The 144,179-nt window shown below is 33.0% G+C and overlaps 1 protein-coding gene across 2 annotated transcripts; it reads right to left on the reverse strand.

Annotated features, from left to right (window-relative positions):
* Positions 1-15,373: 15,373 nt before the first annotated feature.
* TECRL (trans-2,3-enoyl-CoA reductase like) lies at positions 15,374-114,716 on the reverse strand. 2 transcript variants are annotated; one of them, XM_032334440.1, is made up of 12 exons: positions 114,391-114,716; positions 88,537-88,588; positions 58,515-58,559; positions 52,524-52,612; positions 44,034-44,149; positions 38,795-38,900; positions 37,471-37,543; positions 33,286-33,329; positions 23,968-24,025; positions 17,115-17,200; positions 16,541-16,586; positions 15,374-15,665 (listed from the first exon to the last, which is right to left on the reverse strand). In XM_032334440.1, the coding sequence occupies exons 1-12, from the start codon at positions 114,622-114,624 to the stop codon at positions 15,538-15,540; spliced, it is 1,077 nt and encodes a 358-aa protein (XP_032190331.1). In that variant the 5' UTR covers positions 114,625-114,716; the 3' UTR covers positions 15,374-15,537. The 2 variants fall into 2 exon arrangements, with proteins under 2 accessions (XP_032190331.1, XP_032190329.1); XM_032334438.1 differs by having other exon boundaries at positions 52,509-52,612; positions 114,391-114,714.
* Between the last annotated feature and the right edge of the window lie 29,463 nt (positions 114,717-144,179).

The raw sequence follows: 144,179 nt of genomic DNA on the forward strand, positions 1-144,179 counted from the left end.
CATCTCAGCTAGACTGTAACTGATTATGACCTACTGTCAAAGAAAGGGAGCTTCAGATGGAGATAAACTCTAAAAACTCCTCTTATGTTTAGTCTCTAGTTATTGAAAGGGATAACTATATTTATGATGACTAGGAAATAATCTCTCCTGTAGAATTTTAGTGCACTAGTTTGTTTGGGCTGCTCTAGCAAAATATCATAGGCTGGATGACTTAGGGGAAAAAAATATTTCTCACAGTTCTAGAATCTGCAAGTCAGACATCTGGGTGCTAGAGTGGTCAGGTTCTGATGTGGAACATTTACAGACTGCCAACGTCTCCTTGTAACTTCATATGTTAGAAAGATGTGAGAGAGCTCTCTAGGTTATCTTTTATTAGGGCACTGATCCCACTCATAAGAACTCTACTATCTGGGTCTAGTCACTTCCCAAAAACTTTACATCATAGTATCACATCGGGGGTTAGAATTTTGCAAAAAAGTTTTGAGGTGATATAAATATTCAGTTTATTATATTCAGACTGGGTTAAAATTATTAAAATTAAGTGTGCTTTAAAAATTCCTTGTTTTATATATTTAGAATACACTTGATATTTCAGATATTCTCAATTTATACCACAAATATTTTTATAAATGAAATTAATTGATAATTACATCTTTATTTAACATTTATGAATTTTAAGTATTATATGTGTATAGCTATAATTTTATTTCAAAGACGTTAACTCCAAATTGAAAAAAATAGAAATGATTTCTATCAAGAAACTACAAAGAAGAAATTCATAGTTACTTATGGTAAAATGCCAAATGTTTCTGAGTTTGGAGCTCTAAATCAGTTACAAACAGAAACAGACATTAATCTATTACACACATGAGTACACACACACATACACAAACATCTTTATATAGGTATTTTTTAAAATTTTAATTAATGAGTCTTCTCAGGAGTCTTTTCAGAATATGGAGAATGTTTTAGGAAGTTCCTGGCTCAGGAGAATGTTGCTGTAATTAATAGGCACTGCATATAGGTTGTGTGGCCTAGAAATCACTGAATTTCTGAATTCCTAATAGAGCTCAAAAAGAATATTAAAAGGTAATATTTAATTTTCAGTTGCAAACTGCATTGTAGAATTTAGCATGGCTTGTGACTTATGTCTTAGACTCACTGGAATCAAATAATAACAAACTAAAATACTGTGAATGTACACATTTAAAAAAATTGATAATCAAATTTTTCTATTTGAATTAATATTCAAATAGGTTTATACTCCTTTATAGTTTTGAGATGCCAAATCTTTTTGAGACCTTAGAGATGGATTAAGGTTTTTAATCTTCTTTTCTGTAAGAATTGCAAATTTGTCAATTCTCTCATTAAAAGTAAAAAACTAAACTCAAGATCAAGCATTTCACACATATAAATGGCAATCTCCAAACGTAAATCTCCTTTATTGCCAAAGAAATGAAAAACATTCTTATCAATTTTATTTGGTTGAATTTTATCTCTTTACTGTTGTTGATTTTATTCTGTACTATGAAGTTCATGTTGTTATTTAGGGGGAGGTTTTCTGTTCTACTGTTTTATCATTTGGAATAGCCAGTGCAAGTCTTTAACAAAGTTTTTCCTTCTAAAAATCATTTTTTATTCTATGTAGACTTCAAAAATATCTATACTTCATCAATTATTTTGTGCTAACTAAATTCTCCCACCACACTGTATAGCTTTTCCTCATACCCCAAACAAGGGTTTCTTTTCTAATGACCTTTGTGTTCCCTTTCTAATACAAGTAGTTTCCTTGTATTACATAACTTGTTTCTATTGGGAAAACCAACAGAAGTTAGCATTGTAATTTTAGCTATATACCAAAAAATTAAAACATGGTATTGTGGTATTGGATATGTAAGGCAAGTGAGTCTTATAGATATAGATATAGATATAGACATAGATATTATAGGTATTATCAAAATAGACCCATATCTAGACTCTAAATGTACAACTTGTAGAAAATGATTTGGGTACATCAGAAGAGCAATATCATTTCCTACTAAAATCTGAATTTTTTTCAGTAATGTATTCAAGTTTTCAGGTATGCAAACAAGCCAATGTTATTTGCTGATCATATATATTAATAATGTAGTGTGCACATTTAAATATTCATAAAACTAGAATTCATAAAATTACAGTGAACTTACATAAAATGTGCACACATTGCAACATTTACATTTTTCAAGTGTACAAGAATTTACCAAATTAGACCATATGCTATGTAACAAAGTCTCAAAAATTTCAAAAACAAAAAAAGTAAAGAAATCATTTGGAGTATGTTTTCTGACCATATGGAATTAAGCTAGATTAAACAAAATATCTAGAAAAGAAGCCTAAATTCTTAGAGACTAAAAGCCTACTCTTAAATAATCCATGAGTCAAATAAGAAAAATATAAATTAAAATATATTTTTACTAAAATGTAAAATGTAAAATAATAAATGCATGACACATCACAACTTTGGTAACACATCAAAAGCTGTGGTTAGTGAAACATTTATTATAAAATAGAAAATGTTAAAAATAATTTTGGGTCCATTCTGAGAAAGTTAGAAAAGAAAGAATGGGGGGAAAAAAAAAACAAAAGAAAATGATCATTACAATAGATGAAGAAACCATTTGAGGAAACTCAATACTCCATCATGTGGGGGCCAAGGGCAGGCAGCCCCAAGATAGGTCACTTTGACATGAACATTATTTTGAGTTAATATCTATCAAACCCAGCAGATTAAAGAAAATCTCTTTACTTTCCCCTCAATTGCCTCTTTGTACCAGGAAGAGAGCTATTAACAGAGATTCCTCTTTACTAAGAAATTTATCTGCACAGTAGGACAACCTTTGTTTTGGAAACATCTTCTTTCACCTTCCTGACAAGGATCTTTCTCCCCTTTGTATCCTCAAGTCCCTCTCTGAGCATATGTAAGTATCATGTTGTCTGTCTTTGGAATTTCCATATCTGTGTGGAGTCTCCATTTGTTTGCTATCAAATTAGATTTGCTCCTGTTAATCTGCCTTATATCAATTTAATTCTTCATCCAGCTAGAAGAACATTGAAGGATAGAGGAAATTCTTCCTCTTCAACTATCATAAACATTCAACAAACTAGATATAAATGTAATATTCCATAGTCTGATAAGGAAGACTTACAAAAACCTAAAGGAAACCTTATAATCAATGATAAAACTTTGGAAATGTTTCTAAGTAAAAATGAAAATTATCTCTCATTTATACAATATTGTACTGAGAATTTATATATTTGCACATTGCATGATTAATGCCAAGAAAATCCAAATTATCTCCAGAAAACCATTAGAAATAATGTAACAAATAGCAACAACAACAAAAAGAATAATGCAAATACTTAAAGGTACTTTTATTTTTCAGATTTTTATTTATTTGACAGACAGAGAGATCACAAGTAGGCAGAGAGGTAGGCAGAGAGAGAAGGGAAGCAGGCTCCCTGCTGAACAGAGAGCCCCATGAGCGGCTTGATCCCAGAACCCCGAGACCATGACCTGAGCTGAAGGCAGAGGCTTAACCCACTGAGCCACCCAGATGCCCCATACTGACATGCCCCATGTTCCCTTACTGACAAGTGGAAGATTAGAAAGAAAAGATATACATTAAAATAGTGATAAAAAAATTTGTTAAAATATATCTAATGGAATTTGTAAAGATCTCTACATGGAAACAATTTTATTGATAGATTGTAAAGACCATCTAAATAAATTGAGAGATTGTGAATTATAAAACCCAGTATCTCAAAGATCATTTTTTTTCTTAAATTAACCTATAGATTCAATAAAATTTCCATTTAAATTCCAGGAGATTTTTTTTTTTAATTTACAAAGTGATTCTAAAATTTAAAAAGAAAAAAATATGGCCCAAATATAACCAAAACACTCTTTAAGGAGAGGAAGGAAAGTGTGATTAGGACAAATGTCACTTGGAAAGATGATTAAATGAAGATAAGGTAAAATTAGTGCAAGGTTAAACCTGAAGCCAAGCACAAAAAGCATGTCTGACCAGTGGAATAAAATTGTGAACCTCTAAAATAGACTTACATATATAGTCACTCAATTTGTAAAGATATATATTGGGGTTAGGGTAGAGCATGAATTCATCCAAAATACCTGGTTGCTTAGTAACATGGAGGTCGCTGGGGGCAATGGAAGGTTTTGGAGAAGGGATAGACCTTTGGAATGCCAAGGCTTGCGTGGTAACTCTGCTGTAGGAATGACCCATGGAGTTGCTTCCCCAAAACTTTCTTGGCCCAAACAGCAGCCCTGTGATCTAAGAAATGTATGCATTGTCTCCTAGGCTATGTTTATCAGAACTCTTAGAACATGCAAATTAGCACATTATATCTTTCATTCCTGTAAACTGATCCTCCTAGTTCCAGGAAAACCCCATGATGCACATCACGTGCTTGAGAAACACTGTTAAAGACTTAAGATTATCCTAAAGGACCAATAAAGGTGGGAGCAAAAAGAACAAAGGGTCTTCATCTCTGACCATTAACCCTGTTGTCTTTTCCTCTCTTTGAAAGCAAATTTGGAGTAAACTTTCTTCCATCCACACAGTGAATACTGGCCATTCCTGGCAGGTAAAAGGCAATGGGCATTTTTTTTTCTTTATAAACAGTTTTAGGACATTAGCTATCTGTAATAAAAATGCATTTTGGCCTCCATCTTAATCTGAATACAAATCTATCCATTCCAGATAGATTAGAGCAAATGTGTAAGATAAAATATTAAAATTTCTAACAGAAAACTTTAAGAGGCAAAAAAACTTTTGAAAAAGACACACACAAAATATATATATATATATATATATACACAAGAAAATGATTAGACTATATTAATGTTAATGTTGCTATTAAAATATGCATTGAGGGACTAGAAAAGCAACTCACAGAACAAGAGAACACACTAGTTCATAGATCCATAGAAAAATAAAGAGACAACAGAGAAAATATAGATGGGTATAAAACAAGGAACTCACAACTTAAATACTAAAGATATCCTATATATCAATAAGAAGGAAATTCAATAGCTTTTTGGGTAAAAGACAACTGTTCACAAAAGAGGATACCCATATGAATATTAAGCATGTGAAAAGGTGATTAACTTCATTAGCTACCAGAAAAATACAAATTAAATACACTGTGATATATCAGCACATACTCAACCAAATGCAAAATGGAAAATACCATATGTTGGAAGAATTGAATGTGTGAAAGCTATTTATTAAAGCTGAAAAATAAGGATACCCATTATACAGCATTATACAGCAATTCAGCTGCTAGATACATATTCAATCAGCCTATATATAAACTATATATAAACTATATACAAATTCTAGTTTTAGGTTATCACAAATAACTCAGCTATGAACATACTAATACTTTTTTGGAGATATATATATATATATATATATATATATATATATATATATATATAAATGAAATTTAAATGCCCATTAAAATTAAATGCCCATGAAAATTAAAACTGATAAAAAAATTAAATAAAAATCAAAAAGGCATCACACACAAATTAGAAGAAAAATATGCAAAAATACATGTAACAATACTTATTAACCTTGTATGGTTTGAGTAAAGAAACACAGGAGTAAATCTTAATACATGAAAATTAATCTGTGCTATTAGAAGTCACATAATTTTACTTTTAGGATGGATAGGGACCATAAGGTAGGTAGTGGGTAGGGTATTCAGGGCTGCTGGTAATATTCTCTTTCTGCAACACCCTAAGTACATTTAATATGAAAAATTAATTAACACTTAGAAAAATATATATTTTTTGGTATATGTATATAATAAAATTTCAATATAAAGTTTAAAAAAACTTTAAAGGAGTTCCTATTGTAAAATAATGTATGCAGATATTTAGCCATATAAAATCACATGAAAAGTTCAACACATGTTATGTTGATCAGTGATTATATGAACATATAAAATATGAGGAAATATATTTGGAAAAGATTCTAGAGAAAGAAATGTAGGAACCAGCCTATGAAGAGTCTGGTATGTTTAATAATGGTTATTCTTTTCTTAATTTATAGTGAAATAGACCATACTTGTACATGCAAAAAAATATAGAAAGCATAGCACAATAGAAAAAATATCAATCTTCCTAATCCAAAATAATTCTTAATATTTTGATATCTTTTTGTGGTATTCTTGCTTTTATATTATTTCTTTGTTTATATATAAATATGTTTGATCTTATCATCTTTGATAATTTTTTTTTTTTTACTTTGGTGTTGTAAAATGCCTGTAGGTTTAGATAAAGTGCTTATCCAGTTTTACACTCTGTTTTATTCATTTAATCTCTCACATGAGGATTTAATTATGCCAATTAGAATTCATAAAATATATATTTTAAAGCTACATGGTACTCCATGATTTAGAGCATGAACTGATTTGTTAGATCCAATAGCCATTTAGTCTACCTTTAATGTCTGCTTATGTATTGTAATCATGCTTATGCATATATATTACTATGCCTGTATCAATACTTTCTGGATGAAATTCTGGAGATTGAAATATTATTTGACGCACAGTGTTAGTTTGAATATATATCCTAATTTTAAGATATAATAATAGCCTGATTGATTTTGGTGAGAAAATGACTGGAGATTTCTTTGGACCTAAAATCAATAACTAGGATTTAATTAATTTACCTGAATTTATTTTACCTATGAAGCTGTTATAGCACTTTTTGTCCTCATTATGTCCAGCTTTTTGTATAGCAATATTATATGGCTAGTCTTTCCAGAACAGTTTGTATTCATGGTTGCACAGTTCAGATTGGTCAATACATATGAAACTGTTTATATATGGGACCTATCAGAATTTTCTGGAGTGGTATCTTCTTCAGGGACAGTTTATGTACCCAGAAAAATGAGGTTTTGTGTCCTTCCAGGCTTTTCAAAAAGATGCATTTTCAACATGGGGGCTTAAGTAGGTAGGAGAAGAATCAATGAAACAAGATGGGATTGGGAGGGAGACAAACCATAAGTGACTCTTAATCTCACAAAACAAACTGAGGGTTGCTGGGGGGAGGAAGATTGGGAGAAGGGGGTGGGGTTATGGACATTGGGGAGGGTATGTGCTTTGGTGAGTGCTGTGAAGTGTGTAAACCTGGCGATTCACAGACCTGTACCCCTGGGGATAAAAATATATGTTTATAATAAATAAAAAATTTAAAAAAAAGATGCATTTTCAGAAAGATGCCGTCCCATAGGCTTTAATAAAGTTCTGCATATTCTAACAGAATGTCATTCAGGGACATGTTTGGCAAATACAGGTATGCTAGTGGTTATGGGAAGCTGTTACGCTTACAGATTAGACTTATTGATATGGGAATGGTTTTAGCTCTGTTCACTCAGTCCAGTAAATGGACTTCTTAAAGATTCGAAATCTAGGTCCACCTTGCCTTCATTTCAACTCTTCCCTAGAATCTCTAACGTCCTATGGATGGAGGTAGGGCTCTTCCAAATTTTCTTCTTTATAAAATGGAAGCAAAACCCAGAGCATCCCATAGCAACTAAACATTTCTCCTTTTGGATATTACCGGATTCTTCTAAATGTCCTGCTGTGTCCTCTCTTTATCTACAACTTTTTGCACATAAGAAACAATTAATTTTTAAAAGAATATCACATCATATTATATTATTTATTGTCTTGCATCTTTTTTATTTCAGTTAGAATAAAATCTAAATATTGGGGCACCTGGGTGACTCTGTTGCTTAAACGTCTGATTCTTGGTTTTGGTTCGAGTCATGATCTGAGGGTCATGAGATGGAGCCCCAGGTCAGGCTCCCTGCTCAGTGCAGAGTCTGCTGGAGATGTTTTCCCCTCTTTCTCCCTGCCCCTCCATCCTCCCGCTGCTTAGTCTCATGCCCCCCCCTTTCTCTAAAATAAATAAATACAATCTTAAAAAAAATCTAAGTATTATCCTCTTGTAAATTACCTTGATGCAATTTCTTTATGTGTCTCCTCTAACACATATGTATTCTCATATTCTATAGCAGAATTGAGTTTTCTACAATAATGCATCAAGTAATGTGAGATTTAGAGGCCTATGGGTCATGCATGACATGTGTCTCCACTATTTCTCCAAACTCAGTGGCTCAGTGGGCATGACTCATTCTCTTACTAAGTATATTCCATTTAAACTGGATAGCTCACTGATCTTCAAGCATGCCAAGTTTTTCCTGTCCTGGTGGCTCTAGACACACACACACACACACACACACAAACACACACACACATACACATATAGTGACTATAGGTGACTATGTGAGTGTGTGTGTGTGTGTGTGTGTGTATAATTTCATTTGTCTAAAATATTCTTCCTGCCGTCTTTCACCTTGCTAAATACTCTGAATGTCTGCTAAAAGGTCATCCCCTTACAGAGTAAATTCTTGACCACAATATCTGCCTCATCTTATCTCTCACATTCCTATTTTACTTTCTCATAACACATAAATCATTTCCTTATACCATTAATCACAGTCCAAATTAGTTTGTCTCTCATTTATTTATTTTTTATATTCCAATTTTGTATCTCAAATGCTCCAAGAAAGAAGAAATTTTAATTTGTTGAGGAAAGCTCAGCCCTGTATTTTAGATACCACTTACTCATAAATATACTTAACAAATTAGTAGAAATTATGTTATATAAAAAGAAACATTGGCCATATAATTCAAACATGGATTTTATGATATATAATTTTTGAGAGCAATAAGAATTGACAATAATTTGAAATAACAATTTTCTACAAGAATATTCGGAAAGGATATTATAGGTTACTTACCTCAAATATCTCATTTTAGAGATAGGAATACTCATAGCTAAACAGGGCAAACTTTAGCCAGTGTCATATATTTCACAATAATTCCTAAGGGATTTACTTCTTATTTCTATAAACTTCTTAAAGTAATAGTACTTGGTTTTTTTTTTTAAATCTTATTGGATTATAAATCCTATTATATTCTCTTTTGAACAATAGATAAAGTGTAATGATTTCCTCTACTCGGAGCTTCTGTCAGGAAGCATGAAAAAGCTTGTGGAAAATAAACCATCTGGTGAATGGTTAGTAAGGAGGAAATCAGGAGAAGAAGAATGAACTGTAAGAATTTATCATAGAAATAACACTGATTTCCAGGCCAGTGGAATTACAAGATACACAGGAAATTATTCTTTGTGATTGTTTTGAACAATTTCTTTTTAAAGATTTTATTTATTTGTCAAAGGGAGAGAGAGAGAGCATGGGGAGGAGAAGGCAGAGGGAGAAGTAGGCTCCCCGCTGAGCAAGGAGCCTGATGCCGCACTGGATTCCAGGACCCTGGGATCATGACCTGAGCCAAAGGCAGCTGCTTAATCAACTGAGCCACCCTGCAGCCCCAGTTTTGAACAATTCTTATATTTGTTGTAAATAATAACAATTTCCCCCTACCAGTCTTACAGAACCTCATTTCTCAAATAGTCAAAGTGTCTGTAAATATGTCTTCTTTATGTCTTCTCAATAAAATTAATCTAGGATGATTAGAGTTTCATTTTTTAAAAATATGTCTGAGCATTTTTCCTCACATATTTTAAGCACCATTATCAAGCTAAAGTTAAAAACCAAAATCTCGTTTTAGCAGGGAACTTCTGCCTCTGGAAATGCTTTTATGCATTTCGTCAACCAAACCTCCTCTGAAGGAAGGCGAATTATAGGCTTCAATATGCACCTGGGTGAAAATTAACTTTTAAGCAGCCTTTAAAATAAATGGTTTTTAATTATTATCATTATGCAAAAGCTGCATAAATGCCCTTAATTGTGCTTATAAAGTAACATTTGCTATAATCACCCTTAATATCCAGGAGGAACATAAAGGTTTTCCTTTCTTCTTTACTAAAATAAAAGTAGAAAATACCCTTATTATCAATTCACAGGTCATTTTATTTTATCTTATGAGAATAAATGTTTTAATTGCAATACGTCAACTACTAAAACTTAACATGTACTGAATACTAGTTACTTAAAATTGAACTTAAAATACCTTGAAAATATGCTTAATTACTGAAGATTAAAGGTCAATATACAAGATATTCAACTGTAATGTTGAAATTTCTGATTTGATAATGTTTGGAGATTAGACATAACATGTCTATAGGGAAGCATTTATAAAATAAAAATATGCTTCATTTACTTAAAAATCATTTGACCTGACACATTTTTTTCTCTTAAGAAATGAGAGTGCTTGGAATTGCAGTGTGTGTGTCTGTGTGTGTCTGTGTATGAGTCAGAGAACAACTTTTGTTTCCACAAAGCTTACTAAAAAGCAAAATGGACTACATGTCTATTTTTATTCAAAATTAGAGGCAAAACATTTTTTTAAAAAACACATGCAAACAAACTGAGAACACCTATAAAATAGCAGCTTGAGGTAGACATGATGAAGGGCTGGAGAGCAGGAGCAGTATGCTGTGATAATTTGGGGCAGCATAGCAGCTGACTTAACTTTTGTTGTTCTCTTTTCATTATTTTCTTTCTCCAGCTACTTTTTTTTTTTTTAAAGATTTTATTTATTTATTTGACAGAGAGAAATTACAAGTACACTGAGAGGCAGGCAGAGAGAGAGAGAAGGAAGCAGGCTCCCTGCTGAGCAGAGAGCCCGATGCGGGACTCAATCCCAGGACCCTGAGATCATGACCTGAGCCGAAGGCAGCGGCTTAACCCACTGAGCCACCCAGGCGCCCCTCTCCAGCTACTTTTTATAAGAAATATGTGAGAGATGAAGATGTGATATTTTAAAAACACTGTTTGCAAATTTTTATTTGGAATTAGAGAAAGTATTATTCCAGACAATGATTCAAAAAAGTAACTATTAGTATAATTATTAGATTAAATGAACTATATTTTAATATATGTAATGACAAATCCAGTATCAATCAGAAAATTCTGATTGTAACTAAATGTAATTACTGTGTATTTAAATGATTAATTATATTCATAAAACTGAAATCTGTTATTGACTACCATTCTTAAAAACTCCAAATTGAAGGTGCAAAGCTATAGCTTAACAGGGTTCTTAATAATTATATTCTTTGGGTAAACGATTTGGATGATAGAGGCTAAAATCTGTGATTATATTTTTCTCCTCCTACTTAAGTTTATTTCCAGTCTTTGTTGGGGATGGGGCCCTTATTTGTGAAGACATAGTAAGTTCTACGTTAATGGAGGGATCCATTGTGTGAGACTCATTTGCCAACCTGGTCTTTTCTACATTGCATAGTTTCATCCTCCCAAAGACCCTTAAACTGAGTTTCATCCTCTTAAAGACACTTAAACTGATTTGTCTCTAGATGTGTAGAAGGGAGTTATAAAACATCAATTAAATCAATAAATAACTCTATGAAGATATCATTGGACATGATTTTATAGATCTATAACCATTAATAATATATTTTTATTTTTTAGATTTTAGGCGGTTTTGATTTGTTTTTATAAATGGTATGTTCTGCAAAAGTGATAGAAATGAAGAGCAATTTTAAGATATTAAATGGCCTGAGAGAAGATTGAGCATATAAATCAGATTCCCAGTTCCATAATTTGAACAGGCGTTTACAGCTTGAGGTAATCTTTATTGCTTTTTTATCCATGCAGCCAAGTGAATAAGAGAAAAAAACATAAAAAAAAAACCCAAACCTTATAGTATCTTTAGATGTTTGAAATCAGAGTGTAGATGATATTTGGAAAACTTATGTATTACTTTGAAATAGTCATGAAAATACTACTATCAGGCTATTTTTATGTTGTGTTTATTAGACATAAAGGGCTGGTCGGTAGTTCTATATTACTATGTCAGTTAACGGAGAGGAAATACTCATTTTACATGTTTCCATTTGTGAAATATAGAAATAAAGGATACAGACACTGTGTTCCTACAGAAGATTTTTCCTATTCAGTTTTTCTTCAAGCAAACTTAGCTGTTTGAACATCTCATTTGTACAATATCCTTTTTGCTAAGGCATCATAATCACTCACCCATTTTAGAATAATAACAATGTGACTGCTGAGTTACTGATTCATTTAGAATAATTATTATTATTTTTTAAGATTTTATTTATTTATTTGACAGACAGAGATCACAAGTAGGCAGAGAGGCAGGCAGAGAGAGAGGAGGAAGCAGGCTCCCCACTGAGCAGAGATTCCCCATGTGGGGTTCGATCCCAGGACCCTGAGATCATGACCTGGACCAAAGGCAGAGGCTTTAACCCACTGATCCACCCAGGCGCCCCTAGAATAATTATTATTCTTGTATTAAGGATAGATCCTATAGCCTGCTTTGAAATCCTAGGATCCAAGGTTTTGTTTTGTTTAATTTTATTTAAGTTTTACTTACTTCCAGTTAGTTAACATACAGTGCTAAATTAGTTTCAGGAGTATAATATAGTAATTCAACAGTTGCATATACTCATCATAAAAAGGGTACTCCTTAATCCCTGTCACCTGTTTAATCCATCCTGGCCCCGGTAACATCAGATGGTTGTCTTTCCCTTTGCTTGTTTGCTTTGTTTCTTAAATTCCACATAAGAATGAAATCCGATGGTATTTTTCTTCCTCTGACTCTTTTCACTTAGCATGATACTCTTTAGCTCCATTCTTGTCATAGGAAATGGCAAGATTTCTTTCTTTTTTATGGCTGAATAGTATGTCTGTGTGTGTGTATCTATGTGTACATATACCTATATTCTTTATCCATTATATCATCAATTGACAGACATTTGGGCTACTTCCAAATCTTGGCTATTGTAGATAATGTTGCTGTAAACATAAGTAAGTATGCATGTGTCCCCTTGAACTACTGTTCTTATATTTGGGTAAATGCCTGATAGTGGGATTATTGGTTATATTTGCAGCATTAATGTTGATAACAAAATGGTGTACATTTATCAGGTTCTTCTTTTTTTAAATTTTTTTATCTTATTTTTTTCAGTGTCCCAAAATTCACTGTTTACGCACCACACCCAGTGCTCCATGCCCTCCATAATACCCACCACCAGGTTCCCTTTTTGAGGCGATGATTCCTCCAGGAAATAAAAATTAAAAAGAAATAAATTTCAAAAATCAGGTCATAACCCATTAACCAAGGTGTGATTCCCAACTGTAAGGAAATGACTGATATGAGATAGATATGAGGGAACGTAGCTCCATGGGAAGAGAGATTTCTGTCCTATATGTATCCCATTCCTCCTTGGGGCATCAAAGAGCTTCTAGTCCTGTAAGAATGTGCAGACTTCCTGGATTGGCATCAATTAGGATCTAGTTAAGAATACATAACATATTCTTTGTCTTTCAACAAAGATAATTATCACAGGTGGTTGATTACATAGATGTATCTGGCGTATGTGGTTTAAAACATTAGTACCTCCTTTTAAGACTTTTGCATGATTCTGTGCTACTTTGCTGAATAGGTATTAGGGAGTTCAATTTGTTGTCTTCCTCTGAGATATTTTAATTCTATACATTTGGGAATGATAACAAAGCTTTTAAAATGGTGCTTTTGTTATTTTATGAATAATTTGGCACACATATTAATGATAGATACCCACAGATGAATACATACTTACACTTACCAAAGATATTTAGTCAAATATGCATATAATCTAACAGCTTTAATGAGGCTATTTTTTTTAAATTTTATTTATTTGTCAGAGAGAGAGAGAGGGAGAGAGAGCGAGCACAGGCAGACAGAATGGCAGGCAGAGACAGAGGGAGAAGCAGGCTCCCCGCTGAGCAAGGAGCCCAATTCGGGACTCGATCCCAGGACGCTGGGATCATGACCTGAGCCGAAGGCAGCTGCTTAACCAACTGAGCCACCCAGGCGTCCCGAGGCTATTTTTTTTTTTAATTAATTTTTATTTTTTATAAACATATATTTTTATCCCCAGGGGTACAGGTCTGTGAATCACCAGGTTTACACACTTCACAGCACTCACCAAAGCACATACCCTCCCCAATGTCCATAATCCCACCCCCTTCTCCCAAACCCCCTCCCCCCAGCAGCCCTCAGTTTGTTTTGTGAGATTAAGAGTCACTTATGGTTTGTCTCCCTCCCAATCCCATCTTGTTTCATTTATTCTTCTCCTACCCACTTAAGCCCGAGGCTATTTTGATATATATGGAGAAATTTGAAAGGCTCTAGAAATTAACAAATCTAAAGAATCCCAATTTAAAAGTGAAAAAAACTCAAATTTGAAAAAAAATATTTAACTGATTTTTCTATCAGTCATCTCCCTGTCATATACATGCATATTCAAATACACACTCACACATATGCAAACAAGCTTTGAGAGGACATAGGACATATTTCCACTCTCAATCTCAAAAGATCTTCAGTGTTCTGTCATCACATATAATCAATTTGAAATATATATATTTTAATATATATTTATATATAAAGATGGTTTATATGGAAATATAAATATATATTTAATATGCAGTATACATTCAAATGATTTAGTAAAATGTCTAGAAACTATTTTAATTTTTATAGTTTCAGAATGGCAACATAGAATGTATGTATGAGTAAATGAATATGATAAAATACATGTTTAACTTTTAATATAGGTAGAATTTTCATAAGAAATTGAAATGTACTTCTCAATAACATGTTGAACAATAAAGAAAATAATAAATTACTATCAAAATATGTAAAATTCAAGTGACTTAAATGTCACTTTTTTTTTTTTTACATTAGAATTCAGGTGTTTAATTGTCTTAAGCAAATAGTATTATAAAATATTGAATGAAGTAAAATCTTGTTTAAGGATCAAACTTTTGGGGCGCCTGGGTGGCTCAGTGGGTTAAGCCGCTGCCTTCGGCTCAGGTCATGATCTCAGGGTCCTGGGATCCAGTCCCGCATCGGGCTTTCTGCTCAGCAGGGAGCCTGCTTCCCTCTCTCTCTCTCTCTGCCTGCCTCTCCATCTACTTGTGATTTCTCTCTGTCAAATAAATAAATAAAATCTTTAAAAAAAAAAAAAAAAGGATCAAACTTTTGAAAATATATTGGGTACTATTTTTTATTAGTCATATTTGTAGTTTCTACTTTTTATTTGCCTCAGGTTTATTCTTCTAAATTTAGCTAGATTCTACCATTTAATACTTCTACTCAGTAAAAGTACTGTAGTTTTTTTTTTTTTTTTAAGATTTTGTTTATTTATTTGACATAGCGAAATCACAAGCAGTCAGAGAGACAGGCAGAAAGAGAGGGGGAAGCAGGCTCCCCAATGAGCAGAGAGCCCAATGTGGTGCTCAGGACCCTGAGATCATGACCTGAGCCAAAGGCAGAGGCTTAACCCACTGAGCAACCCAGGCGCCCCTCAGTAAAAGTACTGTAGTTTTTGAAATTCTGTTAATTATAGTCAACAATTGCCCATGTCTGATTTATTGAGATTATATACTGTTCTTCTATACACTTTTCCTACAGTATGAATGGAATCATTGCTGATTTTCTATGCATATAAGAACTGAATTTCTTCAAATAAATCTTATGTTTCTTTTGTGCCCACAGAGACATCTGGATACTCATCAGAAGTGTAAAAATCCCAACTACAAAAAAAAAAAAAAGAAGGAAATAATTATTCTTATTCTTTCTTATTCCTATGATAGATATAGCAAGTTATATTAGAAAAAAACTACCATATTTAGCTCTGAAAATATTTCTCAAGTACTTCATACTTCCATATCAATTTTCTTTACTCATATTACCGAGCATAATATATGTTCAACTATTTTTATTGTATGATTGAATAAACATAGAAAGTACATAGCAGAGGTCAAAATAAATCTACATTTTTTTTATTTCTAACTGACACAAAGTATTTTCAAATAATAAATTAACTCTGAATTTTTCAGTAGTAGTTTTCTGTATGTATATAATATACATCTGCACACACACATGCATATGGCAAACTGTATTAATTATGATTCAAAAATTTTATACAGTGGAACAAATAATGGATGAAATGGATGTAATACATACCCTTTCCAATACATGCAGCCCATTTCAATTTAAATCTATGTGTGTTAAAATGCCCAGCATTTAAGATCACACACTCATGCTCCCAGCCTTCCCTTCAGAGACATCATGGACACTTGAAGGACACAACACATACACATGTCTGTGTTCGTGCACAAAGAATTTCAAGTGAAGTGCATTATTACCACCACTTCTGTTAACAAATTCTTGGTGCTTAATAAATATGTTTGGGCTACATTTTCCAGGTTGGATTAAGCTATGGTTACCTAGATAATTTTGTTTCATTATATTTTAATACTGCTAAAAATATCCAAGATAAAAATAAACATAGAAGCCCCAAATCCTTTTGCATAAATGCCAAACTTTAGCACTATAGATATTTGTTCTCAGAAACCACTTCTCCCAAAGGTGCATTTACTTAAACGTCAAAAAACCTAGGTCTTACCTGGCAGAGTTTGTGTCATGATTGTGAAACTAATCCATGATCCAATCTGTTAGATTAAAACATAAATTAATAAATACCTAGATTAATATAGCATTTTTTTCATTTGTGATATTATATAGGTAATGTGAAAGCTTAAAACACAGTAGAAAAACTATGGGTAGAAATAAATTTCCCCCAAATAATACTTTTGTTGTTAAAAATGATAGTCATAATTCCATAAACAGCATCATATTCATAAAACAAAATGAAAGATTTTGTTCCAAACACTTTGAAGATATAAAAAGGAATCCTGAAATATCTTAAGACATTTTATATGAAGATTATATTTTTAAGTAAATACATGCGAAAATATTCAATTTTTGCAGGAAAAATTGTGGTTAAATGTTCCAATTTCCTATGTCTATAACTTGAATTGAAATTATATATCATAATTTATATCCCTGTGCCAAATATACAGATAAAACCTGTTTATAATCATATATATTAAAGTTTAATATATATATAAATACATAAGCATATGTATTTAGTATATCATGGGATAAAGTTTAATTATTTACATGAATAAATAACATACCTCATAGGTGTAGTTAGGACATGAAACCAGGAAAAACATCCATGTGAAGGGGTTATAATTTGGACTTGGAAAACATGCATTAATTCCTTTTAGAAAGAAGGATATAAAATATCAATGATGATACATATTGCAAATTTAATCATATGTCTTATATAATTCTAAATTCCCTGGAATAACTTATACTACATAAAATGTCATCACGTATTTATAGAAACCTATTTCCTAAATTACTCAGAAGAATCCCAGTTTCAAATGTTATGACCTTTTGACTCAAACAGAATATCTGTCATTTTGTATGTCTATAGCTATGTTACAATAAAATTACAGAATATACCATGATAATCAGTTCTTTAAATTCCAATATATAAAGGTTATTTTGCATAATAGATGCAGCTGAATTGCATAGTGAAATAATAAATGTGCTTTAACAATTGCATGCCTCTTCTTTTTTAGTATCAAAGATGATGTTGTTTTTGGTTGAGATTATTAAATACTTCAAACCTCCCTTTCTATTTAATTAGTGAAAATCCAAAGGGAATTTTATAAGGATGTCATTTATATTAGAAAAGTGTGAAAATCTCTCATAAGAGGATTACAATGAATATCAGCATAGTTAATATTCAGAAATCCCACATAAATTACTTCTGCTTAGCAATCAGAATTGTTATTTACAGGTTTCATTATACTTAGCATATTGTCACTTGATTTTTGTGATTTTTTTTTTGCCTTCTAATTTCTTGCAAGAAATGTTTTAGATAACAAATTTATAGTGATTTCAAGTTGAGCTTTGAGCAGTGACATTTGTAAAAGTAAATATGAATTATGAAATTACTGTTTATTCTCCATAGCAAATTTAATCAGATAACACATCAACTAATCTGTTTTAGTTATAATTCTAAAGTCATAATGAAATGTCAGTATGTTGTTTTCAGAAATGTAACTATTGTTAAAATATCAAAGTAAAAAAATATATTAGGTACTGTGCAGATTTCATGTACTGCTTATTTCAAGATAAGGATAAATACATATACCATTTAATATTACAGATTCTCTTGATAACGTACATGCAAGTGCCTTTTTGTAACATCCATATATTCATCAGAAGAAAGGCGATTGAGAAACCTACTATCCATGTTATAAAAACTGCATTTCAGAGGTGGAAGATGCACAAAAGATAATCTGGGTTAAACCTAGTTTATGACTGTTCAGCCTCTAGTGGTAGTGGAAATGTTCAGGGATTCACAAACATGCATTTCGTCTAGTTTGTAGATTTAATAACCAATATGTCTTGGGACCCAGAAAAATATATGTATATAGATACTATCTCCTGTATCTACTTACTGTTAATGTTAAGATGTAAGTCTAGAGGTTACTAATTTAGTACTTGCATTCCCATGAAAGGTTTTCTCAATCAATAGTTACTATTTCTAATAGAACTTCTATTAAATAAAAGTCAGAAGATTTTTTACATTGCAGTGCTGCACTTCCCAGATTCTTCTTCAGGTATGAGTTTATTCCACAGCTTCAGCAATAACTGCTGGCAGAAAACTTTAAACTCTCAGCACCTTCTATGAAGATTGTCAGGCAGAAGATATCAACCTCACACAAGATCATACTTAATCTTTGGTGTAGCCACAATCCAATATTTGACCAATGTGGTAAGTAAAGGATTCATCTCAGAATAACACTGATTGTTCATTGCACCTGTAGCATGCCCCATAGGTTCATCTGAAACTCCCCTTGAAATTGCAGACTCTCAATTTTCTCCCCAAACATGACTATTTTTTTTTTCCATTCATAAAATCACTCTCTAAGATACCTCCTGAATGCTAATCTCCACTTCAGCATCTGCTCCACTTCAGCATCTGCATGCCAGAAAACTGAACCAACAGCACTTTTTTTTTTTTTTTTAGAATGGCATTTTAAAGTGGAATGACCTACTGAATAGCCTGCAATGAGTACTCCATCGTTGACTGTAGGTCCCAGATAGGGGCGGGTACAAGAGTAGCTCTGCAAATGTAAAGACTTTCACCAGTGGTATGCTGGCTACTATACTGGTGGAAAGGAATGCTTTATTTGGTCCAATGAAATTAAGTGGGGATTACTCTCAGTGCTCTTGATAAAGACAGCTGAAATTGAAATTGACAATTGGCAATTAAAATCCAGCTGTGAGAAAGTTAGAGGACCTCATCTGAGAAGCTCTAATCTCTTGCAATGAGAGAAAGACAGAGAGCTGAAGACCAGGACAAGGACTTACTTGAAAGAGTAGTCAGGCTTCAAAGAAAAAAGAACTCTGATCCAAACTAGGTCTGCTAAGCCAAGGTTGTTTTTCACAAAATCTTGGAATATATAGATTTCCATGTACTCTCTGAACCTGAAGAAGTCATCCACTCACCCCTATTAAAAGTTAGCACACTCCCTTGCTTAAAGGCAATATATATGCCACTATGTTGCAAGAAAATCCCCTCTAGGATATTCTCCATTCCCTCTCTTAACTCCTAAGTTATAGGCTAGGGTTCCAATTCAAAATAACCTACTTGAGTTTGCTCTGGATCTGATAAGGGAACAACAACAACAACAAAAGATTATGCCCTAATGGACATACAAAACCCAGCTACCATGTGGTAGCATATTATGGCATATTATAGCATGTGATTGGGGTGCTTGATGAAAAAGGCATAATATAAAATTGGACAAGAGTAGGTTTATTATGTTGACACAGTCTTCTGAGATACAGGAAATAATGTTCTGCTAAAATTGTACAAACACACTAATGTGCACCTGGAAGCATGAGCAGAGTAATGGCATACAGTAAGTGAGGAAGAAATGTTAGAATTCCATGGCAAGCAGGGGAAAAGGTATTAAATGGTCTGGAAAAGCAGGGATCCTAGACTAGTCTATATAAGGCTGATAAAGGAAGACCCCTTTCTATGGGAAAATTTTTTTTCATGTCCCATATTTCCATGTTTGTTTGTTTTTTTTTATGTTCTTAGAACTTAGAGCATTTTTCAAAGCTATAAGGAATGTTTTTGTGAAAGGGGCACACCAGCACTAAGATTAGTGTTGTTTTTCTGCAGTTCCAGTCTGCATATAAGTGATGTCATCTTAGAATTAGGATGAACTAGTAGTGATCGAGATTTAAGGATCCATACTTCCCCTTCTCCCAATCAAGGCATTTTTAGTGGCAGTACTTAGCTGTCATAAGCCAGAATGTGTAGTAAATTCGGAAGAAGTTTGATCCACAAAGCATTATGGACAGTTAAAATAATGAAACATTCATAGCAACTAGCTGATGTTTACTCAAGACCACTATTTCTGAATTTAAGGAAAATAAGAGATGAATAGAGATGAAAAGAGATTTGGGGCAGCTGACTTAATATAAAATCCTTTCCCAGGTTTTGGACTTCAACCAGTTGTAAGACACTAACCTCATTGGTGGAAGAGCACCCTGGGACCTCAGGAAAGAAGACCCTGCAACACTAGAACAAGTATCCATGAAAATTTTATCCTCCAGTTGAGGATTTAGTAGGGGCACCTGAATGATTGGCTCAGTCAGTTAAACATCTCTTGATTTCAGCTCAGGTCATGATCTCAGGGTTGAGAGAACAAGCCTCATGTTGGGCTCCATAATGGGCATGGAGCCTGCTTAAGATTCTCCCTCTCTCTCTCCTTCTTCCCTTCCGCTGACTTAAAAAAAAAAAAAAAAAAAAAGAGAGAGAGAGAGAGAGAGAGAATATCTAGGTCATGCCAATAGATAATCCCTGAGACATTAAATGAGAATGTTGAGGGTAAAAGGAATCTACCAATTTGTAGAGAAGAAAATTAGCACAAATCAGTTGTTTTACCAAGACCATGTACAGTGGTTAAGGCTGTGTACTTTCCCACTAGCATGTCTCTTTTACATTTCCCCCAGGAAGAGAGACCTACTGGCATCTTCACAAGGCTACTACAAAAAGTATACAAATTGGATCTGTGAAAAAAAAAAAAAAAAGAAAGAAACTGTGATGGTTTCTGTGATACACTGTCAAGATCCCCAGCAGGTATGATGGTCTTCTTCCATAAATGTTGGGAGTGCTCGTAGCAGAAAATTTTCAACTATTAGACCCCTCTGAGAAAATGGTTTTGACTAAAGAGAGCTGCCTTATCCTTTGTCATTCACATTTCCCAGAGAGATCCACACCTAAGTTACCTTTTTCCTACTCATTCCAACATAAGACACAAGTCAGCAAGATTATCCTAGCATCAGATACCCCTATAGAATTGACTGAGGCCACCCATGAGACAGCATCAATTTCCCACTTAGCAAAATTCTCCTTCCTTTCTTCTTTTCCATACTTTGTAAGAAACTTCTTTTAAACTTATTCTATATCAGATTGTATCTACCAGGGAGCACATTTTGTGACATCTTGTTTAAATAATAAATGTTAAATGATCTCCCTATACATAACTTAGGACTAAAGCACTTCTAAGGAAGAGATATTATTATAAATTTCAATTAATACATAATGGGGAGTAAAAATTCAAAAGTAGCAGAAATTTTTCAAAGCCAACAAAAGAACTGGTATTTTAAAAAAGGAGCTTATGTAAGAAAACAAGAATTTACTGTATTATAGAAATCTAGAATTCATAAGAAAAAGAAGGTCTACTCTGAGAAATGGTCTGATACTTGATAGGTCAGAACACTGGATACGAAGAACTGAAATGAGATGAAATGATTTGGAAGCAGTGAGACCAGATGGTTTTCATCTTAGATAACACTGCTTCCATGAAAAGAAAAGTAGTATCAAAGAGCAGTACATGGGGAAGACATTGCTTGGAGGTTTGGAAGAGAAGGAGAAGAAGAAAACAGTTCTGGGAATTGTGAGGTTAGGAAAAAGGAGTGTTTAAAGAATCAAAAGACCCAGTAAAGAAACCCCCCATCCCCCTCCAGAATACACTTTAGGGACTCTACTTCAAGCTTCCCATCTGTAAGAAAACATTTGTTATTCCTCTTTTAGGACAATCCATACACTTGAAAATGAACAGAAGTTGATCGGCATTTGTATAAGCTTTCTATGTCAATAAAATAGGAAGGTATTTTCTCCAAGCTGATAAAAACATCCCCCTAAAAAAGAAAATTGAAAAATTTTAACAGAACATGCCTACACAGAAGCATTTGCAGATACCAGAGAACATAACTATTAAGAATTCCAAAACTCAAAATAGATATGGCCAAGAAAAAAAGAATATGAAAGGCGATTGTACTGAAGAAAGAAATTGTAGAAAAGGAAAAAAGACTTCTCAGTAATACAGACATTTCGATTTGCCTAAGAGTAGAATGTTTAATAGAATAGGGAATATTAAGTAGATGAACAAAAACAGCCAAAAACAAACAAAAATTAAAAATAGAAAATGAAAGATATTAACATATAAAGATATAACTTATATATAATTTACCCCCTGATAACGCCCACAATGCAACAAAACAAATTTTAAACTTCTAGAAATTTAAAAAAAAAAAAAAGACATGAATCAACCTCCTGGAAGATTGCATCATGTTTTTGGGAAAATTGTCTTGAAATTATGGACTCTAAAACATATCTGACAAAATTAATAGAATTAGTGGTAAAGAAAAAGTCTTTTGAGTCTCAAGGCAAAAGGAATAAATCAATTAGTAGAGAAGACAAGATTAGATTGGCATCTGCTTTCTCAAGCTACATACAAGCGAGATAAAAGATGAAATAAATACTGAAGAAAAGTCTTTTTCACATGAACAATTCCAAAGTCCTGTTTGACTTCAGAAGCATAATGATTGAAAATTTTCATTTTCAAATCATGATACCATAATCCAAATAGATGAAGAAACTTGAGCAAAGTTTTCCTTTGTAATTCTATATATTATATGAAAAAAATATTTTGGAAAATGTTTCACCAACCTGCCAGAAATGTGCAAGTCAAGAAAATGTTAAGACAACCAGGTAGATGTTAAAAAACACTTGAGGCAATGCAGCTTTATATTTGCAACTAGACGGATAACAGCATGAATTCCAAATGTTGACCATCGCCATTTGAAATTATAATTAGGGGCGCCTGGGGGACTCAGTGAGTTAAAGCTTCTGCCTTCGGCTCAGGTCATGATCCCAGGGTCCTGGGATGGAGCCCCACGTAGGGCTCTCTGCTCAGCAGGGAACCTGCTTTCCCTCTCTCTCTCTGCCTGCCTCTCTGCCTACTTGTGATCTCTGTCAAATAAATAAATAAAATCTTTAAAAAATAAAATAAAATAAAATTATAATTAAATTATGTATCATACACAAAAAACAGTATGAATCCACACCTATAATTAAACCTGAATGAGAGGATTGATTTATGAAGAATATCATTATATAAACACTGTGAATTTTGTGAAATACTTTAAACTAACTACTAAATTCAAAATGTCCTCCCTGGCACTGCTATTTCAGAGCTATGGAATTTGCCAAACAAAGATCACTTTTATTAGAAAAAAGTTTAAGTCACTTGAAATACAGTGGGATTATATAAATTTTAATGTAAATTAGATCAAGATTGGGAATCAAGCTAAAATATTGGCATTTATCCTGGATTTTGTACTGCCTTAATTCTTAATCCTCTGTTTATTTTTTACAGATTTAAGTGAGATTGCCATTTGACGTGAGGGGCGTGCACATTTCATTTTAGAGAAACCATTATTAGAAAATATGATTTAGTTCAAATATTTGAAAAATTTAGGCATACAAGAGCTAGAATTGGGACATATTGTCATTAATGTTTCCAACTATTGCTTTAAAAATTGTTTACTAAAGGCTTTTAAAAATAGTAACATTGTTTAGAGAGAGAGAGAAAAAAAGGGACTAACCTGTATGATTGGGATGAGCCAAGATTACATTGATGAAATGATTTCCAGCTTCACAAATCTGTAAAATATTTTAAACTTTTCAGTGTGATCTATATATTCCTCTTTTAAAATCATATTCTATAGGGGAACCTGGGTGGCTTAGTGTATTGGGTGGCTGCCTTTGGATCAGGTCAACATCCCAAGGTCGTGGAATCTAGCCACAAGACCTGCTCCCTGCGCAGTGGGGAGTCTGCCTCTCCCTCTCCATTTGCTACTCCCATTGCCCCTCTCCCTGCCCCTTCTTTCTCTCAAATAAATAAAAATTTAAAAAATTAAAAATTATATTTCAAAACTTACCAATATTCATGTGATATATTAATTCCAAAGATCCAAGAGATATATTATTACTCTAACTGCAGAGAGAAGGAAATTCATACCCTAACAATGATGAAAAAAGCCACTGTAGATATATATTGAATTAACATAATGAGTCACATTGAGCTAGAAACTTTGAAGATATTATTGATCCCTTTTGATAACTGGGTTAAAGTTCCTTTGTTAAAAATCTGGTTGTGCTGATTCTATGCTTTCTACTTATTTAATAGGTTAAGTTTCCATGCCATGAAGCGAAAAGTCAGGTCAGGAAATACAGACTTGGCATAGGTACGCATGCTCTAAATTCATTAGCACTGTAGGAACCCTGTTACTGCAACAGTGGTAGTATGATGCCCACCTGGTTTCAATGTAGTTTAGAAAACTGAGTGTAAACAGTACTGTCCTACAAAGACATGTGCTGCTTGTCTGTCATCTGACCTTTCCAGTCAATAGGCCACAATGACCATCTAAGGATCCTTAAGTCTTACTGACATCTCCAGGGTTGGGGTTAATAATGTTTCCAGTTTGCAGGAGCCCGAGTGGCTCCGTCGGTTGGGGATCTGCCTTCAGCTCAGGTCCTGATTCTGGGGTCCTGGGATCCAGTTCCATATGGGGCTCCCGGAGCAGGGAGCCTTTTTCTTCCTCTGCCCCTGAACCCCTGCTGGTGATCTCTAGCTTGCTAATAAATAAATAAAATCTTTAAAAAAAAAAGTTCCCAATTTGCAATGTGTCCTCAGAAATTAGTACCCTTTCTTTTGTCATATATACACCTCATCTGATTAACACAAGGTATATATTCAAAATTTAATACTTTGTTTATTAATAACAGATTGTTATCCAAAACCACTATTGCTTAAAGTCATCCAAATTTTCACTATAATATGTCCTATAAATTAAGCATGTTTTTAATTATGTGTCTTTCATGCTATTAATCTCTTACCATATATCTGATTTTGTTCTTTTCAACAATTTCTGTATGGATTTCCTCACATGTAATAGTTTTCTAATTTTAGAAGAGGTTCCAAGTTTCTCAAATTATCATTAGGAATAAAAGCTGAATTTTACATTTTCAGATAATAATTTTATAGTTGAACTTATTTATAGGTGAATGCGGGGTAAGAGTGTGAGCCATTGTTGGATGAATTTGTATTCAAATGTCTCATCATTTACTTTTTAGAGGTTACATGATTAAGACATCTGAAATACCATTTCTTCACCTAAATGCTAATATTACATCCTGTCTCATGATGGTTATTTTAGGATGATTAAATGAAATCAAGTGTCGGATATATGAATTACCCAATAAAACTATGATAAATTTAGTTACCAATGTCATTAATTAAAAACTTCTTCAGAGAATAACTCTACATTGATTAATCTTATCTAAATTTCTATCTTACAAAATGGCAGCACTACAAAACATGTAATTACTAAATTAATAATTTGTCATATTTGTTGTCTTCTTATCTTTTGCTCACCTTTTAGTCAAATCTCATGTCATACTTATTTTTAATCACTCACAGGGCCAAATGCAAAATGGAATATATGATAAAAAAATCTTATTAATAAGCCAATTAACTTACCAAATTTTGGTGAACAAACAATATTTTTAAAATTATAGTTTTTTTCAGGAGTGTCTGAGTGGCTCAGTGGGTTAAAGCCTCTGCCTTTGGCTCAGGTCATGACCCCAGGGTCCTGGTATTGAGCACCGCATGGGGTTCTCTGCTCAGCAGGGAGACTGCTTCCCTCTATCTCTCTCTCTCTGCCTGCCTCTCTGCCTATTTGTGATCTCTGTCTGTTGAATAAAAAAGTCTTTTAAAAAATTATGTTTTTTCTTCTGATAAGACATATTCATTTTATGATTATCAATATTTTAAACTCACTCAACCACCAAATTTTTTTCTCTTTCCTACTTTTCACAACACAACTAAATACAAACCATCAATCTTCTACCCAAAGTATAGGCCATGGAAAAATGAGCATTTAGGCTTCAGTTAGACCACTAGCCATATACTAATGTCATAATTTATCAGTATTTGCCATTTCCCCATAACATGACAAATAAAACATAAAACACACTTAAATAAATATAAAAGAAGGAGATAAAAAAGTGGTAAATAATCCAACTTTTCCATCTGCTATCTACAGATAAAATGCATATCTATATACATTCTAGGGGTAGAGAGAGAAAAATCAGCTATATCTATATGTTGAGAAATAGTTTATCATCAATTTATCAAATCTGTAATGTATTTTAAAGAGCAATTGTGACTATTTTCATCTTTCACCTTAAGCACTGGCTTTAAAACTCTGAAGAATGAAAGTGTCCACTATAGCTTAATTGACCTGGATAAAAGTGGTTGATATAATTTCCTCTTGGGTCAGAGCTGAATAAGATTAGGAAATTCAGTCAGTGCTATAAAACTCAATATATGGTTCTATCACTGAATAAAATTTCAGAAGCACATTAAATGTGAAACATTGGAACATTTTCCAGCATGACTTACACATTTCTCCTGGACTAATTCTTCACTAAATCAGATATCTTCATTTGGCACATTATATATAAACACAATGATTTCAAAAATAATGTTTGAAGAAGTTGCTATCATTAGGTTTGATTTTTCCTTTACTTAAATATTAAATTATTTTATACAGTAAAACATACAGATGTGTTAGAAGAAGCCCAACTTACAGAGATCCACTTTTATGTAATTTCTCTAATGTTATTTATTGCAAGCTTCAGCAGGTGAATATTCTCTACTATATCAGTGAAAACAATAAGTCTATAGAATAAAATTGAGGGGCCCCTGGGTGGCTCCATTAAGGTTTACCTTTGGCTCAGTTCATGATACAAGGATCCTGGGACTGAGTCGGCATCCAGCTCCCTGCTCAGTGGGGTGTCTGTCTCTCCACCTCCCTCTGCCCCTACCCCTGCCGTGCTCTCTCTCCTGCACTCTCTTTCTTTTAAATAAATAAATTAAATATTAAAATATTAAATATTATTAAATAATAAATACTATTAAATATTAATAATAATAATAATAACCTCAAACTCAACACTCAAAAAACCAGATAATCACGTCAAAAAATGGACATTGGGAGATAGAGAGAAGTGAGTTGGGGGAAATCGGAGGGGGAGACAAATCATGACAGACTGCGGACTCAGAAACAAACTGAGGGCCATGGAGAGGAGGGGAGTCGGGGGTTGGGTGAGCCTGGTGGTGAGTATTAAGGAGGGCACATATTGCATGGAGCACTGAGTGTAGTGCATAAACAATGAATCTTGGAACACTGAGAAAATACAATTAAATCTAAAAAAAGTAAAAATAATAAAATCTAAACACACTGATGCAAAATTTTTGTAACCATCAAATAGGCTCTGTCATTTTGTCTTAGTAAAATTGCTTTGGTTTCCACAGTAAAAATAAATAATCTTTATTCTGAGATCTAATAACATTTTTATAGGAATGAAAATGATCTATATTATTTCTGTATATATCTGCTCTGCCCAAAGATTTATATATGTTATAATTATTATTAATTATTGGCAGATATAAGTTTATAATTTGAGCAATGTAACAGCCATTTTATAAATATAATTTAAAAATTGAATCTGCTAAAATGTTTCTCTGATAATGAGGTTTGTTTTGAATTTTGAAATCAGGTAATTTTCTCTATTTCTAATAATAATTATTATTATAAGTCAAGTCTTATTTATCTTAATATTTTAAGAGTAAGGAAAATCTTGGATTACTCTATAGTTACGAAAAGCTTCATCATGATATGCATCAACTATTATAATCTTGAGAAGTTAGTCTCTACTCTAAAGGATAAAACACATTTGCACATACATGCTATTTGGTAATATAGGCCAATATTACACAATTTTTGCATCAGGAGTTTTATAACTAATGATAACATATCATGATGATAACATTATAAAAATTTTTCTAAATCCTAATCTCTACTTTTTTAAGTTAGGAAATACACATTTCAATAAAAAAAGGACAACATGCATTATGTTCCAGAGTAACTATGTACTATGTTAATTATGGGTTTATCAGAAAATATATATACTAACCAACAGTTTTTTCATTAAGACATTTTTTAGATCAGTTTATAGCAAAATTAAAGGGATGGTTCCAAGATTTCTCATATATCCCTTCCTCCTAAACATGCATATCTTCTTCCATTATTCATGTCCTCCACCAGAGTGGTACTTTTGTCACAACTCATGAACCTACATTGATGGATTATAATCACGCAAAGTCCAGAGTTTACATTAGAGTTCACCCCTGGTGTTGTATATTCTGGGTTTGGATAAATATACAATGCCACATATCCATCATCATGGTATCATACAGAGTATTTTCACTGTCCTAAAAATCCTCTGTACACCTCTTCTTCATTCCTTTCTCCACAACTCTTGGCAACAACTGATCTTGTTACTGTTTCCACAGTTCTTTTTTTTTTTTTTTTTAATTGGTATGTCATATAGTTGGAATCATACCATATTTAGCCTTTTCAGAGATTTTATTTTACTGAGTAATATTCTTTCAAGCTTTCCCTGTGTTTTCTCATGGCTTCATGGCTCATTACATTTTAGCACTGAGTAATATTCCATTGTCCGGAGGTATCATAGTCTGGATGTATCATAGTCCATTCACCTAGTTTGGCATGTCTTAGTTGCTTCCAAGTCTTGGCAATTACGAATAAAACTGTTGTAAAAACATCCATTTGTAAGGTTCTGTGTAGACATAAGTTTCTGATTCCTTTGGGTAAATACCCAGAAGCACAATTGCTGGATAATATGGTAAAAGTGCATTTAGGTCTGTAAGAAACTGCCAAACTGTTTACCAAAATGGCTAGTTCATTTTGCATTCCCACAGGAAGGAATCAAAGTTCCTGCTATTGGTCCACATCCGTATCTTCATTTGGTGTTGTCAGTGTTCCAGATTCTTGGCCATTTGAACAGGTGTATAGTGTTATTTCATCTCAATTTGCATTTCCCTGATAGGATACGATTTGGAGCATCTTTTCAAATGCTTATTTGCTAACTGTGTATTTTACTGGTAAGGGTCAGTGAAGGTCTTTTGCCCATTTATTAATTTAGTTGTTTGTTTCTTATCCTTGCATTTTAAGAATCCATTGTATATTTCTGATAATGATCTTTCATCAGATGTATCTTTTGTAAATATTTTCCCTAAACTATGCTTTTCTTTCTCATTCTCTCTCTCTCTCTCTTTTTTTTTTTAAGATTTTATTTATTTATTTTACAGACAGAGATTACAAGTAGGCAGAGAGGCGGGCAGAGAGAGGAGGAAGCAGGCTTCATGCTAAGCAGAGATCCCAGTGTGGGGCTCGATCCCAGAACCCTGGGATCATGACCTGAGCCAAAGGCCGAGGCTTTAACCCAATGAGCCACCTAGGCGCCCCTTTTTCTCATTCTCTTGACATCATTCCTCACAGACCAGAAGTTTTTAAGATGAATGAAGTCCAACTTACCAGTTATATCCTCTGTGGATCCTTCTTTAGTGTTTTATCTTAAAAGTCATTATGGTACCTAAAGTCATCTAGGTTTTCTCTTGTATCATCATCTAAGAGTTTTATGGTTTTGCATTTTGTACTTAGATCTGTGATCCATTTTGAGTTAATCTTTGTGAAGGGTATAAGGTCTGTGCCTAGATTGTTTTTTTTTTTTTGTATGTATATATCTAGTTGCTCCAGCAACTTTTTTCCTTTTTCTTCTTATGCTAATTCTTTTTTTCTTATGCTAAGGGGATACATATATCAACAAAACAAAATCCAGGAAGTTGTGCAAACATTAGAAAAATTAGCATTTTCTCTTTACTTTATATTATATAAGATTGACCTATGAATTTCCTTTTTTCCCTTCTACATAATAATGATTATCTTATATGTTGATGATCATAATACAATATAATATTAAAAGCACTTGACTTAAACATAGGTGCTTTTCTTTCCAAACTATTTGCATATGTATTTCTTTTTTTTTTAAAAGATTTATTTATTTTATTTGACAGACAAGAGATTACAAGTAGGTAGAGAGGCAGGCAGAGAGAGAGAGGAGGAAGCAGGCTCCCTGCTGAGCAGAGACCCCCCCCCCATGTAGGGCTTGATCCCAGGACCCCAGGATCATGACCTGAGCCGAAGGCAGAGGCTTCAACCCACTGAGCCACCCAGGCGCCCCTGCATATGCATTTCTTATGATAAATGTGAAAGGCACACACTTAGGCATTCAGTTATTGTGAATGAAAAAAATATTAACCTTGAAATATAGAATGTTATGTTCACAATGATACAGTAGGCATCTTCAATTTAGGTGATATATGTGCAAACTCAAACAAGTCGTTTGTTCTTAAATCCTGTATTAGAATCAGTTTCCTGAAACTTACATCTTAATACCATATTTATTTGTGAAAATTAAATGTGTTTTGCCAATATGGAACATTATTAAGAAATTCAGGGCTAGCAGGACTTTTTAATTTGTCATCACAATTTATAATTTTAGGAGATTGCATGACCCTTCTGTCTCAATTCTGAATTTCTATTTGCAACAGAATATAATTACATTCAAAATTTTGACTTTTACGTAAGTTTTTTTTTTCTTTTCATATATACAACAGTATCTATCTCTATATAGTACTATCTCTAAAGGAATAGGTTGTTCTTTTTATATTAATTTAAGTCTGTGAATGTAATAGTCAATGTTTGTTATGTGCTTAGAAATGTGGAATTAAAGTTATCACACCTATTTCCTGTATTGAATTTAGACAATGCTACTATTTATCACTATTTGTTTTGATACCTTGGCTACTTACAAGACAGCAACTGTGATAAAATTTTATGACTTGCCTAATTCTCCTTCTTCTTATTTTTCCCCATTTGAAATGTATTTTAATAAAAGATTTAATAAAATCTTGTGTGAAGTTTAAGTACTAGTAGTTTAATTAGGAGGCAACATCTTTAAAAGTCTGTGTGGAAAATATATATTACAAACCATTAGAATTTTGCTTGTTTCAATTACGCCTCTTTTTCTCACTTAAAAAAAATACTATAACTGCTATGGCAAGTGTTTTAAAATGCAGTAACTTTTCTTGCAGTGCCCGGATGGCATAGTCAGTTAAGCCTCCACTCTTGGTTTCGGCTCAGGTTGTGATCTCAGGATCCTAAGACTGAGCCCCATGTCAGGCTCTATGCTTAGGGCAGAGTCGGCTTGAGACTGTCTCTCCTTCTCCCTCTCCTCCCCTGCCTCAAATAAATAAAACTTAAAAAGTAAAACAAAAAACAAACAACAAAAAAAAACCCTATAACTTTTCATAAAAGTTTTCTTTATACTAGAAACATGGATTCACAGCTATACCATGTTAGAGAAAAGGAAATAAATCAAGAATATTATATAAAATGGGAGATGTGTAAATATTTATATGAAAGAACAGAAAATAAGTTTCAAAAATGTATAGTGGCTAACATTATAAGGAGGAGAAAAATGAGGGAAAACAGATATGAATCTAAAATATATTTAAAAAAACCAAATATGTGGTTATTGCTTTGTTTACTCACTAATTAATTCTTCCAATGGCTCAAATTTACTGAGTACTTACTATATAGATATCATTTGACTTGATACAAGAGGATCAACAATAAAGACATCAAAATAAACAAACTGAAACCTTGCTAATTATGAGCAATATACACATGTAGAATGTTAAAATGTGGTGATATATTGACAATATATTTGCTTAAGAAATTATGAATAAAGAAATGATTTTTGTTCTTCATTCAAGCAAGGAGTATTTCTGTTATGCACAAAACCAGGTGTTTAAAATATTAAAGAAGGACCTGCCCCTGCCACAGCCAATAAGTAGAAGATGTTATTAACTAAAGTATTAATTAAAATACACACACACACACACACATAAGCATGAGAACTTTTAACAAAGTGGTGTGATCTGTGCCTTGTATGAAATGGTGGGATATAAGTTATGCAATACCAGCTTCACAAAGGATATAGACTTATATATAAATCAAGGGAATTTATCAATACATCAGGGACCAGGAATCATGGGAGTTAATCTGTCAAGGACAAGAATGAAGAAGAACATAAATAAAGAATAGAAGCATGTGTTATATGGTGGAATTTTATGGGGTATGAAGGAAAATCTGTGTTTAATGAAATAATGCATTTTGGAAATAATAATCTGTTGTATTCAGATTGATATGTTCCCAATTCAAACAATGCATATGTAAAGCTAAATAGAATGATCTAAATAACTGGGTTGAGAACAACTTAGAAAAGACATTTCATCCAAAAAAGCAGACTGTTTTCATTCAGAATAAGTTAAATTAACATTTTGCCAAAGGGCTTTTTAGATGTCCATCTGTTAGGCTCATAATACTTTTGTTCTTAGAGGTTTGTAAGTGTATAGACAATAGGAAGAATTATTAAGTAGGATTTTTTTCAAATTCTACTAGATTCCCAATTATTCTAATCATCCTTCATAGATGAGTAGAACATTTTGATTAAGAGATTTAGTGAGCTAAAAAAAATTTAGAGAGCTAATGGCTTAATTCAGGGTAATCATTTGACTTACTCCACTTAATATCATTAAGTATATAATACAAAAAGAGATCATATTTTCTACATGTGAAATCCTCAAATATAATTTGTTTTGCATTCTTTTTTTTTTAAGATTTTATTTATTTATTTGACAGAGAGAGATCACAGTAGACAGAGAGGCAAGCAGAGAGAGAGAGGAGGAAGCAGGCTCCCCGCTGAGCAGAGAGCCCGATGCCAGGACTTGATCCCAGGACCTTGAGATCATGACCTGAGCCGAAGGCACGGGCTTAACCCACTGAGACACCCAGGTGCCCCTGTTTTGCATTCTTAATAGCACTACAATTACAGCGTGAATAGCAAGTAATAAAAGTAATACATACCAAAAAATTGATAGCAGATACTGCGACTTGCCGGTTTCCAAACGCTAGAAAGTAGGAAAAGAAGATCTAATGCAAACATTCATATTTTGGATTGCCACACTATAAACACAACTAAAGCAATGTTGATTGGGTATTACTACCCTCTAATCCAAAGTACACTGATGTATGTAATTGACCCTTTGGGATAATACCTATGCAATCTGAAGGGATAAAAATATTTTTGCTTTCAACATACACTTTTGTTCTAAGTCACCTAATTATATTTGAAATACAACAGGTATCTATTTTAAATTTCTATTATTAAACTCTTTAAAGGCAGATTAATCTTTCATTTGTTACCTTAACAGCCCGTAATATAGCATAATATATGATGGCACCCAATGATAGCTCTTGTTTTTTAATGTTTAATAACAAAAGAAATATGCTAATAAAAACAACTTTTATTTTTTGCATTGATATTTTATGATAGGTAATATTTTAAGTATTTTTAAATTTTTCTGCTAAAAACAAATAAATGAGGCAAGTATTAATGTTCTCATCTTAAAAGAAAAATATAGGTTATGCAAATTCCCAAATACTATAGAATAAGGAGTGAAATAGAATTTAAGACATTGTCCTAAAGTTACTTTTATCATGGCAGAGAAGGTGGAATATACAAAAGTACCAAAAATAAATTTTTTGATAAGCTCATCATCTGTATTAACAGTTGCATTTCCTTTTCTTTCACGTATGTGTACATATAAATTGCGTTTATGTAAACACATTTACAAAATTGCAATGTCTCATTTTAAATCTTGCATATTTTATAGGAATATATTTAAAGGCTTTTCTAATATTATTAAACTTTCATGATAAAAGCTATGACAACATCTGCATTGTAATGTATAATGTGGCTAAGTTTAAAAACATTAAATATTATCTAATTGCTGCATAATTAGTGCTACTTTAATTTTATATATGATAAGTAATACTGCTTCAAACATCTTTCTTTATAAGTCTTTTATGGAAGTTCCAGTTCCATGGGCTAGAAACTTAAAGGATAATTTAGTCAAAAGTTATATAAGTATCTATGTATTGGTATATGTTATATATGTTATATGTATGTTATATATGTATCTATGTATAGATATATAGATATATACACAAATACATATATAGCATATATATGTATGTATATATATGCATATGCACATATTTAAAATATGTGGAAGTATTGGAAGTTTTTTTTTAACAAAGTGTTTATATCTAACTATGAAATAAAATACATTAATAAAAAAATTGGAAAGCAGATAAAAATGTAAATGGAAATAAAATACATTAAAATCCCATTATCCATGGTAAATCAGTTAAAATTCAGATTTTCCCCTGGGAATATACACATTTGTTATGTACACGAAAGTGTTGAACACTTTTATAATCACTTATTCCTCAATATTATATTTGCCATACAACTAAGCAACATTTGCCATGTAATTAAACATTCTTCTCCAGCTAAATTATATATATATGTGTGTATATATATATATATACATGTATATATATATACTTGGTTTTTTTTATTTGTGCCTATTTCTAGACTAGACTTCATTCATTCAATAATACTTATTAGGAAAAGGACAGGCACTATACTGTGTGCTTGTGATAAAATCAATTATACACTAAGCCCAAAGCAACTCTTATCTTAATAAAAATTACTGTCTGACAAGGAAGCAAATAATAATCACAAGTTAACAAAGGAAAATTTGCAACCCTGTTAAGTGTTACTAAGAAAGATCTCTATAGGATTTAATGTGAGAGCTAAAATGAATGATTTAATCAGGGAGATCAAGGAATGCTCTCAAGTACAAGGATGAACTCTGGTTTAGAAGTTCAGAACATTTCACATAGCAGGACAGTAAAGACATACCTTGTTTTCATTTTTAAATGAGAACAAATAATGATGTGATAAAAACAGGTACAGGGACAAAAAGTACAATTTTAAATATTTTTAGCTTTTTATTTCCAAAAAGCAAAGTAACAGAGAGTGTAATCTGAAACAAATTTTCTAGAAAAAAATTTAGCCATCATTAAAACTTTCTGTAATTTTTTTAAAGATTTCATTTATTTATTTTTCAGAGATAGGGAGGAAGAGAGAGTGAGCACAGCAGGGGTAGGGGCTGGCAGAAAGAGAAGGAGGGTCCCAGCTGAGCAAGGAAGCAGAGCTGGACTACATCCCAGGACTCTGGGATCACATCCTGAGCAGAAGGCAGAGGTCAACCAACTGAACCACCCAGGGGTCCCATAACTTTCTGTAATATTTTTTATAATTTTTATAATATTTTACATTTTGCAAGAAAAAAAGGTTGTTTTTCTTTGATTGCTGCTGATACTAATATTTATGTGTTAAGTTTTCTGAACATATGCATGCCAGTTAGCAGTTAACGGAATATTCCTGCCATTGGGAAGTTTTCAATTATGATAATTTGTTTCTTATTTACTTTAAAATATTTTCAAGAAGTATGAAAAATGATTTCCTTAATGGTATATGAGGTGGAATTACATAATATATTGTTTTTTATTCAAGTTAAGGTGTGTAAATGTAAAGATATTATTAATTTTATGCAGTCAAATCTGTTGAGACCAGGACTATACATGGTATTTTTTTCACTTTCCAGTTGGAATCAGTATTGTAATGTTACATATGTTTTCACAGAATTTGGGGTCTGTTTACATTTTATGCATTTAAGAGTCTTGAGAAAAATAAAATTAGACTTTCAAGTCCTCATTTTCCTAATCGTAATAGAGAATATTAACACTTACATAATAATATTTCTTATGATAAAAGAAATAGAAAATTTTACAACTATTGACAAACATTAAGTTTTCAGTAAATATTTTGCATATGTTAACAACAAACAGCTTCTATTATTTTGCATCACATATGTGAATGCTGGGATGCCTGGGTGGCTCATTCGGTTAAGTATCTGCCTTTGGTTCAAATCCTGCTCTCAGGGTCTTAGCATTGAGTCCCACATTGGGCTCCTTGTTCAGCGGGGATCCTGCTTCTCTTTCTCCCTCTGCCTGCTGCTCCCCTACTTGTGCTAATTCTCTCTCTCTCCTCTCTCTCTCTCTGACAAATAAATAAATAAAATATTAAAAAAAAAAGACATGTGAAAGTAGTAGCATTTCCTCTTAAACATTCTATGGAGCAAAAATATCTGTCTGTAATATTCTAAATTTAGTAGGTACCTCTCTGATAAAATATTTTTAGAAACTGTATGATATTAAGTAATTTTCCCCTTCAGTATTCATAGTTGTTAGTATTTAGTAGAATTTAAGTTTTGAACATCACAATGACTTACTTTTAGCATGCTCGACTAGATTTGCTGATCTTTGTAAAGATTCTATTGTTGGTATTTCAAGCACAGATATTAAGATGGTTTAACTTATTTTACCAAATCTAAAATAAACCCTGACTACTCCCTTTATTTCCATTTCAAATTTCATAAACACCAGAAACAGACCAGAAAAAATAATTGTCAGTTACCTGTGAAACCTCAACCCTATAGCACTAGAGCCCTGTGTGTGCCTTGAGGGCTGCAGTAAAAACTGAAGAGAGAAAAGTGCACAGCAAATAAAAGAAATGGAATTCTGTGATGAGAACAGCTATCCAAGTTTAGGGACTGAGGATTTAGGTTTGGTGCATTGTGCTTTCCCCCAAAGTGCTTCACCTGAGTCAATGATCAAGACATTTAAAAAAGTTATAAACTTTATGTTACAGAAACAAATTGCTTCTATTTTTTTCTTATTGAATTACATTTAATATAATAATTCCATATTTATTGTCTATTTTTAAAAACCTGATAGGTGAGTTTATGTGATTATGTGATTATATGGAATTTTCTTCTTAATCTTCATTCTTTCATTTTGCTATCTGTCATTTTAGGAGGTTTACAATCAACTCATACTTTTGCGAGAGTTCCTACGGAGAGAAAATAAATCAAAGCATGTCAGTCAAATCTGCTCTTTTAAGTCTACATAAAAATGTAATGGAGTGTGATATGGAACCTATTTAAAAGTGATATTTTTTCATTATTTGCTTCTTTTTTTAAGTATGCCAGGTTGTTCATCATTTCTGTGTAGTTTAGAAGAGAGTTTTGATGTTGTCAAATCAGTATTGTTTCATTAGAAAGAAATCCTACATACACGGTGGTGTGTACTGTGGGTGATTAATGTAGTAGGCAATCCAAGAAGTAAATCCCCAATAAAAGGCACAGCCCTACAAATAAAACATAATATAAGTTAGCAAACATATATAATCTATCATATCATTTGAAATCATCCCATACACCTACACAACACACTGAAGCTTTTCTTTTCTTTGGTATGAAAAATGGTATGCTCTAACAAGATAAATGAAATGACTCCTCACCCAATAAAGTAGCATTTTACAAGTACCTATTTGATATCACTAAGGAAAGGGATTACTTTGCTCAACCCTTATTAATATAAATGGGTACTTAGGATATAAGGCAAATGTAACAATATATTTTAGAAATATTTTTCAATGGTCTTTGACTATAAAGCAATAAATATGGATGAAGTAATAAAATAATAAATAATGTATTGCATAAAATATACTAATACTCATTTTCCAACAGTAAGTGAATAAAATAATGAATTATTTAATCATTAGTAAAACATATCTTGACAGACTGTAAAAGGAAACATCCTAGTTCCAAAAATCCTAGACTATAAAACTGATCTTGTACTGATATGATAAATTTTAATATCTTGTGCCAGAATAGAAGCTAGTCTAAATGATTTTTGAGGTTTCTAAGAATTTCAGAGTTTTTTGTTTTATTACCATGACAACATAGAAAAACAATAGAAAGAAACAGGTATTTGCCAAAAAATACAGGAAATTTTTAATAAGGAAATATTTCCTATGGAAAGTAAACTTCAAATTGGAAATAGAATTGGAAAATTGAATTGCAGCATGTCATCCAATGTATATTTCCACTTCAATATTTCATAAAACTTCCCATTTTCTTGACAGCTATTTAATGGGATGGTTATTAACTCCTGAATTCACCATTTTTGGAAGAGCAAAGACACTGTCATCTCCCTGACAGCTGTCATAAATACACGGTGTTGTTTCATCAATGTTATCACACAGATGTATTTTTATAGGACTGTGCATGTATGACATCCCTCGTCCTCAAGCAGCATGTAAAGAATCTGAATTCAGTGCTAAGTATTTCCAAAATTAAGGGTGCCTGAGCATGCATGGCTTGTAACAAAAAGACATGGCAAATCTTTTATGTAGAGTTATTGGTTGAACACTGCTCCAGTGAAACAGGTCACTCAAGAAGTGGCATTTCAGGAGCAGCTGATTAAGATATGATGACACAGTTGAACAGAATAATCTAAGCATGAGGAAAATAAATATGATTGTACCATTTTATGGATGAACCAATACACAAAATTTCCCAATAATAATTAAAATTATAAAACATATCAATCTCACCTTTATCAAATTTTTCAAAGGCGTATGTCCTGCAGAAACTTTATGGACAAATAAGGTTTCCAAAAGATATCGGATATAGTGTATACAATGACAGAAGCAAGCCAAGCTAGAAAGAAAATAAAACATGAATATAGTAAGTTCCCTTCCAAAAGTCTGGCTTGCCTTAGACATAAGACATTTTTTGTTAGACTAAAATATTATATATTTATTAAGAAATGTTTCTAATAATCAAAACATGAATGCTTATTTTAATACATTTATTCTAGAAATTTTCTAAATTTATTTCACAAGAACAGTATTGTCACAATAGTTTCTATAAATTTACTTCTGATGATGCTCCAAATATTTTATTATAACAGTCATCATCTGTATGCTCACACCTACTCCAACAATATATAATGATTATAAACGTACTCATAACAAAATGCCTTATAAATGAAGCAGAAAATATACAAGTTTTTTTCTCTAAAGCTGATATACACTGTTACATTAATTTTATATATATAGCATGGTGATTTAAGAAGTTTTACATTGTGCTGTGATCCCCACAACGGTACCTGTCATCAATCATCACACATGCTATTATAATATCACTGACTGTATTCTTTATACTGTGTCTTTCACTCCTGTGATGGATATATTCCGTAATTGGAAGCCTGTATCTCCCATTCCCCTTTACCCATTTTTCCTGATTCCTCAATCGTCTCCCCTCTGCCATTGAAGACAACATGGATGGACCTACAGGTATTATGCTAAGTGAAATAAGTCAGATTGAGAAAGACAAATAGCATATGATTTCATTCATGTGGAGTCTAAAAAATAAAATCAATAAACACACAAAAAAGCAAAATCAGACCTATAAATACAGGGAACAAACTGATGCCAGAGGGAAAGATGCACAAGTTTTAAAAATATTCAAAATCTACTTAGAATTCATTTGACATTTTATAGTATTCAGAATAACTTTTTATCATCTGGTTGTCCTTTAGCAAGAACCATACACTGAAAGGTTTGAATTTATTTATTTATGGAGTCAGTACAGCTTTTGTTTCCTTTAGTTTATGTTTGTTTTTTTCCTCCCTAACAAATTGTAGTATTTTCTTTGTCTCTTTGTGTGTTTCTTTTTGTTTCTGCTTTCCAATTGAAAAAGCTCTTGTTGTCATCTATAAATTGCTTTAAAAGTAAATGTCAGATATGATTTATAGAAGTATATTTTATAGCTTATGCTTAAAATATATTTTTGTTAAAATCCGTATTGATTTTGATAAAATATAAAATTTCAAAAAGTATTGTTGCTATTCAAGAAAATCAATATGGATCAAAAATTGCACACTTAAATCAATAAAGCTTGAACAGAAAAATCAGCATATCATTTACTGTATGTACAAACATTGAATATTCATGGGATTTTATTTTAACAGAATGAAATAATGATTTCTGGTTAATAATAGTGGTGACTTTTGGAAAAATGAATAGATAAACATAAACCAACCTGCCTAAATCATCAGTGAATTTACTACTACTCACTAATTCATAAAAAAAAAAAAATAAGTGTGCACCTATTAAGGGAGAGACATTTTCTATGTATGTATTTCTCTAAATAATAGACAAATTCTGTGAGAAATCAAAGAACAAAGTATGGATATCCAGGGGCAGAGCTTTCTAGACAGTAAGACAAGAAAAAGGAAAGGTTGTGATTTAGGAGAAAGTTTGAGAATTGTAGGTTCAAAGGATTCATAAGGGAATCAGTATCTCTCCTACCTTTTTTGTTCTTCATAGGAATATATACTTGAATGATAAAATTTTCTTCTTTCTAAGAAAGCATAAAGTGAGGTTACGTCCAGCTCTTTAGCAGAGGACTAAACGAGAAATTTTAGTTCATGCTATGATTAAATTAGTTAGCCTATTTTTCTGATGTTATACTGGCATAGTACATACAGCTCTATCTTCTCTTTGGATGCATGTTACTCTCATGGTTTGTCTCCTCCTCCATTTCCCCCAACTCCCTTATCCTCTCCATCTCCCCGTGTCCATTATGTTATTTCTTATGCTCCACAAATAAGTGAAACCATATGATATTTTACTTTGCACAGTGTTGGTAACTCACCATGTTTGATTTCATTCCAAATATTTCCATTTAATTATGGTTGACTTCCCTTCAAATATCCACTATTTCTCTGTGCAGTGCTAAACTAGGTGAATATCCATGAATAGGTTTGAGTCCAGTTCATTTTCCCAATCATAATTAAAAACAAACAAACAAACAAACTCATCCCTTATCACATATGTTTCAAGATAAGAGTACTGTGAAAGAAAACACAGTCTTGGGGTCACTGGGTGGCTGTTGATTAAGCAATTGCCTTCCACTCAGTTCATGGTCTCAGAGTCCTGGGATTGAGTCCAGGGGGCTCCCTGCTCAACGGGGAGTCTGCTTCTCCCTTTTTTTCTGGTCCCTCCTCCCTTCCCAGCTCATTGGTTCTCTCAAATAAATAAAATCTTCAAAAGAAGAGAAAAGAAAAAAGAAAGGAACAGAAAAGAAAAAGAAAAGAACAAAGAAAAGAAAAGAAAGAAAAGAAAAGAGAAAACACTGTCTCAGTTTTATAGAACTATGCCAAGTTTCTGTTGTGGAAGAATATGAAGCCAATGTTCAAATAAAATGCTGAAGACATAAGAGATTTTGCTATTAACGGACTTTGAATTGCAGAGGTAGAAGAATTCCAGGAATTGGGAAGGACTCTGTGAAAGCAGCACAGAGAACTGTGGGGTTTATCAAGATGTATGAGAGAAGAGGGATGGCTTGAAAGTATGAGGTTAATAATGTGGAGGACCTAAGCAGAGATTTAAGTGTCCAAATAGACATATCTTCTTACAGTCAAGGCAGATGGTCCAGCTGTGTGTCCTATGTATAGGAAAAGTTTCTAGGACTGCTCTTCCATCTCTGATGATGCAGTTAGAAATCCTTAGGGAGGTGTGGTCTCAGCCTCAGTGCAAGCAGTTCATTTGATCCCTAAGGCAGGAGAGACCTTGACAATTTCAAGTATGTGTCCCCTATCTTAACTACTGTTGATTGAATAAAGTTCAAACAAGTTTAACTTGATCCGTTTCACCAAACGGTGTGTCTCCTTTTCATTACTTGATGGGGATGGAGGTAATATAGGTAATACTGCCTTAGTTCCAGTGTGCAAAAATTTCTAAGCGATCCAAAGAATTTTGTGGTAGTTGAGTCACATGTAGATCTAAGCTAGCAGAAAAATATTTTTGAAGTCTGTGAAATGATTCAAAGCCATTTTGGAGAATTAACAGAGTGTGGAGCAAATGGACACAGCATTTGAAATTTCATCTTCTTAACTTTGAGAAATAGTAGTCACTCATCTTAAAGTTGGGCTGCCTCAGAAACCATGTGATTATTTTATAGATCTATGCTAGACACTTAAATTTCACAAGTAGTTTGTGTGTTTGTGTGTATCTGCTCTGAAATGATTTCCTACAAACTTAACATATTTGCTATTTTTGGAACAACATAGTACACATTTTTATCACTGAGATGTTATAAAACATTCTGTGTTTGTATTTAAGAATAGTAACCAACTGTCAGTCAATTTCTTTAGAATGCCACTAGGAAAAAAAGTGTTTTTTTTTTTTATGATGCGTTATATATCTAGTAGATGTAATATGTTGATCTAAAATATGAGTACATTTATATTGTCTTTATATCATCTTTATATTGAACTTTCCAGCCCAGACTTTCTAAACAAATTGGTCATTCCCTTATTCCCTTCACTAGAGAGAAAATTGGTAATGTGCCACTAGGCCCTGAACAACTTGGCCATCATCCCTAAGAACCAATTTCCCTTGCCTCTCTTTGCTTCTGTCATAATAGATTTCTTTTTACTCCTACAAAGCACCAAATTTCTTTGTACCATAAATCATGTGCACATGAAATTTCCTATTTAAAATCTGATTCATTGCTCCAGAAAACAAAGAAATAATTCAACTGCCACTTTCTTAGAAAAGCCACCTCAGAACTCCCACCCAGGTCAGGTTCCTCTCTTTTGTAACCTAGAATTTCTCAATGTGAAATAAATATGTTTGTAATTGGTTCATCTATCTAATCATTCAAAATATTCTTATTGAGTGTTTCCTGTAAATCAGGTAATGTTAAGCAGTGAAAATAAAATGGACATCAAAGTACATCCATTTTAGGACTTTATAGAGGGAAATACACAAACAAGTGATTATGTGAACATATAATTTTAAAGTAATACATTGTAGAAAGGAAGAACATTTCAGTGGCATACTTGCATTGGGAAGAAGAGGGATAGCTATCATGAGTACGAAATACTGAACTTCTATTTCAAGCTTAGGTAAGAGCTAAGAAAGAGGTTACTGGGATGAAGGAGGAAGGATAATGTGTGTCAATGTCAATGCGTGAAAGGGAACATGGTAGGTATCGGAGACAAGAAAGTGCAGCTGTGGTACAGAAATTAAGTGTAAAGGAAAGCTCTATATGATATGAGAACGTTAGGAGTCATATCACTCCCTTTTAGTATCCTTATGACCTAAATTTTGTTTCTTAATTTACTTAGAGTTTAGTCATTAAATAAGGTTCTTTTTTATGTTTTTAACAAATTGCTAACACCACATCTCAGTGTGGTGTCTTGAATAATAATTATTCTCTTACTTTTCAATTTGGTTGGTGGAGGGAGAGAGAGACACAGAGAGATTATTCTCACAGTATGTTATATATTCTGCTTTGATAATCACCCTCACCTTTTTCTGTACTTTACTTTTACTTTTTTACTTTAAAGTAAAATTTATTTTGAATTTTGACTTACTAAAGGTAACTTATAAAACCCTTCTGTTTTTTCCTGTTTTTTAGGTCATTGTTTCTTTCCTATAAATGTTGCCCATGAAAAGTACATATTTTATTATTTTATTTAGTTTTATATCTTAAGACCTTTACATATGACCTCACAACTTTATAACTTTAAGTTTCTCGTGATATTTCTAAATATCCAGATTTCTTTCACTGTGATCATTATGAACTAACATTATCTATGCTTTAAGGTATACTTACTTGTTCCTTGTTTATAAATTTGCAAGCTCATGTGTATACATTATTTAAAGTTACTTAAAATATATTTTCTTAAATGTAACCCACTTTAATTTGGTTTATAAACAAACTTTAAAATTTTATCTGTGTATTAATTTATCTAGAGGTACTACATATATTACGTACTGTACCACTGGATGGCGTAATCTTCTGGAGCTCTCCTTCATGTCATATATGTATGGGATCCTCAAATAAAAGAGGAGATATATCAGCAGAGGTCCTGTGTATTCAGCCAAAAATACCTGAAAATAAGAAGCTGATTTAAATAAAAAAAAATAAATTTTTGTAGATATTATTAAGATTTACATAAAAACACCATAAGCATGTCTACAGACTTAGCCTATGAATGAACTTGTAAAAGGGACACATAGCATTATCTGTTCTTTAAAATGAATTATACTAGGTGCTAATATAATTCACAAGGAGTCTTACTTACAATAACTAGCTAAGACTTAAGGAAAGGACAATTGTAAGTGGTGAATTTAAAATAAAAACAAATATTGAAACTAATGTAATTATTTCTTCATAATTTGTACACAGTGGTTTTCATTTAACCAACCAAACTATCGTAAACATATTTCTTTGTGTCTCCCCAGACCCATTTACACTCCATCTTCAATGTGAACTGTTCTTATCACTGAATGGAATTAGCCTCAGTGACTTTTTTTTTTTTTCCCAATTTACACAGCTGGGTCGTCTTGAATTTAATTGATTTGACATCGATTCAAATTGAAAAAAATTAATTTTCTCTTCTGGAAATTTTAGACTTTAATTCTAATGAGTCTGAGTAGATAGTTAAAAGGATTGCCTTCTGAATTCTGGAGTTGAGTCAACCTTATATATGGAGAGAGATATCTGATCTATAGAGAGATAATCATTAAGATTTGGAAAGATAATTGGAAACAAGATTGATTGTATAAAGATTCTCTGGCAACTGGCTTTCTGATAGTTTTCTAAATCTATGATGGTCCATTATTAGTTTTCTTTTGATGCTAAAACCAGGTTATAGTCACTCTGGAATTGATACAGAAAAAAGAAAATAATTTATCTCTGAGTGTTCAAAGAGGAAGAATTCAGACATGACAATGATAAATTCAACTGCCATTACTGCTTTGCTTTGTCTTTGCCAAATCTCATTTTCTAAGAAAGAAAAACTTAAAGCTGCACGTTTTACTCAAATATCCAGGTGTGCATGTTGATTAGAATTTATGTTATTTCCCATTAGAACTTTGTATAACTACATGGTTAGAATACATGATATATATGCATGTTTTATATATATATATATATATATATATATATATATATATATATATATATATAATTATGTCTGTGTGTATGTATACACACAAGTATAAATATTTTTTTAAAGATTTTATTTATTTATTTGACAGGCAGAGATCACAAGTAGTCAGAGAGGCAGGCAGAGAGAGAGAGGAGAAAGCAGGCTCCCCGAGGAGCAGAGAGCCTGATGCGGGGCTTGATCCCAGGACCCTGGGACCATGACCTGAGACGAAGGCAGAGGTTTTAACCCACTGAGCCACCCAGGCGCCCCAAGTATAAACATTTTTATACGTAGGTTTCTTAAGGTATACTTTTTCCATCCCATTACCCATGGAAGACTTTTATATAAGGTAAACATGCAACATCTGATTAAGTGCAAAGCAACTTTTTTACTGTTAAACTGTATTAATTTATGGCATACAACATGCCTGACTATTCAGAGGTAAAGCAAAGTATTTACCACTTTTGCATGTCTGATAATAGAGTTCAGTCAATACTCCTGAATTAGAGTAATTATTTTATTACAACAAAAAGCTTAAAATACTAATTTCAATGTCATCTCTAGTCAAGTTAATTTTGAGCAAATCCTCTAGTAATATATCAGTAATGAAAAATGGTATGAAAAATAGTTAACCTTGACCACATGTCATTCTTTATTAAGTTAATAAAAATGCTATCACAAATATGAAGTTTCTTTGGATCAGGAAATTAAACTACAGTCTTATCTCCAGCATACCCTAAAAATAAATCAGGAGAACCTGCTGGCTTATAGTAATATGTTCAGGGAGGCCCAATATTTTATCATAAATATTATTCATGCTGAAACATGGAGGTTAAAACAGTAGTAAAGTATGAAGGCTATATCCTGACCTGAAAGCAGTAGAGAATGATAAGAAATAACATTTGGACAATGCATCTTTCAAAAAAAAGGTCCATTTGGGTGCAAATAGGAAAAAAAAAAGGGGAAAGAAATGTTTTATTAAACTTAGAAAATAATCAGAAAATAGCTTTAAAGTAAATAAAAAACAAGGACCAGATAGACAAATATTAATAAGACATACTTCTGAAAAAAAAATTCTTCTCCTACTAAAAAGAAGCAAATCCAAAACCAAAGCCAAATAAATAAATATGACAGTTATAAGCCCTAGCATATCAGATGAATTTATAAAGACTAGGAAGTCCATTATAAACCAAAAGTTTGCTAGAAGTTATATATTCAAAATAAGCATATATACTTTCTTCTTATCTTGAAGATAAATATATATAACATCTATATTATATAATATATAATCATAGTTATAATTTATATATAATGTACTTTTATATGTATATATATATATAACATAGCTATACCACAAATAAATTGTAATTATATAATTATATATATTATACTACCTTTAAATTCCAATTTATGTCTAATATGAAATTATTTTCATGCTTTGCCTTTATAGAATGATCACTGTACTAAACTAATGTGCTGCTTTAAATGTAAAATTTAGGGCGCCTGGGTGGCTCAGTGGGTTAAGCCGCTGCCTTCGGCTCAGGTCATGATCTCAGGGTCCTGGGATCGAGTCCCGCATCGGGCTCTCTGCTCAGCAGGGAGCCTGCTTCCCTCTATCTCCCTCTCTGCCTGCCTCTCCAACTGCTTGTGATCTCTCTCTGCCAAATAAATAAATAAAATCTTTTAAAAAAATAATAAATAAATGTAAAATTTAAACTGATAGAAGGCATAGGATACCAGGCATCCTAGGTAACTGAGTTTTTTTTTTGGAACTTCAGTGGAATATTCAACTTGGGATGTCTAAATCGAAAAAGGAAGAAGACAATAAGATGTTTTAGAAATGTAATTTGAAACACACAGCTACAATTGTTGAGAACTGATTAGAATCTTTGTGCTTAGACTGGGCTTAATGCATTTCATCCTCTCGAAGAAAAGAAAACTTCTTAGTGCTATTATTATTGGGATGGTGTTGGCTTTACTTCTTTTTTAAAATTACAACCGACAGTTGAAAACAAAATAAACTGCATATTTCAGAGTTGTTGAAAATTACTGATAAAATAAAGTGGTACCATCCTTAATCTTCTAATGATGGGAGAGCTATTTAAATTATGAGAGAATTTCTCAACAGTGATACCACTTTGTACTGAATGAAAATCACTGAAGTTAATATAATATTAAAAGAAGTTTTTATTTTGTTTTGTTTTGTTTTAATTCAACCATTATATTCATAACATGTAAGGAAGAATTTTATTCTAGGTTATTCAAACCATTGTTATTCAAACCATTCAAACCATCAGCTTGAAAACTTGATCAAAATGTTTTTCAGGGTTCAAAGAGCTACTGAGTCATTGAGAAATAGAAGGTCAGGATTTTTTAAATAGGACTCAAGAATAGTGATGGACTCTAGGATTTGAAGTCTGAGAGCATCCTAAGAAGACTAAATCTTTAGAGGGTGCCTGAGAAGGGAGGGACAAAAATTGTTGGTTGGCACCTTTTAATGACAGAAATGGTCTTATAAAATCACCAGGATTTGGGTTAAGACCTAGAGCCATGATGAAGCAGAAGGAGATCTGTCTTTACAGGTACTAAAGCTCAGCCTGAAATCATTACAGCCATCAACTGGATTAAGACACCTAGACCAAATGGCATTAGTCTACCTGGAGGATGATCAGTTTCTCAAACTGATGATCAGATTTGTCAAATCAGTTTGACAGCAGAGTAACGTGATTCTAGGCCTCAAGTTGCCTTTACAAGATGTTCATGGGTACCTGGATGGCTCAGTTGGTTAAGCAACTGCCTTGAGCTCAGGTCATGATCTCAGAGTTCTGGGATCAAGTCCCACATAGGGGTCCCCTTTTGCTGAGGGGAGCCTGCTTCTCCCTTTCCTTCTGCCTGCCACTACCCCTGCTTATACTCTTTCTCTCCCAAATAAATAAAATCTTAAAAAAAAAAAAAGACACCAAGTTGTTCATATATAATTTCCTGCACTAGGTCAGAAATATAAATGTATAACAGGAGTAAAGATACTGTAATCATATCCAAAAGAAACAGGATATATTCAAAAGAGATAAACCGAAGATCTGCATAGTAGAATTATGAGACACATTTAAAAAGTATCTTTTATATACTCAAAAAAAATAAAAAAAAGGTTTGAGTATTTTAGCAGATACTTGAGACCTCCAATAAGAAAAATATGGAATTGAAATATGAATCACAGGAGGAGAATACAAAGAGAACAGTGGAAAACGAGATGCTAAAGTGATTATGATAATTTTTCAAATTAAATATTTATACCAAACAGCATAACACTATAAACCCAAAGCAGGATAAATAGAAACATAATTGTAACTATGGGCATCATAGTCAAACAGTGACTAGGATAAACCAAGTTGAGAAAATTCATCAACAGCAGAACTAGAATAAATCACTAAAGTTGTTCTCCATGAAGAATGATAATGCTCACAGATATAAACTCAGCATTAGAAGGAATAACTAAATTAAAGTAAAAATTATAAATCTAAATAACTATTGACATATAAATTTATAATAGTGGATTTTTATTTAACAGTACCTAGAAAACTAAAATATACCACAATAGAAGACTAGTCAGAAAGAGATTAAATATCATAAAGTCATTCAATTATCTATGAAGTATTTTCACATCAGTAAGCCTAAATTAAACAAATTTAATTAGTGTTCAGTATTTTAAGGATGAATATTATAATCTCTTGGGTAATCAGGACAGTTGGTAAAAAAAAAAAAATATATATATATATATATATAGCCAAAATAACCAAGAGGCTAATAGAAAATAAAACACAACTAATTCCAAATGTGGAAAAAAATAAAAACAGAACAGAAGAATTGTAGAACACAGGAAACAAATTGAAAGAAAATACTAAACTTGGTGATAAAATTAGGTATTTATTTACAATAAAAATAGACTCTGATTAAAATGTAAAACATAAAAAGCTATTAAACTATTAGAAGAAAACATAAGAGAAAACTCCCAAATCTAGAACAAAGCAAAGGGTTTTTACATATGGCAGCAAAGACAAAGTCCTTAAAACACTAGCAATTTACACTGCACTAAACTTGAAAACTTTTTGCACAAAAAAAAAAAAAGAAAAGAAAAAAAAAAGACAACCATAAATCTTATTCAGAGAATGGAAAGACAAGCTAAGACTGAGAGGAAATATTTGCAAACCACTTACCAGACAAAATACTTTATCTAGACTGTAAAAGGTACTCTTAAAACTCAACAGTGTGTACCAGATAAATAAAAACTTATGTTCATAAAATACCTACACAAAACTGATAACAGTTTTATTTATTGTGAAATACTGAAAGCAACCCAAATGCCTGTCACGGGGTGAAGGATAAACAAACTGCTACATTCATACAACCAAATATTACTCACCAATAAAAGGAACTGAGTATTGATACATATAATAAACAGGATAGATCCCAAAGACACTACACTTAGAGAAAATTAAACATCAATATAAAAAAAATTGAAAGACTGTCTAATTTTGTTTATAGCATTTGACACAGGACAAAGATAGAGAAATGAAGAACAGATTGGTGGCTGCCCCAGGATATGGAATATGGAACAGAGTGTATATAGAGATGAATATGAAAGAGTTCTTTTGTGGGGATGGAACAATTCTGTATCTGATTGTGGTAGTAGATATCTGAATCTTTGCAAGGTATAAATTGCATAGAACTATAGGACACACAGGAATGAACATAAAAATGGTGAAAAGTGAATTGGATCTTTAATTAATAAGATCTATATAATGAGGATTATTATACTAACCTTCTATCCTGTCTTTCAATAAGTTCAATGAGGCAAATATTTTCTCAATATTCTGTGACAGCTCACTGCTACTTAATGAAAAATATTATTAAAATCTTAATTTTGACCTTGCTATAGAGATTGTATCAAAAAAAAAAACATAAATCCAAGAAAACCTAACCCTATGATAATGCTTTTATATAGAAGTATTTTATAAATGTACAAGAATGTTATGAGTGGTAAATATTGCTTTTATTGTATAATTTAGTAGATATAAAGTGGGTATGATTGCAATGTAATGTGTATATTTTTAGCATTTAATAGGATTGACTCATTTGGAGCAAAAGATGGTGTGAACAATAGGGTTGATTTAAAAATATTCACCCTATTTCCAGAGTTCTCTTTGTCACCTAAATGACTTTCCTTTCAAATAAGCTGTAATTTTCTAGTACAATTGTCCTAGAATTCCACCTTAGCACTTTACTTTCTCTGCTCAGTGCTTATCCAAATGATGCAGTTGGAATTTCTAATGAACTCACCATTAATGTCACTAGTCATGACAAAACTTCTGTAGACAGAATTTCCTTTTCATCATAATGTGGACAGAGGCTATGAATATTTTAACCTTTGGATATCAGAAAGTGCTTGTCCAAAATCTCCTTTAGTAAAGGTCTGTTAATATCACATTTAAGTATTAAACCCTTTGCTTACATAATTCATGCATTAGCAGGCTTTTTTATAAATATTATACTTTACAAGGATTCAGAATACTCTAAACTCAGGTTTTTTTATGCAACAAACTAATACTGAAAAGCTCAACCAAGGAACTTTGAAAACTAAAGGAACTACTTTACCAATAACACCAAAATATAAATAATGAGCTAAGTACAAAAAAATAATGTATATTAAAGGAGATATTGTCTGAAAAATAAAAGCTGTGACAATCTTCTAATCAATGCAAACTTGAATTTCTCTATTTGAGAATTAAGTTATAACAAATTAGCTGTCTTGTGTTTGCAATAATTTTAAAAATTGAGTGTTTTTATGGAAAACTTAAAGCACTATGTCTGATTATGTGGATTGTTAATGATGGCAAAAAGAAAAGCTATCTGAATATATAAAATATTAAAAGTGCAATCCCATCACAGATATGAAGTAGAATGTAATTGGAAAAACTTTAAAACTCTAAAAAAAATAAATAAAACAATTGAATTGAAAAAAATAGAATGATTGCACTATCCTTTGTAAGTCAGTGTCAAAATTATTTATCAAATTAACTTTTTGCCACAAAATGTCAGTTAGTATTTCCTCTTGATACTAAAGCTACTCCATCTCTCAATTCCATATCTCATGAATAGGTCAATGCTTTCGAACTAGTGTCAAGTATTTTCTCTGTTTCTTAATCCTCCGTATCTTAATCTCTGTTTCTTAATTCTCCATACTGTAGTCTTCACTCTTCTAATGCCATTGGAGTCAGTTGCCACCACTTTGAAAGTTCCTCCTTCAAGGAGAGCTGAAGGCATTCCATGACCACTCAACTCAAAGAAGTCTCACTACTCCATTCTGATTTTCCAAAACCTTTGCCTTAGAACATTTCTTATTGAATATTCTATTGCCTCTTTTTCCAATGTCAAAAGACTCTTCTTATCTCTCGGTTCCTAGAAGGAAAAACTCAATAAATATTTAACTAACAATGCACAGAGAAGGCAGAAAAAGAGCCAACATTTCAGAAAAAGAATTTATTCTCCTTCCTCCAACGGTGTATTTCCATGGCTCTAATTCCTTTTTTTTTTTTAATTTTTAATTTTTTATAAACATATGTTTTTATCCCCAGGGGTACAGGTCTGTGAATCACCAGGTTTACACACTTCACAGCACTCACCAAAGCACATACCCTCCCCAGTGTCCATAATCCCACCCCCTTCTCCCAAACCCCCTCCCCCCAGCAACCCTCAGTTTGTTTTGTGAGATTAAGAGTCAATTATGGTTTGTCTCCCTCCCAATCCCATCTTGTTTCATTTATTCTTCTCCTACCCACTTAAGCCCCCATGTTGCATCACCACTTCCTCATATCAGGGAGATCATATGATAGTTGTCTTTCTCTGCTTGACTTATTTCGCTAAGCATGATACACTCTAGTTCCATCCATGTTGTCGCAAATGGCAAGATTTCATTTCTTTTGATGGCTGCATAGTATTCCATTGTGTATATATACCACATCTTACCCTAAAGATACAAACGTAGTGATCCAAAGGGGCACGTGCACCCGAATGTTTATAGCAGCAATGTCCACAATAGCCAAACTATGGAAAGAACCTAGATGTCCATCAACAGATGAATGGATCATGGCTCTAATTCCTGTAAAAAATTTTGGCCACAGTTCATCGTAAGCACTTAAAATGCCATTCTGTACAGTATTTTGTTTCATTATGGATTTATTTGATAAAAATAGTCCTGTCAACAAATTTTTCCTATCAAAATGTGGGACATGTATATTGCATTTCAAATTGATACTTACTGTAGTCCAACTGACCTGTTGACCTAGGTCTGTAAAATAAAGAGTGACAATGGAGGAAGCTGCGATGCTTTGAATCGATATGTAGTCCTTCAAAAAAGGCCCACCTTAAATAATAAGGAAAAATATTTTAATATGATTTCAAGGCATAGTGATTTTAACAAATAATTTTTAATGTGAAAAATTATGAATAGTAAGGATAAATCATACATAGAAATTGCAATGTATAATAAATATTTAAAGTAAAGCAAAATATAAACAAACCCATTTTATAAAATATCTAACAATTTTTCTTTTTTTTTTTAAGATTTTATTTATTTATACGACAGACAGATCACAAATAGGCAGAGAGGCAGGCAGAGAGAGAGAAAGGAGGAAGCAGGCTCCCTGCTGAGCAGAGGACCCAATGTGGGGCTCGATCCCAGGACCCTGAGATCATGACCTGAGCCGAAGGCAGAGGCTTTAACCCACTGAGCCACCCAGGTGACCCACAATTTTTCAAATATATGGTAGTTTCCCACCTCTACCTAAACAAAGTGCAGCCTACATCTAGCTACTATCCTGTTGTGTTCTGAGAAAATGTAATATTAGATAATATCATAATTGAATATGATACAAGGTATTTTTAAAGCATAATTTGGTAGGAGGCACCTGGGTGAGTCAGTGGATTGAGTGTCTACCTTCAGATCAGGTCATGATCTCAGGGTCCTGGGATCAAACCCTGTGTTGGGCTCCCTGCTCAGTGCATCTCTCTCTCTCTCTCTCTCTCTGCCACGCTGCCTGCTCATGCCCTCTCTCCCTCTAAAATAAATAAATTATATATATATATATATATGTATATACATATATATGTATTTTTAAAGTATAATTTGGGGTGTCAGTATTCATAAATGTCAACTGTTCTCTAAATTCTTTTATTATATGATAAACTAGGGCAAGTAAATTTTAGAGGTCATTGTAATTATCAACAGACTGACTTGATGTATGTTTTAAAAGATCTCTATGGATGCTGTGTGGAAGCTGGGAGGAAGGGAGGTAAGAATACTTAGGAAGAAATTCATCAAGAATAAATTTTTTGGATTAAGATGGCACTGGTAGAAATGTTAAAAGTTCATCAATTTTAGATATGTTTTCAACACAGAGCAGGTTCAGCTTGAGAAGAAAGAATTTCAGTTAAATAAAGACAGCTCTTAGATTTTTGGCCTGGGCAATTAGGAATATTAAATTTCATTAACTGGCAGGGAGAAGACTGGGGAAGGAGAAGGATTTGGGGGTAGAAATTAAGATTTCAGTTAAGGTATGTTAAGTATGTGATATTTATTAGACATTCAAGTAGGAGCTAGCAAATAGACAGTTGGGTAGGTGTGTCTGTAGATATTCGAAAGTCATTAACATGTAAAGCCATGCCATGTGATGAGATTATTTAAGTGTTCAGTTTGAAAAGAAAATGGAAACTGAAAGAGATTTCTAACACTATGGCTTTCAAAGTAATAAGAGAAACATAGAGCAAAGATTGCTGAAAAGGAGTTTCTCATGAAATCACAGAAGAATAAGCAACTAATGTCTTAGAAGACATGTAAAGGAAATGTTCCATTCTTAATAATAAACACGAGATAAGCCCAACATGTGTGTCCTGAAAGATATGTACAAAGATGTTCATTTTAGCATTATTTATAATTACAAAACAATTGTAAAACCTTAAATCTTCATAAATGAGACAATGGTAAATATATCTTGTTTTATTCAAAGAAAGATATACCACACAGAAAGAAAAGTGGACTAGGGCTAAATGAATCTCAGAAGTATAAAGCCATTATTATTGTCATTGTGGTTGTTTGTATTTTTATTATTCTTTATGCCAATCTATCTGTGATTTATCTTTATCCCCAGTCATGAAAAAGTGCCATTTCATTCTCTATTTTTTTTTTTTTTAGATTTAACTTATTATTTGAGAGAGAGAAAGCAAGAGAGAGAGCATGAGCGTGGGGGAGGGATAAAAGGAGAGAGAGAGAGCTGAGCAGGGAACCCAGAGCCAAAATGGGGACCCTTCCAGCACCTTGGGATCATGACCTAAGCTAAAGGCAGATGTTTAACTGATTGAACCACTGAAGCACACTCCATTCTCTATTTCTCCAAGATACAAAAAATATTAATTTATGACTATTTTTAAATGATTTTCAGAATTCAATTACAATGATTTACAATTACAGGTATTTTATAGTAAGGTAAAAATGTGCAATTTTTATGTGTTAATTTTGAAAATGATATTTGATAAAGCCAATATGTATATGGTAGACTATCATTCCCTTGTCTGGGTCATGTTTTGCGGCTTTATAAGAGGGATTACTCAGGTAGGCCTGAGTTAATCATGTATTATTTGAATCTGCATGAATAGGTAAGTGAGAGGAATTCAGATTCAAAGTACTAGAATCCTGGTACTATATCAAAAAGATTGCTGGATGATGATGGAGAGAACCATATGGCCAGTAAAGCAAATAGCCTCTTGGAACTGTAATGGCCTATATAATGCAACAAGTAGCAATGAAATAGCAACCTCTGTCATAGAGCCACCAAAAAAAAAAAAAAAAACAAAAACAAAAAAACTTCAGACAATAAGAATGAACTAAGAATGAAAAAAAGAAGTAGAATTTTCTAAAAATCTTAAGATGAGAATTCAGTTCAGCCAACACCTTGATTTTGACACTCTGAACAAAGAATCCTGCCATACTGTGTCTTCAAGCTAATAAATGAGTGTTATTTTAAGCCTAGTTTATGGTGATTTGTTACACAGCAATAGGAAGTTAATGCAACATGGATCAAGGTAAAGACTTCAATATACAAATGGCCATTATCATTTTGACAATCATGTATAACAACAAGAAATGTTAATAAAGACGAAATAATCTGAAATCTCTGTACAACCTGAAAGCGCTGAAAACATCTTTCCAACATACATCTATTGACACCTTGGGGGAGGGGATTAGTTTCTACTCCTGTATCACTCTTGATGACTTCGAGAAACAGACTATTGGCATATTTTTAAAATGAAGTCCCATCATTATGGCATTTGAGTAGAAGGAGAGAATCCAGGCATATCATTAACCATACTACTCAGACTCAGTAAACAGGGAAACCTGTTTTTGGCCTTCTATGCCTATGTCCTTTACCAAAGGGAAACAAATGTGTAGCGCCAAGAACATACTCATAAAAAAGAACCAGTGCCATGGGTATCAGGCTTCAGCCACTCAAGGCCCCTAAATTTTCTGCCAAATTGTTTTTAAAAAAATCTTCTATTTTGGTCTTTTCTTCCCCCTAAATGGGCCAGATGCTAGGGTATATACCTAGGGGGTTGTCAAGGCTCTTATATAAGGGGCATGGATGATTAGAGCCAGGGTTAGGAAGGAAATGACCAAGTCTACCCATGTTTTACCTTTCTATTGTAGAAATCCAATGAGTTTAAGTGTTAGAAATTCAGCTCGGTGCTTCCAGAACATTATTAAGTATATTAATCAAGGTAGGAAGAAAGGACAAATTTTAGTTACCAGTTTCTATGACCGTTGTATTACAGTTGTGACTGTAGGTTCTTACCCTTCCCATATGCACACCATTTACAGTATGACTTTTAGTATCTCCTACAAGAGTTGATGCCTATTTCTGCACTCCCTTGAATATGGCTTAGCCTAGTCAATCACTTTAGCTAACAGAATGTAGGGCAAGGGATAGGACACTTCCAAGCCTGGGCCTTAAGAATTCTTGAGTGCTTATGCTCATTTGTTTGCACCCCTGAATCCACCATGAGAACAAGTCCCAAATATTCTGCTGAAGCATGAGAAACCAAATAGGGTGGAGAGGATTGGCTACAGTCATGGCCACCCTAGATCAACCAGTCACCAAGAACCCACCAGCTGACTGAAGCTGATTGAGTGGACCCACACAAGTAATGCTAAGACCACCTCAGCTCAGCACAACCACTGAGCCTAAAAATTAAAAAAAAAAAAAAAAAAAAGTTGTTAATTTGCTCTTAAAGTCTGTTTGTTATTTCCTTTTATGTTTTACTGCTGTCTTTTGTGTGAGGAAACTGTAAAGACTAAATCTGCATGATGTCCTTGTTCATAGTATAAGCATTCTGGGAAATATGGCAGGAAATAAATGTAATATTTAGGCCTTACCTAGTTTTAGTGTTAAGATTTATTTCCCTAATATTAATACTTATAACATCAGTTATAACTAATTGATGAAGTTATCTACCATGTGTCAATCATTATAGTGCTTTATAAATATGACCTTATTTAACACTTATAAAACACAAACCAAACCATGGGTTAAGCTCTTTATTAGCTCTACTTCATGAAAGAAGATTCTATAGATAGGTAAGAAGAGTTAGGTTTCAAAATTATGTGTTACTCCAAACAACCTCTTTGTACCACATCCTGCTTAGCTTGCTAAAATAATTGACCCTTTGTTTTTTTTTCAAATATGTCATCACATTTCTATTCAAGGACACTTAATGACTATATTTCATTCAGATCATATCCTGTACATATATGGGAAGGGAAAAAAATAAATATATGTGAGGAGAAAGTAAAAAGTCACATTCACTAGGAAGAATAAACAGAAATTCCTAGTTTCTTGTAGTATCCTTCAAATTGAACTATATTTTATATTGATGCTTATGGCATTCTAGAGTCTTCATTATATAAAAGTCAATTTAGAAAAAATACTATATAATTTTATGTTATTTGAACATTCATGTGTTGAAAGGAGTTTATATAGTTGTCATATACTGGGCCCTGCAGAGGCAAAAATAAGGAAGATAATGAATCTTCTCCTTTAATCTCTAGCCAGATAGGAATTTGTCTTGCACATTTGAGTTTGGAAGAATTTGAGATCATGAAGAAAGTATGACTTCCAAGAATACCATGATTCCTATTTCTTCAGCATAGAGGTCTTGGAGAAACCTGGAATGTCTAAGAAACAATGAAAACAAACAAAAAACCTTAGAGAGATGTGAGGAAATCATCATTTGTCCTTAAGTACTGAGTATTAGCAAAGGTACCAGAAAAAAGAAAAAAAAAAAAAAAAGCAATTCATCACTGTATGGAAAAATTTAGAGACTGAAATTCCTTAATAGATGCCTCTTGTAAACTTACTGTTATTGACTTCGTGTAAGTATTCTTCCAAAATTTATATGCTACCACAGCTCTTATTTAACAAGTCCAAATTTAAGGTCAAGTTGATGTAATATCACTGACTATGATTCTTTTTTTAAAAAACATTTTATTTATTTTTTCAACAGAGAGAGATCACAAGTAGGCAGAGAGGCAGACAGAGAGAGAGAGGAGGAAGCAGGCTCCCCGCCAAGGAGAGAGCCCAATGTGGGGCTCCATCCCAGGACCCTGGGATCATGACATGAGCCAAAGGCAGAGGCTTTATCCCTCTGAGCCACCCAGGGGCCCCACTGACAATGATTCTTAGTAACAGTGACTTTGAAGTGTATCTACTTATAAATTTTTTAATGGAAAATAGGATTTAATAGTTTGAGAAACTTGAGGCTTAATACTGGATATGATATTTTCCCTTAAATTCATTCATTTTTGCTCTTCCTTAGCTCATTTATTCTGCTGTAAAAAAGAAAGAAAGAAAGAAAGAAAGAAAGAAAGAAGAAAGAAAAGGGAAGGAAGGAAAAAATTATTGAGCAGTATCCCTGAGAACATTTTAAGTGATAATAGAATGAGGGAATAAAGCAGTAAAACTTTTAGAAACAGAAAGATGTTAGCTCATATCCTGCCTCCAATGTACATGATGGTGGATATGTGAAAATTATCTCCTTGAGACTAAAATTTCTCATGCAAAAAATGAATCACAAACTTATGTGGAGAATCAATATAACTGACTTAGAGCACTTACTACAATGCCTACCATTTAGTAAGTGATAAATAAATATTATCTATTGAAGACAGAAAATAGATTCCAAATTAAATAAATAAATCAGTGAAAATTGATTCTTACCTTGTTCTAGCTGAAGGCCAACTTGGGAAGGATACCACTGTGGACCTTTCAATGAAAAAGAAAGCATTTAATTGTTAGCACAAGTGCAATACATGTTTTAAAATCTAATATTTTTTGGGTAGATCCCTGATAGTGCAATTGCTGGATCATAAGGTAATTCTATTTTAAACTTTTTGAGGAACTTCTATACTGTTTTCCAGAGTGGCTGCACCACTTTGCATTCCCAACAGTATGAGAGGGTTCCCCTTTCTCTGAATCCTCACCTACACCTCTCGTTTCTTGTCTTGCTAATTTGAGTCATTCTGACTGGTGTCAGGTGATCTCATTGTAGTTTTGATTTGTATTTCTTTGATGATGAGTGATGTTGAGCATCTTTACATCCTTTCAGGTGTCTGTGGGCCATGTGGATATCTTCTTTGCAAAAATATCTTCTGCACATTTTTTTAATTGGATTATTCATTTTTGGGGTGTTGAGTTTTAATAAGTTCTTCATATATTTTGGATATTAACTCTTTATCAGAAATTATCATTTGCAAATATCCTTTCCCATTCTGAAGACTGCCTCTTAGTTTTGTTGATTGTTTCCTTTACTGTGCAGAAGCTTCTTATTTTGATGAATTCCCAATAGCTTATTTTTGCTTTTGTTTCCCTTGCCTCAGGAGATGGATATAGTAAGAAGTTACTATGGCCAATGTCAAAGAGGTTACTGCCTCTAAGCAGTAATCTGTTACTCCTCTAGGATTTTTATGGTTTCATATCTTACATTTAGGTCTTTAACTGTATGATCCAGCAATTACATTACTAGGTATTTACCCAAAGAATATAAAAATACTAATTCAAATGAATAACATGCACCCCAATGTTTATAGCAGCATTATCTTATCTACAATAACCAAATTATAGAAACAACCCAGGTGCCTCCAACTGATGAATAAATAAAGAGGTAGTATATATGTTGGATGGAATATTGGCCACAAAAAGAATTAAAGCTTGCCATTTACAATAATGTGGTTGGAGCTAAAGAGTATCACATTAAGTGAAATAGTCTGAGAAAGACAAATGCCATATCATTTCACTCTTATGTGGAATTTAAGAAACAAAACTAATTATCATAGGGTAAAAAGAGAAAGAAGCAAACCAAGAAAAAGACTCTCAACTACAGAGAATAAAGTGATGGTTAACAAAGGGCGGGTAGGTGGAGGGATTGGTTAAATAGGTGATGAGGATTAAGGAGTGCATTTATAAGCCCCAGCTGTTGTATGTAAGCACTGAATCACTAAATTTTATACCTGAAATCAATATTACACTGTATGTTAACTAACTGGAATTTAAATAAAACAAATGAATAATCCAATTTAAAAATGGGCAGAATATATGTATATACATTTTCCTCCCCATGCCAAGAATCTAATAGTTTCTTCTGGAAGACAGATTCAATCTTAGGAAGTGCATAAAGTAGTTATTCAGTGTCATAAGTGGAGATAAATCTTGGCAGTGTGCTGATAAGCATGGTGGATAGCTATGATAAGAGCTTTAGGGTTTTTCTGTTTTTGTAATTTTTCTAATTTTTTCCTAATTTTCAGTTTTTCAACCTGGGGACTGGTTACATAGATGTTCAACCTGTGGGCATGTACTAAGGTATATGACATAGAACTTGTGCACTTTATGTAAGTTATTCTTCAATACAATGTTTAAACACCTTCATTTAAAACTAAGGAACATTGATTTTTTTTTTTTTTATATTGGTACCTGAAAGTGGGTTATTTTCTTTACCAAGAGTAATATACACTATTAGAATAATATTTATTATTGACTTTTAATAATTGGAAGCCCACTGATCATAGCAGACCATCACTTTAGTATATTTTCCTTATACTGTCATTAGGAATAAATACATAGTTTACTAAAAAATTCTACCTGGATAAGAAAATCAAAATACATTTACCAAACACAGCCCTAATAGAAAAAAATGGATCACAATTACCAAAATATATTTATTTTCTCTTAAAATGAACTTTGCTATCATTTTAAAGATTTTATTGAAAATTTAACTCTTAACTTGATATCCAGTATTAAGCAAACTAACTCGGTTTATAATAAATTAAAAGAAGAGTACCATCAAAGAAACATTCTACATTGCTCTTTTGTTTTCAAAACATTCTTTTTAAAGTGGTAATAAGAATGATGATAATAAGACATAAATAGACTATCTCAATAGATTCTAAATTTATTGCAAAAAGACAATGTATACATGCACATTATCATGGACAAATAACTATAAGTCAAAATTGTAATCACATATTTAAAACTATTTAGGAGGTGCGCCTGGGTGGCTCAGTGGGTTAAAGCCTCTGCCTTTGGCTCAGGTCAGGATCCCAGGATCCTGGGATTGAGCCCCACATCGGGATCTCTGCTCAGGGGGAATGTGCTTCTTCCTCTCTCTCTGCCTGCTTCTCTGCCTACTTGTAAATTCTGTCAAATAAATAAATAAAATAAATAAAATATTTAAAAAATTAAAAAATAAAATAAATAAAATAAAACTATTTGGCATATCCAACAAAATGGGATAATAGCATTACAAATGAGCAGACACAAAATTTAACTTAGATATTAATTTTTTAAATTAGAGGATATGAAGGTAAAGACACTTTTGTATTTGTATTTACTAATAAAATTATTATTATTTATGTAGCTATTGGTTGTTCTGGAATGTATACTAACATTATTTTCTGAAAGATATTTTTAAATAATTATTTTTGTTACTCATAGTGAAAATCTGCTACCAAAGAAAATACGATGAAAATGCATACAACAGAGACATCCATAGATTTTTTTTAAATTTTGTTTAAATTTTATTTATTTTTCTGACTGTCAGAGATCACAAGTAGGCAGAGAGGCAGGCAGAGTGGGGGGGAAGCAGGCTCCCCGCTGAGCAGAGAGCTGATTCAGGGCTAGATCATGACCTGAGCTGAAGGCAGAGGCTTAACCCACTAAGCCACCCAGGCGTCCCGAGACTTCCATATTTTTAACTGAGTTTTGAATATGGGTAATTGCAGAAAATACAAATATAATTGGAATCCATTTATATTGAACAGATGGAGATTGAGCACCTATGACAGGTGCATATAAAAGCTCCCAATTTATGTCTATTTAAATAATATGCACATGAGATCCTGCTTTCAACAGCACTTTGTACTGCCTCATATGGTGGAAATGAAAAACTATCATTCTAAACCCATAGATCTGTCTGTGAACTAAATGGCTGAATACTGGCTGAACCCACAATGATACATCAGAGAAGTTAGAAATTCTAAACACTTACTGGGAAACCCATGTCCTTCTAACTCTGTCAACACGGATAAACTATAAATGTACTTTTGGAATAAACTTGGCATTTATAGGTTGTTACCTTTTAACAGTGTGTCCTAGTGAAACATAGTTATTAACTGATTATATAAGCCTTTAAATTGGTTTCAGTGACCTTTTCAAAGAGCACAGAATACATTTGCTGAAATATTCTGTGCTTGTTGTAGGAAGGTAGAATAGGTTTGAAGAGGGCGCCTGGGTGGCTCAGTGGGTTAAGCCGCTGCCTTCGGCTCGGGTCATGATCTCAGGGTCCTGGGATCGAGTCCTGCATCGGGTTCTCTGCTCCGCGGGGAGCCTGCTTCCTCCTCTCTCTCTCTCTCTGCCTGCCTCTCTGCCTACTTGTGATCTCTCTGTGTCAAATGAATAAATAAAATCTTTAAAAAAAAAAAAAAGAATAGGTTTGAAGAATGGCAGAAAAAAAAAACAATATAAATGATAAAGAACATATGTTGCATAAGGATTTTTAGCATGGATGGAAAGTCTAGAAGATTATATTGTGGAATACATTAAAGTTAGACAACTGGCTTATAAATGAATTATAACTACATAGAGGATCTAATGCATCTGCCAGTCTCCAAAATTATGAAGATACTAAACTTGATTTGTGTAACTTTTTTTTTCATATTCTAACCATGACTTATAATTCATTTCTTGAAAATTGGAAGTGTTTATATCACTAAGGGATAACATTTTATTTTATTACTTTTTATTTTATTTTATTTTAATTCATTTGTATTTTTATTTACTTATCTGAGAGAGAGAGCATTAACAAGGATGGGCAGAGGGAGAAACAAACTCCTTGCTAGCTGGGACCCCGATGCAGGGCTTGATGTCAGGACCCTGAGATCATGACCTGAGCCAAAGGCAGATACTTAACAAACTGAGCCACCCAGGTGTCCCAGGAATAACATCTTAAATGAATAATATATGTAATTCAATATATATGTACTTAAAGATGTAATTAAAATATATTTATTTTAACAAAGTAGTATTTTCCAAACTGTTGATTGTGAGTTATTAATAAATTGAAAAATGGAATTAGTGTATTATTCTTAGCATTACTTAAAGGAATAGAATAGAATAGAATAGAATAAGTAGAGATGGATCAACATGACCCTGGATACAATGTATTGCAATAAATTCTAGATGGGTTAAATGTTGTTTCTTGAACTTTTGTTCAATAGTTTAAATTGTATAAGTACATTTTATTTTTATAAGACCAATAATAATTTCTTATTCTGAATCACCATCAAAAAGTTTTGAAATCCATGAATCCTAGAACACTTAGGCCCTCACTTATAACCCTCAGTAAAACTTGCCCTTTACTCTGACCCTTTTCTTGATTCACTAATCCCAGTAGGAAGAATAAGTTCTGAGAGCAGTTAGGGATTAAAGAAATTTAATAAATGTGATGGAACCTCCATATTGAACCACAGAGACTTCTGAGAATTAATGAAATTATGACCAATTTTTGTTGTTTACATCCTGGGTTCCTTATGGCTTCTGTGAGAAAATATAAAGAATAAAAGAAATAGAATATAGACCTAAGAAGTATGCTATGTAGAGCTGGCTCTGTTCAAGAGTTTAATGGAAGAAAGATGAAGTTCTACAAGCTTCTACATGGCTCAGGTTAATTCCTCAATATTCCAGGACTGGTTGTAGAAGAAAATAAACAAATTTGTCTGACCTATTCACTGTGACCTGCCACTAGATACTAACGTAGCAATCAAAGCTAATCTTGGAGATGACAGTTCCAAAGATTTAGAAACAATGAAGTCTTATTTTCCAAATAATTAATATATACAAGATAGGAAATAGATTCTAACTGTGCTGAAAAAATAACAATGACTCCTGTCAGGGAAAACAAAACAAAACAAACAAGCAAACAAAAAAAAACAGAAAACAAGAAACAAACAAAAAAACCTCAAGAAAATGTAGCATTATTATTATTTCTTAAAATATTCTCTAGGCCCAGGGTAGGGCTTGAACTCACAACCCTGAGATCAAGAGTCACATATTGTACCACTCCAAGAAAACAACATTATGAATTAAAGTGTACCAACTGTTATTTCTAATAAACCTCTTGAAAGAAAAAGTAAATCATATGTGTATATAATTATATAGTATATAACATAATAATATACTTACATAATTTATCATTGTTTATATACACAGGAGCTTATTTGACAAAAGACTGAATACAATTTATAGAAATCAAATTTATCATCAACTTATTTTTAGTAATAACAAAATAATGGGATGATAGAACAGACAACTAGACCAGGCAGAAGAGAGAATTAGTTAGGTGGAAGATGGACCAGAGGAAATTACTCAGAAAGTAGAAACATGAAATGATTAAGAAAATATGAAACAGCTTAAAAGAAATAGGGGTTAAAAGTGAAAAATATATTAAGCATATGCAAGCATAAGAAAATTATTAATTACAATTGTAAAGTATATATATTCCTCCCATACCTCATATTGAGGACAACTAGAAAACTATGGAAAATATTTTCTCAAATTTTCCACAAAACATGAAGAATTATGAAACCAAGCTCTGGGAAGGCAGAAAGTCCAGAAAGCTGAGTCTAGCAACTGAAGTCACAATCCCCTAGAGATATCAGCTTTTATGGGAAGAAACAGCTGAGCAGGACTTCCCACAAACTCATAAGCCTAAGGTAACAGAAGGAATGGGCTACATCCCCAATTGAGAGGTAGAAGCCCTGGTAAAAGCACAATATCCCAATTGGTTTTGAAAAATAAGAGCAAATCAGAAATAAGTCAGTTCCTATAAGAATTGAAGCTGAATTTTGAATCATCTCATTTCCTGTTTGGATTCAAGTGACCTGTAACCTCCACAGTCCTGCCCAAGGAAGCAAAATTAATTAACCTCTGGAGGCAGATAACTCCATCTAGAGTCTGTTATTATATTTATGTATTTTCACATTTTTCAAATTTTCATGGATGGCAATTAAACTGGTACCAGATTTCTAAATAACAATAATAAAATGCATTGGACAATTCTTCTAAATGGTGTATCTTTTAAAGAAAACACAGGGACATTACTAGAGTGAGAAATCTCACACTCAGTAGACTCATTCTGCCTATTATTAGTTGAATACCTAAAGGACCAACTTTTAGAAAAATAAGTTAATTCAAGGATGAAAAGATAAGGTAAACTAAATGTTGAACAAAGGAAATGGCATATATGGGGATACTTCTATATAAAATAGCAGAATATATATACATATATGGAATTCATTTATATAAAATAATATAGATAACAGTAATAATAACGTATATGCATACACAGAAACAAAATACTGGACAACAATAGCATACAAAATGGAAAGCACCCCTAAAATTGAAAGCATTCTTAAGACTTAGATAATTCTAATTACATTGGATTATTAAGGAAGAATATAGAAACATTCACTAATCTCAGATTTTGATAAAAAGATTTTTCTTTATTATTTATTTATTTATTTATTTATTTGTTTGTTTATTTATATTTGAAAGAGATAAGGAGGAGCAGAGGGGGGGAGAGAGAGAGAATCTTATGCAGGCTCCACAGCCAAAGCAGAGCCTGACATTTGGCTCAAACTTATGACCCGGAGATCATGAGCTGAGACAAAATCACGAGTCAGACACAACTTATTGAGCCACCCAGGATCCCCAAAAGATTATTTTTTTTTAATTTTGACAGATATTATAAACATGTTTCTATTAAGCCAAACTTTTTCTTATTAATAACTTCCACATATATTCCTTTTTCTAATATCCAAAGTATACAACTGTCTCTTTTCCTCTCAGTCAAAAGATACGCTCTGACTGAAAACTTCTTATATGTGCAAAATGAAATTAAAGTATAGGAGATATCAATCAAGTAATAGAATGCTAAGTAGGAAACATGATGTCATGACAGAATGTCCTGCTCTCTTTGCATTGACTCCTTGGTTACACTACTTTATTCATTAGTACTGCTATAGTCCTTCCAAACACTATAATCCTATAAGAAAGCCTGAACAAAAGGGCAGACACATGAATTCTGTTTCCTTTTTTATAATAAATAAACACTAAACATATTATACAAAGCTCCTTATGCACTAAAATACTGGCTGTTGATTTAATATTGTTGAGTCAGTTGTTTCATTTGGTACAAATGATTCATTCAGCACAGTACTTCACTAGAACTAAATTGACCATTCTTTTCCTTGTAAACCATTTATTTGCAGTCTTATAAATGCCAACTACATAATTAAGTGATCAAGATAAAATAGAATCAAGGAAGCCAGTAAGATATGATATGTGTGATAGTGTTTATACATCTGAAAAATAAAAGAACCATTTCTTATTTCATCCCAACAACAACAAAAAGTTTTAACACTAAAGCTGGCACCAACCAATGTATATAATTTTGCTGACCTTGAAAAGAAAATGCATCTGCTAAAGAATTTGCTATTATGAAGTGCTCAAAGAAGAAAGACAGAGTGCTATCACACTGTATAATCAGCAATCACAAAGCAAGGCTTCTGCAGGAAAACAGACATGGTTCTAAAAATGGAAAATTTAAAAGCTGCATAAAAATATTCAGAATTATAAAAGAGAGCATGAAAGGAAGAAGCATAAAGTAACAAGCCAATTTCACAGTAAATACAAAGCATAAAGCAAGAATAATGTGGGGCCAGGAGAAGAGCACCCAGATTATAAACAGACTATTCCTTTATCCTCACCGACTAAAATTCATAACCAGTTTGTTCTCCAATTACCTACCATACTTCTAAGAAATTACCAGAATTGATCATCATGCCTATATACCCATTTATACTGGACACCATTAGCTATCAAGTCTCCCAGAATATTTATCAACATAATGATACTTCTTCCAATTTTGCCTTGCACAGTCACTAATCAGACCCAATTGTCCACCTCTCCATGCCTTCTAATACTCCCTGAATACACTTGAGGGCACTTACAGTCTGTCAATAGCAAAAAAATTTCTGAATGATCAATTTCCACTAAAAAAAGTCCCTCCATCTTCTTCTTTTAATAGAAAACTTCTCTGCATGATTCTTTTTTTTTTTTTTTTATGATTTTTATTTATTTATTTATTTGACAGAGAAAGATCACAAGTAGGCAGAGAGGCAGGCAGAGAGAGAGAAGAAAGCAAGCTCCCCGCTGAGCAGAGAACCTGATGCGGGACTCGATCCCAGGACCCTGAGATCATGACCTGAGCCGAAGACCGAGGCTTAACCCACTGAGCCCCACAGGCGCCCCTGCATGATTTTTAACTAAGTATTTGTTCTTCACACTAAACCCTTCCAATTAGAGGCATGAAAATGTCTTAGGAATCTTTGCTATTAAATGTTGTTTCCAAAATATTTTCCTCCATTCTTGCGGATTTCATATAATCAAACCTAACTTTATTTCTTTCTGTTGCCTTCTCTCTTGGACTGGTCTTTCCACTTAAAATATTCATGACTTTAGCTCAGAACATGCTCTCCACAACTACTCATTTATCATTGTTACTGACTTCATGTTATTTATTTATTTGTTTGTTTGTTGACCACATACTGATACACATATCACACACACACACACACACACACACACACACACGCAAGCACACATTTTACAGTAATGTTGCTACAGATACCCTCAGGCACTTGGGTGGCTCCGTTGGCCAAGCAACAGCCCTCAGCTCAGGTCACCACCCCAGGGTCCCGGGATTCTTCAGGCTCCCTGCTCCCCTCTGCACCTCCTCCCACCAGCTCTCTTACTCTCTCTCAAATAAATAATCTTTAAAAAAATACCCTCAATATTTTATCTGGATTCTTGGGTGTTTTCTAAAAGACAATTACGTGTTTGTTTTTCTTTTACTTTGAAGATTTTATTTCTTTGACAGAGAAAGACAAAGTGAGAGAAGGAACACAAGCAGGAGGAGTGGGAGAGAGAGAAGCAGACACCCTGCTAAGCAGGGAGCCTGACCCTGGGATCATGACCTGAGCCCAAGGCAGGCACTTAACGACTGAGCTACCCAGGTGCCCCAAGACCATTACGTTTTTGCAGATATGCAGATAATACCTTAGTTCTCTTAATCTCTCTCTCTCTCTCAAATAAACACATAAATATCTTAAAAAAAAATACCCTTTCAATTTTATCTGGATTCTTGTGAGTCTTCTAAAAGACAATTACATTTTTACCTTTGTTTCCTTTCCCTGCTTAAGATGTTTTCAGCGCCATTTTACGGAGCTGGTTCCAGACTGTATAATTGGGCTTTGGACTGTCACCACCCTAACTCACTGACCAGTCATCACATCACTAAAGCAGGACAGCTAGACATTATGTAGGCACTTAGTTGATGTTTTTAGAAAAACAATGCATCACCTATGAATTGTTCCTGCTGCAAAATTTGGATCTGAATTCAACAAACGTTTGCAACTACCTTGTAGGTGACAGCAAACACAGGGAGTAGAGGGGGAGTAAGCAAAATGACACCATGAGGAAGCAACACAATTATGTGAAGATTATCCAAGAAAATGACTTAGTCACTTCAATAAATAGTATCCAAAAACAAAAGCGGAAAAAAAAAAAAAAAAAAAAAAAAAAAAAAGCCTGTTGGAACTGAAGATTCCTATACTTGTTCTTAGCCAAAAGGCCAAGAAGCAATGGAACTGAAAATTTCTAAATGTGAAACCTGGAAATTTGGATCATGATTTGAACCAAATTTAAGAAGGTATTTATGAGCCAGTAGGGGAAATTTGAATATGGATTAAGTATTTAAAGCATTGGTTATTTTCTTAGGAATTATAAAGGCAAGGAAATGTCTATATTTTATTTATTTATTTATAGATATTTTATTTGAGAGAGACCACTCATGGGCAGAGGTGCAGAGGGAGAGGGTGAAGCAGACTCCCTGCTGAGCAGGAAGCCTGTCATAGGGCTCAATTTCAGGACCCTGAGATCATGACCCAAGCCAAAATCAAACATTCAACAGACTGAGCCACCCAAGCCCCCCACTGTCCATATTTTTAGTACAGCTGCTTGTGTGTGGCTTAGTGGGTTAAAGCATCTGCCTTCAGCTCCGGTCTTGATCCCAGGGTCCTGGGATGAGATAGGGCCCTGCATTGGGCTCCCCACTCAGCGGGAAGCCTGCCTCTCCCTCTCCCTCTGCCCCCAACTCCAGCTTGTGCTTGCTCTCTCTTGTACTCTGTATCTCAAAAAGAAAAAAAAAAAAAAAAAAGACCATGGGCTTAAGTCTAGTGTGCCTCCATTGTGCCACAGGAGTGCCTTGTAACTCTGCAGATTTGGATCTCTGTTTTGAGAAACACATAGACAGCAGTGGCAGAAGCAGCATAGATGTTTTATAGAGTGTTAGTGCACTATCCGCTTGAGGAGCATGGAGCTCAGTAACTCAAATCTTCATATTATGATGGTTATTTACACAGTGACTGTCTTTGCCTGACACATGTGACTACTCAGCATCCAGGATATCACAGAGGTAGTCTTTACCCTGAGTGCTCTGCAGAGCAGGAGACAACATCTAGTGAGACCCTCGAACAATCAGTCATGGGTTAGAGACTTTCTCCTGAAAGTACACAGGTAACAGGTAACAGCTGATGCTAGAATCTAGACACACAATTCGTTCTACAACCTGCAGATAGGTCTAGACTGAGACACATGACCCAGAACCACATTAGAGAAGAGCTCAGCCCTTTCTTCTATCCCTAAACGCCAATAATTATGAAAACATCTGACACAGGACAGTTGGATTTAGTCAGTTAAGCATCTGTCTACCCCTCGAGTCGTAATCTTAGGGACCTGGAGTGAACCTCACATCTGGATCACAATACAGCACTAAGAGCTCCTCCTCTTCCTGCGAATCAGTAGCATCTTGTCCATCCTCTGAGTGCCACACAGAACATCCTTTCTGTTTACTGCTGAGCTCTGAATCTCTGCTGGTGATTTTAGTATAACTTTAATTTCCTGTCTTTTTGTTCCTTAATTTACTCAAATTAAGATTTTCTATCTATTCACTCACTCTTTCCCTGAGTCTTTAAATATATATTTTTTAAATTTATTTATTTAACAGAGAGAGATCACAAGTAGGCAGAGAGGCAAGGAGAGAAAGGCGGGGGGAAACAGGCTCTCTGCTGAGCAGAGAGCCCAGTGAGGGGCTCGATCCCAGGAATCTGGGATCATGACCTGAACCGAAGGCAGAGGCTTCAACCCACTGAGCCACCCAGGTGCCCCTCTTTCCCTGAGTCTTATGCTCACCACTCCTAAACACAAATTTCAAGCATCTTTCTCATCACAGCCATTTCTCCTTCCTATTGACTTAAACTACTATTTCTAACTAAAATATTCTTTGATTTATCAAGTACTTTCCAACAATTGCATTCTATTATTAATTATTTTTCTCACACGTTCATTCATCCCTAAGCTCAACTCTAGGGTTTAGAGCTGCAATCACACAACCTAATCAATGATTAACTACTTTGCACTACTTTTCCTCTGCCTCATTCCTGGGTAAACACTAAATAAACCCTGTTTTACTCAACTATTTGATTTCCTGTATAAAATTTGAGTTCTTTGGATGACTCCTATACAGAGAATATCCCTGATGCTATCTGATCCCATATCAATCCCCATATCAATCCCATACTTTTTTTATTACTCTGCTTTTGATCTTCCTATCTAAAATGATTTTATGTACTTCTAAAGTTTTTTTGTACATTTTTTAATTGTACAACCTCTGTGAGAACAGATAGACATAATTTTTATTACTATTGTATATGCAATGATTAGAAGATATTAGAAGATTGCCTGGCACATAGGAATGTGATTTTATAAGATTTGAATAAATATATGGCCTTTTATTGAAAAAGAATTGGTAGAAGTTATATATATATTTAACCAAATGTGATGTTAGTTATTACATAATAAATCCTTTTCTCTATGTAAAAAAGTCAATGTTTCTTTGCTAGTTAACTACGTTTGTAGACATTCATGGTCTATACTTCACTCCTTACTATAATCTACTAGTCGTCTTATTATTTAAGCAAGTTATTTGCTTTTCTTACCTGTTAAGGGAAAAAACCTAAAAATATAACAAAGGCACCTAACTATTAGGGATGTTGTGAGTGTTAAATGAAATACTATTTACAAAGTACCCAAAACTACTATTAACTAGTTTAAAATGTGATATTAACTTTAATTTTAAAACAAAGCAACATAAAACCTTTCAATCATTTGTATAGATATAAGATTTTCTGCTAACAAATATATACATTCTTGGAACATAGCTTATGCAAAATCATACCCTGAAAATATGGGTTATGAGAAGTAATGAGGGGTATATTATTTAAAATCTGTACAACTCTGTATTGTGATCACTAAGAGAAACCAATAATAATTACAATAAAAATACCACACATTTGAAAAGATGTTTAAAATAAATGAAAAAAAAATGAACTACAGAAAATGAGCGGCTTTACTTTGTTTTAATAAAGTAAAAGAAAGGTTGATGAAATTGTGTGTAAGAAATATTTTCAACAGCTGAATAACAATAACAGGCAAAGAGACAATCCACACTTCCAAGGTAGAACCTGTGGGCAAATTGAGCCAGGTAAGAAATAGGTATTGTGATATAGTATCTATTGGTCCACAAAGTAATGTGTTCATGTTGTGTTCTCTGCATTTAACTACTGTTCATTCCTCCTTCAAAATGATACTATGTTCAGAAAAAAAAAAATGTATATGAATAATTGTAAATTCCACATTAGGCTAATATTATTCTATTTACCAATCATATGTGAACTGATTATTATAACAGAAACAATATAGCAAGTAAATAATCAAATAGAAATAATCTCATAAGGAAAATACAGTTGTTATCTGGGAATAATACCAAGAAAACATTCCTCACCCCACCCTTCAAATTATATACTAAATAGAGTTTTCTTTGCTGCCACCAAGAAACATATACACATGTAGATATATAGAGAGTGAGAATATTTTGAAGGCCTTATATGCAATCCGGAGCTTGAACTTGATGTCAGAGGGATAAGCAGAGATAAGATACTAGAGCCAATAAGTGTGTGAGAAAAATGTATCCAAAAGACTATTATTGACATCTGCATGAAAAATTACACAGATTTGAACTGTGACTATAAGAAGGTAATGTGCTGATTTCAGATATACCAATTGTACAGAATTGGTATTTGTCTTTAGTAGCAGTCAGTTATTTAATAGTTAGACACTACTTTCAGAAAACTGTATTTTAATACCCAACCTAAGAATTTAATTAAGTAAATAAAGGTATAATCATACATATGGCTGTATGTACATATATCTACACAGTCACACATACCTATGCACATACACATACAGTTTTTCTTATAACTGGTCTATTTCATTTATTTGGGGGCTAGGCAAATACATTAATTTTCCATTTCCCAAACCCAGTAGTTCAAATATAAACAGAATGCCTAGGATGGGGGCACCTGGGTGGCTCAGTGGGTTAAAACTTCTGCCTTCGGCTCAGGCCATGATCTCAGGGTCCTGGGATGGAGCCCCGCATCGGGCTCTCTGCTCAGCGGGGAACCTGCTTCCTCCTTTCTCTCTGCCTGCCTCTCTGCCTACTTGTGATCTCAGTCTGTCAAATAAATAAAATCTTAAAAAAAAAGAAAAAGAAGAATGCCTAGGATGAGTATGGTTTCTCATTATCAAATTTTGGCAAATAGTGAGAAATCCAAAAACAACTTTCAGCAGAGGCAGATAAATAATTCAGTTCAAAATCTTCTATGTTAATAAACCTTGAGCATTTTAATGGCATTTTTACATTGCAAAATAATTCACTATGGACTAAATTCATTATATATTGTCCCTTGAGCTACTTCATTTCCATTTTCATCCGTTCTTGAAGTATGGGAATATACCTTGAATGTTTCCAGATTGAATTTATTCCTTTAGCTTTGTGTGTCAAAATTCTAAGAAATTTGCTGAGGTGTCTGCAAAAAATACAATATATTGAAAAACTACATTGGCAGTTTATTATTATATGGTTGAAAGTTCTGGGAAAGAGTTTTAATTTCATTCACTCATTAGTGTTAATTTCTAAACCATGGGAATTGTTGAGAGCACACAAAAAAAGAAAAAAAAAAGTATGTCAAATTAAATGTAAGAATGTTGAAGACAACTTAGGAAATACTAGCTTTTAAGAAGCCAAATGAGAAGTCCTCGAAGAGTCTGAGAATGAAGGGTCAGAGAGAAGACAAAAAAAAATCTGTCTTAGAATCAAGTGGACGGTGTTAGAATCAAATAAACAGAAAAAGACAATGAAAGCTGTATACCAAGTCAAATGCAATTGAGAGTTCAGGTTACACATAACTAAAAATGATCTACTGCCCCAACAAAAGGGAAACTGCCAGTGACCTTAGAAAGGTCTTTGGCATACTGACAAAGTAAAGTGTTTTGAAGTGAGTGCGGAGTGACGGAGAAAGGAAGAGTCATGGTATTGCTATAAGTGGTATGCAAGTTGGGAAATTCTTGATGAAAGAATTTTTAGAAAGCTTTTGAAGATACAGGAAAAAAAAAATACTCAAAGGAGTAAATCGACTAAGGATTTAGAGAGACGATTGCTCAGTGGAGCTAAGAGTCTGATCTGGATTAATCTGTAAGGGAGCAGTTCAGATAATATACAGAAGTTTTAAGTTAGAAACCGATATGGATCAACTAGTAAGAGCTCAGTTTAGATAAAGTACAAAATATATTTAAGCTAGATGATAAATCAGAAGAAAGATAGTGTTCTAGAGACTGTATCTCTCTGAGTTCCAGAACAAAAGAGTGAAATGTTTAGAATCATAGATGGAAAAGTTGTTTGTTTGGCTTCAAATATTAAAATTATAACTAATATCAAATCACATGGTGTGGACAAATGGTAAGCAGCTAAAGCAGAGTGGAAGTGAAAATTCCAGAAAAAGCAAGTAGTTTTGAGACTAGCACATTGGATTATTATCACTTTAGATGTAATTTTCAAAGTAATGCCAGGGCTTAAAATGAAGGAGAACTCTAATAGCCAGAATTTATTAGATGCCTCAAAGAAAATAGAGAAAGTTTGGGTAGGTAAGTACAAACAAAGAAGAATGAATAGTAATATACTCAAATGACATGCATCTTACAGCATGGAGATTTTAAGTGAGAGAAAACTTTATGACTCAAATTTTTAAAGTAAACTTAATAAAAGATGAGAAATTTGAGAAATAAGACAGAGGATCACAGGGGAAGGGAGGGAGAAATAAAACAAGATGAAACTGAGAGGTAGACAGACCCTTAGAGACTCTTAATCTCAGGAAACAAACTGAGGGTTGCCGGGGGGGAGGGTGGTGGAAGGGATAGGGTGGTTGCGTGACGGACACTGGGGAAGGTATGTGCTATGGTGAGTGTTGTGAATTGAATTGTGTAAGACTGATGAATCACAGACCTGTATCCCTGAAGCAAATAATGCATTACATGTTAATAATAATAATAATAAAAGATGTACTGCAGATTGTGACAAAATTATAGATTTCACTTAATAAACATTTGGCCAACCTCAAAAAGATACTATAAAAATGTCAAAAATATTCTTCCTACCTTAAAGCTTTTACTTTTCACATTATTTATGTACATCTTGGAATTTTTTTAAAATTTATTTGAGAGATACAGAGAAAGCATGAGAGGGGAGAGGGTCAGAGGGAGAAGCAGACTCCTTGATGAGCTCAGAGCCCAATGCACCACTCGATCCCAGGACTCTGGGGTCATGACCTATGCCAAAGTCAGTAGCTTAACCAACTGAGCCACTCAGGTGCCCCCATCTTGGAAATTATTAACATTAAGTTTTTAGACTAAAAAGACACTAAAGGGGAATTAAGATAACCTATTCTTAAGAACATAAAGCTATAATGAGTTTTGACATGTTAATAAAAAATTTTAAAAATATTTATAATGTATATTGTTTGGAGTTCTTGAAAATGTTTTTTCTACACTAAAAATGTTAGTTAAAAGATTTCTTTTTTCATATAAATGCATTCGTTAATTTTTTCAAAACAAATTTTAGATAATCTCTATATTTTCTCAGCTCTATAGTAGAAAATGTAAAATTTTAACTACATATAAATTTTATGACAATTCTCTACCATGTGATCACACACACATATGCACCCCTGAGGTCTGTATATTAAAGTGCACATAGTATACAGATAGTACATAGTATCACCATACTATCACTTAGGATATACTATAATTAAAGCTTTATCAATGTGGATTTATTCTAAGAATGTTTTACTCCAACCCATTTCATTAAAGAATTAGTACTCATTAAAGTAACTGGTGGAAAGAAGAGAGTGGTATGCAGGCTCAGTTTTGGTAATTACTGGAAAATTAAATGCAATGGTAATATGGAAATGTTTGGATTATTATATATACACAATATCATGTCCCTGAAAATGTTTGTAATTCAAGCTTATGAACCCTAAACAATACATGAAAAAGATATCAAGGAGTTATTTAACCAAAATTATCAGTAAAAGAATGGCAAAATCATGATATCAAAGAAGTAACATAAAAGAAATTCTCTAGCATTTTGATATTGTTTTGTAAAAAATTGAAGAAGATAATAAAAATAAATATGAAAGAAAGAAAATAGCTCTATAAATTCACTAATAATAATATATGATTAGAATATAAAATCCTAAAAATAAAATATAATTAAAATGGTGAGAATTTGGTACTCCATCCCCTATACCAGGATAAATTACAGATTTTCTTTTAAAGTTAGGTGAAAAATAAAACTATAACTGACAAGTGTGAGAATAAGGCATAAATCAATGTCTCTAAAGATTAGATGATGAAAATAATACTTCTGAATAGGCTACACAAAACAGAAAACACACCAAAATAAATAATTAATTGGAATAATAAAAACAATTTTTCTAGCAAAATTGGGGAAAGTGTTTATGTCCTATATACTAACCCATAAAGATCTTCTATCTTGTTAAGAAGCAAAAACATCAAAGTAGGTAAAGATATGTGTTAAGACCACGGACAATTTCCAGAAAAAAAGTATTAAAATCTCAAATAAGAAAATATTAATTCACAAGTGAATCAATAAATACTGATTATTTTTTCCACACATCAAATATCAAGACTTATTAACTTGTTAATATCCAGGGCCATTGAGGAAAGGAAGGAAGGTCTCTAAACTTCTGTTTTAAGTCTATAAACCAGGAGAGAAAATTTGGCAATACATGTTAGGATTTCAAATAAGGTTTGTTTTATGATAGCAATCTTTTCTGTTATTATTTTTACAAATACACCTAAAGAAGTTCAAAACCATGAATTATTCTGGTCAGTATCTTGATGCATGGTACATGTTAAATGTTCAATAAATATTTTTCAATGTTCAACATTGTTAAGTAAACATAATATTTCTTTATTATAGAACAATTTGAATGTGTATCCAAAAAAGTCTATCAACCATCCAAAGTATATCTCCAGTGATGATCAATAGATACCTAGAAAATATGTTGATAGAAAAGCTATTCAAGAACATTATGTAAGATATGTGAAATTGTATATATAGTCATAGAGAAGAATCTCTAGCTTTTAGTAAAGACATTAATAATATTCTTTGTGAGTTTTTGTATTTTTGGAAATTTATCTTGTGTGTTCATTATTTTATTATAGTATAAGGTGAAGCTATGATTATCTTGCAAAAATAATCTCATTAATTGAATCTGATGCTTTGCCAACAAAATACATACATATCAAACCAAAAAATGATACATGAAAATGAGACATTTGCGGCCACTTGGGTGGCTCAGTAGGTTAAGCATCTGCCATTGGCTCAAATCATGAACCAGGGTCCTGGGGTAAAGCTCCAGGTATGGCTCCCTGCTCATCAGGGAGTCTGCTTCTCCCTCTTCCTCTCCCCCAACCATGCTCTCTATCTCTCTCTCTTAGATATATAAATAAAATCTTAAAAAAAAAAGAAGACATTGCACACTAATATCTTTTGGGATTATAGAAACTACTGTGATACACGTTAGCACATCTGAATTTAACAATGAGATTATTTATTTTTCAAAAGATTTGAGGTAAGATCCAAGTAACTTTAAATATGACCTTTTTATGAAAAATGAAAAATTAAAGATATTTTAATCAACTAAATGACAAAATATATAAGAATAACCTATTTTAGACATTTTCTTGTAATCATGAAATATCATTAATAAAGCATTCAAAAAGGTCATTTTCTTGTCTTTAGATTGTTTACATAGAATTTCAATGTGACACATTCTAAGTTTTTCTGAAAATGTCCTTAAGGGACAAAGTCTCCGAAAAGAGAGGACTAATGTTGTTAAGACATGTCTTAATAGGCTCCCTTGCTATTTTACATTACTCACAACATTTTATGTCCATAATCTTTTATGTTCATAATTTAACCAAAAAACAGTAGCAAAAAAGAAAAATCAAAAACAGAGAAAGGAAAAGAAAGTAAAAAACAAAAAGAACATTGCCTTTTCATTAAAGTTTGCAAGATAATGACATCATACCAGTGGCTTTAGTATTCTGTGTGTTTTCTGGTTTTGCATTATTGAGACTATTCCCTTATACGGTATCATAACTAGTCCAGATATTTCACTGTCCAGATATCTATTTCCTTTGAATTTAAATTTCTTCACATAATCACATATTCAAATATAAATTTGAAATCACTCATTTGTTAAAGATAGAATATCTTTATTCTATATTTGGCAAGTCTATAATATAGTCACTTGCTCAAGTTCAAATAATTCTATCTCAACCATTTTGAACTTTGGAGATTATAAAACAAAATTATTTTATAATATCAGCCTTTGGGAATATCAGCCTGTCATTAAAAATGAATCAAAGCAGCCCTAATGTTGCAGAGTAATCCACAGATTTAAATGTTCCAATATGAGAGATGAAACAACTTACAAACAAGATCATACCTCATGCACTTTGGGAATTATATTAGTTATGATAGTTGTATTATATGAAACTTGACTGGCAAATGGGCATTTGTTCCTAACAACTTAGTCTCCTAAGATTCTGCAAACAATAATGCATCACATAGGTAAACTGAATTTTTGACACTTCTATGAGTTTCTGATAACAGTAAGTACACAGTAATGTAAATTTGACCAGTATTTTAAAGTAGTCACAATGAGAAGAGGTCTATTTTCAACACCTGGTGCATTAATATGTGCCAGTGGTTGACCCTATGATTGGAACTGAAGCCACAAAAACAATTTTGGCTTAAGTAAGGAAGTTAAGAGAAGTACTTATGACAAGGGCTTTTAGTCAGTTAAGATAACAGAGAAAACAATATTGTATTTTTCTATATATCATTAGCTGAATTTCACAATAGAAAGCATTAATGAGATACCATAAGAAACCATGTTCTGAACAATATATTATTCCACTTTGTGGTTGCAGTACCTATGTACACTGTAATGAAATAAATGTGATATGTAGTGCCTTTTCAAAATATTATCTCAAAACACTTGCAGTTCTTAATATGTTGGTGGATGATACATTTTTTAGTTCCCTTTTTAATCTCAACTTGCCACTTTTGAACAAATTAATCCTCAATATCTCCAAAATTTCAAGATTAGAGAAGCAATCTTCTTCCAGTATTACTTTTTTTTTTAAGATTTCATTTCTCTCTCTTAATATATAAGTTGTTGACTATTTTGAAATAGACTTATGAAAAATAAAGTTGGATATATCCTGTCAATTCCTTTTAAGAATCAAGAGAGCAGGGGTGCCTGGGTGGCTCAATGGGTTAAACCTCTGCCTTCAGCTCAGGTCATGATTGCAAGAGTCCTGGGATCGAGCCCTACATCAGGCTCTCTGCTCAGCGGAGAGCCTGCTTCCCCAACCTCTCTATACCTGCCTCTTTGCCTGCTTGTGATCTCTGTCTGTCAAATAGATAAATAAATATATCTTAAAAAAAAAAAAAAAAGAATCAAGAGAGCATCTGTGACCATACGGAGTAACATTTACTAACATTAATGTAAAATAAAATTTTAATTATTTTTTAATGAATGAATTCAACATTAAGCAATTCTGGAAAATCATTCAATTTGTGTGTATGTATGTATGCTTGTATAGACAGATGTGTTTCTGTATGCTACAAAGTCTTGATGGTTAGACAATGAATATCCATCTATAGCAGTATAGCATAATACTTGATAATTTAACTTGAATGAGTATTTGTTGAAATAAGTTGAATTAAATAATTTTGTTACTCAAGTAGCAAAAAGAAAAAAATACATATATATTTTTTAAGATTTTATTTATTTATTTGACAGAGAGAGAGAGATCACAAGTAGGCAGAGAGGCAGGCAGAGAAAGGGGAGGGGAGGAAGCAGGCTCCCTGCAGAGCAGAGAACCTGATGCGGGGCTTGATCTCAGGACCCTGAGACCATGATCTGAGCCTAAGGCAGAAGCCTTAACCCACTGAGCCACCCAGGCGCCTCCCACAAAGGATTTTTTTTTTTAATTAATTTTTTATTTTTTATAAACATATATTTTTATCCCCAGGGGTACAGGTCTGTGAATCACCAGGTTTACATACTTCACAGCACTCACCAAAGCACATACCCTCCCCAATGTCCATAATCCCACCAGTCACAAAGGATTTTTTTTAAAGATAAATTGAAAATACAAAAAACCTGGGTGCCTGGGTGGCTCAGTTGTTAAGTGTTTGCCTTCAGCTCAGGTCATGATCCCAGGATCCTGAGATGGAGCCCCATATTAGGCTTCCTGTCCTGCAGGAGGCCTGCTTCTTCCTCCTCCACCCCCACTCCCCCTGCTTCTGTTCCCTCTATCGCTGTGTCTCTCTCTATCAAATAAATAAATAAAATCTTTATATAAAAAAAGAAAATACAAAAAAAAACCTAAACTATAATTTTGTGAGACAATCATTTGAAAACTTGAAAAATATTTCCTATTTTTTAAGTCACCAAATATTATTTGGCTTCAAATTGTATCAATTCTTTCTTTATTGAAGAAAACAAGAATATGTGGAGTAAAAATTGTTAAAATGATGTATATAACATGCTTAATAAGAAGAGATATTTTGAAAATCCTATTAAATTTTAAATGGGTTAAATGAGATTTATAAAAATTCACTCTTTTCCTGAAATATTTTGCATGAGACTTATCTAGAATGTGGTTAACTAACATATTTCTTTTGTTATTTCTAGCTCAGGGAGACCCATATAATCTATTTTTTTTTATGTCAAGTAGCACATTCCTTAGAATTTCTTCAATGACAAGAACATCAGTATTCTTTTTAATTTTTTCAGTACATCAGTATTAACAGGATTTATTAACTTATCTCAATCTTGAAATTTAACTGTAATATTAAAAAAATTAGTGAGATGTTTGCCCATGAGTGTAGGGTCTTACTGGACTGTGGTGATTAGATTTCTAGAAGGGAACTAGCCACTTAATTCCCATAACTTTCACAAAATGTAACCTAGTCTGTTAACACAAGACTGAATAACCAGTCAAATTTTTCCATATCTTTATCTAAATTCTTGGTGAGACTCATAATTTCTGCTGCTGAGGAAACTATTATAGAAAGAATATTAACTACTTATAGAGTTAGTAGTTAGCTTTTTAAAGAAAAACATTCTGCCACTTCTTTCCGTGGTTACATTTATCATTTTTCTAGCTCCTTTCATAGAGAGATCAGGGAATTCTACAGCCTTGTCCAGGAGGCTCCTTTCAGGTTGCTTAGAGAATACTCATCATTCTATACTATATGTCATAAATCCTTCTACTGTGTTATCTTTGTTTTGAGTTATTTTCCTTGAACCTTTCAAAGTGTATCATTGTTTATGTCCTCCTGGCCTTTTGGCAAAGAATTATATGCATTTCAACTGCCACAATAAATTATACATCCCTTTATGTGTCTGAAACTGCGATTGGTTTGCTAATTCCATTGCTTTTTCTTGCTTCTCTCTCCTACTCCCCTCACCTTCCCCTGACCTCATGCTCTCTGGGGGAACTCAGAGACAAGTAGTCCAATAAATTATAAACATCATTGAAGCTTTGTATGGTGATACCAACTAATAGATAAAACATAGGCCATGGGTAAAATGACTTGGTTTGTCTTTCAGAAACTTCTTTGATGACACTGAAAGAACGCACTAGATACACTTCAACTGATTGTTATTCACTTTTTACTTCAGTTCACATATCACTATTTCTGAGATCAGTCTTACAGGAGAAAATTCCATTGACAATTCCAAACCTTATTTGCAGTCACTCCTCTTATTGTTATTAACATTATTAATCATCATTTTTATTAACCATTGTTTTTAATTTAACAGCTGATCTTATATGGTGCCATGTGACATTAGAGAGATTTCAATCTTTATAACCAAATGTGAACTATGCATAGAATTATAGTAATATTATTCATTACATAATTTCTTAAAACTAACTTTCAAGTTAGTTCTCTATTTGCAAATGGGGGAATAAGGATAACATTTCTGAAGTAAAATATACAGGTAATATCTGAACTTCTTCCTGGAAAAACAACTTAAAATTATGACTCAGTAAAATAGTGACAATGGAGATTAGTGGTTTGAGTATAGGTTACAGAGTCATATTCCCTGAGTTTGAATTCCAGCTTTGCCATTTATTAGCTATGTGACCCTGGGCAAGTTATTTAATCTTTCTAAGAATTTTATCTGTAAAACAAAAACTAAAATACTACTGGATAATCAAAAAGTTGTATTTTTAAATATTTGCTACCCAGAAATATTCTTACAATATTAGTAACAAGGAGTGACTATTTGGTAAAAGTTGGCTATATTTATTTTCCTTACTATAAACATCAATGCAAAGGAACTAGAATAAGACATACGAAGATATTATAAGGCACAATATTTGATAGCAACAACTTAACTTTGATGTTGGCTATAATATTTCAATTAAAAATGAGAGCATAATTAAGAAAAATCAGATATTTCCATAGAGAACAAAAAGGCATTTATATCTTGATGATTTATTGAATCTTTTAAAGATAGATTATCCCAAATAATATAGAAAAACATGAGCACACATGGGGAAGGGAAAGGGATACTTTAAGAGACACTTTAAACTTAATAAACAATTTTTAAAGTGATTCAAATGTCCAAAAAAAAAAAAATTTGATGCTGTAATCATTGACAGAAAGTATGCAATTTAACAATAAGAAATACATTTGAAGAAGAATTAGAGGTTTTAACTATCAAGGGACAGTTATGTGGAGAAAAAGTTTACAGGTTTTAGAAATAGATTTTTCAATAAAAATAGATTTCTGTAGCCCAGGGATGGTAATGAAAGCTAAGAGAGCTATGTTTTTTAGGAATAATGTTTGAAGAGCACAAGTATACTAATAATTGAGACACCTTGATTTGAAAAAATCAGAGAAAACAATAAAAAGATAAAATCACAGAAAAGAGCTTTTCTTTTCATTTTCCTTGCCCTTCACGGTTTCCTCTAATTATCTTAAACATGGTTGTTTATCAATTTTGACGATTATGTTACCAGTCCATAAAAAATTGGTGAGTAGAAAAATTCATGGAATACTTATCTCATGGTGGTATTATTTCTGATTTTGGAGGGCTTAAAACATCTATTTTGGGTTTGGCAACGAATTTCAACATGTGTCGGGGGGAGGGAGGGTGTTCCTCCATAACTATCTGCAGTTGGGACACCACCGTGGCATCCTACAATTTAACTAAATTCTGACTCTGTATACCTGGAGGTACCAATAGATACCACAGGTTAAGAGTTCAGTCCTATAGGACTACCTTTCTATTACTTCAAATGCCAGTTGCAAGTCCAGTTTGTCACCTGTTCTTCTGACCAACTGCTTATAAAAGTTTCCCATGATCTCTTCTTCAGGTATCAATAATTTGAGAGAGCTGCTAACAGAACTCAGATAAATATTTTACTTATTAGATGACCAGTTTATTACAAAAGGATATAACTCAGAAAGAGTCTGGTGGAAGAGATGAATACAAGGATGGAGAAATGTCTCAGATCTTCAATGATTTGTCCGGAAAAAAAAAAACATACTTCCTGAATCTCCACATGTTCTCTAGAAGCTCTCTGTATTCAGTCCTCTCTGTTATTGACAATTGATTCACACACAATTGATTCACACTTTAGACCTTCGCCTGCCCAGAGGCCTGCGGGTGAGACTGAAAGTTCCAAACCTCCTAGCAACAAGCCCCCATTGTTAGGTGTAGTCCAAAATTTGTCTCATTAACATTACAAAAGACATTTTTTGTTGCTATCATTACTTAAGCTACCCCAAGGTTTTTAGGAGTGCCAGAAACTGAGATGAAAACCAAATATACATTTCTTACTATAAATCAAAATGTCACAGCATCCTAATTTTTTCTGATAATTTAAGAAGAAGCATGATCTAGAAACACTAAAAACCATTTACTACCTACAATTTTCCAAAAAAAAAGAAGAAGAAGTGTTCAAACCTTAGTGTCAAATAAAGATCCAAAATATTTCTGATGAATTATCTAGAAAGAAACTAATCATCAAGTGTTTGGTACAAATGCTCATATTAATCAAAATCTCACATGGTTAATCTTGTCAATTATATACAAACTTTGATATATGCTTTGAAAATATAAACATTGATGTAACTCTGCAAACATTTAACAAATCTTATGCAATTCGTTATTACATAAAGGTTGAATCCCATTCAGTATTCTTCAAATGTTCATTAGATTTTATATCCCACCAATTTTAAAATTGGATTTGTCAATGTTAAATGAACAAAACATAAGAGAGTTTTAAACAAAGATTACAGCAGAAAGAAATAATACAGAAACAAAGAAAAGTAGAACAGATCAATGAAACTAAGACATGGTTCTTCAAAACAGGTAATAGAACTGGTAAAACCCTAGCCAGATTTATCAAAAAGAAAAGAGGAAGGACCCAAATAAATAAAATCACAAATGGAAGAGGAGAGATCACAACCAACACCAAAGAAATACAAATGATTATAAGAGAATATTATGAAAAATTATACGGCAACAAACTGGGAAATCTGGAAGAAATGGACAAATTCCTAGAAATATACAAATTACCAAAACTGAAACAGGAAGAAATACAAAATCTTAATAGACCCATAACCAGCAAAGAAATAGAATCAGTAATCAAAAATCTCCCAACAAAAGTCCTGGGCAAGACGGCTTCATAGGGGAATTATACAAGACATTTAAAGACATTTAAAGAAGAGTTAATACCTCTTCTCCAAAATATAAATGGGAAGAAAACTTCCAAACTCATTCTATGAGGCCAGCATTACCTTGATTCCAAAACCAGACAAAGACACCACTAAAAAGGAAAATTAGAGGTCAATACCACTGAACATGGATACAAAAATTCCCAAAAGATACTAGCAAATCATATCCAATAGTACATTAAAAGAATTATTCACCTTGATCAAGTAGGATTTATTCCTGGACTGCATGGCTGGTTCAATATTCACAAATCAATCAACATGATATATCCCAGTACTAAAAAAAGGATTTATATGTGTGTGTGTATTTGTGCATGCATGTGTGTGTATATGTGTATATACATATACATATGCATGCACACATATACATATATGTACATATATACATATATGTACCTATATGTGTACATATATACATACACACATGCACACACATATATATGTATATATACACACATATAAATGCATATATAAGATATATTATATATTATTATTTATTATTTGTTTATTATTTATATATAAATATGTATTTATATATAAATTTTTACTTAAATTCTGGTTAGTGAACATATTGTGCAATATTGACTTCAAGAGAAGAATTCTACTAGAAGAATATATATATATATATATACACACACACACACACACACACATATACACACACATACATATACATATATATAAATTATAAATATATACACATATATACATACTTAATTTTTTTTTCAAGAAAGAGTTTTATTTGAGTCTAAGTTAAGATAGTTGCCAGGGAAACATGCTCTTCACAGGAAAGAACGTGCTCTGGAGAATGAAGAGTTTTTATATGGTTATACTTTGTACTTCTTGTAGAAGTTCAGAAGATTATAGAATAGCATATAGGGAGGAATCACAAATTTTAATGTTAAGGAATTCAGGCAGTAGGAGCACTGACTGATACCCATGGAATAGATAGTTTTCCCTTAGGCTACTCATTTATAAGCAGGTGTACAAGGTATGCTTAGAGAAGCCATTAATCAGCCTTTGGTTTAAATGAAGTTTATATACAGTTCTGTTAACCTAGAAAGAAAGCTAAAATGGCTTCTCTTGTATACCAGATCTTTAGAGAGTTTTTTCCTCATTCATTTTAATTATAACTATGGTATTTACCTTCACCACACAATCACAGAAGTCATCATTCACAATAAGTGGTTGATGGCTAGTTCTTTTAGAGATTATGCATGAAATTATAATAGTATTCAGAGCACTTTATCTTGTTGTGATTGCAAATCACTTTTAGCTACAAAATCAGTAAAGGTTTTTAAAGATTTGAAAAAAAAAAGGTGTTTTTTAAAACTATTTAGATGAAATCCTACCTTTATACAACTTTGTACAGTAATGGTATTTCTAATCTCTGCTTTAGATTCCTTGCCTTCCTTCCTAAGACAAGTAATGACAGAGTTCTGAAAGCATATATTCACTAGACCTTTGCTTTTAAAAATCTTTAAATTCTATTTATTAATGTATCTTCTATTTTAACCATGCTATTGCATTCATCAGTCTTCTAAGGAAATCTAGACTATAAGAACTTAAATACTTTTGAGTGTGATAAAGCATAACAAAATAACTTGTAACATTTGGGCAGAATTTTTCCACTATAATTACTTGTTATTCTGGAAAACATTTTGATTGTTGATTGATCAAAGCCACAAAGTGGAATATAACATTACAGATTTAAATTAGTACATACACAGTTGCCTGTGGCTTATTATAAGTCCTTATAATGTTCTAAAATATTAACAATTGTTCTAATAAAGTCATATTGTACCCCAAAAAGAGAATGAAATTAAATTTAAAATAAATAAATCATGGAATAGTTGTTGATTTGAGTAACATGAAATAAGGTTATGCTACTCAGCTTTAATATGTAATAGAGTTTTTTTTTTTTAATTATTTATTTGACAGAGAGAGCGCTAGACAGAGATAGATCATGGGCAGGGGGGAGGGGTAGAGAGAGAAGCAGACCTTTCTGAGCAGAGACCCAGATGTGGGACTTGCCCTAGGACCCCAGGATCATGACCTGAGTCGAAGGCAGACATTTAACCATCTGAACCACACAGGTGCCCTGAGTTAGTTTTTTAACATAGAGTTTTTATTTTTTAATCTTTTGAAATCTTATAAAATATTTACATAGTTTTAGTCAGAATGCCACCTAGATTTCCATGATTCTTAATTTTCAGCTCAGCCCTAACAAGATTTAATTCTTCTGCACAACCTTTGTGAGAAAATGAGAGTGAACAGAGTATGTCCTATAGGGCCGTGAGTGTGATGGTCTCTGAGAGTCTCTAGGAGAGGCTTCAAGATACAAGCAAGAACAATCATCACAAGTATGAATAAAAGCATGTGTGGAGGTACAGAAAGACTGAGTATTGAGGCTGAGGCATTTCATAATTTTTTTTGGAGATTACAAAGGAGAAGAAATGAAATAGATGAAATTGCATGTATGTGAACACAAAAAATTTAAAGTTTCATTAGAATCTCTTTCTCATGAAACCATTGTCCTTTCCCTCTTATTTTAACAGCTAATATTTTAATTGTGGTTTCCTTCCTATTCTATTTCTTCACTAGTCTGACTGCTGTGGTATCATCAGGGTAATCTAAAAGATGACTCTTAAAACAAAGCCGAACTAAAAAATTACAAAACCAGGAAGAGGAAAAGATAGTCACTTTACAGGGCAAGAAAATCACAGTAAAGAAAGTTTGAAAATAGAACTAAGAAAAAGGTAAAGCTAAACAGATTCTCCAATTTTATTGACTTACAGATAATTCTCTGTAATGTAACACAGCAAAAAATGTTTTTGTGCTTTGTAAAACTTAAAAACCAATAAGTTTTTGAAGTGAAATACAATGAATAAAAATTGTTTGAATACTGTATTTCTTTTTTTATTAAAATATAACTGACACATAATACATCATTTTCAGGTGTGCAACATACTGACTCAATACCTATATATATTATGAAATGATCATGTTGAGAAGTAAAGTTATCATCTGTCACCATACACCACTTTTATGTCAACTCTATTTCCTATGCTGTATAACACATCTCCATGTGTTATTTATTTCATAAATGGAGGATTGTACTTCTTAATCTCTTTTACCTACTTTATCCATCTCCCTATTTCCCTACCCTCAGGCAATCAATTGGAGATTCCATTTAATGTATGTACCAAATAATAAAAAGCAATCAGAAAAGTGGCACTAATACTAATAATTTACAATGGTAAAAATGAAACAAAACAAAGTTATGTCTTGATTGCCTTAATATTTTATGTTTAGGATATTTAAAACCCGATAACATTGTATATCATGTTAAGTTTCATAAATATATTCAAATTACAGTAGTTTTACGTATGTAACTACAATTGTTAGATTTTTTATAAACTTACTTCTTTACTTTCTGACATAGAATAAATTTTGTATTATGATACCTCTGATTCTGTTTATTTGCAGGCCCTGCAGTTATAATAGGAATTATTAATCTTGTAAAGAAGGAAACACAGTCACCAGAGGACTGGGTTTCCAGGGGGAGAGTTCTCCTTATTTGTCTTTTATCTTCATTCTTTTTTCTCTCAGGTGTTTTGATTGATCTTGATTTCTGGTCTCCCTGCAATTTTTTTACTTTGTTTTTGGTTTGACTTTGTTTAAGTTAAGAATAAACTTTATCGGAAAATTATAAAATAAAAATCTCATTTAAATAACATCATATAAATATTTCTAATATTTATAAAGAGTAAAAAACAAAGAGACTTCTTAATGAGGTAAATTTAGCTATTAATCAAAGTAAATAATATAGTTTTAATTTACTGTATAAAGGAATCCTATGTGAGAGAGATTTGGCCAGTATAAATACTTGGAGTAAAATTTTTTATTAATATTTTCCTTACATATAAGAAAATACTTGGTCTCAATAATGTCTCTCAAATAGAATGTTTCCTGATATAACAAAAATGTTCAAATATGAAGGAGAAAATAATTTTGTGAAAAACTAAGAGTATTGTACATTAGTTAGATATGAAAATGCTCACAGTCACAGAGGGCACGGATTGCATGGAGCACAGGGTGTGGTGCAAAAATAATGAATACTGTTATGCTGGAAATAAAATAAATAAATAAATAAATAAATAAATAAAGAAGTATATACCATATTATTTCTGAGTTTCTATAAAAATATGGTTTCCATACACTTTTCCATTCTAATATGGAACTTATTCTTACAGACACATTTGAACTAATTTGAGAAAACTGTAACATAAATTCTAAATTATATATAAAACTTACATTCTTTGTGGAATTTTTGTTTAACATCGTGAATAGTAGATGTTTGCACCACCTAAAAAGGAAAATAAAATATTTAGAGAAAAATATGTATTTATTTCCTGTATTTTAAGAAGAAAACATAATTTATTAAAGTATAAAATTATTATGAAATAACCAAGGTGTTTTGTTTGACTTTTTAATCATTACTGCTTTGACAGCCTTGAAATATTGCATCTATATGGCTTTTTTAAATTTTGTTTTTGTATGATGCAATAATTGTGTTAATTTATGAACTTCTCTAAATGTTTATCTCAAAAATATATTTTTGAATCTTCTTTGTCCATAATATTCAATTTCTGCTTTCCAAACTGGTAAGATTACCAATTAAAATATGACTAAATATATGAGATAGACAGAAGGTAAAAGAGTTTGTAACAGAAGAGCTTCAGTATATGAAGTTGATTTATATGAGCAACAGAGGAAAATGTTTACTTCGGAATATTATAAGGAAAAATATCCTATACAAGCCCCCTCATTGGTAACGTTATTAAATATCCTATCCCAAAATGTTATAATTCTATCAAAATGAACATTATATATATTAGATGTATAATTAAGTTTGTTATTGTTATGACCATCAGACTTTGTTCATACCAAACTTGCAAACTGAAATTTTTCTCCACCCCTGATCCCTTTCACTGGCTTATTAAAAACAACAACAGCAACAACACTTGAAGATCTATTGAAAAGGACATATCCATGACCATATGTTCTCTAAACACATATAGACTATTGTGTTCACAGTGTATTTTATTGCTATACTTAAATCTTACAGCTATTTTGGGAGAGTGAAGTGAAGAATAAAGTGCATAAAGGATGGCACAGAATAACACTCCAGGCAATTCTAATTAACATTATTATATGTAATATTTAAATAAATATTAAAAGTATGACAATGAGTGCACTGATTGTACCATATTCCACTCTCTTATTAATAGACTTACAACCAAGGGTGTGCTACATTATTCACAGAATTTTTTTTTTCTGATTTCCTCTATGTGTATGGTTTACTAAATAAAAATGTTCTTAGATTGAAGCACAGAATGAATGATGATATTAATTCTCATTTGGGTAGTGCTGTAAATAAGCAAAGGAGCTTAAAGAATCTGTTTGAAAATTCCAAATAACTCCTAATATTGCTCTTGTTTGGAAGATGGTAGACAATATTTTTAAAACAGTTTTTAGAGAGGGTAATATATATTTATATACTTGAACATAACTATATTTCATTTTAATATTGATAATTTAGCTTTATATATGAATTATATTTTTTAAAACATGGTGCTTTGTTTTAACATTGTTCATGGCTTTATCTTACCATTACTTAATTACAGAACAATTTTATATGTTGCTTCCTCTTATAAGAATGCCTAAAATCCACATACTGTTTTCTAGAGTATCAATTATTTGTCCACCTTCATTTCAAGAGCCATCTAATCTGGAAAAACAAATAATTTTCATGATCAATAACTCCTTAGAGTTCACTGTTACTCAGCTATCACTTGATGAATGCATATTATCTTGTGTTTACATGCTAGTTGTTCCAACTATCTCTGAAGTCCTTGAGTACAATGACCTGGTGTTATTTTAGTCTGTGCTTCAATATCTAGTGTACCATATTGCATGTAATAATGTTTAAAGTCACTTTTGTTGAAATAAAAAATAAAGCTGTGAATGCAAAGTCATGTGAAAACAGAAGTTTTTAAATCTGGTATGAAAAGTCTTTCTCAAGTACATTTCTGGGGAAAAGCTACATGCTTTACCAGAATAATTTAAATGAAAGTCTTCTAATTTGATATATGCATTTTTTCTCTGAATTTGCAAATTTTCAAAACGAAGATTATACTTTCCTGAAAGAAACCTGCATGCAGAAATGGGTTGTTCTTGCAAGCTTTTAACAAAGTTTTTAATTTACTTTTTAAAAATTACATTCGACTTTCACATGTTAGAAAAGTGCTGATTTTGAATAAATCTTTGAGAACTGCCCTAGCTGGAGCAATTTTAGTCAAATATAGAAGAAAAAAAATAATTAACTATTAAATGATTCAGACAGTATTGCTCAATTAGCCACAAGACTGTGCTTGATCAACTCCTCCAGCCCTTCAGTTGTACTCAGAGCACAAAGAGAGGAAAAGATGATAATTAACAGAATATATAAGACTTTCTGATTACTAAAATCCATGTCTCTGTAGCTTCATCAGGAAGTTTATTCATAATAACTTCTACTTTTTAGCAAGTTTTAATACCTCTTAAAAAAGACAAACTATCATCACAATAATTTATTCACTTTTATAAATCACAATTAATTGTGCAGATGGGAGAGATAAGTATTCTGACATCTGAAATCCTGAAATTCTCTTCATTAATGTTTCTTTCTCATTAGAGGAAATTAATCTTAAAATGTTAAGTAGACAAGGTAAATGGTGTTTGTTAGTTGAATCAAAATTTACTTCTAATTCCAACTGATCATGATTGAGTTTTGGGTCATTATTACTTTATCCAATATTCTAAATTGATAGAGTTTTTTTTTTTTAAGATTTTATCTACTTATTTGACAGAGAAAAAGAGATCACAAGTAGGCCAAGAGGCAGGCAGAGGGAGAGAGGGAAGCAGGCTCCCTGCTAAGCAGAGAGCCCACAGGAAGCCAGATGTGGGGCTCAATCCCAGGACCCTGAGATCATGAACTCTGCAGAAGACAGAGATTTAATGCACTGAGCCATGCAGGTGCCCCTGAATTGATAGACTTAAAGCTTTTCACATTGAAGTGAAATCTAGGATTTGCTTGAATTTGCCACCTACACACATACTGCAATATTACACAATTAAACTCTTTTGTACTATTGCTACTTTTTAGAACTAAATTTTAGCTACTCTGTCAGGATCTCCTTGAAATGAACAGATGTCTTCAGAATACTGCTTATCCTGCTTAAAGAAATGAAAATTAAGGGATAAGGAAAAACAACAACTTCTTTGAAATTCATTTGACAGTAATTATAACGCACAAACCAAAAATTGTCAGTAAACTTTGTGTAGAAAAGAAATGTGTCCAACAATAAAGACAGAAAACAGAATAAAAGATGAATTGAATAGAAATGAATAAATACAGAGGCATGAAAATACACACACACACACACATACACACACACAGGCAAAATATCTGGTGCAGTTTTACTAACTGGCATGAACATTTTGTTCCTGGTTTTTGAGATACATGGAAGAGTATTGACCTAGAGAATCATATTTTAAGATTAATTAATTCAAGAAGGAGAAAAATATTCCTCTAAGAATTTCCATTGGAAGGTTTTACATTAGCTCATGGAATACATACTTGCATATACTGCATAGATTTTAGTTGGAATGGATAGGAAGTACTCTGAGTGAACAAATATTATTTTACTTATAAATAAACTTCAGATCATAACTAAAATATTTTTATGATACATTTTCAGCTTTATTGAGGTAGCACTGAAAAATTAAATGGTAAGATATTTAAAATGTGCCATGTGGGGATTTGATATACACACTCATTATTTGTTAAAGAATTTCCCCCATTGAATTAATTAACACAGTTATCACCTCATATTTTTTGTCTATGGTGAGGACATTCAAGTTCTACACTTTCATCAAATTTCAACCATACAATATAGTGTTATCACCTATAGTCATCGGGTTATATAATAGATTCTCTGACTTTATTCATCTTATAACTGAAATTTTGTACCATTTTGCCAACCTCTCTTATTTCCCCCACCCTCCAGCCCCTGGAAACCACTTTTCTACTCTGTTTCTAGGAGTTAGGTTTTTTTGTTTGTTTGTTTTGTTTCGTTTTGTTTTGATTTAATTCCATTCATAAGTAATGTCATCCAGAATTTGTCATTTTCACTGTGACTTATTTAACTTGGCATAAGGCCCTCCAGCTTTATCCACATTACTGTAAATTACAAAAGTTCCTTTTTCTGGTTGCTGAATCATATTCCATTTTATACACACACACACACACACACACCCCACACACATGTATACACACCATATTTTCTTTACTCGTTCAACTGTTAATAGACACTTTGGTTGTTTCCATACTTAGGCTTTTGTAAACAATGTTGCAATAAAATGGGGCTACAGGCATTTCTTTGAGATGACAGCTTTAGTTTCTTTGGATATATATCTCAAAATTGGATAAATGGATCATATGATAGTTCTATGTTTTAATTTATTTTATTTTATTTTTATTTTTTGAGAGAGAGACAGAGTGCAAGTGTGTGGGGGAGGGACAGATGGAGAGGGAGAGAGAGAATCTTAAGCAGGCTTCATGCCCAGCTAGTCTGAGGTGGGGCTCAATCTTACAACCCTGAGATCATGACCTGAGCCAAAATCAAGAGTTGGGCACTTAACTCACTGAGCCACCCAGACATCCCTATTTTTTTTTATTTTTTATGATAGTTCTATTTTCATTTTCTTGAGGAACCTCTATACTGTCTTCCACAATGACTGTACTGATTTACAGCCCACCAACAGTGTACGGTGTTCCCTTTATTCCATATCTTGGCCAACACTTGATATTTCTTGTCTACAGTTGCAAAGTGATATTGTATTGTGGTCTTAACTTGCATTTTCCTGATAATCAGTGATGATGAGCATCTTTTCATGTCTGTCGACCATGTGTATGTTTTCTTTGGAAAAATACTATTTTAACCTCGTTTGCCCATTTTAAAATTGGATTATTTGGTCTTTTGCTTTGATTGGTATGAGTTCCTTGTCTATTTTATAAACAAACCCCTTAGTGGACATGTGGTTTGCAAATATTTTCTCCCATTCCATAAGTTGCTTTTTCATTTGGTTGATAATTTCCTTTTCTGTGATTTTTTATTTTAAGTTTGATGTAGTTCTTCTATAGAGTTTAAATGGAAGAGGAAAAAAATGACAATGATATAGAAAACTTCTCTGTCTTTGTTCTATGTTTTTCTAATGATTAAAGGATCTTTAGTAATGAACTGACAAAATCATGAAATGATATTTAACATTTAAACTATCACTTTTTAAGAAAAGGTTTAATCATGCTAATTCAAGTTTCATTAAATGCATTCTTAAAATAGGTTGTGCCAGAAAAAGTGGTTGAAAACAACACACACTTATTTTTCTCATACACTACACGTATATCACAGACTGGCTGGTGGATCTACTGTGCATTTTCCTCACTCTAGGATCTATACTGAAGAAGCAGACATCATATGGAACATTGTTTATTTCCTAGGCAGAAGTTGAAAAAAAAAAGTGGTGAAATTAGATTATGTTCTGAAAGCTTCCCTCAGGAAATAAATGCATGCCTCTCACCCTCATTTCAAAGCACAAAACAAGTTACTTCAAAAAAGTAGGCAAGTTTAATTTTACCAATTTCCTGTGTGAGAACCTGCCAAAAATTCTTAATAAACAGCGTTAATGTTTACAAGAGTTTATCCTTCCAATCATCAAATATTTGACCCTATATCCCTTACATTGCAAAAGACACACCTTCCTCATCTATGTATTCATCTTCTTGATGGAGAGATACAGATATATAGGTAGGTTAAATATTATATATTTTAAACATTGTTTCTTAACAATAACTTTTATTAATTTCTTTCAAAAGTTGTTTTGAAGGACAGGCTTCTAGAATGCACTTTTCTCAAAGGCTTAAATGTAGAAAAGGCAACCATGTAATTTATAATCCCAATGGAGACAATTTTAAGTGTAAATACTAAATACAGCATGAAACTTGAATAAAAATGTATAATACAGGTAAGGAGTTCTACCACTTTCTCTTCTGAACATAAAGTGCCCTAAACAGCTATTATGGACCTAAAAAATCTGAGTATTACTGAAACCTAGAATTTAGATCAATTTCAATGCTTCATATATGCTATTTGCTATTCTTTCATCTATTACTTTGATATAGATCATCATGTTTCATCACTGATATGCATTTGCTGGCTAGTGTAATGTTTTAATTAAATCGTGTATCTCATTTTTGTTTTAAATTAGTATGTAATGGAGAAACCACATTGAAAACCATTAAGAATACTGCTAACAGTCGTAACTAACATCACTGAATGCTTAAAAAGCGTCCACCCCAATTCCAAGACCTTTACCTTTACTAAGTAATTTAATTCACATACCATCTTTATGGCTTCAGATACAACATTATTATCTTCATTTTACATGAACGAAAACTGTGACTCTGAGTGGTTAAGTAATTTATCTGGGGACACAGGTAACAATTTACAAGAATGGACTTTGAATGCAAATACCCTGGTTCAAAACTTACTCTTCACCATGGTACACGACAAAACAGAGTGGGTGAAAAAGGTGAAGGTAGGGGAATGGAGGAAAATGCATTGAATATTTATCATTGTAAACATTGCTTTATTAACTTACAGATAGCACTTGGTCATCATAAGCAATCTTATGAAGTAAATGACACTGAGACTTTTTAAAAGATGAAGAAATTGTAGTCATGAAATATGAATGTCTTCCTGAAGTTACATGACCAGTAACTTAAATAACATGAATTTAAAAAAAAAGAGGAAGTATTCACTGTCATGTCATGCTATTCATAATATTAATTCCAAGCATTATATTTTAGATATTTATTTTACAAATCAATTGCCATTATACAAATGCAAATAACATTTTATTTTGTTAATATAAAAGGATCCAAGCTAACAACAATTATGATATGTAAATATGTGTGGAGTTTTTTGTTTCATTCAAGAGTATTAATTGAGCACCAACTATGTACCAGTAAATTTTCTACGTGTTAGAGCAGAAAAACTCTCTCTTTCTCTTTCTCTCTCTCATTCTATTTTAAAATAATAACCAATACTTACACAGTGTCTTATATGTACCAGGTACTTTTCTAAACAGTTAACTCATGTGAACTCCTTACAACCCGGAGTTAGGTCCTGGTTGACAGAGTGGAGACTGATGCACTTACCTGTTAAGAGAGCTGTGTCCTGTCCCATAGCCAATAAGAAGCAGAACTGGGTTAAATATAAGTAGTTTTATACCTGAAAGCACTTTCTAAAATACTATGGCACAATGGCACACATTGAACTAATATTCAATTATAAAGAATATTTAAGAAATGAGATAGAGAATAAATACATATGTAATATATTCAAGGATGATAAGTTCTAAGAAGAAAACATAAAAGAGGTAAGATATCAGCATAATGGAAAGAAGAAATATGATTCTGATAGGAAGAAAAAGATATATGAGCAAAAGCCCAAACTAGAAAGCAAACTACGCAGAGAGCTTGAAGAAAAGTCTTCCAGCAGAGGTAGCATGAAGGACAGAGACTGTGAGGGATCACCACATCCAGAGTATTCGAGAAACAGCAAGCAGGCCAGTGTGTTTGGAGCAGAGTAATTCAGGAACAGGGTGTTTAAAGACATGACCAGAGAGATGAAGGTGGGGAGTAAGAAATAACCTTCAAGAATATGGGATTTTCTTGGATTTTCTCCTGAGTGATATACGTAGCTGTTGGAGGGTTTTCATGAGAGCAGTGACATGTATAACTCAAGTTTTAAAAGAATCAATCTGGCTTCTGTAAATTGAACAGAAGCTAGGTGACAATTAAAATGATAATGTAATAATTAATGATTCATCTATAATAACAAATTGCAAGTTCTGTTTCACTTGGTGATGCTGTGGAACAGGTATGAGCTATAAGTACAGAAGATACAGACTATAGTATGTTTATTGTTTTGCTATGCCATGGGGGTTTGGTAGATCAGTTGGTATGTTAGAAGTGGTAATGATTTGAACTAAGATGGTAAAGTTCAGAGGTATATCATATATAGAATAAAATGATTTACTGATTGATTGAATCTAGTACAGACAGGGAGAAATTCTAGAGAATCGAAGCAGATTGATAAACTAAGGTGAGACTTTCTTTGTCAGCTCATTTAAGAATTAGCTTCACACGTGAATTCTCTACTGATGGAAACACTTTGATCATCTTGCAATCGCTTGCTGAGTGTTAGAGTCTCCAACCTCCCAAATGAATAACCATGAGGCAACAGCAGGGGCCCATCTGAGAAAATATCACATTCCATCTCACATGCATTATGTATTATGGTACTCCACATGTTGGTCCCTCCTTTCAGGATGGATGTGATGGTGAATGATGTGAGTATTTACAAAAGACATAATCTGGAAGAGGGGATATAGTGTCATTGTGTGCAGAAGAGAGCTAAACTGTCAGTCCAGATTTTTTTCTATTATAGCACAGTATAGATCCAAGAAGAAATCGCTTGAAAAATAAGTATTTAGTGGAATTGTACTTACATATTTAAATCATGACATACATGGACCATTAATTTAAGTTACAGGAATTCTATTGCCAATAAAAATCTAAGAAGACATTATGTTACCCTGAAACTAATAATACAGTTTATGTTAATTAAACCCAATTTAAATAAAAAAGAATCTAAAAAAGAAAACATTATGTCTATGCAATGCCAGAAATGCTGATTGAAAGTAAAAACAAACAAGTACAATTATGGATCTCTTTTTTTATAGTTGTAGAAAAATGTACTTGATTTTTTTTTATTCTCATTTTGAAATTAAGCAGATTTCCCTTTAGCATGCAACAGCTCAGGGTTTGTGGTTGTTCTTGCTGCTTATATGCTTCTTAAAATGTTGAGTTAAAATTCCTGAGAAACTACTTTTGCCTTAAGAGATATTTTATGTATCTCTTAAGGCAAAAGTAGTTTCTCAGGAATTTTAGTGTGAAAGCTCTTTGAAATTTTCCTAACTGTACAAAAGTAGTAGAATATATCTAGAACATCTCAGGCATTCTATGTTAAAGTCTTTATTAAATTAAATTCAGGTTACAAATGGATTTTGTTAAATGAAGTTAATGAGATAATAAATAGATATTAAATGGCACAAAGACCAGTACTGACAAATGAAGTACTTAGTTATATAGCCAGTAATTCATGGAATGTTTTGTTAAAAGAAATTATAATTACATTACATTTTTATTTTTAAGAAATCAAATAGCCAATAATTAAAAAGTCAGAAACTCCCAAACATGAAGTAATATAAAATGTTTATTTTGGAGGCAGTGAAAATGTGTAATAAGGCAACTTCAACTGCAATAAGAAAAAAGACAGGTGATAATTAATACACGGTTTTCACAAAATGGTGTTAAAATGATGAGTTTATAAGAAGGCAGAGGTACAGCTTTCTTGACTTAAGAATAAGATAAATTTTCAAATAAAATATCCAATATGTTGATATAGTAGTCAGTTCACAATAAATCTCTCTAAAAAGAGAACTAACTTCTCATAGGAAAATAAATGAGTGTGACATTCATAGGCTTTATGTGGTGACAGACTGGTGGACTCAGGTTACTTAGTTGAATCCCAGTAGATCAACAGGGATTGAAAATTATTTGATGACTGTCAGTTTAAAAATCCACTAATAAAATATAACATATTAATGTTACGGAGCCTGAAAAGTTTGCACATTTGAAACTCTAAAGTGGGTAGAGAATTCTTCTTTTCCTTCCTTCCCCAATTCTCCAGAGCTATCTCTGTAGCTCTATGCCTTCGTTAAAGGCTGAAAAGCTGAAGATATAAGGCATTTAGAGGAGATAATTTCTACTTTAGGAGATTGCCCTTTACTGTTAAGATTTACCCTCAGGATGATCTGTCAGATTGCCCTCACTGTTTATAACTGGAGGAGGTTTCTAAAGCGACTCTCAGTTTCCGCAGTAAAAGAGAAAATCGCCCACGTGGACTCAGTCAGCAGTTCGTTCATGCCTCTGTTTTGGCTTGTGTCATATTATCTTGTGTTGGACAACTTACATGTGATTATCCATCAAAATACAGAGACTTTCCGAAGAGGAAGGAACATATTTTTGGTTTGGTTTGGTTTGGTTTTCATGATGGTGTTCCCAGGGTCTATTTTAGTCGAAGATCGGTGCTCTTCAATATATATGAAAAAAAAAAAGAAAAAAAAACAGGAAAGAAGGAAGGAGGGAGGAAGGGAAGAGAAAGTTCATATTCTAGGGTTCTGCCCTTGAAAGATACTCTTGTAAGAACTTGAAAATCCATTTTACTTTATGGGCAATACCACCTTAAAACAATGATTGGCTCCAAACCTTTGAGCTCTTATCATGTAGCCATGCAAATAGCACAGTTTTCACAGCAGATGCTAAAATGCAATATAAGCGAACATAAATCTAAGATCACACACATTTATGTATAATTACACAAATTCTAACAGAAATATAAATTTCATCACTGCTATTTTCTGTGTTAGAAGTGTTAGTTAGTTGTGTTAGAAGCACAAATGCCTATTGTGAGGATATTAAAAGGCTTAAATAATAGCAATGTCAGTTTCCACTTTCTGCAATATTATACCTTCAGACCTCGTGCCCTGAGGCCTTTAGATAACTGAAAAAAACAAAACAAAGCAAAAATGGAATGTTGATTTCTTAACATTGCCTTAAGTTATTCCTCATTTGTTAAATACAGCTGTTACGAGTTACAGTACTGGAAAGAAAGTTGTTACTGGATAATTTTGAGCAGTAAAGTCTATAAAAGGAACAATTAAAAATAGTATTTTATATTTAAGTAACATTAAGTTCACAGCAACTCATTCAGTAATGATATTGATAGCTCTTTACTGGGCTACCCAAAAGTACCAGTAAAATGTTAATCTGGACAAGGTACATGCCTAAAATATAATTTCTTTTAGTTTATTTAGAGAAAGGAATCAAAGAAAAGCACAAGAATATCAAAGCAAAATTATTTCTCAGAATATGTTATGTAAGCACAACTTTTAATCTTTTTTTTTGTTTGAACTGTTAGATAATGAAAGAACTAGGAACCCCTTCATCATGAACTTTCTGATACCCAAGACACTCTGCTCATCTTCAGGCTTTTTCAAGAGTTTAGCTAAGCTGAGATATTGCCGCTTTGCTGTCTGTTTTGTTTGACCAAGCAGCCTGCAGTGACCTTCTCCTGACACTAGGCCCTCAGACAAGGACAGGCCCAAGATAGCAGCCCTCGGAGTCACAACTAAATGTCCATTCTGATGGAACGCTTCCAACAGGCTTTGGGACTAACAGTCTTCCTGTTTCTCAATGACTTTTCTTAATGTGCCCCTATGGTAAGACTTCTTTGGGGCTTACTAAACCCCATCTTTTGGTTTGAATTGACTAACTCAGCCTTAATCCAGGAATCCCCAGCCTAATAAAGACATGGGCCTCCGGTCCTGTCTGTCTCTATCTGCACCCTGTCTCCTCCCGCCTCCCGTGTAGCTCCTGAAACCCGCTGGGGACATCCTCCAGAGCCTGTGGGTAATCAGCTTCCTTATTTTCACTTCTCTTGTGGTCTGTTGTCAAACCTCAGTTCACCACCTGGCACCCTGGGTGTTAATTTGACAAATTCGTAACAGGTTTGGATATAGAAGATTGTCTTGATTCATTATAAGTTCAAACAGCAAAATCCCTGTTAAACCAAACGTAACTGAAATAAAATAGTAATGGGATATCATATTCCCTTTATCTACAATAAGATAGTAATGGGATATCATATATCTTTTACCTACAATAAAATAGTAAGGAAATATCATATTCCTTTTACCTATACTACTGCATTCTATTCTATTATACCCAGATGTATACACTTGTCTAATCTATGCGGATCATAACAACATTAGATAGAAACTACAGTATATTTATTACATAACTACTCTCTTTTGTTACATAAAGGGTGTTGACTAGTAAAGATTAAATCAGAAATATATGTGTATGTATTAATTACTTTAAGGCTCAGAAATGTCTTAAAGATGTGCCCCAAAATTGATATTTGATTTAAATTGTTTTTTATTTACTCTTTCAATATGGGTTATAAGTACATACAGAAAGAAAATAAATTAACTTCCACACTTTTATTACAGTGTGAAAATTTTGTTAAACCTTCCTTCATTTTATAGTTTTTAATATATTTAAATGATATGAAAACTTTTGTTTTATTTTAACATTTGTAGACTTTAATTCGTTAGCAATATTCAAGGTTCTGTGCCATAGCATTTTCTTATATGTAAATCTCTACTAGAAGATGGCATTTATTCAGATGATTCTAGTTACATAGCTGGTCTCAGTAAAATTTTAAGGGAAAGAAAAATAAGGACATTGCCCAATGTCACAAGCTGGTTAAGTGTGAGAGGTGCTTGGGTATCATCAAAACCCAAGCAAAGCCTATGGTGCTATGGTGCCTCCTAAATGTGGCAGGTCTGAACAGGCTCCCAGAAGATTTGCTTCTCAGTTTTACTAAGCTCTCTGTCTTCAGTCTTTCTTTTTTCTTCTCTTTTTTTTTTTTAATTTTTTATAATGTTTAAAAAAATATATATATATATATATATTTTTTTTATTTGACAGACAGAGATCACAAGATCACAAGTAGGCAGAGAGAGAGAGAGGAAGGGAAGCAGGCTCCCTGCTGAGCAGAGAGTCTGATGCAATGTAGGGCTTAATCCTAGGATCCCTGGATCATGACCTGAGCTGAAGGCAGAGGCTTTACCCCACTGAGCCACCCAGCGCCCCTGTCTTCAGTCTTTCTATTATGCAGTCTATCTTCCACATTGTTACCAGATTTAATTTTATGAATGTTGTACCTTAAAATATTATCTCCCTGATTTGAAAGGAAAGAAAAAGGCCAGATGTTAGAAAGTTAACTAGGCCTCCACCCTCCATTCCAGCCAAACCATCTATTCCGTTTGTTCCATTTTGCATCATTACACCATCGACTTAATTACAGTAACCCAGAAAGCTTGCTTACTACTTTTCTGCTTCTTTGCCTTTGATATGCTAATTCTTCTTCCTGGAATGCTCTTTGTCCACCACTCATTTATACACACACACACACACACACACACACACATAAAATCTGTTGATTCTCGCATTTAGTAAGTTAGCTTGTTGCTTTTTATACACACACACACACATACACATATGAACTGAGGTATAGATGGCATACAATATTATGTTAGTTTCTGGTGTACAGCATAATGATTGGACAATTATATGCATTATGAAATGCTTACCACAATAAGTGTAGATACTATCTGTCCCAATACAAAGTTATTTCAAAATTATTTATTATAACTCCTATGCTGTACTGTTCATCCCTACAGCTTATTTATTTTTTAACTAGAAGCTTGTACATCTTAATCCCCTTCACCTAATTTGCTTATCACCCCAACCTCTGGCAACCACATTTGTTCTCTGAATTTATGAGTCTGTTTCTGTTCTCTGTTTTGTTTTTTTAGGTTCCACTCAAAAGTGAACTAATATGGCATTTGCCAAGAAAAGAGCAAAATGTCCTCTAGGTCCAACCATGTTGCCACAAATGCTGAGATTTCATTCTTTCTCATGACTGAATAATATCCTGGCACGTGTGCAAGTGTGCATCTGTGTGTGTGTGTACCAACTTCTTTATGATTTCAACTATTCCTGGACACTTTGGTTGCTTTTAGACCTTGGCTATTGTAAATAATGCTGCAATAAACACAGGAGGGAATATATATATGTGTATGTGTGTGTGTGTGTGTGTGTGTGTGTTTCTTTTGGGTAAATGTCCAGTAGTGGAATTATTGGATCATATGGTATTTCCATTTTCCACACTGGTTGTGCCAACATAAATTCCCACAAATAACACATGAGGGTTTACTTTTTTCCACATCCTCACCAACATTTGCTATTTCTTATCCTTTTGATACTAACCGTTCTGACTGGTTTGAGGTGATAGTGTGATTTTGATTTGCATTTTCATGATGATGAGTGATATTGAACATCTTTTCATATGTCTATTGACTGCATGTCTTCTTTGAAAATACGTCTCTTCAGGTCTTTGGTCAATTTTTAACTGTATTATTTGATTTTTTGTATTGAGTTGTATGAGTTCTTAATGCATTTGAATATTGACCCCTTATTGGATATATCATATATCTTCTTCCCTTAAGTAAGTTAGCTTACTGTTTTGTTGATGAAGAGACTTGCTCATTGTATATTCTTGTTTCCTTTGTCCTTGATTAATTGACCCCATAAGTGTAGGGTTATTTCTAAGTTCTGTGTTCTGTTCTGTTGATCTGTGTGTTTATTTTTATGCCAATACCACACTGGTTTTCTGTTTTATTTTGTTTATTTATTTATTTTTAACATACTGTTTTAATTGTGACAGCTTTGTAGTAGAAATTTGGGATTGTGATACCTTCACTATGCTAATTCTTCCTGGGATGTTCCTTCTTGTTTCTTTTTATTTTTTGAAATTTATTTATTTATTTATTTATTTAAGAGAGAGAAACAGTGCACGTACAAGCAGGGGAAGGGATAGAGAGAGAAGCAGGGAGCCTGATGCGGGGCTCAATCCCACGACCTTGTGATCATCCCCGGAGCAGAAGACAGAAGCTTAATTTACTGAGCCACCCAGGCACCCTCTGGGATGTTCTCTCTACCTTACCCAGGCTAATTAATTGTAACATATATATTTTTAAAATCCTTTTGAGTCCCTCCTTCCACTCAATTTAACTTTTCTCATCTTTATGCCTAAACCTCTATCAGAGAAAAAAAGTATTCTTTCTCTAGCCTTCATAATATAATTCGTGTTAAACTTGTATATGCTATTTGCCATGTTATAATTTGTTTTAAAATTCGTAATCTATCTTTCCAATTTGACTCATGTATATAGAGGCAAGGAAATATGTTTAATTTTCAGCCTCAAGTAATCTAAAGTATTGTAGCTACTCATAAAGTAATTATTTATCTAATTTGAATAACATATTTCTTGGATATATGACCTTTGAACAATATTGGTTTGAACCGTGTGGGACCACTTGTTCACAGATTGTTTTTGCAGTACAGCACTGTACATGTATTTTCTTTCATTGTGGTTTTCTTAATAATACATATTTTCTTTTATCTAGTAACTTTGCTATAAAAATGTTGTATATAGTACATATAATATTCAAAATATGTGTTAACCAACTATTTATCTTATCAGTAAGGCTTCCAGTCAATAGTACATTATTAGTACTTAAGTTTTGGGGGAGTTAAAAGTTAAACATGGATTTTCAACTGCATGGGGGTCAATATCCCATATCCCAAAATTGCTCAAAAGTCAACTATAGATACAATTTCACTGTTAGTTTCTTTACATATACTGTTATCTGTGTCTTGTGCACTTTTTTAAACCTGCATTTCTAAAATTAACTATTTTAATTCAGCTTTGACTTAATAGGAAACAGGATTTCTTTTAATAGTATAATACTCCCTCATAATTTTCTTCCTTAGCATTAACATTTCTCTTTTCATCCTATATTTACATTTCCTAGAAAAACATGATTTATTTACTTTCTTTGATCCGAAAACATGTTATTTCAGCTATAATTTTTGTAGTATATTTATAATTCAGATGTTTGGAAGTTATTATTTTACCTTGTTAGTCAAGAACATACAATTTTTAGAATGAAATACAAGAGGAGCCTGGCTATGACATTCCAATTTTGCATCCAATACATATTTGTTTATTGCACAATAGTACTTAGGTCATTTTCATGTCATGCAGCTCAATGCTTCCTAAATTGCATAGAACAAAATATTACTCCTTAAGAAATTCTATGATATATTTGTAAAATACAATGAAATAAATTGCTAGAAAAAATGAAATTCTGATAAACTAGTTATATTTCTCATTAAGAAAAAAAATGTACAATTGAACAAGCACAAAATTAATCTTTCAAACTGTTGGGATAGCTTACAAATGTTCATTTTCAAATACTAGGTTATTTAATGGAAATTTCAGCCAATAGTTCCTGGGACATATAACATATCTTCTTATTGGGGATGGTAAATGGCACACAAAGAAATTGTCATCTCAGTTCGATCATGAGGAATGGACAGAAGATTGTGACAGAACACTCCAGGCAGAGGAGTCAAATTTTACCCAAACTCAAAGAATGGAAATTTACAGTATTTTCGGGGGGCTGATGAGTAATACAGAATGTTAAAAATGGAAAAATGAAGAAGGGTAAAATATAAACCAAAGTATGTGAATCAGACTACAGGAGTCAATATAGAGTTGAAGAATGAAGGAGTTGACACAATAAAGCTTTCAAGACTTCTGCTGCCTATGAAAGAAAGGCTTCCTAGGAAACTCAAATGTCATATTACCCATAGAGTTTCATCTAGACTGGATTTTTCCCCACATCTTTGTACCTAAATTAATCTGATTAAACTAAACAATGAACATTATCCCACTTACTACAAGGGATACTTGTTTTATTTCTTTTTGCTTCTCAGCTATATCCGCTGGTTTTTCCCTTCTCACTGAAGTATTTCTTCTAGGTTTCTGTGAGGAAAGAGTTACCATATTTCTTCTGTTTCTCTGGAAACTTCTCCTTATTTTCTTTTTCAATCCCCGCTTTTATTTAAGATCTGTACGTACTGGAATTCCTCAGGCCTCTATCATTGGTTCTTTTCTTTCCTTATTCATTTTATTGTTCTTTCTAAATTTTTATCTTCTATACTACAGTGGCTGCAAGAGACACCTATACATTTGTAATCCCCAAGTCGACATATTTAAACGTGACCACTTCCCTGAGTTCTAAAACTTCAAACCCAAGTGCCTGCAGGTTATCTCTTTTTGGATATTTCACAAAGACCTCAACTTAAAAAGAACAAAACTGAGTGCTTGCTTCCTACCTGCTTCTCTACTTGTCTGCACTAAAAACAAGAAAGCAAACAATTGCACACTTGAAACTAATATTACACTGTATGTTAACTAACTGGAATTTAAATAACAACTTGAAAAGGATTAAAAAAAAAAGAAGCAAAAAATAAACAAAAACCAATAAAAATGACTCCATAAATTATGCCGTTCTCAGGATCTCAGTTGCTCAAATAAGAGTTTAACATCATACTTGCATCATCCTTGGCTGTTATTTTTTACAAGCAAAGAAGTCCTGTTCTATCTCCTGTACCTGTCATATTCTCGTATTTCTCTTCCATTGTACTCACACATAAACATCATTCCTCCAAGGAAATTCATCTGTTTCACAGATTATCTCCCTTTGTTTACCACTTCAAATTACTTTGTTTCCTCTCACTGTGTAGATACCTTTGCAGTTAACATTACTTATACAGTGCTTGGCTTCCACAGGAAAGAACAGAATCTATGAGAATAAGAATTGCATAGCTGGCCAAGTTAGTGCATTATCTTGAACATGTAATAGAACACTAGACAAATGTCTTAACAAATACCTATTGAATTAATAAAAGGTTCATTGTGACACTATGAGACATCAAAATATACAGAGAGTTGGAGAACCAGTGAATCTGGTAAATTTCAACTTTTCTCTTTCAAGATGCATCCTCCAAAACTTATTCATCTATGTTTGACCTTCTGAAAGAGTATCACTGCATCTCATATATTACAGGAATTAAAATGACATCTTCTTTATACCTTCACCATATAAACAGTTTTCTTCCATGGTGATATATTTCAAAAATGGAAAATGTAGACATAATTTAATTAAATACACTCAATAGTTTATATTTGCTTTAAAAATGCTATACCTGAATAGTTTTCTAAAGTATATTCATTTTTCTCTACTATATATTGATGTTCAATTCTTATATATCCATTGGCACCTTTCATGGTTTATCATGGCACAAGTACCCAGTGCATATTATAAGATAGTTGGACATAGGATGCTAGAAACTGATGTTACAAAGATGGTCCCTATGACCATACTTCCTAACTTTTATAACATTTTATTTATTTATTTGACAGAGAGATAACAAGTAGGCAGAGAGGCAGGCAGAGAAAGAGAGGGGGAAGCAGGCTCCCTACCTAGCAGAGAGCCCAATGTGGGCTCAATCCCAGGACCCTGAGTTCATGACCTGAGCTGAAGACAGAGGCTTAACCCACTGAGCCACCCAGGTGCCCCCCATACTTCCTAATTCTAAGGCTTCCTAATAATTTCAGAATGGAATCATAATGACTGTCATAAAAAATGACAAAGTTATTACAGTTATAATATTAGTTTAATTATTTTCCTCATCAGTGGAATAATAATATTACTGATATACTGCCATTATTTAAAAATATAACATTCATTTACAGAAAATCAAACATGTGGTAGACACATTGCTATGTTTTTCATATTTACAAGAATATAAAAACCCTAGATATTCCTGGAAGATACATACTTATTGTGCTTTGATTTGTAATTTACCCTACTTGTAAAAGCAAGAATTAGACTAGTTAAGTAACATGTTACAAGGATAAAACATTAATAGTTTGCACAGCTCAAATACAGACACAAATGCCTGACTTCTGGGCATAAATCACTGCATCACATTGCCTTTCATGGCATTATGTATTTGTTAAATAAAATAGGTTCTTTTCTTCGGAAAGAAATCTAAGGCAGGGCAGATGATACTAAAATATACTAAGATCAAAGTACACTGATTCCTTTGAAATTAGAATTTCATGGTGTAGTATGGAATTTCCAAGTACATCAAAAAAAAAAAAAAGGAGTGGACACTGAGCCTCCTCTGGGCTCACAGAAAATGATTATGTTAATTACTTATTTGGGGAGGAATCATTCATCTCAATTCTTTAATTTTTAATGACATAAACATGTTGAGCATATCTGTTGCTTAATTTATTATTATATAAGATACTTCAAAGATATTTTTAATTTCTAGGTTTGAATGTTAATTAATGTTATTTTATGTCTCTATATAAAAAATAAAAACAAACTTTGGAAACTTTTTTTCATATCAAATAAGAGAAAAAGATATTCTTCAAAAATAGCACCTTTAACAAAACAGATGAACCTAGGGGAAAGAAAAAACAAGAAGGGAGGCAAATCATAAATGAGACTCTTAACTACAGAAAACAATCTGAGGGTTGCTGGAGGGAAGGTTGTGGGGCATGGGCTAAATGGATAATGGGTAAGAAGGTGGGCACTTATGATGAGCACTGGGTGTTATATGTAAGTGCTGAGTCACAAATTCTACTCCTGAAACAAATATCACACTCTATGTTAACTAGATAAATTAAAATAAAAATTTGAAACTTTAAAAAAAGAAAACAAACAAAAAAAGAAGATGCTGATTGAAGGATTAAAAAAAAAAAAAAAAAAAGAAAGAAAGAAAAGAAAATAACACTTCTGTCCTGAAACACATTGTCTGTATCAGAAGTCAGAATCAGATGTTCTGTCTCAATCATGAAATTAAAGAGAAAATGAGAATTTGAGCTAATGAAAGTATTAGTACAGGGCACTTGGGTGGCTCAGTGGGTTAAAGCCTCGGCCTTCGGCTTAGGTCATGATCCCAGGGTTCTGGGATCGAGTCCCACATCGGGCTCTCTGCTCAGCGGGAAGCCTGCTTCCCTCTCTCTCTCTGCCTGCCTCTCTGCCTACTTGTGATCTGTCTCTGTGTGTCAAATAAATAAATAAAATCTTACAAAAAAAAAAAAAAGAATGAAAGAAAGTCATTAGTATCTGTCAAGTGGTAGCATATAGTCGCTAAGATCAAAGCCCAGAACATATATTGACCAGTTCAAAATTTGGTTCTAATACACACTAAGTTCTTCATTTCAAGTGTCTGTGCCACTGATCTTCCTTTAAAATGGATGAATAGTAATACTTACAACCTTTTTACAATAAATGATGATAAAGGGCAGAGATACTGGGTTATATCTCAAGACAAAATAAAAACAGGTTCCTATTAAAAATGTGCTTTATGTCCATTCAAAGTTCATAAGCTTCCATACTCACAGTAAGAAATAGGAAGAAGGGGACTGAGGTGGGAGAAAAGAAAAAAGGGACCGCGATGGGAGGAAGAGGTGAATGCGAGAGGAGGAAAGGAGGAAGAAGAAAAAAGAAGAGGAGGAGGAGGAAGAAGGAGAGGAATAGAAGGAAAATGATATCGCCACTTGCATATACCTGAAATTCTAAAGACTGCCACAAGATATTTTAAGACAGATGCCATTCTCGTTTTATAAATGAACAAATTGAGGCCTATATATTGTTAGCTGCGTGCTTCCCAAGGTAAAATATTAAGTGGCAGCATTAGAAATTAAGAATTCTTGGGCGCCTGGGTGGCTCAGTGGGTTAAAGCCTCTGTCTTCGGCTCAGGTCATGATCTCAGGGTCCTGGGATCGAGCCCCGCATTGGGCGCTCTGCTCAGCAGGGAGCCTGCTTCCTCCTCTCTCTCGCTGCCTGTCTCTCTGCCTACTTGTGATCTCTGTCTGTCAAATAAATAAATAAAATCTTTAAAAAAAGAATTCTCAAAATTTCTCACTGAAGTATCAAAATTGCAACTTTTATTCAGTCTGACTACCCTATAATTCTCTCCAGTATTTTCTGGTAAAAACTGGTATCTGATATTTTTACCATTAGAGGAATTAGGAAATTACTGAGTGCTTTCCTTTACTTATAACTGTCTTTCTTTAGCATACAATGGTTTATTAGTTTCAGGGGCACAATACAGTGATTCAACAATTCCATACGTCACCCAGTGCACATCACAGTAAGTGTACTCCTATAAGTAGTCTTTAAAATGCTTTTTAAAGTTTTGACATAGAGCAAATAAAATAATAAGAGAAAGAGGGCTCTTGAGGTCAAGTTCCTTGGAGAAAAGATTAAAGAAAAAAGAATGGGAAGATATTGGAAACATTTATCAATCCTAGCTTTTAGAGTTCTTACAGTGCTCTTGAATCATCAATATATCACTAGATAAGCTTCTGACATTTTACAAAACAGAAGTGAGACAGGGATAGTGAGCAACTGAAAATAACTCACTGTTAAAGTTTTAAAAACTATTTTTCATATATATTTTTATGGTCCAGTAAAACCAAGAATGGTATTTATATTTTATGTCAGCTCCCTATCTTAACCTTGATTAGTCATATTATTTTAATCACAAATGGGACATAACTAAATTAGTTAAATAAATATCCCCATCTTCATTGTCTGCCTTATGAAAATCTTATTAGCTTTTTATTATCAGAGCATGACTGTCAGTAAATTATACACTAACACTATACATCTTTGTTGGGGGCAAACCAGAAAGCACTTTGGCATTTAGTGAAATGGTTCAATCAAATGCCTTTTACTGTGAATATATTTTTTCAATAATAATTTTATTTAGAGTACAGTAAAAAGTACTTTCAAGTATCCTACTCCTCCAGCCCAAAATGTCACTTCTAAACATGTGGGCATTGTCAAATCCACACATTTCTTGAACTGGCATCATTTATTCAATACATGTTGGGTAAGCACTTTTTGTGTGTATGTTTATTAAATACTTTCTTTGTGCCAATCACTTTGTGTTGGAGATATAGGAATTTGAAAAAAAAAATCCCAGATTTTGTGAAGTTGGCATACCAGGAGCAGGGCAAATAATAAACAAAATGAAAAAGGAAAAATAAACAGTGTGTTAGAGGGTATTAAGTAGTAGCAAAGAAATAGAACAGGAAAGGGTAATAGATAGTACTGGTATATTTTACAATTAAAAAAAAAAAAGTAGTTAAGAACAGCCCCCAAAGAAAAAGTGACAATTAACTAGATCTAAAGAAGACACTGTCTAATTTTATGTAGGAAATGATAGTAGCTGAAATGGTGTAACAGGCTAGTCCTAGTTGCTATGTAAGCAATGTACTGAAGGTGCTAAGAACAGAAGTGGAGGAAAGATTTAAGAGTGCTAGCAGTAGAGGTGGTAAAAATTTGTCACTTTGGATATATTTGAAGGTATCACTGAGAAGATGGATTGCGTGTGGGGGGAGTGAGATTAAGATAAGAGTTATGATGTCTCTTAAGTGTTTGGCTTGAGGTATTTGAAGGATGTAGTTGCCACTTACTGACTTGGGAAACTGTGATAAAATCCGGGGGTGAGGTCAAGTGCTCAGTTTCAGATACACTATGTTTGAGATGCCCAGCAAACATCCGAATGCATGGACAGGTAGTACATAAATAGATGCACGGAGAGATGCATAGGTAAATACATACACAGAGGCATGCATACGTGTCTACATACATGAATAAATGAATTTTCATTCAGGAGAAAAAGAGAAGCTGCAGTTACATATTTATAAGTCATCAATAGATAATATTCAAAGCTATTGTACACAATAAGATGAATTAGTAAAGATGGGGAGAACTTCTGATGACCGAGTTCATGACAATGCATAATCCATTCAGTCAGATGACGAAGCAGCGGCAAGAGGAAAGAGAGAAGCAATGAAGTAGGTTTTTAAAAATATGTGTCTATGAACTTGAAACTCACACAGGAGAAGTGTTTTAAGAAGGAGGACATGCTTATCAGTAGCAAATGTTGCTGACACACTAAAATAAAGTGTGAGGAATAACGTTTGGATTTAGCAAGGAACTTACCACTGATTCACTGGTGGTCTTGGCAAGTTCAAACTCTGACAAGCTATGGACGTAAATCCTTGAATGGAGTAGGTGTAGGATAGAATGAGAAGAGAGAAATGTGGGTAGACAATATGAACAGGATGAAAGTAATCAGAGAAATGGGCAGAAGGTGGAGAAGATAGTGAAGGCAAAAGGTTTGGGTTTGTTTCTTTGGTGTGCATGTATGTGTGTGTGTGTGTGTGTGTGTGTGTGTGTGTGTTATGTGTATGACATTAAGTAAAAGAACCTGATTCAGTATATATTCTTTGACCCCAAGAATTCTCTCAATGCTTTGTTTCATGAATATGAAACAATTTTGTCAATTTTGAATTTTAAATTAAAGTATCTAGATGTAAACTAAATTTCTACTAGAGTTCAGCATATATTACTAAAATACATACATTCCACTCAAGGTCTTTGAATAGTTATATCTAACCTAAACATCATAACAATTCATGTCAATGGGCAATTACCAAGAGGTCAAATTTAAAGTCTGTGCCAGTATCACAACGCTAATCACTTATTTTTTCTTGAATATTTATGCACATTAATTTTATCTCTCCAAATGATTATTAAAACTAAGAAAAATACAGCTTATCCCATATTATGTTCAAGTCACCATGCTAAGCATGCTACATATATTATTCCTATTTTTCAGTCTAAACCTACAAAAATATGTTTTATTAACCTATTTTCTAAATAACATGGTGGTGATCAGCAATTCACCAACTTCCCTGAGCCTTGATAAATATGATTGAGGCAGCAGGGATTTGGTCTGGATATACTTAGTTCCAAAGTACATGACCTTTAACTTTTACTACTTTTCAACACAGTGCTTACTGAAAGACCAGGACTCAGTCATAAACAACACTTATTTAGTATACTGAGTAGAGCCAAGAACAAGTTTAAGGCACTTAAGATGACCTTACTGCTAATATAGCTGTTACTTTGTCCAAGAAAAACAGTATCTTGAACAACAACAACAACAACAACAACAACAACAACAAAAATCAACCTTTCTCGTGTTTATAAATTTGAACTTTTAAGAGTTATGCAGCAAAAAAGATGTACATTAATCCAGATTTTTTTCTTTTAAATGTCTTGCATTATTGAGACAATTTATCAAATTACAAACAAAAATGAAAGAAAACAAAATCCAGTTCTTCTGACAAGCCAAACATTTCTATATTGTGAGTTGCACATCAGATGGCATCATTGTGCAATCAAGGCGGTGTGTAATCCAGAAGTAATCCCCTTCGCTGGCCTACGGAGCTTCCCCAAAGGTTTGCCACTGGAGATCCAATTACCAGAACTATTCAAACGCAGGCAAAATTTCTGAACCAAAATTCCTAAGCCAAATCCTTATTTCTATCTAAAAAAAATAAAATGCTGGCTCTCTGCCTGCTTATTTTATTTAATGTATGTATGCATGTATGTATGTATTTTTGCAATAAATAACAGAAAATGTAAAACTCCATGTTTTACCTTCAGATACAATCTCAATTTCAAAATTTAAATTTATGGGAAAATTAGTTTGCCGCCCTTTAGCAGGTTCTCATTACTTTAAGGTAGATTTTGAATCAAAGTTTAGACACATATCAGAAAGGACACAAAAACCAGTCTTATTTTAGGATCTTGGTCTTTGGGAATCCTTGACCAATTTAACATCCATTTTATTCATTATCTTTTTGCCTTCAATCTAATAAATGATAATAATAAACACATTTTTATTTTTATAAATAATATTTTATATTATATATTTTATATATTTATATTTGTATATTTACCATATTTAATATTTATATATAATATATACTATTAAAATATATACTATATAAAATATATGCTATATATTATAGTATATTATATATTATATAAAATATATTATATATAAAATATACTATATATAATATATTAAATATATGTCTATATGATATGATGTAATGTACATTATGTTATACATAAAATATAAAAGACAAAAATAATAAATGTAAAAGTAAAAGTAAAAAATGAAATGGAATAATAAAATAATAAAAATACATTATTGTATTTTTCTTATGAGTTTTAAATTTTCAAGAGTGACATAATGCAAACATTAGCAATTTGGATAATTGTTTCAGTTTGTTTTCTTATTCATGTATGATATCTAAAACCCCAAAATTTTCTTGAGATATTAAAATAGAAATAAATTGTAGCATGCATGAAATTCATAAGTGTTATTAGCAATACATATTCATTATTTATATATCATTCTAGTGGTACTATAGAAAAAGAATGTGATTTAGAATTTCATGGAAATAATTCTGAATCTCTTGCATTCCACTTATGACCTGTATGAACTTGTAACAGTTATTTTTTATTTCCATCTGTAAATAAAAGTTAGTGTCACCCAACAAAAAGGTTGGCCATAGCGTCATAACTACTAAGTGAGAAAATACACATGATCTTCTGTAATTAAAAGCAGTAAACAGTTTTGTCTCTTGCCTTCTTATCTAGAATTATAGGTTGAGTATAGTTAAAAGAAATCAGTGACTGGATTTTATTTTTAGAACAATAACAAAAAACTTATCTAGAATGTCTTTAAAGAAAAATAAATGAAGATATATTGTTTTTAAAAATACCAATCTTTCGCAATAAATTAAACTACCAGTGACTTTTCAAACTTATGAAACACTGAAAACATTTTAGATATTATATACACATATGTATGTCCATGATGTACACGTATATTTATGTGTTAATTTTCTAACTTTATCTTGCCTGAGTGACAGATTTGTGATATGAATATAAAAGTGTAACATATTAAGCAAGACTGTTTTTTAGGAGCTTAAGCACTTTGAAATAAGTAAACTTTTCATAAAAAGGGAGATGTTCATTTTTCAAGACAATTAACTCCAAATAATTTTTAATCAATTAAACTTTATCATATATGCTAAATATTTTTTAGTAAATTTAGCACCTTTTGCTTGTTATTTTCTAGGAGCACTAATAACACTCTATGGTAATTTGAATATGTAATTAACTACATGAAGAGAATAACCTAGAGAAATTGCGTTATGACGCTGAGAAGTTGAGTACTGAAAATTTTACCTCTGGACAACTGTCAGCGTTAGCAAGAAAAACCAGAACCCAATAATTATTTGCTACCATTTAAACTGATTGTGAAAGACACAATACATATCTTCTACTGGAACAATATATGAAGTATCTATCCTACCATCCATAAAACTAACATTAAAAGCCAGGAATATATTTTGAGACAACCTTCTAAGCAGTGAATGAACTGGTCAGCAATCTTTGGGGCAGACAAGAGAAATTCAATGAATGAATGTCACTTACCTTATCCACAATACATATCTGCTTTCTTGTTTGTGCATCAAGTATTTCAATCTCAAAGTGCACAGTTTTTGAATGTTTAGATACTGGAGCTGATTTTAGGGGGCCTGTTGAGAGCACAAGTTGCGACAAACAGTGAAAGTTTCTCAAGTCATTCCTCAGCGTGGACCCGGTAACTCCTTGGGAAAATATTTCTCTCTTGCGTTCCGAAGGAAGGGACTTGTGCCTTTTGAACATTGTGTGAACTAGTAGGAGAATCTGTCATGTCAACAGAAGACACTTGCAAGTAAGTTGCCTTGCACCAGTTTAAATACTGCTGGTGAAACCAGGAAAGGTCAAGTGCTATGCCTTTCCAAGAGTTCAGTTTTATTTAGCCGGCTTGAAAACAATGACTGATCTATTTCTATATATAACGTGCTATTGTAAATTGCGGCAGCCTAGAGGATTACTTTACCAGCATTCCAATTATTTCTTGCTTTCTCCTTTTATCTCTGCTTCTTAATATGGTCACTACTATCTGAAATCCCGAAGCAAGAAAAGAGTAGAAAGAGTTTTTATTATCTTTGAATTCTGTATGCACTAATCTTCAAGTACATATATTATTATTCACACATTCACATTTAGCTGTATTTAAAATTAGCAAAGGACTATCTTTTAGATAAATTTAAAAACATCTATTGCATAATTACATAGCAATTTTTTTTATAAATGCTACCTAAGATAAAGATTTGTGGCATGTTTTAAATACATATACATAAATGCAAATATATAAACATATTTAATATAGAAATATCAAACATGTTATATATAACATAATGTAAAGTTATATATATTATATATATAAATGTGTTTATATATGGTACAAATGGATGAATTCTTCACTTTCTACAGGGAATAGAAAATGGCAAGTCATCCATGAGATTAGAATATGTTGAAAGCTGTTTTATAACTTGAGGAAAAAGAAGTAAATTTCATTTGAATATATCTACACATTATATATTATTGGCAAATCTCTGAATTTATATACAAAATTAGTACTAAACAGTGCATGTACCGCAACAGTAAACTATGGCAAATTGAAATCTCAAAATGAACAACAAAAAATGCTAAACAACCTGGAGAGATTTGTGTAAAATACTCCAGGTACTCAGATACCAGTGTATCTGATGGATGCCTGGGTGGCTCAATCAGTTAAGCATCTGCCTTCAGCTCGGGTCATGATCCCAGAGTCCTGGAATCGGGTCCCCCATCAGCCTCCTTAGTTGGGGAGTCTGTTCTCCCTCTGCCTGTACCTCTCCCTGCTTAAGCTCTCTCTGTCAAATAAATAAATAAAATTTTAAAAAGAAAAAAAAAAGAAACACTGAAAAATATTCAAAACATATTGTCACTGATTCAAAGGGATATTATAGGAAAGTCTTCTGAGATGTCATTTCTAATGATGACATGAAAAGCAAAATGGTTAACATTAAAGTAAGTTGTGGGGTTCCTGGGTGGCTCAGTCCATTACGTGACTGAGTTGAGTTCAGCTTAGGTCTTTATCTCAGGGTGGTGAGTTCTAACTCCATATTGTGGGGCCTACTTAAAATAATAATAATAATAATAATAATAATAGAATGGTGAATCTATACAGCTATGAGGCAAATATTTACTTTTATCATTAAACAATCTAACATATTGATTTTTTTCTAACATATTGATTTTTAATTTTGACCAAACATTATGCAATGGAGAGCCATTTACACATGGTTCGGTTATCATTTTCATCCTCTAGACAACCATTATACTCAATATTTAATCTTTTGAAAACATAGAAGACAGGGATATATATATATCTGTGTGTGTGTGTGTTTGCATGTCCATGTAATTACAGACACATTACATTCAGACACACATGTATGGTGCAATTTCATCACCCTTGTTGAACAGAACTCAAATTTGGAATCATCCTTAACATCTCCCTTTCTCCCACACCTCAGTTCTAATCCATCAGAAATCCAGGACACAGGGTGCCTAGGTGGCACCGAGGGTTAAGCATCTCAGGTCGTGATGCCAGGATGTTGGGATGGAGTCCCGCATGCCAAGCAGGGAGCCTGCTTCTCCCTCTGCCTCTGCCTCTCTCTATATTTGTATAAGTAAATAAAATCTTAAAAAAAAAAAAAAAGGAATTGCAGAACACAGCCTTTTCACCACCCCATGCTACCTTCAAAACACCAATCGCATCTGTATTGCTTTTCCAAACTAGTCTCCCTGTGTCAACACTGGCCAATCTAGAACCACTTTATTTTTATTAAAGATTTTGTTTATTTTTTTGACAGACAGAGATCACAAGTAGGCAGAGAGGCAGGCAGAGAGAGAGGGGGAAGCAGGACCCTGCTAAGCAGAGATCCCAATGTGGAGCTCAATCCCAGGACCCTGAGATCATGAACTGAGTCAAAGGGAGAAGATTAACTCACTGAGCCACCCACGGGGCCCCCAGAATCACTTTAATACAGCAGCTAGACTGATCAGGGTCTATGCTAAAGCAGATAATGCAATAATCTGCTCAACACAAAGCAGAGTCTTTTTTTTTTTTTTCATGGAACAACCAGAACAAAAAAAAAACTAAAGTTCTATGTAAATGTCTACAAGGTCTACATCATCAGTACCTTGTTATATCATTGATCTCATCCCTTAAACCATCTACAGTGCCTACAAGAGTGTCTGGCACACAGTAGGTGCCCAATAAACATACACATTTACAGTCCGTCAGTAAGTGTATCTTGGAGTTGTGGGCAGAATGGTGTGATGCTAACAGAATGCTCAGATAAACTATTGTCTTATATTAAGATGACATAAAAACAACCTGCATGTCCCCTCAAATATAGTTTCTGTTTTTAAAAAAGAATAGTCTAAAGGACAAATTGAATGATCTCCCATTGACAAAGCTGGAATAATTCAATTAAGAAAATAAATATTGATGGTAATGTAATCTAACTCAAAGAATATTATAAATATCCATGAGTCTATATTTGTATGAATAAATTATTAAAAATAATAAATAAATAAATAAATAAATAGGGATAAGGGATAATTTTCCTTACCCAACAATTACAAACAATGTATGTGGATACTTTCCTCCTGAGTGTGGGTTTCACTTATAGACACACTTGTAAAAAATAATAAATGGAAGGGAAAATGGAAACTTTATAGAGGAGAAACCTAGCAGGCAGACAGAATTTCCACTGAGAAGTCAAGTTGAATATCACCATGCAGAGTTATATTGGTCTCATGTACACCCACTAATGTCATGAGATAAAGATACTTCCCCCTTTATTCTTCTAAAATTCACTTTCTCATTATAACCATGAGAAAACATCAGACAAACACAAACTGAGAGACAATACTTAATAGTCTTCAAAACTGTCAAACACTTGAAAAATAAGGAAAAATTAAGAAACAGTAATAGATCAAAAAAGAATATATAGTAACATGACTAAAAAAATGCCATGTCATCAAAATTGTTTTCTGGAACAGAAAAAGAAATTAGGAAAAATGGTTAAAAGAGAGTAACATTTGTAGTTTATGTGATAGTGTTGTGCCAATGCTAATTTCTGAATTTTGATAAAATACCATGGTTGTACAAGATGTTAAACTTAGGGGAAGCTGGATAAAAAGTACACTAACCGCTCTCCTTACCTCCTTTACAATGTTTTTGTACACAAAATTCATTGTTTATGCAATACAAAGCATGAAATAAACACACACCCTCACCAACATGTAAAATAAGGAATGGAGAAAGAGAAACAATGGAAATGAAAGACATCTTAATGAGTGAACTGTGCCAAATACCTCAAGTAAAAAATTTGGGGAGAGAACGAAAAATTTTTCAGATATTATGCTATTCCTTATTGCATTATGTATTTTTGAAGTAGTTCTAAAAAGAAAATGTTTTATTATCTGGGGACGCCTGGGTGGCTCAGTGGGGTTAAAGCCTCTGCCTTCGGCTCAGGTCATGATCCCAGGGTCCTGAGATCGAGCCCCGTATCAGGCCCTCTGCTCAGTAGGAAGCCTGCTTCCTCCTCTCTCTCTGCCTGCCTCTCTGCCTACTTGTGATCTTTGTCTGTCAAATAAATAAATAAAATCTTAAAAAATGATTTATATTTGCTAAGTTGTGCTTATAAGATTATTGCTAAATAGATCCTAATGAAATAACATCCCTAATTAATATTTGTTTAATATTAGACCTGGGATGCACCTTGGTAAAATAGATTCCAATTTAAAATATGTTTAAAATAGAAAAAGTTTGGGCACCTTGATGGCTCAGTCAGTTAATCATCTGCTTTAGGCTGAAGTCATGATCCTGGGGTTCTGGGATTGAGCCTCAGGTTGGGCTCCCTGCTCAGCAGGAAGTCTGCTTGTCCCTCTCCGTCTCCCTCTGCCCCTCTCCTTGCTCATGAGCTCCCTCTCTCAAATAAATAAACAAACAAACAAACAAACAAACAAAATCTTTTTAAAAAGTAGAAAAAATTACAAAAAGATGAAGTGTCAAATAGGAGTCTTTATTCTAATTGGATTTATTTATAATGAAGTTTGAAGGAAAAGGGTTAAGAAACTGTTCTTTTTTTTTTTTAAGATTTTTTATTTATTGATTTGAGAGAGACACAGAATGAGAGAGAGAGAGCACAAGCAGGTGGGTGGGGCAGAGGAAGAGGGAGAAACAGATTCCCAACTAAGCAAGGAGCCCAATCCCATGACCCCAGGATCATGAATGACTAGAGCTGCGTGGAGACTTAACCAACTGAGCCACCCAGATGCCCCAAGATATTATTGTTTTTTACCTTCACAGTTTTCATTTACTTTTGACAGAAAGTTATTCATTTCAGCTCATTTTCCATTTGAAGTATCATTTCTTCTTAGGTTATTTAAAATAATTAATAGATTTATTTTTAAAGCAGTTCTAGTTTACAGAAGAGAAATATTTAATTGAAGGTACAGCATTTCCACATCCTCCCTGTTTCCCCCACAACATAAATCTTCAATTAGTAACACCTTGTATTAATGTGAAATTTTTGTTAAAACTGAACTAATAATGACAGATATTTATTCATTAAAATCTGCAGTTTGTTTTAGAGGTTAGTCTAAAACTAAAACTTAACTAATTAGTTAAGTTTTTGCTTTGTTTTGTTTTGCAACTACTACATTTATTATGGTGCAAAGTTTGAAGTTGGTGGTTTCTCTTTTTTCATTTTATTTTATTTTATTTCCTTTCAGTATTTCAAAATTCTTTGTTTATGCACCACTCCCAGTGCTCCAAGCAATATATGCCTTCCTTAATACCCACCACCAGGCTCACCCAACCCCCCACTCCCCTCCCCTCCAAAATCCTCAGTTTGTTCTTTAAGTTTTTGAAAAAGATAAAAAGTCATGTATCCACCTTGACAGTATTATGCATAATAGTTTCACTGACTTGAAAATACCTTGTACTCCAACTTCGTACAGTTACCCCACTCTAAACCCCTGGTAATGACTGATCTTGCTGTCTTCAAATTCACTTTTTCCACCATATCAGTAGTTGAAATTATATAGTATGCAGTATTTTCAGAGTGCCTTCTTTCATTTATCGGTATGCTTTTAAGTTTCTTCCATGCTTTTTCATAACTTGAGATCTCTCTCCCTCTCTCCCTCACATGTGCATGCATGTGTGTATAAGACCTTAGTGTAAGGGCATAACACATTTTATGTATTAATTTATTTATTGAAGGACATATTGATTGCTGCTATAAGATTATATGAATATAATATTCAAATTACTGGGTTAAATAACTAAGACTGTGATTGCTTGATTGAATGGTATGCCTAAGTTTAGCTTTGTAAGAAACTATCAGACTGTCTTCCAAAGTGGTTGTACCATTTTGCCTTCCCACTTGCAATAAATGGGAGTTTGTTTTGTCCCATATCCTGACCAGAATTTGGTGTTGCCAATGTTCTGGTTTGGGCCATTTTAATAAGCATGACTTGGTATCTCATTGTTTTAATATGCCATTTTCTAATGACAAATGATGTGAAACATCATTTTGGAGCATCTTTACTTATGCTTATTTGCCATCTCTATATCTTCCTTGGTGAGGTGTCTCTTCAGAGCTTTTGTCTGTTTTGTAATGTTTTTTCTTATCATTGAGTTTAAGAGTTCTTTGTATATTTTAGACATAAGTCCTTTATCAGATATGTGTTTTTCCAAATATCTTCCTCCAGTCTGTGGCTTCCCTTCTCATTCTCTTAATATTACCTTTTGCAGAGCAGAAGTTTTTAATTTCAGTGAGATCCAACTTATCTTTTTTTTTTTAATTCATGGATTATGTTTTTGGTATCGTATCTAAGAAGTCTTCACCAAACCAGATAACCTAGAGTTCCTCCATGGAGCACTGGGTATGGTGCAAAAACAATGAATTCTGTTATGTTTAAAATAAATTAAAAAAAAAAAAAAACTAGAGTTCCTCCATATTATCTTCTAGAAGCTGTATGCTTTTACATTTTACATTTAGGTCTATGATCTAATTTGTGTTAATTCATGTGTTTTTTTTTTTTTTTTTTGCCTGTAAACATATTTTATTCCAACAGTCACTTTTTTATTAAAATTTATATTTAAATTCTAGTGAGTTAACATGTAGTATAATATTGGTTTCAGGAGTAGAATTTAGTGATTCATCACTTACATATAATACTCAGTATTCAACACGGTAAGTGCCCTCCTGAATACCCAGCATCCATGTAGTCCATCCCCTGCACAGCTCCTTCCAGCAGTCCTATTTGTTCTCTATATTTAAGAGTCTCTTATGGTTTGCTTCCTCTAGCTCTCCTTCCCCCCCATATTCATCTGTTTTGTTTCTTAAATTCTACATTTAAGTAGAACCATATGCTATTTGTCTTTCTCGGACTGACTTATTTTGCTTAGCATAATTAGGTGAAATATTTAAGGTTTGTGTATAGATTCATTCTCTTTGCTTGGGGTGCTTAGTTGTACTAGCAACATTTGTTGAATAGACTACTTTTTCACCATTGCATTGCCAATAATTGGTAGATTATATTTGTGTAGGTCTATTTTTGGGCTCTTTACTCGTTCCATTGATCTGGCTATTCTTCTGCCAACGTCACATCATCTTTATTACTGTAGCTTTAGAGTAAGTCTTGATGGTGAGTAGTGTCAGTCAACCAACTTTGTTCTTCAGTACCGTGAGGGCATTCTGGCTTTTCTGTGTCTTGGTTCAGTTTTTTATCACAGATATTCCATTTGTTTCCAAAATTGCATTGTATATTTTCTAAATCATAGTCTGTCAAATTTGAATATCTGCAGATTAACAATGGAATTTCTCCTAAAATCATAGGACTGGGGATTTGCAAAACTGATATGCCTTTGCTCTGAATCAATGGCAAAAATGCAAAAAAAAGGAAGGCACCTTAAGCCCATCAATGGATAAATGATTGTTACTCCTTCCTATAAATATAATATAATTTAAAAATATATAATAAAAATAAAATATATAAATATAAATATAGAGAAGTAGTTCACTTCTCTATTTTAACATTCATTGTCAGATGAACACCAAACAATGGAAATTGTAGTCACCTTTACATGTTTGTGACATTTAACCAAGAACTGTCATGCACCTAAGTTTCATGAGGCAGAAATCAGATTTAGTTTTGTCCACCACTCTACCTTTAAGGCATAGAATAATTCCTGGCATATAGTAAGTATCCAACATTGTTGAATAAACAAATCATCATTTAAATTAAGTTTTTCCCTCTAAACCGGGATATTAATGAATGGTATCATACTAAAGTAGTTACTAGAGTTTAAGAACATCTTTGATAGTTGGAATGTCCTCATGATAAAACTATGCTTTTAATGAGTGCTACATGTCACCTGAGTAAATCCTGGAAGACACTACACCTGAAATTAAGTGGGTGAAAAAGAAAAGTACAGGAAGCCAAAGACAAACCACTTATGCTGGACATTTTGTGTTAATGCTTATGGGAAAATCTTATATATTAGTTACAAAGAATTAGAGTTTAAGAAGGTAAGGCATGAGCAGAATATCAAAATATACAACAAGGTATGCTATTCTTAGAACCTAGGCAAATATATAAACAAGCAACATGTGTCTAGGAAATAACATTATTTAGTGGAAATAGTATGGGTTCAAGAAGTTACTTCTAAATAGTTATGGGATCTTAAGTTTCTATTATCTTCACACTTTGATAATGTTATAAATTTCATGAAATTTTTATGAAGTCAAATAGGACAATGCATGTGAAGTACATAGAGAAGTTTCTGAAAACTACACGACATTCAATATATACTCACAAGAGTTTCATGCTCTGCTGACTGAGCCAACCAGGCACTCTCAGTGTATACTTACAATGTACTTTCTCAGTGTTGGTCTCCAAAATCAGATTTATGTCTCCCCAAATCAGATCTATGCCTTTCTTCATCCCATCATCCTATTCAAACATTCAAATTATTTCTGTTCTCTACTTTTCTAAACCTGAATAGTTATAGTACTAGTTCAGAGGAAAATGAAATTTATTCATAATAACCACAGTGATGGACAGTGTTCTATCCTAGTTCCATTGACTCCCCAAAATACCTGCAAGTATATTATCCTCTTCCTCTGTGCAGTTTACATGGTCTTATTTTTTCTCCAATTTTCCCAATTTTAGCGATACCAATGAACTGTTAAATTGGCTCTGAATCAACAGGCTAAAATCAGATAGGAAGGACCTTAGTAATACGGAAATAAATTATTTTCTGAGTCTCCAGAGGATATGAACTTTCCCAAAATAATATTTTATTTTCTGATCTATTTTCAAGCTTCTGAAAGTCTTGAAACTACTAAGTGGTTAAAATCACTGATGTTAGCATTTCAACTGATACATAATCATTGAAAAAATATACATAGTAACTGAAAAACTATTTTGGTCACATGAAATAAATCACTGTAAATACTAAAGGGACAGAAGAGAAAAACAGATTTTTGATCAATAGATTAGGATAGTTGATCTGAACCAATTATCAATTAAAAAATAATGGTAAATGCATCAGTTCAAATTACAGATAAATCATAGTTCCTCTATTCAAAAAGACAGTGTAGCTGAAACATACAGGAAAGAGCTCTGGTATTAAAGAAAGAGACATAGATTCTTTTTTTTTTTTAATAAAGATTTTATTTATTTATTTGACAGAGAGAGCACAAGTAGGCAGAGGGGCAGGCAGAGGGAGAGAGAGAAGCAGGCTCTCTGCTAAGCAGGGAGCCTGATGCGGGGCTCAATCCCAGGACTTTGGAATCATGACCTGAGTCGAAGGCAGCTGCTTAACCAACCTAGCCACACAGGCATCCCAAGAAAAAGATATAGATTCTTATTTTAAGTCTGCCAGTGTGTGCTGTGTGATTTTGGATAAACTGGGTGGCCTCTTTTAATAGTAGTTATAGCATTCATGAAATGAGAAAATTCTCAGCATGATCTCAAATGATGCCTGTAACTGATCTCCAAGTTTATTTATCTTTTTTTAAAGTTTTTATTTAAATTCCATTATGTAAGTGATGAGTCACTAAATTCTGCACCTGAAACTAATCCTACATTGTAGCCAAGTAATATTTAAAATTTGTTTCCTGTTTAAAGTCAGCCATAACAAAATACAAATAAATCTGCATAATAGTCCTTCCCTCACAAGGTTATTGGACAGTTAAGTAATTTTTGTAAAAATGTACTATGAAATCCATGGCATCATTATTAATTAATAAATCAGACTGGAGTGAAAATAATCTGTTCTTCACCAAGACTATGATGGAATTAATGGTTCATTGAAAGGCACATCCATTCGACTAAGATTTAATCTTTTCTTAAAGAAAACTGAATAAAACATAGCTCATCTTGTGTGTCTAAGGTTCAAGGTTTTTTGTAAAATTAAATTTCCATGGAAGAGGAAAACGAAAAAAAGGGGAAGAACTTAATTTCAGAGTTTCAAGCTGGCCATGCATTGCTGTTTATCTTGGTTGTGTTTATCTTTTTTAATTTTGATTTGAATATTCACTGAAATGTTTCCTTTGAATCATTTATACAAATTACAAACTCATCACAAACCATTCAATCTCAGTCTCTAATTCAGCTCTGCCTGCTTCATTTCCCCTAATTGCACACTGTGCTTTTATTAGGGCAGTTGGCTATGCTCTCTCTTGCGTTCTTTGAATCATTCCTGGAGAGTTTCCAGATCATTCAGGCCTGGCCTTCCCCCGAGCCTGTCTTAAGATTGCAGTTGTTCACTGATGTGTGTTGGCACAGGCTACCCTTTATTTTGGGAGCTGAGGCCAAGCCTATTTCTCATCCTTCTTTCGGGGATTTGTTGTCAGGAATGGTGTGGGCTATAGAGCTTCTTAATCAATGTTCATAAAAGAACCTGAAAAAAAAAAATAAGAGCAACAAAATTCAACACTTAGGTAATTTTTTTCCCCTCTACTTTGATAAGTTGTGGGGAAATCGTGGTCAAACAAAAATTTAAGGTTGAGTTTGAGAATCAAGAACTCGGTTTGTTTATTTCTTAATACATGTAGCTGATTTTTTCATTCAGGTGGTAGGATTGAAGCAGGTGAATTTCTTTGTTTCCATAGAGCTTCAAGAAAATGTAAAATACATCAGAGACATGAAAATGAGGCAGTACAGAGTGAGGGTATTAACCACCCTCATAATTTGAAATTCAATATTATTATTTTTATTCAATCCTTTAAATGAACATTTAAATAAATTTAAGTAATTAGACCTGAGGTGTTTGAAGTATATTTTCAACTGGAAGCAGAGCGATTGACGATCGATATTTGAACTATCTTGTTTTAAGATTCTCTGGCATTGTCATTTATTTGCATTTTATTACATCTTATACCACAAGTTTTACATAGTTTAAATCTTCTTCGGGGTGGCGGCGGGGGGTGGGGTAGTGTGTACTTTGAAGTACTTGGACACAGAATTGCAGAATGCTAACCTCAGGCTTATGGTCCAAGCAGTGTGCTCCCTGCTTATCCACACAACAACTCTATAGGGTGGGGTTTATTCTAGATGCAGAAACTGAGGCACATAGAATTTACGTAACTTGACCAAAGCCATAGTCAAAAAGTGTTGACAAACCAGGCTAAGTTCCTAATCACTTCCCGGCGTCACTTCTCATGACCACACCCATTATATGTAAGAGTCTATTATTTATCTTTACATTCAGTGCTTAAAATAGAACTGTGACTGCAAAATGGTAGACACACACGCATTTTTCAACAGCACACTTTCAAAACTCTGGGATCCTTCATGTAGGATATCATCCATTTGTGGGTACGAGTGTGTGTGTGTGTGTGTGTGTGTGTGTGTGTGTGTGTGTGTGATGGTTTAGAGCAATTGGTGTTATTCTTTGGCAGGCTCAGTCTTAGTGAAATAGCAAATGTGGGGCACCTGGGTGGCTCAGTGGGTTAAAGCCTCTTCCTTCGGCTCAGGGCATGGTCTCAGGGTGCTAGGATTGGGCCCTGCGCTGCGTCGGGCTCTCTGCTCAGCGGGGAGCCTGCTTCCTCCTCTCTCTCTACCTGCTTGTGATCTGTCTGTCAAATAAATAAATAAAACCTTAAAAAAAAAAAAAAAGAAAGAAATCGCAAATATAATGTCCCCTGACAAATGCATAGGCTCACTCTCCTCCGGCTTTTATTCAGTCTGTGTTTGCTCCATGAGTCACTCACCCTGCATTCCTACATCACAGTTTTCTGGGATTTACCTGAGTCAGAATGATACCTAGAGTTACTCAATTTCCTTAAGGGCTGAGGTAGACCAGTAATGGGTCATTATGTTTGCTATATTAGAAAATTAAACTGCACTGTGCTGAATAGTCATTTTTTTCTGTCTTCTGATTTAATATATTATGCAGTTTTTAATAAAAGAATTGTATTTTCTTAGTTTCAGAATTTATCCTAGTTAATCTATCTTAGAAATAATAGGGCATAGTTCCTAGTATGCAAAAATAAAAGGCATTCAATAAATTTTAATGAATAAATTAATAAATGGAAATAAAATATGCTAAAGATAGATAAAATATAGTTTTGTGTTAATAAGTATAGTCAATAACATTAGAATATTGGGCTAGAATGTATAGGGACAAGAATATTCCTTTGATTATATTAGGAAAGAAAGATCCAGTCAAAAATAGTCATATTAAACTCTGCCATGTCTGTCTCTACTGGTAGAATGGAGAGGCACTGAATGAATTAAGAGGAATCACTTATCAGAAAGATAAATCCTGGCTAATGTATCTTCTAGTGGTCTATATAATCACATAAATAGTAAACAATGGCAATTCTTTTTTTCCCCCAAGATTGATTGGTTGATTGATTGATTGATTTATAGAAAGCAGGAGCAGCAGGCTCCCCACTGAACAGGGACTCAATCCTAGGACATTGGGATCATGACCTGAGTGGAAGGCAAGCGCTTAACCAACTGAGCCACCCAGGTGCCCAACAATGGCAATTTTTTACAGTTGAATACCAACTAACAAAGAATAATAGAACTAAAAAGACACCACTTTGCTACCATCACAAAACTTTTTCAGGCAAAAGATTTTCAAAGGACAACAAAACAGGATATTTATATAGTTTTAAATATCTCCCCATAAAGTAATCACTAATCACAAAGGAAAATGTAACGTTTCATTGAAGAAACTTAGTGGCCATCACCATACGTGATCTATTACTATAACATTAACAAAAATGCACTTAACTGTTATCTTATATCCCCTGATATGGTGTACTTAGAACATAATATCGAATCTGTAATATTCCTCCCCCAAACAGTTGCTTATTCTAATCATAATCCTAAGAAAATATCAGATAAAAATAAACAGGACATTTGTACTAAATTCTTCAAAAGTTACAATGTAAGTCAATGAGCAAATAACTTCTCCAAATGAAGAAAGACTCAAGAAATATGAACAATAATTAATATTTAATTTTTGAGTAGAGATGGGATGGTAGAAACTTTCAGTTATACAATAAATAAGTCATGGGGAGGTAACATATACATAACGACACAGAGAATTAATCAATAAAATCATAACAATCCTGTATGGTGAAATGTTAATTAGAATTATCATGGAAATCATCTCATAATATATAAAAATACGGAACCACTGTGATGTATCCCTGAAACCAATAAGAGAGTGTGTCAATTATACTTCAAAAAAAAAAAGGATGAATTTGAGATAACTGAAGAAACCATGAATTACATATAAAACAACATTATCATATAGATTTAATGTGCTAAGTTAGATAATTTTATCATAGTTATGAAAGAGAGTGTACTAAGGTAATAAATGTTGAATTCTTTAGGGGGAAAGGACCATGATATTTTAAACTAACTTCCAAATAGTTTAAGAAAATATGGTATAGACACACAAGTTAAAAAATGGCAAATCTGGCTTACAGATGTTCTTTGTATTATTATTGTTACTATTTTTTATGCTTATAGCTGTTGAAAAATAGGAAACATTTTTTGTTATAAATGAAAAGAGAGTAAGTACTCATGAAGCAGTTCTTTTAACTAAATTATGCATATTTTATTTAATGCACTATGCTGGCAGCTTCTTCTTTTTTCCCTAATCCACAGCATAATTATATCACGGTACTTTCATCAAATTTCTAAATGTTCATTTTTCTCTTATCAAAATCCACCTCTGACATTCCTTAGTATTTGATATTCTCTGTGTTGATGCTTATTGAAGTGGCAAAACCAAACGATCTACCAATCCAGTTACTCTGATAAAAAGTAATATTAAATGGGATGTTGACATGAAAAATATAGATTTGGTACAAAATGGAAACTATTCTATCTGATACAGTAAGAAACACATGGGTCATGAAGCTATTCCCATAGCATTAAAATTAAGAATGTTTACATTTTGCAGAGTGACAATATATTTTGGGAGTTAAAACCTAGTACTAATGGCTACTTTAGAAGGCTGAATTCTGGAATTTTCTCTTTAAAATTACTTTCCTTTATATACTTACCTCTAGTGGTTTTATGGTAAATACCAGTGTCAAAGTTTTACATCAGTAAAACAACATATTTATCACATATTCAAACAGCTCAGAATCACATCCTCATTCTATACTACTTATAATTTCAACTTTATAAAGTATGGCTAACTTTTAAAGATATTCTATTTAGATTACTAGAGCAGATAATATTCATACATGTTGCTTTTCTTAGATTCATAAGTTCTGGGTTTGAAGAGAATTCAAGAAAGACACATCCATTTCTTAGGATGTTGCTCTGCTAGTTAAAATTTGAATAAGAAAGAATTAAGTTCCCTTGAAAAATATTGTTTAATCCTCATATTCAACTGTATATTCAAATGTACATTGTATATTCTACAGTATATATTTTAAAAAATTGAAACACATGTTTTTCTAGGTTTCTTAATAATTATACACTGTAAAAATAACTATTTAATAATTGCGTATTTTAATTGAAGATCTAATACCGACCTGCAACAAATAAATTGACATTTTTAATAAATACTCTGGCTATCATTAGTTATAATCTTTAACTGTCTGTGGTAGGTCATATTGCACTTTGAAAGTTCCATTATGTGGAAAACCTTCCAGCACATTCTGTTGTTTTGATTGTGTCATCATTAATTTAGCAAATGACTAAGTCATATGCTATGAGATAAAGCTTGCGCTTTTTTTTTTTTTAAGACTTTATTTATTTGACAGAGAACACAAGCAGGAGGAGCGGCTGACAGTGGGAGAGGGATAAGCAGGCTCCCGGCTCAGCAGGGAGCCCAATGCAGGGTTCAATCCCAGGACCTTGGGGTCATTACCTGACCAAACACAGATGCTTAATTGACTGAGCCACCCTGGTGCCCAGAGATGATACTTGCTTTTAATATACAAGGAAGGAAGTAGCTATTTTCTTGCTTCAAATTATGTCCACACAAGTTCAAAATGCACTTCAGAAAACCATATAGATATGTATATATACTCCGATGTGCCCCAATGTTGGAAAACAAACGGCAAATAAAATTGCAATATTTTTTTGTAATGTCATTTTATTTCCTTACCAATAATCTTATAACTCAAAAACAATCATGGGCCATAAGTTTTATCTTCATTAAATACAATTTGGCAGTGCAAAAAAAGTATTTAGGCAATTTGACAAAGTTATAAAGAAGGCACGACTAGATTTGACCCCATGTTTTTTGAGGAGAATTTAATGACCACCTGTATTTCAACAATTTTTTTTTTTTTCTGTAGAAGATGAGAAGTGAAAAATTTATAAACAAAATGCAGGTATAACATATATCTTCCATATATGACGAGATATGTTAAGGACTTAACCCTAATAGGTTCCAGTCTATGTTTGTGCATGTTTATATAAGTATAGTGGATATTGTGTAGATAGGAGAAAATACACATTTTTAAATAAATGATTATACGTGTAGGTTTTAATCATCTTATTTCTGGGAAATATATCATGCATACAAATACCACATATAACATACCTTTAAAATTTAGAGTGTTTTAATGAAGCAAAAATTCAAGTTTCATGATATAGCATTAAAATAAATAACATTTAAACTTCTCTTTGTGACCATTTGTAAAAACATGTCTCTTTCTCCTTCAGTTAACCTTTCCCTGAATTTCAGATTACTTGTCTCTCAATAATATATTGTTGGTTTCGGAGATCACTTCTCAATTGCTTTTCTTTCTTTCTTTCTTTCTTTCTTTCTTTCTTTCTTTCTTTCTTTCTTTCTTTTTCAAAATTTCATTATTTATTTTAGAGAGAGAGGGAGGGAGCAAGAGAAAGAGTTGATGGGGTTTGTGTAGAGGAAGAGAAAAACCCAGGCAGACTCCACGCTAAACACAGAGCCAGATGCTGAGCTCAGTTTCATGACTCGGAGATCATGACCTGAGCTGAAACCAAGAGTCCAATGCTGAAAGACTGAGCCACCCAGGCACTTCTGGAGATCAATTTTCAGTATTTATAAGCAGCACACATTCTCTTAAACATTCAATTTTTGAGATTTAGGTATATTTATGTATGTTGTCAGGAATGATTCCAATAGAAGAAAATAGTCATCAATTATATTGGATATGACATCCCACTTTTTTGTATGTACTTAAAGTTGTGACTTTTTAAAAAGTCTTATTTATTTATTTGAGAGAGAGAGCACGGGCTGGGGGAGCTGAGGGAGAGAGAGAATCCTCTGGCAGATTCCACACTGAGAGCAAAACCCAATGTGGGGCTTGATCTAGTGACCCTGAGATCATGACCAGAGGTAAAATCAGGTAAAATCAAGAACTTAACTTACCCATCTAGTCGCTCATTTGTGATTTGATACTTCATATCCATATTACAAATTTTCCAGAATTTGGGAGTTTTGTTTTGAATCTTTCTTTCTTTTACAAACAATTTGCCTGTACATCAACAAAAAATGCATGTACATCACTGTCGGTGCGCACATGAAAGTGTTATTTCACTTGTGTTTAACACCGAGAGGTACAACAGCTGTGCTATAAGTGCAGGAAAAGTTCACTTGTGCTGGAAAATGAAGATTGCTTTCCAGAGCTGTTGCTTTGGAACATCCAGCAGCAGTGTCTAAAATGTCCACTGCTCCACTTTTTCTGCTTTTGATATTGGCATTTACATCATTTCCCCCCAATCTATTGTGTGTAGAATGGTTTTTCACTATTATATGAATTTTCATTTCCAAGATTATTCATGAGATTAAAGATGTTTTCAGATAATTGTTGATGATATGTCTTTCCCTTTTAGTTAAATCACCTCAAGATTTTTGTTTGTTTTCTAATGAATTCTTTGCTCCTTTAAATAATTTGGAGTCTTTACCATTTCGGTAGTTTAAATCTTTTACTGACTATGCATATTGTTAATATATTCACCAGACTTTTTACTTGTAATAGCTAATTCTTCTTAGTTTCTTGATTTTGAGGTGGTCTAATTATCATTTTTTTTCTTTTCCTAATTAATTTTGAACATTCAAAACTTTCACTTGCTGAATTACTATAGTTTGTCTTCTATATATTTTATTTGAAGATTTTCAAATTTTGCCTTCTAAATGTATCTTTGTTATTTATTAAGAATTTATTTTTATGTTATAATGAATGACTCATTTTTCTCCACATGTATACTGAATGGGTTCAACACCATTCACTAAATAATCCACTATTGCCCTGATAATCTACACTTCCAGTCCTATTGGTATAAATTTTCCATATAAATAAGTAATGATATGATTCTGTGGATAGGTAAATTACCCATTCTTGCACTATTGCTATGGTATTTGTTTTACTATAACCTTATAAGTAGCTATGATATAAACTAGGACAAGTCTTATTTGGTTGCTCTGCTACAGTATCTTGTCTGGGTTTGGCTACTTTTTATTTTATATTAATTCTTAGATTATGCTTTAAGTTGCTTGGGAAACTTAATTGTGATAAAAATTTGGGGAAAATAACATTTTTTTAAATTTTTAAAATTTTTTTTCAGTGATCCAAAATTCATTGTTTATGCACAACACCCAGTGCTCCATGCAATATGTACCCTCCTTAACACCTACCACCGCGCTCATCCAACCCCCCAGCCACCTCCCCTCCAAAACCCTCTGTTTGTTTCTGAGTCCACAGTCTCTCATGGTCTGTCTTCCCCTCCATTTTCCCCCAACTCACTTCTCCTCTCCATCGCTCAATGTCCTCCATGTTATGTCTTATGCTCCACAAGTTTGACTCTCTCTGTTTGACTTATTTCACTCAGCATAATCTCTTCCAGTCCCGTCCATGTTGATACAAATTTGGGTATTTATCCTTTCTGATGGAGGGATAATATTCCATTGTGTATATGGACCATATCTTTTTTATGATACGTTGAAGGGCATCTTGGTTCTTTACACAGATTGGCGACAATGGCCATTGCTGCTATGAACATTGGGGTACAGATGGCCCTTCTTTTCACTGCATCTGTTTCTTTGGGGTAAATACCCAGTAGTGCAATTACAGGGCCATTTAATTTCTTAAGGAATTTCCACACTGTTTTCTAAAGTGGCTGCACCAGCTTGCATTCCCACCAACAGTGTAGGAGGGTTCCCCTTTCTCTACATCCTCTCTAACACATGTTGTTTACTGTCTTGTTGATTTGGGCCATTCTAACTGGTGTAAGGTGGTATCTCAATGTGGTATTGATTTGAATAACCCTGATGGCTAATAAGCATGAGCATTTTTTTTTCATGTCTCTGTTAGCCATTTGTATGTCCTCTTTGGATAATTGTCTGTTCATGTCTTCTGCCCATTTTTTGACATGATTATCTATTTTGTATGTGTTGAATTTGAGGAGTTCTTTACAGATCTTGGATATCAGTCCTTTGTCTGTAGTGTCATTTGCAAATATCTTCTTCCATTCTGTGGGTTGCCTCTTTATTTTGTGGACTGTTTCCTTTGCTGTGAAGAAGCTTATGATCTTAATGAAGTCTCAAAAGTTCATTTTTGCTTTTGTTTCATTTGCCTTTAGAGACATGGCCTGAAAGAATTTGCTGTGGCTGATGTTGAAGAGGTTATTGCCTATGTTCTCCTCTAGGATTTTGATACATTTCTGCCTCACGTTTAAGTCTCTTATCCATTTTGTATATGTTGTAAGAGAATGGTCAAGTTTCATTCTTCTATACATAGCTTTCTGATTTTCCCAGCACCATTTATTAAAGACATTGTCTTTTTTCCACTGTATATTTTTTCCTGCTTTATCAAATATTATGTTACCATAGAGTTGAGGGTCCATATCTGGGTGCTCTGCTCTGTTCCAGGGGTCTATGTGTCTGTTTTCATGGCAGCACCATGCTGTCTTGGTGATCACACCTTTGTAAAAAAAGCTCGATATCAGTCAACATGATGCCCCCAGTTTTGTTTTTATTTTTCAACATTTCCTTAGCAGTTCAGGGTCTCTTCTGGTTCCATACAAACTTTAAGATTGTTTGTTCCAGCTCTTTGAAAAAAAATGCTGGTGGAATTTGGATCCAGATGGCATTGAAAGTATAGATTGCTCTAGGCAGTATAGACATGTTCACAATGTTTATTCTTCCGATCCATGAGCATGGAATAGTCTTCCATCTTTTTGTGTCTTCTTCATTTTCTTTCATGAGTATTCTGTAGTTACACATTTAGCACCTCACCATTAATAGCTGCCAGCCAGGGCAATGGCTACCAAATCACACAGCTTTCAGAGCTGGATGAGGCTTTGTGTTTGCAAGTGGCCTGGGGACCACGTTAAACAAAGAGATAGTGTTAAACAGAACCCTGCAGTAGCACCAGTGCAGAAAGAGCAGGCAAAATGTCAAGGCTCCCAGTTTCTTCCTGGATGGGGTTTGACTATATTTTCCCAGCTGCTGCCTGAGACACAGGCTTCTAATTTGCCTGCATCTGGGAGCTGACTGGGATCCCCTAGGAGCCTGAATGGGCTTATAGATACTGTGCCTCCCAGCTCACTCCAACAATTAAAGAGTTTCCAGCTTCCCCTAGAAGGCGCATGTGCACAACCTGTAAGACTGCCACCCAGGGGACCGCCCCCTATGTCATATAGCTCTGGGAGCTCTACATTTCTGGATCCCCCAGGACTCAAGGCACAAACAGGTAATTTTATATAAATGCACAAGTGGCTATTTCCCCTGGCTCAGCCCTGGACCACTGGGAAAAAAACACCCAGCTCCCAATTTCTCCTGACAGGAAGTAGACTTTGTATCTGACATTCCAACTTTCACAACTGCTGAGAGAAAGGCTTTCAATTAGCCCATATCTGGGAGCTGACTGGGCAGGCAATTAGTTGTCCTCTGGAGGTCTGAATGGGCATGGGGGAATTTCTCTTTGGGACACTGACTAGAAATGGCACACCATAATCTCCTGGGGACCACTAAAAGCAAAGGCTAGGATTTGGAAAAGTACAAACCTTCTAGAGGCACCAGAATCCCATGCCAGGCTAAGGATTTTTGCATCTATATTCATCAGGGCTAATGGCATGCCGTTTTCTTTTCTTGTAATATCCTTACCTAGCTTTGGTATCAGAATAATTCTGGTTTTGTAAAATAACTTTGGAAATATTCTTTCCTATTAACTTCTCTGGAAGGATTTAGAAGGATTAGCATTAATTCCTTTTTTAAAAATTTAGTAGAATTCACCATCTGGTCCTGGACTTATCTTTGTTGGGCAACTTTTTAGTATTGCCTTAATCTCTTTATTTGTTATCGATCTATTCAAATTTTCTATTTATTTATGGTCCAACCTTTGTAGGTTGTATGTTTCTAAAATGTATTCCTTTCTTCAAGGTTATTCAATTGGTTGATATATGACTATTCAAAACAGTTTCTCTTTATCCTTTGCATTTCTGTAGCATAAATTGTAATGTCTTCCCTTTCATTTCTGATTATTTTTCTTTTTTTTTTTTTAAGTCTAGCTATATAAAGTAAGGTTGTTTATTGGAGATCTTTGTTTTGGGGGTTTTGTTTTGTTTTGTGTAGACATTTACTGCTATAGACTACTCAGAACTATTTTTGCTATATCTCATTAGTTTTAGTGTGTTTCCATTTCTATTTTCTCAATATATACTTTTTATTTCTCTTTTATAATCTTCTTTGACCCATTAGTTGTTCAGGATTTAGAGGCGAAATGCTCTCAAGGATCCATATTTGTCACTGTAGTCCCATGTGACCACCGAATGTCTCTTGGTTTCTTTTTTTTAATCGGTGGTAGTCCTTTGCCTGGACCTAAATCAACTTTCTACATTTTTGACCAAGGCAAGAATTGGACAAACCTCCACGAAATAAATAAACTAAAGTCATCAGTTAAATTCCAAGAGTTTCTACAATCATTGAAAATGTTTGCCTTCTCTTCCTCCTATTCCTTTTACAAAAATCTAATGCCCCCCAAAATGAGTGGCTTTTATATTTTAAATGATTTTCCTGATTGTTGTAAGAATTAGCCTGTTACAGATTACATGATTTTATTTTGAAGAAGAAGAAATCTCAACTCTGAATTTTTTTTTAATTTTATTTATGTTTACAAAAGAGAGAGAGAGATGATGCATGTGTACATGAGTCAGGGGAAGGGGCAGTGGGAGAAAAAGAGCAAGAAGCCTGATGTGGGGCTCAATCCTAGGACCCTGGGATCATGACCTGAGCCAAAAGCAGATGCTTAACTGAAGAGCCACCCAAGTGGCCCTCAAATCTGAATTGTAGAAACTCGGCTCTGATAATATTTTTTCTTGAACAGGAAAATTTAGACCACTTACATGTATAACATTTTCCATATGTTAGAATGATGAATATGGATTAATTTCTATTATTATTGTAATTTTCTCTCCTACTCTGCCTTTAGCCACTTTCTTGGATTGATTGATATTGCATACTTTGCTTTGTTTTTTGTTACACTGTTTTCTTTCTCCTTATTCTTCTCCTTGGGAATTTCACACTTACTTATATTCATTATTGAACTAAAAATTATGCACTCATATTGAGCTTAAAAATAGCATTTGAATGCTCTTTGATAGATTTTTTTTCAGTTCTGAAGCAATATAATGAACTTTAGATTATTTTATCTGATTAATTTCTTAACATTCATTCTATTCTTCTCTAGTATGCTTATTTTATATTGATTTCTTTATGCTACAATTTGGTATTATTATTCAGTATTATTATAAGTTGTTTAGATTTTTTAAAAACACTACCTATTTCCTTTGATCATGATTCTATCCTCAGACTTCTTGGATGAAATTTATTTTTTTCCTTAAATTCATTCTTTAATTTTCTAAAGAGATAATTTACCAGAACAAACCTTGCATACTACTGTATATCTGGAAATATTTTCCCCCTTTTTATTAGCTTGGCAATCAATATGATATTATTTAAGATACTATTTTGTTGTTTATTCTTCTGTTGTTACTGTTATGGTAGTAACAGTTGTTTTTTTGTTTTTGGTTTTGGTTTTTTTTTTTCATTTTTCTGTAAGTGATCTATCAGTCCTTCTTTTTCTTTTTCTTTTTTTTTTCAGGACTCTCTAAAGATCCTCTTTTTTAATATTAAAAACATCTTATTAGACAAAAATTAAAATGTATGGAAAAGTAACATCCACACGCACTCATCACTTGGAGTCAATATTTATTGCTCTAGCCATCTTGTGTCATCTCCACCCACTTCCCACCCATTATTCCCATCCATTTCCTTTTCATCTTCTGATTATTTTCCAGTTAATCCCAAATATCATAAACATTTTATATCCATGTCTCAAAAGTTAAATAACCTCCAGAAATATTTTAAAAATACTTCTGTCATTTAAATATTTCACAATAACTCCTTAATAAAATTTCTTAATAGTTTCATAATAATTCTTTACTAGAAAAGCTAGTCAGGGTATGAAACTTCCTCCAAATGCCCTATGATTATCTCTAACAGTTTATTAATTTGAATCAAAATTCAAATTAGTTCCAGAGATTGAAATCTATATATTCAATGCAATCCCTATCAAAATACAACCACAATATTCACAGAACTAGAACAAACAACCCCAACATTTATATAGAACCACAAAAGACCCCAAGTAGCCAAAGAAATCTTGAGAGAGATAAACACAGCTAGCGCTATCATAATCCCAGATTTGAAGATATACTACAAAGTTGTAGTAATCAAAAAGGTTGGTGCTGGTACAAAAATAGACGCATAGATCAATGGAACAGAATAGAGAGCCTGGAAAGAAACTCATGCTTATATGGCTGATTAAGCTATGACAAAAGAGGCAAGAATATACAATGGGGAAAATAGTGCCTTCAATAAATGGTGCTAGGAAAACTGGACAGATACTTGAAAAAAAATGGAACTGAATACTTCCTAACACCACACACAAAAATAAACTCGAATGGATTGAAGATCTAAATGTGAGACCTGGAACCCTAAAAAATCCCAGAAGAAAATATAACTAGTAATTTCTTCGACATCAATGGTAGCAAATTTTTCTTAGCTATGTCTCCTCAGGCCAGAGAAACAAAAGTAAAAATAAACTATTGGGACTCTATTGAAATAAAAAGGTTTTGCATAGAAAAGAAAACCATCAACAAAACACAAAGGCAATCTACTGAATGGGAGATGATATTTGCAAATGATATATTCAATAAGGGGTTAATACCTAATATATATAAAGAACTTATAAAATTCAAAACTAAAAAACAAACAAACAAGCAACCTGATTAAGAAGTGGACAAAAGACTTGATAGGCATTTATTTTTTCAAAAAAAAAAGAAATACAAATGGCTAACAGACACATGATAAGATGCTCAACATCAGTAGTCATCAGGGAAATATAAAACTAAAGATCTTCTCTTTATCTTTGGTTTTGGAGTTTCTCTGAGATATATCTGGATGTGGATGTCTTTTTATTTACCATTCTTGGAAGTCAACTGGGCTAACAGACTGAGAGAATTGATGTCCTTCAATTTGTATAAGTCTTGGTCATTGTTCTCCTCAAATATTCACCTTAGGATTAACTTTCTTTGAAAATAATGTTTTTTTTTTAATGTTCAGTTAACATGTAGGTTCATTTTAGTAAATTTGTGGTATATGAAAATTTCAAAAAACACTTTTAAACACAACCCCCCAAAATGATCACTGATAATATTTCAGTATATGCAACTATTTATACTTTAGTAAAATTTTAAAAGTATATCATAAACAATGTAATACAAAATTATTTGATAAACTGTTTTCCAAGTTTATATTCCAACAAAATTTTAGTGACTTCATTATATTATATATCAAAACCAGCTTAACCAATAATATATCTTTTAGAGATGCAGTTCCAACCTTCTATTCTTAAGCTTTGTTATTAGGAAATAATAATGATAATAACAGGCAGAAATCTTTACCCTTAGAGTATTTGCAATCTTGCTTGGTGAAACCAACACTAAATGACATAGAATAGTATATACATAATATTTCGTATTGTGCTCAATACTGAGAAAAGAATTTACAGATTAGCAGAGTTAGCTGTGTGAAATATAAGGGACCAGGAAAGGTTTCTCTGAGAAAGTAGTTTGTTGAAGACATGAATCAGAAACCAGTCACATGGATATCTGGCAGAACATTCCAGAAAGAAAGAACAGCAAGTACAATTCCCAAAGTGGCAGCCTACCATGGGGATGAGGCCAAAATATTGGATTGAAATAGACATGAGAGGACAGTTGGGGGTGACATTGGGAGGTAGCAGAGGGTCAGGTCATGCTGAATTTTAGGAGTCATATTTGGAATTTACCTTTTACTGTAGAAGAAACAATAAGTCTTCTGGGGATTCTTTAAGGAGAAAAGGAGTAGCACAATCTGAATTAGTGCTATTTTGGCTTTCTAATCAAGGATAGAGCAAAAGGTGGACAAACACAGAAGCAGTGAGATTAGCTAGGCGGTTGCTTTAATGCTCAAGGCCAAAAATAGGGATTCTACTAGGGAGGCAGCAATGGAGATTATACATTGTGTTCAAATTCTGGAGCAAGAAGAAATAGGAATTGCTGGCAGGCTGGTTATGAACAATTAAGACTGTGGAGAGTGTTAAGGGTCAGGCAAAGACATCAGGAGATCATATTTATTGGTAGCATAGTGCATATCTCTACTCATGTAATTATAAAGCCTTAAACATGAAATGCTCCATTAACAGTTATGTAGGTTTTATATTTTTTTCTGTTTATTATCAAGTAACTTTCCAGTATGCTTTTTCCTAATTTATGGCTTTTATTTATTTTTTTATTTATGCATTCCTGACCTGTGCGGTGTGACTATTTCCTTTCACACTCTTGAATACTAACATTGCCATTTTTAATTCCTGTACATTTTATGAATATAAGAGCATTTCAAATTGATTTAATGTGTTCTTTAATTAGAACAAAACAGATGGATTTTAAATAAACTTAATTTAAAATACTTGAGCAAAAAGAAGGTAAGATTCTTCCTCCTTATTTTATCCTTTATTATTACTTGCTGTCCATGTCATTAATTTGTGTAGTAAATAGAGGTTCAGTCATTTGTCATTTCTTGCCTATAGGACATTGTAATCCTCTAACAAGTTTTGAGAGTTTTCTACTATTCCCCTTGGACCTTATTCCCCAATTCCTTTTTTTTTTTTTTGCCAGGCAGGACATTGATAGATGGTCTAATCTCTCCTGCTAACAACTTAGATTCTTGACTGAGTGGCTCAACTGGAAAGAGAGAGTAAATTGTAATACTCGGAGATATCTAGCAAGGACAGTTACATCCACTGGCAGTGATACTATACGCGAGTAGGTGAAATGCATTGACTGACTATTCTTAACTATTAGCTTCCACAGACATGCTAGATGAAGCCCTATTTAAAAATTACTTCTCAGGCCTTTTAATGACCCATTCACATTCTCATACTTTTAAAATAATTCTACTTGCTTATATCAGCCAGAGTTAATTCTATTGCTTGCAACCAATAACCCTGATGGTACTGACTGCAATACCTCACTAGGCGCACATGGTTCTTGCATTCTGATATCTGTCAAATACTTTAATGGGGCAAGGGTATTTTTATTCATTAGAATTCCTCTTGAGGACCACATTGCATATACTTAGAAGAAATATTTTGTTAAGCCACTTGGAACTGACAATGAGATCTTCACTAAATGATTAATTGTAACACAAGAAGAGAATTGGGTTATTTCTGAGAAAAAGAGAAAGAGAATGCAGCTAGTGAAATGGCATAAGGCTCTAGACTGGACAATTTGATTTTTCCTTGTTAAAAGCAGAATAAGGAGCACCCGGGTGGGTCAGTCAATTAAGCCTCTGACTCTTGATTTTGGCCCAGGTCATGATCTAGGGTGGTGAGTCCCAACGTGAGGATTCCCCCCCAGGGCAGAGTCTGCTTGTTTCCCTCTCCCTCTCCCCTCCCCCCGGTCATGTGCACTCTGTCTCTTTCTCTCTTTCTAAAGTAAATAAATAAATATTTCAAAAAGCAAAGCAAAACAATAGTTAAAATATTAATACAGCCATCCAATTTGAAAATATGGGCCAAATGGGAGTTAGAATCTATTATAGCAATGTGAATATATAATGACTCAAGATAATTGTTCACAGTAGTGTTATAACCATATTATTAATAAATATGCAAGTCATCCTAAAAGAAATTAATAATAATATATTATACTTAAAGACTAATTCTCAAAAATTTTGTCTCTGTTACTTATATTCTTTTCTATCATAAACATAACTGAAGTATGTGAGAATTAGGCCTTTGTTTTAGGAGGCTATTTTGTTTAGATTATTTGAATGCATTCCACTATCTTTTCAGTTATAATTCATTCATTTTGAATTCTTATTTTGAAAAAAATGGCACATGTATACAAAACTGAGCAGAAATTGGGTGTGATAGGGTTCCCCTGGATCAGAATATGTCATTCTGTTTTCACAAAATATTACTTATCAGTATAAATAACATTACATCATATATTGATGAATACTACTTTAATTGCAAGTGACTGAAATCAATGTTAACAATGTGAAACAAAAAAGGAGGGGTGAGGGAGATTTATGGTTGAGACACAGGGATACTTCATGAAATATACAGGGGAGTAGAGCAAAAAGTGTCTTGTTGAGCAAACCCACAACTGGGAACTTGATAAACATAAATAAGGCTAGTGTATTTGTTTGAGTTCGGGTTTTTCTATCTGCTTGTGACTTCTGCATTTTTCTGTAACTTCATTTCATTTTCCTTTCTTTCTACACATTTACTTTCTATATGTTACAGAAAACCAGGCAACCTATATCTATTTAGAGATTTAGCCACTACGAGGAACACATAAAACCAATGAAACTTTGGTCTCCAAGTTAAAAAAAAATCCTGAAGAAGGGACATTTTCTACCAATTGTTAAAAAGGCCACATAGCGGGGCGCCTGGGTGGCTCAGTGGGTTAAAGCCTCTGCCTTCGGCTCAAGTCATGATCCCAGGGTCCTGGGATCGAGCCCCACATCGGGCTCTCTGCTCAACGAGGAGCCTGTTTCCTCCTCTATCTCTGCCTGCCTCTCTGCCTACTTGTGATCTCTGTCTGTCAAATAAATAAATAAATCAAAAAAAAAAAAAAGACCACATAGATATAAAATATCTTTTGGATTCAGAAATTATCTATGACTTAGTAATCAAGTAATTATTACAATACAATCACTATTAATTTATAATTTCTCTAACACCATAGTGTGTCATACATGTTATGTGTCCTGGGCAGTACCTTCGTATGAATTCTCTGATAGATTAGTCACTAACAGAATTTTATGAAATAATGTCCGCTTTAATTTTTGAATCCTAAAAATGTTTAATGCAGTGTCTAGCACAGAGAAAGCCTAATAAAAATGTATAAAATACTAAATGTTTCAGTAAAAAATCAGTAATCTACTGAAGATTTAATTTTAATAATAACACTATACACTGCTTTGAGTTGATTCAAGGTTCAGCTGATTATACATTTATTTTATTTGAGTAACACTGGAGAGTTTGATCTCCCATAAAGTTTTGATCTCCCATAAAGTTTAATCTGTATTTGTCTAGAACACAACTTCTCTGTTCTCTGTAAGCTTACTACAAAGACTAAACTTACCCATTGGAAGCAGGAGTGTTCCATAAAGTTATTGAATCAAAGAAAACAAGACAGAAAATGGAAATCGAAATTAGAAACAAGAAAAATTATGGTGTCAGATGAAATTATCCAGGAAAAAAATAATGTATTTAGCAATTTGACTGAGAATATATTGTATTTATTTCCTCCAAATTGAATCATAATATCTATTTTGCAACCTTGATAATATATGTATAACTGATAACTACCAAATGTGCATACTAAATCATTATCACAAAAAAGTACTTGTATAAAGAGCCCTTTAAATAGCTTGAAATAAGTCATAAGTTTAGCTAAAGCTTTTAACTATCCAAACATATCTCAAATTTTAATATTCCTTCTATAAAAACTCCCTTTTATCTAAATATTATTAATGGAATAAAATGTCATCCTTTCTTTTATCTCCAAATGTCTAGCTCTGTAATATAAAATTAAAAACTCAAAAAGTTAAGGGAAATACAACACTAAAATAAAATTCTGCATCTTTCTTGAAATCTTACATTTCTTTTAAATTTAAGCAAAATAAATCAATACACATGCTTTTTGCATTTGTTTCTCACATAAGCTTGTACAATAGCACTAATAAAAAATTAATTCCGTGCCCTCCTGCTATTCTTGACAAAATGGCTAGCTTCCGGGGAAATTCACAAGATAAGTCATCTGGCTACATTCTCATAAAAACACAGGCTGTGAGAGGCACTAACTGCATTTTAAAAAATGATCGTGTTTATAATACATATTTTAGTAATTTTTCTTCCAACTGAGAATTATTTTCTATGAAATCTCAGCACAGCAATAAGAAAAATAGGCTTCCGTGAATGTAGGTATCAAAACACCTTCTTACAAAGTCTTTTCAAAATTCCTAGGAAAGCTCCTGAAAAAGGAACACAATATATTTAAACCTTCAAAAAGAGAAACACACATTTGTTTCCAACAGAAATTCAAACTATATTTCCTGTTAATGGGTAAAAATTCAGTTTGTATGCAAACTCTCTCACACCCAAGTCCCAATTTGATTCTCCCAGTGTGAGTAGCTAAGAAGTCACTTCTCTGAGTTCATCACGGCTTCAGATCATCAGCATAAACTGCCAGGATCCTCAGACAATTGTTAAATTGTGTTTCTTCATTATGTATTTATGCACTTTGTTCCCAGTGATTAATGAAAATACATAATTAAACCCTAAAGGAATAAAGGAGAATTGCCTTATATAAGAAATGAACAAATTTAAAAGTGGAGATAAACACAAACAAAACAAAACAACATATACAACAATACCTTACAATTAACATTCTTCTTTGGAATTGAAAGGATCAGATACATATTTATATTTTTGTATTTAGAATTACATAGTACAGCACTAGAGTTAGAATTTATAATTCTGAAGGTACGCAGAGGAAAAGAGAAATTATGAAAAGAAAAGTTTTGGTTCACTTGGTTTTAACAGTTACGTTTTGTAACACAGGTGGCCCATTCAGATGGTGGATATAAAAAGATGATTTAAATTAAAACCTCAGTAAACTGAATACTAGAGTTTCCTTGGCTAGTATCACAACTCTGCAATCTATTCTCTTCTCTCATAATGAAGAAAGGGAGATAATTATTTTCAATCTCACGTCAAAAGGACTTTATGAAGGGAGCAAAGAGAATTTGATATTTGCTGAAGTCTGCTTACAGAACTCGAAGGGTTAGTTTCAGGTAAGCTGGAGCGGCACCTTCTTGAGGACAGCTCCTAGAGTGTGTTGGGACTAGGAAGGCTTAGAGCTGTCTCTCAGGAGAAAGAAAAAAGGCTGGAGGGCAGCTATTTTTATATCTTTCTCAGTTGACGGCCTGAGGAGGCTTGCCTGGACCCTATCAGGAGAGTTAGGGGAGGAATTTTAAGTGGCCATCTGGTGGAAATATAACTTCTCTTAAGCGAAACACAGGTGAGGGGTCCGCAGCGGAGGACAGTTTGAAAAGTCTACAAAGCATTCCATGAAAATTAGAGCATCAGTTACAACCACTGCAGAAGTCTCAAACGGAGCATGTTAAGGCAGAGGGAGAGTATAAGTTTATCTCCATGGAATCAGAATGTGCCTAT

The sequence above is a fragment of the Mustela erminea genome, chromosome 2 (assembly GCF_009829155.1).
Source record: "Mustela erminea isolate mMusErm1 chromosome 2, mMusErm1.Pri, whole genome shotgun sequence".
NCBI lineage: Eukaryota > Metazoa > Chordata > Mammalia > Carnivora > Mustelidae > Mustela > Mustela erminea.

Bases quoted from the DNA above. Each gene is read 5' to 3' on its own strand.
- TECRL (XM_032334438.1), bottom strand. From the start codon at position 114,624: ATGTTCAAAAGGCACAAGTCCCTTCCTTCGGAACGCAAGAGAGAAATA. The intron at 33,330-37,470 runs GTATGTAGGATT...CCTACTTTCTAG, and splicing joins CCCACAGTACACACCACCGT to CGTTTGGAAACCGGCAAGTC. The intron at 15,666-16,540 runs GTAAGACCTAGG...TTTTTTTTGTAG, and splicing joins CATGACACAAACTCTGCCAG to TTGGGATTTTTACACTTCTG.